Consider the following 144,179-nt stretch of genomic DNA (forward strand, 5'->3'; position numbering starts at 1 on the left):
GGTAGTGAACAGAGGTAAAGTCAAACAAGCATTTTTCGGGTTTGGCTAAGAGTTGGTGTTCACAGAGTCTTTGTAGTAGTGCCTTTATGTGTTCTTCATGCTTTTGAGGGTCTTTGGAAAAGATCAATATGTCATCCAGATATACAATGACGAAGAGGAACAACATGTCAGAGAACACCCAATCCATAAAATGTTGGAAGACTGCTGGGGCATTAGCTAGTCCAAAGGGCATGACCAGGTATTTGTAATAGCCAAAGGGTGTTCTAAAGGCGGTTTTCCACTTGTCTCCTTCCCGGATACGGATCAAATGATAGGCACCCTGGAGATCCAACTTGGTGAATATTACCGCGCCTCTTAGGGCTTCCAGGATATCTGAAATCAAGGGTAGTGGGTATCTGTCTTTGAGGGTGCATTGATTTAGGCCACGATAATCGAGGCAGGGTCTGAGTTCCTGGGTATCCTTTTTGGGAACAAAGAATAACGAAGCACCTGCTGGAGATTTTGAAGGTCTTATGGTGCAATTTTCAAGGTTGGTATCCAGGTATTCTTTGAGGGCCTTTTTCTCGGGTTCAGAAAGGATAAATATCCTGCCGAAGGGGATCACTGCTGAGGGTTCTGTTTCTATTGCGCAGTCTTCAGGCCTGTGTGGGGGTGAGGCCTGGACTATGGCAGTCGAAAACACATCAGCGTAACCTTAGTAGGCCTCAGGGACTTGTATGATATTGGAAACCATGAGTGGTGTTTCTTGGTCTTTATGCGGTTCCTTAGGGGGTGTTAATGAAGGTTCCAGGAATAGGCAGTGAGACATACAAAACTCTGAGCCTAGGAATAGTGATCCTGCTGTCCAGTTGATATACGGATTATGTTTTTGTAACCAGGGCATACCCAATACCATGGGGTAGTGGGCTGACTTAATGATGTTGAACCTAATCAGCTCTTGATGGTGATTTATTGAGAACTGGATCTCCTTGGTCTGCAGGCTTATGGGCCCTGAAGTGAGGGGTCGTCCGTCGATGGCTTCCACAGGCTGCAAGATACTTCGTGTCTCGTATGGAATCTGGTGACTAGCAACCCAATCATGATCAATGAAGATCCCCATTGCTCCGCAGTCTACCAAGGCCAAAATGGGATAGGTCTTGCTCTTGGAGGGTGATAGAAATGCCTGTAGTATGACCAATTTGTTTTGTCCAGGAGAGTTCAAGGATGGAATTGATGTGGAGCAAACATCTCTCTCCCGAAGCTCTGCTCCATCTTGGATCGGGAGCTGGCGTTTCCTGAACGCCGAGGGGGGGGCTAGAGGACATTCCCTATCTAGATGATTGTCTGAAGCACAATACATACACAACCCCGTATGAATCCTTTCTTGCGGGGATATGGGTCCACGGAAGGCTCGTACCTGCATGGGTTCTGGTTCTGTGACTGAGCCTGGGTTTGTGTCCGTTCTGACGGTGCTCTCAAAGGACACCTTGGAAGGATTTCCCCTGGATTTCTTCCTTTCAGCCTTTCTTTCCTGGATACGGAAGTTTATTTGCATGGCAAGGTCCATTAGTGCCTGGAATGAGTTTGGTCGAGCCACTCTGGCCAACTTATCCTTAATCTCATCATTCAGTCGTCTCCTAAACAGGTTGAAACTCGCCTCAGAGGACCAATCAGCTTCCTTGGCCAATTGTTTGAATCGGGTCACATAAGTGAGCATATCCTGGGAACCCTGCTGAAAGTGTAACAGACGTTCCAGGGCACTAAAGACCTGCTCAGGATGATCAAACATGTTTTTAAGGGCCTGTATGAACCCATCATAGTCATCTAGGAGGGCATCGCCGATGTTAACGAGGGGTGTAGCCCAGGTTAAGGCATTCCCGGAAAGGTAGGAAATTATGAACCCCACTTTAGCCCTGGGAGTCGAAAAGTAATAAGGCTTAAATGTAAAGTGGACCAAACATGAATCCAGGAATCCACGAAGGGTTTTTGCCGACCCATCATATTTGTCAACAATGCCGCCCAACAAGACGCTTTCTTTTGTGGCCGAATCTCAGGATAGGACCAATTGTTTGAGTGCAGCGTTTTCCGCCTTTAGATTTTGGACCTCGGTTGATAGTTCTTGCATGCCACGCATCAGGTCCTGAACAGCGGCTTCCATGTTGCTATCCAGTTTGGTCGGGTGGCGTCTCAAACTGTCAAGGAGTTCCCCCCTTCTCACCTGGGTCCGTTCTTTGCTGGAGTCCTTGGTTGCTGCCTTCTTGCGGACGGACCTGGTTTTGAACAAGGCTGCCCGAGTCTCTTCCGACTCCAGAGTGCGTTCAGTTTCCGGGACGCGGGTCCAGGAATCCGGGGAACTAGGAAAGGTGCAACTAGCACAAGAGTCCAGGAAATAGGAGGAAAGGAAGGGGCAAGGAATGGGTAGATAGACAGGTACAAGGAAACAATAGCACGAGCTACGGGACACACGTCGGATCGCTACTTTGCAATAGCATTGAGACGCGCGGAGCCACGGAAGGCGTGGTCTATTAATAGAATACGTTACTTCCAGCGCGTGGAGCGAGAAACGGGTTTCACGCTGGACGATCATGTTGGGAGTATTATGGAGTGCAAGCCCCGTTGTGACAAGGACCAGGAAGACCAAAAGGGACGTGTTCTGTAGTTCATGACACACAGGGCCAATCGCGTGTGAAATCATGGTTGGTGGGCTGTATGCTGGTCCACTGGCCTGTGCGCCGTGTACGGAATTTGTGCGCTGTTCATGGTGCACGGGGAGGGGTTGGGGGCGTAACTGGCACTGCTGCAGGGTCGCTGCGCTACTCTGCGCCACGGCTGGTTATGGATGTTGAAATCCATGAATACGCTGTGCGCGGAAATTGATTTTGGCGCACGCGGCTGCTGCAGACTGCCGCACGTGCACACTGTGCGCCAGCCGCGTGCACCACTTGTGCGCTGAATTCTATGAATTACCCCCATAAAGTTGTGTGATTTGTATTGTCTTCAATGTATAATTCCAGATCAAGAAAGCTTATTCTGTTGATACTTTCTTGCAGGGTTAGTTTCAAATTGTAGTTGTTGTTGTTCAGATAATTCTGATATTCAAAAAGGGATTCCTTAGTTCCATTCCATATGATTAAAATGTCATCTATGAAACAACCCCAGTAGACTACTTGGTTGTTGACTGTGAAAGATGGATGTTGCCATGCATGTTCTAACTCAAAGTGCCCCATCTACAGATTGGCGTATGGGGGCACATTTCGCACCCATTGAAGTCCCTTGTTTTTGTCTTTAAATCTGTTTATTGAAGGTGAAAATATTGTTTTGGAGAGTAAAGTTGAGCATTTTGATTAACATGAGTCATTAGTCTTTTTTTATTGGGCAGCCTCAATAATAGAGTATCCAACCCTTGCGGCCCATAATCAGAAAACTACTGGTGACCCATAATTTGGTGAGATTTGCCATCAGCTGCTTAAAGGCTGCATAAATCATTAGAAATATTGTTTCATATGCAACTGAGGCTGAATCTAGACTAATCAATAAAACTTAATTTAAATAAAGCATGGCAAATAAACTACCAATCAAGAGAAGAGGAGGCTGAACTACTTTTTTTGGGGAAACAACAACCTAAAGAAGATAAAAAATAATCCAAATACTCAATACTTGAAGAATTATTTGAGCAACTTGAACAATTATCCAAAGAAAGAACTATCCAGGTGGTGGGAGGTCACAACACTAGAGAAGCATCTAGAAGTTGGTAGAATCCTGAGAGGATTAAGGATTTGTATATTCCTGTCATTTGAAGAAAACAAATTGGAAGCACTTAAAGAATGGAGGAGATCCTAATAAATGCTTCAAAAGAAATGATGCACTGGTTATCCACCATGCAAAAAAGCCCTTGATGGACTAATAGTGGATACTGCAAACATCAAAGTACAGAAGAATTGAATATACCAGAAGCCACCTTCAAAAATTACCAAATATTGGATCACTATCTGACCCAATACACAAAGGAATTAAAAGCAAAGAAACAAAACAAAATTTTCAGAGATGAAATGGATTATACATTTAAAAGGGTGTACACTTTCCAAAGACCACAACAATTCAGACAACTAAGACCTCCGGCAAAAGCAGTGAAGACACAACCCACACCGCCTGTGGTATCTCCACAGTCGTCAGATGTGGAATCGGCCAGTGAAAGTGAAATAGAAATATCCCAAACAACACCATTGACATCAATAGACCCAATACAGGAATTTTCTTTTTTAGAGGAATATCAAAAATACAGACAAACAATAACATATCCTCTCTTCAAGTCATATCAAAACCTAACATCTCAACAATATACTTCTAATGGAGGATGCCAAGGAGGGGTAAGAGGGGCAGGGGTAGCACCCTCAGATCAAGGAAAAAATCAAGGAATGCTTAATGTCAGCATTAAACAAAAGGACGTTCATTTAGCCCTTCCAGTCCCATGGACTACTTTCAGACCAATTTGGATCTGTATACATTTGGCAGGCGTCTAAAACTTAAGAAATACTTTTCCAATTTGGCTAAATGCAAAGAAACAGAAATCCAACCAATTCTGTCAGAATTAACAGTTGTACTTTTGGAGGATACAGTTAACCTATTGAATATTCAAGAGACAGATGAAGTCCACACGTTGCAAAAATGTACAACAGACTTGAATATTGATACAGGATTGTCAGAAGAGACCACACTAAAACCTAAGTCTAAATTAATTCCTCTTTGAGTGTCAGATAATGTGATTGACATTTTTCATAAAGCTGTATTACAAGACTTAAGAGAACAATATCTGGAAGGTAAACAGTTATTGATTGAACATGATTTATCATACAAAGAGGAATTAGCAATAAAATAACTCAGTAAGAATGATGCAGTAACCACAAACCTAGCTGATAAAGGAGGAAACATTGTACTTTTGAAGACAGAGGATTATATCACTATGGCATTACAACATTTGAATGAAAAACTGAAAGAAAATCCATTCCCAGCTTTAGCAGATGAATGACAAAATGTGAATATTCATTGGCTATCTGAGACCCTACTTAAGGAAAATTAATATGACTATATGAACAATCCAAACCCCATCCTAGCTACTCTTTACTTTATTCCTAAAATCCTTAAAGGTTTTGAGAAATACTTACCACCCAGCAGACCAATCATAAATGGAATAGGATCACTGACAGAATCTATCTCACAATATATAGACAAACACCTACAACCACTTGCCTCTGGACTAGCATCATTCATTCAAGACACTAAACATGTTATCCAACAACTTGAATCTATCAATTGGGAACTGAATTTTAGGCTAGTTTAGTTTAGTTTATTTACTTATATAGCGCACCCCACCCAAGGGTATCTGGGAGCTTATACTTAGATACATAGAAACATGGTTACATACATAATATACAGGTCCTACAAGGTGGGGAAGAGGTTACAGTTCACCTTCCTTGCAGAAACAGATACTGGAGGTGTGTTACAGATCATCTTGTAGGGAGAGACCATGAGCACAAGAGTAAAAGGTAGGTGAAGCCCAAAAAGGCATTGGATCACAAAAGCCGAATGATTATCTCAGCGAGCAAAGGCTGGACAGGAAGATGTATCAGAGGTTTAACTTACATTGGATTGGTGATGATAATTATTTTGTAGTTGCATTTATACATATGACAACATAGCTACATATATTTACAAAGAGGTGAAGCATTAATAGTGTTTTTTACCAAACAGTAGTTCTACACACTTTTGGTGTGCACTCTCCAAAACTGAAATTAGCCATGCTCAGGCGACGTTTGAATTGAGGAGCCAGGCTCTGGTTTTGGCTCTAAAGGTCCAGAAAGTGGACTCAGATCTGATGTCGGAAGGAAGGGAGTTCCAGTGTTTGGCTACTAGCACTGGGAAGCTGGATCTTCCTGCTGTTTTTAGGTTGAATTTGGGGATAATGAGCTGGTTGAGGTAGTTGGATCTGGTAGGTCTATTGGTCTGGTGTCTTGAGAATTTAGCTGTCAAGTACGTGGGGGCTGTGTTGGCTTGGGACTGTGTGATGACCAGTGTACAGAGTGTAATTCTGTCATGGATGGGAAGCCATTGAGCCTCTTTTCTGAGGGAAGGGATATGACTGGAGCGTGGGATATTGAGGGCCGATCTTAGAGCATTAGTTTGCAGAACTTGGAGTTTGTTTAAATTCTGTGTGGAAGTCAAGATGAATAGAGTGTTACAATTGTCAAGCTTGGAGAGAATGAGAGCTCTTGCTAATGTGGTACAGCTGGTGATAGATAGGAAGGGCTTAAATGTATTGATCAATTTGTTAGTATAGGCTGTGGTGGAAACTAGGGAGTTAACTTGTTTATTTAGCATCAATGTGGAGTCAAGGTCGATACCCAGTGTTTTGACTTCTCTTGAAGCTTTAATGACATTCCCGTCAATGTTGAAAGACTCATAGCTGGTATCTAGTTTGTTTAAGCGAGTTTGAGAGCCAATGATAAGTAGTTCAGTTTCATCATCGTTTAAACAAAGGTTATGGTTGGCCATCCAGGCTTGGATCTCTAAATAGATGTCATTAATCAGTTTAGTGTCTTGCGTGTAACATCCCGTGAGTGTGACGAAGATCTGGTGTCATCCACGTAGTTGGTATACGTGACACCCAGATTGTCGAGGAGGTTGAATAGGAGTTTTGTGGGTATATTGTATAGTGTGGGTGATACACATGATCCCTGAGGGACTCCAAAGGTGATGGGCACTGGAGGTACTGACGCTGTAGTTGAGAAGAACCTAGTGGTTCTGTTTGAGAGGAAGGATTTGATCCAGTTGGCTGCATTCGGTGAGAAGGTTGCTGCAGAGGTTAGGTATTGAGTGAGAATTTCATGGTCTACCAAGTCGAAGGCAGCTGAAAGGTCCAAGAGCAGGAGAATGGTAAGCTTTCCTCTATCTTTGAGCTCATCCATCTGAAGCTTGAGATCTAGCGGCGTCGTCTTGGTGCCATGCCTAGGTCTAAATCTGGATTGCTGAAGGCCTAGTAAGTTATTGTTTTCAATGTGTTTTTGGATTTGTATATAGGCTGCGCAATCCAGGATCTTTAAGAGAAACGGGACTGTTGTAATGGGCCTATAGTTTGTGGGCACATTGGGGACTAGATTAGGCTTTTTTATTAGGGGCATGACCCAAGCTTCCTTGAGATTGTCGGGTACTGAGCAAAATTTGAATGATGCATTTATCAGAGTAGTGATAAATGGGGCTAATTCTATTGCACTGTCCTTGATGATAGCCGCGGGGCATATGTCACCTTGACAGTTAGAGGGTTTAATTCCTAGAATAATAATTTTTACATCTTTGATGGAGACTTGTGAGAATTGGAAGGGGGTACATGGTGGAATTTAGTAACTTTGGTCGTCACTTCACTATACACCAGCATTTTACATAATAAAGTAATTGAAAATACTTATCACTTCTTGAAAACTAGATCTATCTCATACCATAAATAAAATCTCATGTTAATCAAAATGCTCAACTTTACTCTCCAAACAATATTTTCTCCTTCAATAAACAGATTTACAGACAAAAATAAGGGATTGCAATGGGTGCGAAATGTGCCCCCCCCCATACGCTAATCTGTATATGGGGCACTTCGAGTTGGCAACACCCATCTTTCACAGTCAACAACTAAGTAGTCTATTGTGGTCTTTTCATAGATGACATTTTAATCATATGGAATGGAACTAAGGAATCCCTTTTTGAATATCAGAATTATCTGAACAACTACAATTTGAAACTAACTCTGCAAAAATGTATCAACAGAATAAGCTTTCTTGATCTGGAATTATACATTGAAGACAATACAATTCACACAACTTTATATGTCAAACCCACATCTGGTAACAGTATTTTGCATGCGAGAAGCAGTCACCCGAACCACGTGACAAAAAATATACTGTATGTCGAATTTCTAAGGATAAAATGGAATTGCACGAAGAACCACAAATTTGAGAAACATGTAATAATCATGACTCAAAAATTCAAAGAACAACTGAATAAAGCATTCAACAAGACGATGAAGAGACAACGATAGACCAATTACAAAACAAACCCACAAAAAGACCAGGTGTTGAAGTAAATAAAGTAAGGTTCATAACCACCTATAGTTCTGAATCAAATAAAATTAGGAACATCCTGACAATACATTGGTCAATTTTACGACTAGACGATGATTTGCTTCCCTATTTGGATAAAAGTCCATGTGTAAAATTGCGCAAAGCAAAGAATATTTAAAATGTGCTGAGTCCATCAAAATTTCAAGAGAAAAGAACAAATACTCGTATACCACAGATGTGGCAACAAACAACTCTTAGAGGAAATTATAAATGTGGTGTGTGCAACCAATGCACACACTCAGAAAATGGGAAAATAAAATATTAAAATGCAGAATGAAACTGAACACCATATTAAGGAATTCATAAACTGTAACACAAAGTTCTTTATTTATGGGATGTAAAACATATGTTCCAAACTTTATATTGGCAGTACAATTTGTCCCTTCTAAAACAGAATTGCAGAACATTTAAGATCCATCAGCAATAAAGACCTTATATATCCTGTGGCAAACCATTTTAAAAAAGGACATGGCCAGAATAAAGTGGATGACATAAAGTACATTGGCATTGAAAAAATCTGTATGACGCCCAGAGAAGGAAACAGGGAGAGACTACTGAGACGACGAGAAGCATTATGGATATGTTTAATGGACAGCTGAATTTCAGGATAACATTTTGATAAAGAAATGAGTCATTTTTGTGATAATATGAAGCAATCTTTCATTATAGAAATCTTGTTGTTCAGTCGATATTTATCATATAATTGATTGTATTAAGTTCGGCCGACAAAATCATGCAGAATTGGCATAATCTTAACTGGTTTAGCATTTTAGGAATTACTGACGCTACTATTTGCAAACAAACATAATCATAAGGCAGTAGACCAGGAGCTAAGATTGTATTACTTAAATGAGAGCGCATTGTTTAATCCAAGATTTGACCCAAAGCAAGATGGAGGATAGTGTGATGACACGAGTATGTAATTGGAAACACGACTGCGTCATCACGTTTACTATAAATAACTGCCATCTTCTTTTCAAAGCGGTTATCAAGCCGCGAGTGTAAACATTGAAACCGAGGTAAACTGCTTTATGTAAAACAGGTAAGCATTATCCAGGCATCTAACCTTAGCAAAGCCATAGTATTCTAAAAATTAGATCTGTAAAAATATATAAGCTAATATATTAAGTAGAAAAAAATGTAATCTTGTCTCACTAGGTACCGTTCTGAAAAGAAAGAGAGACAAAAATTTAAAGAAATACGATCTTTAACTACCTGGCGTAACAAATCATGGCACTAAATCCAAATCGGTAAAGGTGTACAAGTGAGTAACACATCCATTTGCTTATAATGCTAGGTTCATATCAAATAATCATAAGAATAGAAACAATGCATAAACCAGTAAGATTTGCTAGTCAACCACAAATAATGAGCATGAATATTTTTATATTTATTTTCACTTTTACTCTTATTTTCAGTTTACAACTCAGATGTATAACAATGTACCCCTCCTGATGAACAATCGCAAAGAGATGGAGAAACACGTGTCGAGGTAAACATTATGAAACCGATGCACAATTTTCCGATGATAATTATAACTAGGAAAAGATTCTACAATTGATTAAATGTTTGAATGTGACAACAACAACAAATTAAATTTGGGGCGCAAAATTAAGGATGCTCATGTTTTCATTTCTTTAAAATTAGATGGTAAATGTGCCAATGCATAATCTGGTTCATTTATGTGATGCAAACCTAGCTAGAAAACAAGAGCAATGCATAATAAAGGGAGTGGACCATAGAGGTGGGGACGTCAGACAGATATAAGCAGGATGGGTTGTTCCAGAGCACAGAGAATAGCAGGAGGATGCTTGTTTTCTGTTCTTTTTCTTGCTCTTTTTTAATTCAAGTCCAGCGATATCTTGGCCACTGGTGTTGTCTTGATTTCTTTAGATGGTGATCTTTTCTGCTAACTATAATGACGCTTTGGGCATTACAGTTTTGTAGGCAATGCAGGCCGTCTTGAAGGTGATGTGAGCTTGGAGGGGTAACCAGTGTAGTTCCATGAGACTGCTGCTGCATGTAGGACATATTTTAGGGTAACCAGAGTTTTGGGTGGGACATCTGCCAGGAGACCATTGCCATGATCTAGGTGAGAGAGCGCCAGTGCCTGGCCGAGAGATCTAAAGTCTGAGAAGACAGGGATGCAGTGTTTGATTTGGCACACGAATGAGAGCTTGTACTATGCTGTTTGTGTCTTCTTGGCAATGTGTACTTTGAAGGATAAGTTACAATCGATGCTGAAGCTGAGGGACTATGCAATAGAGAGCAAGAAAGGGGGAGAAGCTTTTGAGCTCTATCTTTGTGAGCCAGTTTTGAATGGATTGCAGTTGGTGGTGCCTCAGAGGTTGATTAATTTGAATGTTAGAGAGACAGTGTTTCAACCAGTGGATGTTGTTGAGGCAGTTGACAGTTGTGTCATCAGCATACTGGTGGATGCTGTTGAATTTGGCCAAGAGCGCCCCCCAGTGACTACATGTAGAGGTTGAAAATGACAGGAGTTTGGATGCAGCCTTGTGGGACTGTACATGTCACTGGGTCTTGTTAGGATCTTCATATGCACATCTGGAAAAGCTGGTGTCTGCTGGTGAGGTAGAAATCAAGCAACTGAAGATCTGCAGTTTTGAATCCCATGTGGGAGAACGGGGTGTTGATTAGCCCTATATTTCGATTGTGTCAAAACTGGCAGGGAGGTCAAGCAGGATCTGGAAGCATGGGTTGCATTTATCCATAATGATGAGCGCAATGTCAATGACCTGTATGGTTGCAGAATTGGTGCTGAATCTTGGTCAGAAGCCGGACTGGTATTCTTGAAGTAGGTTGTTTTGGCCGATCATTTGATGTAGTTGGACCATGACAGTGTTCTCAATGGCCCTGCCAATGAAGTGCAGATGGGTGATGGGGCAGTAGTTTGTTAGTTTTTCTGGGTCGAGTATGGGTTTCTTCAGTAGGGGCAGTATCCGACCAGTTCCCAATGCATCTGGGAAGATGCCTTGCATAAGTGAGGTGCTGATAGTGTTGAGGAAATGAATGAGAGTCGTTCCTGTGATGTTCTTCAGGATGGAGCCTGGGCTGAGCTCATCCACATTAGAGTTGGCCTTTAGGGATACAAAAATATGTGTGTGTTCTTTCAGGTTGTACTGGTTGAAGCCCTTGTTTCAAGCAGCCCTTTGCTCAGGACTGTTTCAATAAAATGTTGATGCCATATGAAAGAGTGACTGCAGAAGTTAGGTTGGTTAGGGTTTCCTCTAAGGTGTTCAAGGAATGGATTTTGAATACGTATTCAGGTTTCTTTGTTGATTTCAGTTGCTTCGATGGGAGGGCTTTTGAGCACTGGATCAGTATGGTTTTGTGGTCAGTCCAGTTGAGTTGCATAGATGGGAGGCAGATTATGTCTTGGGATGAGGTAAATAACAGACTGAGAGTGCTGCATTTGATGTGTGGTATCAATGATGAGTTGTGTGAAGTCGGTGTTGTCCAGGACACTGAGGAGAGCTTCTTTGGTTTTCGTTGTTTCTTGTGTTTTTGGAAGATGCACGTCTCCTAGGAAAGTGTTCATGGAATGTTTGACAATTGTTGCAGTGATAACGTTGGTGATTTCATCTAGGAAGGCTTTGTTACTCTGGGTTGGTGGTAGATCAGGTGGCAAGTAGCGGTGGTGGTCTTGGAGAGAGGAAAGTGACACATCAGGAACACCATGGATTTTAGCAGCAAGGGACACTGGAGCGTATATGTCCATGAAGTCTTGTGGGTGACAGCAAGGAATCTTCCAGGTTTCTCTGTATGGTTGAGAAGCTGGGTGTTGAAGTCGGCAAGGGCAAGGACATCCAGGCTGTGGGAGGAGGTGGAGTTATTAAGAGTGTGCTAAGATTGAATGCAATAATGATACCAGCAATGTCTGCCACATAGAGTACTATGGAGTGACCATTGATGAGCATGAGATTGCATGTGTGTTTGGGTGGAGTAGGTTGTCTGGTTGTGAGTGGGATGCTGATGAGGTTGTATGGGTTAGAGATGGGATGGTGCTTGGAGTGTGCTGAGTTTTTGAGTGTAAGAGTTAGGGTGGAACTAGACTAAGGTGTACAATGAGTGAAGCACACAGTGGTAGAGTTCTGTGGTGTAGTGCAGGGGTTCTTGCCCTAGGCCCTTTGCAGGCCATACCAGGACCAAAGAGAGGTTGTACTGGTTGAAGCTCTTGTTTCGATCAGCCCGTAACTCAGGACGCCCTGGCAAGGGATGCCGTAGTAAGGAGGATTTTGAAGGCAGGGTGGGCGAGGAGCCACAAAGAGGAAGTTAGGGGAGGCAGGAAATAGTCACAGGTGCAGGGAAAAAGGGAGCACAAAATAGAGACAAAATGCAGACAATCAAGCACAAAACACAGTGGCCCTCATTACGACCCAGGCGGTAAGGGGTTTACGCCGGCGTAAACTTCGCCGACCCTTACCGCCTGAGTACGAGTTCCCTTAGCGCCATGGCGGATTTAACACCTGCTTTTAGCAGGTGTTAAAATCCATGGCGCTAAGGGACCTCGTTGTTAATTACGCCACCGTCATTTACGGTGGCGTAATTAACGCCTTCCCCACTCCCATTATGCCCTATGGGGCAAAAATGGGAATGGGGAAGGGTAAATGGGGATTGGGGACTTACCGCCCCGCCAAGGTCGGAATGGGGCGGTAAGTCCGCCAACCACCATGGCGGAGTTGGCAATTTAGCGCCATGGACCATGGTGCTAATAGCACCATGGTTCTCCGCCAAGGTCGTAATGAGGGCCAGTGTATTAAAAGCAGAAAAGCGAGGAACCACACAGAGGGAGGGAAGAGAGACATGAGAACAGGGAAAAAGAGGCAAAACTTGTGGCAGCAAATAAAACACAGAGATAAAATGCAGACAAACAAGAACAAAACAGTGTTTTAGGGATCCAGTCTTTTTAATGCATTTTTTGTTTGCAGCTATTCCCCTCCACCCCCGAGTTTTTACTGATTACTTTTACTGCAAAATGCAGCGATTATGTTTGGGTAAGAAAATATCGTGTAGGGGATAGGTAGGGGTTGACAGGCGAGAGGGTGGGTGTTGTAGGAAAGGGGGCAGGTGAATCAACCCTGAATTGTGCAGGAAATATGGTAAAACAAAATCAGTGGCAAAAAATCTGCAATGAAAAAAATATGCGGTAAAAAGACATAGAACAAGGGTTTTAAAAGAAGGGAGGGGAAGGAGACATGCAGAGGGAGGGAACAGAGGAGCAGGAAAAGACAGAATAACATAAAATAAAACAAGTGTGAAAGGCCGTGTGATCCTTGACGAATCCAGAAGAATCAAATCAGTAGCAAACACAGGAAGCTAGAGTACAGAAAAGGGAAATGTATTTGATGGATGAAGACTTACAAGATGGGTTTACTGGAATGTGGTAAAGCATGCCTAAGCGCTTTCACTGCATATACAAGTGCCAACCTCTGTAAAAGGATCAGCAAGGAGAGGGTGTGAGTGAAACCACCTAACAGGGAAAGGTTTCAAATGATAGGACACGTGAGCAGAGCAGAAAATCTGTATCATTATTAAAAGCAAAGCACCTGCAAAAACATGTCGATTTATCTAAAAACGAATTATTCTGCCCTTAAGTGGCGGAAGTGAAGCACAGATAAATGAAATATTAAGAAAAGTGCAAAGTTGAAAACAAACAGTAAAATTCTCCCAGATCGAGTCGGACATTTTGTGGAGAGCGGATAAAGTCCCACACCCATGCACACACTTCCTGTCCCAGGTGCTGGAAATCAGGTGGAAGGCACATAACACACCAGCGCTGCCAAGCTTTGGACTCTCCACCATTGCACAGGAACTGATGATGGCCACCACCAACCCCCTCACATCCCAAACACTTCCACAGGATACATCATGGTATGTCAGGCAGGCGAGTAGGCTGGGGCGGGCAGGGCAGGAGAGGAGATGGTGTAGTGGCAGAAGGAGCTTGGACATATGGCTGTGCATCAGAACACCAGTGGGACTGGAGGAGAGCTGAAGAGTAATCTGTGCCCAGATTTACCAGGATCAGGCTCCCCCGAAGTTCCATACACATGCCACGGTGGAGGTTCTGGTGTGTGAACAAGACTAGTGGAGGAACTCCGGACGTCAGCAGGCAGATCTGGATGACGATATGAGGTCGTGGACGTAGACATCCGCAGGAACGAGTCAAGTAGATAAGCATGGACAGAGGAGATCTTTCGCTGGTATCACATCAGTCGATGACGAATGACATTGCAAGGCAAAGGCCACTGCACTGAGACAGCATTGCACATGTTGGTTGGTTTCTGATGAAAGCTAGACAAGGACAGAGACACTTCTTAATGAGTAACGATGCGTGTGGAGAGGAGTCAGTGGTCTGTGTGAGAACCAGAGCCGATTTCCGACAGCAATCAACTAAAAACCCCCATCCCAGGCCAGGTGGCGGAGATCAACAGCAAAACACATATAAAGCCATTCTCAAAAAGAAAAATCCCACACTCGGTGATGGAAGGCATATATACAACCATACTCTGAAAACATTCACCGCAGGGGCTGGGATGGATTCAGAGGGAAGTGAACTGGGTTGCTCTCACATACAACTTAGTCTTTCACAAATGTGTAATAGTATTAAACCGTGAATGGATCTTTTCTCAACTACTTTTGGAGAACTCCTAGCTTTTCTCTAACAAGTGGGCCTTCTTGATCCATGGCTTTGTATACAGGGTTCTGATTCACAGCAGTGTACCTGCCCCGAGCAAGGAAACCTTAACAAATGGCCAACTGTCTCACGTCTGAGCTATTTTGTCAGGGCTTCACCACTTCACATTTTTCAAGCTAATCTGAGTACTTTAGCCGGCATCGCAGCATGAAAAATCCATCGGAAGCCAATGGCATATTCTTGGACGGAAAGATAATTCAGTGCCCACATGCACAGCTCCCATCAAAAGCGCCCCTCGGAAATTGATTCACGACTCATCACCAGGGAAACACAGTGAAAAGCATCAAGGGTGATTTTAGGGAATAGGTCTTGAAAACTACACGTGTCGTGAGCATTTATCAGGCAAACCATTTAAAGCAATGGGCTGCAGCTCAATGATGTGTAACACAAATTCTGAAGAAATTGCTTTTCCCTGAATCTTCCATAAAGGGTCAGAGGAAGCCAATTCATCTCCCTGTAACCAATCTCCTCTTTTCTGATCAAATACTCCCGCAAAGCTAAATTATAGCCCGAAATGTTGTTGATGTGGTTTGTAAATCTTCCACTTTCAATTTCCAGACTGTCTGTCTCTAACATATGTCTTTGTGCGATGTTGTATTGTACAAGTAGGAACACTGCCCTACCTGCACATATTCCTAAAATAACGGCATCACACTTCAGTGATGCCACACGAGCACGTTGCTCGTTAGCACAGCCTTGTGATTTCTGCGGTTGTGTGAACTGGGGTCATGCGACTGGTGAGCGATTGAGTGCCCTGAAATTGCCAGTCCCCCATTGAGCCGCTGGCCGAATACAGCACCGCAAGTGAAAGTTCAGACTTCTGCACTTTTATTTAGTCCAGCAGTTTTGTAAAGCACTGCCCAGGTCCCAGGGTGTGTTGCGGCACTGTACAGGAGCAGGTTGCAACAGAAAACACGTCATGGTGACAATAGCGGAATACCCATTTGCTCTTGAGTTGGTGCTAGGACTACGTGTAAGTATGTAGGTGGCAGTGGCAATATACATGCAATAGAGAAGAAAACATGTATCTTTACAGGTACCTGTATAGTCACAAAGGAATATATCTATATACATATTCAGTGGCTGCAGGGACCCCAAACAATATGAGGTTGTCATAGGGCTGCATGGGTCTCTTAGAGTTTAGGAGGAATCATGGGAACATGTATTGGGGATAGTGAATATGCTAAGGTAGTGACGTGGTGAGTGCAGCAGGATGCAGTTTTGATATGATATGATAGGTTATGTATAACGCGCTTAATACCCAGAGGTAAGGGTGGGGAGAGGGAAAATGTAGCATGTGTGGGGTATAGTTTTTTGTGGCTATGCGTTTGCTGTGGTCGGCCCACACAGTAAGCGCTACTAGCCTTCAAAGGCAAGAAGGAGATTGGTCTGTTAAGGGAGGTTTATTAAGGGGTGGATAGAGAGCTAGTAACCAGAAATGAACTGTCAGGGGTTTCAGAGGCAACATGCAGTTAGCGGGTAGCCATGGCGGTATTGCCAATATATCGAAAACTGAGCTTCCACGGCTGCAAAGTTTGCTAAGGCAGGCGGTTAATCCTAGGCTAGGATGGCAGTCAATAGATGGGTAAACGGACTCAATGGTGGTAGCAGACGGGTGTGGGATGGGGTGAATGTGAGAGGAGGTTGCATGTAAGACAGGGGAGCAAGAACCCCCTAATACAAGGGATGCCATGTCTGGCAAAGGGTTAGCTCTGGCAGTGTATGGAGGAGGATCCTCATTAACACGATGGCATGTCAGGGCAGGGCAGGGCAGGGTGGGGGTGCAGAGTCTCGTGGGAGGGATGGGATGGCATGCTATTCCCCATAGGAAGATTATACCATGATAATGGAACTCAGGAATTCTCTCATGGGTGAGAGGGCACAGGCAATGTTATATCCATCAAATCCTGGGTTCTTTGCTGGGATTGACAGCAAAGTTGACAAGCTTTATCAATGTGTTCCACAGAGGCAAGGCAACACGCATTGAACATCTGGCTCTTCATAAATCAGACAGATGGGGACACCATATCCAACTCCTAAACCTTAATGTTACCTCAGTTGTAGTTTAGCTCATTACATCCAATCAATGTGATCCACAAGTGCAACACCCAGAATGCACTTGATTGATCAACAAAAGCCGAGGACTAGAGCTTATTGTCCCTGGTGACATGAAGTCATCGTGTAACCTTAGTGCTTGATGAACCCAGTCACTACTGGAATCATAGTTTTCAGAACCTAACAAAGCTTTCGTAAATAGGACAAACAGCACCAGTGATAGGCGCATGGCAAGATGAGCCTTTTCAGAAAAAGGTCTGGAGAAAAAGAAGTTGTGGGAGATCCACTCCCTGTACTTAAGTGTATATAAAATATATTTACCACAGCTTCATGACTTGTATGATCTAGTGCTTAGTTCGTGCCTCCTAAAGCTTTGTCGAGGCTGCAATTGGGAGCTACACCTAATGCAGCGTAAGAGTCTATGCTTGGCTCCTCCTTCATTGGGTATTCACACATGACATGCACGCCACCTATTCCTAGAGGTATCATCTCTCTGAAGTATACTGTGGTCTGTGCACTAGAGAAGCACAACTCGATGACAGGTCTGAAATGCCTAGCCGCATATTGCAATCCACCCGGGAGCATCATTAGTGCTATTCTATTGCTACAATACCTAACAGTTTCATTTGCACTGGCCTTGTTCCCCACATCCTTCCACCCCCCACCACAAACACCCCATTCATTCTCTTGTTCATGCCCTTGCCCCATGGCTATGCCTGCCAGTACTCCAGGATGCTTCTCCCCACCTCACGCCATCACTGGCATATGCGTGAGAGTGGCGTCTCTTTTCTAAAGCATGAATGCCCTGGCCTGTTTGAGGCCTTTTACTCCACACAGCTTCCTCGCACAGTACAATCCCCCAAAAGGAGGCAGGGGGAGAAGGAAAGAAGAGAGAAACATGTAAGAAAGACAAACTTTGCCAATGAAATAAACAGATGAATACACATCAAATCAAATTTACAGAAAATAAACAGTTTGTATCTCTGACATCAAGTCACATAAACGCCATTTATCTTTCCTAACCTTTATATCTCATCAACAGTCTGCAAGTTTCATAAAATGTGGCTGTCCGATTGGTGAAAGGAATCCCCTTTGGTCAGCATGTTTCTAAGGCTTGCCAATCTTTGCACTGGTTACCGGTTGCAGCCCGATTCAAGTTTAAAGCTTTATGTATGATCCACCGAGCTTTGTATGGGAAAGGCTTTCTGGCCATTCAGGATAAGCTGCAGCGCTACAGCCCTCCCAGCTCAGGCAGGTCTACCCATGTATCGCTTTTATGCGTTCCAAGGTATCGCAAGGAGCAAGTTCGTGGCAAAGCCTTTTCTGTTGCAGGGCCCAAACTTTGGAATTTGCTCCTGCTTGCGCTGCGACGCTCAGCGGAGTTAGAGCATTTCAAACATAACTTAAAAACCGACCTCTTTGTGTGAGTCTTTCCGGTCCCTTCTTTTCGGTATCTTTCTCACTGCGCCATGATGCCTTTGGTGATAGCGCACAGTATAAGTAACAAATTGGTAGAAAAAGCCACAGTCAGGGAGCTCCACAGCGTTAACTCCTTAATTGAAGGATTGAGTCCAGGCATGTTAGTTGTGACACCATGGACTTCCAGTAAATCCTGGACATAAGAATTAGTATCTATATTCCTTTCCTTGCATTTGAACCTGCGTTATAATTTGTAAATAAGGCTGATCTTTTATATAAATTGTACTCTACACCCGACTGAGTGGTTTAAAACAAATAGGTTGTTTAAACTTGGGGTGAAGAGAGACCTGATACCATTTACTACCACCTACGGTCTGTCTGGAACCTTCATGCTGCAAATTTATCTTTCCGTCAATCTTTTTCAGAAATATCATATATAAAGAATTCCAAAAGAGAAGGGGCAGAATAATAACCACTTGGTGCACAGCCTGTGAAATAAAATGGAAAATGGTTGATCTGTGACCTGATCTTGCAAAGAGCCCAGTATTCGTGCAATCCTGTTATGACTCGATTGGATTGCCTTTAATATGATTGCTCAGGTTAAAGTGCTGCAGCACGACCCAGAAAAGAACTCTGCAGATTCGACCACATCACCCGACCCTCATCAAACTGCACCAGTTCCTGCTGCAAGCCTGTATCATCTTCAAATCCTTCTAATTCATCTGCAAGGATATCGCCCTGATGTCCCTAAGCTACATCACTGAGAACCTCAGCTTTTACAGAGGCCTGCAAACCACCAGAAGTAAGGTAATAGGCAGACTTGATCTCCGATGGTGCAGGAAAGAACCAGAATACTCTGTCTATGCTCCAACCCTATGTAACTACCTCCATGTCAACATCAGACCCATTACCTCACTTCTACAGCAAAGAGCTCAAGACATTTCTCTTTAAGGAATCGCTCCTCCCTAACACCTAGTCCACACACCCTCCATTCCCCACCCCACCTAAGAATCAGTCATCTCCTTCCCTTTGTCTTGTCCCCTGGTTGCTTTCCTGGTTGTTGCTTCACCTTCCCTTGCTGCAAATTGCCCACCCTCGCAGTCCCCTGTTAGCTCCCTGCTCCCTTTTCTATACTTACCTCTCTGTGTTCTTCCCACTGTGATTATAAAAGCACTCTGTTGCTTCCAGAATAAAAAATAAAAAATGTGTTGCTTCCATTATTATGGACTCTCAGTCCAGAGATTGCAACTGGTTGCCAGCGTTGACTGTTAGCCTACAGCAGGGGTCTCTAACCTTTGGCTATCCAGATGTTCTGGACTATAACTCCCATCACCCCTAACCAGCCTAATCAATGGAGAGGGATACTGGGAATTGTAGTCCAAACCAACCGGAGAGTAACAAGTTGTAGATCCCTGGCAGGAATTCAGTAATGGGGTGATCCTTCTAAGGTAAGTAGGTATGCATGCTTCTGGCTCCCCCATGTTTTTTGTGACAACCCGTCAAAGAGCTGGACATTGTTTGCATACTGCTGAAATTGTGCTGGATACCTTCTTAGTAGGTACATCTGTTGACAGGCAGATGACTATGTCAATCACAGCTATGGCCCCTCCCCCACCCCAATATCGTATAGGTGAGAAACACTACTCACTAAGGCGACCATACCGGCCTTATCTTAGGCAGATACAGGCAGAAATGGACCTGATGGACTAAAGATGGCGAGAATGGGCAAACTCACTGTTAACTGCAACAATTGACACAAAGCAAATATGCACTCACCATGATGAAACACAGACACTAGGTTAAATATGCTTTTATAAACAAAGAATATCACTTGCAACAATAAATAACATAAAATAATCAGTGTATACCCTGAAATGCAACACAAACTATATACGTATATAGCTCATAGAAACGCGACAATACTGAGCAGCCATCTTTTCCAAAATGAAAGCAGCAGCCTGCATTGAAATTAATGGAAGGCCTCAAGGCTTCATTGAAACTTGAACGCGTGACGTACAAGGTTTATGTGGATTGTTAATAAAGTGGGTTTTGACTTTCGCTTTGACTATCGCTTTGACTATTTGACTACCACAGGGAACATCCTCCCTGCATGACCCTGTGAACCACTACCCACCCAACTAAGTGTTAGCTCTGCACAATGTCTAGCCTATTTAGTTTCTACTGTATCATGGCTACTGCTACAATTCCTGTCACTTGCAATCAGGTCAGCCACACAGAGATCCCACTACATGCACTTGGACCCTTCTCACCTATATCAACAGATATAATTACCAATACTCATGTCTACACTGACTTAAACACCAAGCTCTGCTAGGACCATTAGCTTACACCTCCAAGCCCAGTTCCACTCACGATAGAAACAACAAACTACGTGCTAGACTTAACAAACTTCATGAGACAGCCAGACGACTCCTCCCTCCTACAAAACGTGAGATGCAATGTCAAAATGGTAAGGAAGGCAACGCTTCCAACATCACCCCAGCTTCAATGTACACACAAACATCTGAATCTAAGATAAAATCTAGTGCGAAAAATACTCCTAATCTCACACAACCTAAAGAGGAAACCAAGGATCACTCCTAAAAAGGAGCGCTTCTCAATGCCAGGTCATTAGTTGCACATGCCCTTGATATAGCTGATCTAATCACTGAGGCGAATTTGGACTTTATTGCAATAACCGAGCCTGGCTACACAAGGCAGCAGGCCCTTCACTTATGCTAGCCATCCCTGACGGTTACACTATATGTAGGCAAGACCGAGAGGGCACCCGCGGAGGAAAAATTGCCATCATCTCCAAATCGAGTCTTTCGCTAAGGCTAGCCCCCGCCCAAATTCTACAATCTTGTGAAGCCCTCACTGCAAAACTCCTCATAAACAATAATCAATCCCTAACCATTCACCTAATCTATAGACCTCCAGTTCCGCTTGGGACCTTCGAAGAGGATCTGCACAAGCTACTAACCCTCAATGCTAAAACCACTTCACAACTGCTGGTACTAGGGGATTTTAACCTAGGATTTAATGACCAAGCAGATGCGCACGCCGTGACTATTGCCCACGCTATTAACTCCTTAGGATTCTCCCAAAAAGTCAACAACCCCACCCATACGAAAGGTAGAATACTAGACTGGGTCGCTGACTCAAACTGTACAGCAGTTATCTCATCTATCTCGGCATTATCATGGACTGACTACTCACTAGTGTCCTTCAACCTCCTAACCTCCCGACCATCCTCTACAGTCGTCCCCATGGCACTTTCATGCCCAACAGGAAACAAAAAGAATATGACAATAGACAATGTCATACCCGCTATTCTTCCAACATTAAATGCACTGCCTGACAACTTAGACCCCAGCATATTAGTTCATGAGTACAACAAAATCATGACTGATATTATGGCCAAAATTGCCCCACTTAAAATGCGTACAAGTAAACCTAAAGCCCATTTAAATAAATGGTTTACTCCTGAACTCAAGGCCCTACGCCTCACCAAGAGAAAATATGAATCCAACTGGAAACTATGCCCAACTGCTGAGAACAAGGCCAACCTAACATCTATTTCCCGACAATACAAAAATGCAGTTTGTCTGGCTAAGAGGAATTCATACAATGATCGTATCGCCAACTCTAACTCAAGTATGAAGGAACTCTTTTCCATACTGAAGGAACTTGAGTCACCTATTGCCATACCAGACACCTGTACTAAAGATCAGACCTGGTGCACAGACATCCAACATGCTCTAACCAATAAAATTAACACCTCCAAAATAAAATTCAACTGAAAAAAGATTTGCTTAACCTTCCTACTCTGTCACCACCCAAGGCTACCCACATGCCCCAGTCTAGCAAATTCTCTTTCACCAAAACCACCACACTAGAGATAGAAAAAATCATCCTTACCCTCAAACCATCTAATTGCAAAGGAGACATCTGCCCAGCACAGTTAATAAAAGACGCTGCCAGAGATTTATCACCTTTTATTTCCAAACTTGTCAACGCATCCTTCTCCACAGGCATCATCCCAGCCAATTTAAAACAATCTTGGGTGCTCCCGTTGCTCAAAAAGCAAATTCTAGACCCTCTCATCCCTACTAACTACCGTCCAATCACTACAGTTCCATTTCTGTTGAAAATCCTGGAGAAAGTGGCCTACATACAGATTCAAAAATACCTTGAACTGCATAAACTACTAGGATCTAGACAATCTGGCTTCCGCCCACTACATGGAACGGAAACAGCCCTTATTGATTTAAAGACCCAAATAGACGAATTGAGAGATCAAGGTAAGACAGCCCTCCTCCTCCTACTAGATCTCTCAGCTGCGTTTGACCTTGTGGACCACAAGGTCCTCTGCAGACACTTGGACTCTGCCGCTCACTTCTCCACCCAAGCTATCAGTTGGATAGAATCCTTTCTGAGTGAGAGAACTATGAGAGTTTTTTCCCCATCGGCAGCAGCAGACCCCATACCCATCACCTGTGGAGTCCCTCAGGGATCCTGCGTCTCCCCGACTCTATACAATATATTCACCAAACCTCTGTTCGATGATCTGGACAATCTTGGTATCACCTACACCAACTATGCAGATGATACACAGATTCTCCTCCCACTTTCTGCGGATCATAGCAAGGACAAGGAGCTGGTGAATAGAGTGTATCTCATCAATCTGGCATGGTCTCTGCATAAATGATGGTAAGACAGTGTTGTTCATTCTGGGTACACAAGCCAATATTAACAAATTGGGCCCCGACTACTCAGCTTTCAGCATAGATGGAAATGTTATCAAAGTCTCGAGGGAAGTAAAAACACTCGGTTTTTACCTCGATTCTACCTTGTCTTTCACTAAACAGGTCAACTCCCTAGCTTCCACTACTGCCTACACCTGTAAATTGATAAGAGCAGGCAAGCCCTTCCTGTCCAATACCAGTTGTCTAATCTTGGCTAGAGCCTTAATACTTTCCCGACTCGACTATTGTAATGCCCTATACAGTGGTGCCAATAAAGCCACTACCCAAAGACTCCAAACACTACAAAACAATGCTCTTAGAGCCGCATTAGGCATAAAGAAGAGGGAGCATATCTCCTCTATGAGGCGGCAACACAATGGCTCTCCACGGATAATAAAATCCACCTAAAAATGATCTCCTTGACCCATAAGGCCCTAAACAATGCTGTTCCTAGTTACTTGACGGACAAAATAAAAAGAAAAACATCTAATAGACCCATGAGACTCGCCAACTCCAATTGCCTGGTAGTACCCAGATTTAGACTTGCTAAAATCGGTGGTGCAAGCTTCCCTGTGAGAGCTGCCAACTTGTGGAACGCTTTGCCACCCAACCTAAGAGTAGAATAACCCTTCCCACACTTCAGAAGGAACTTCATCAAACATATTAACGCTAACAACGACTAGACACCTGAACCTTCACAAGTGTAGCCCTACTTAATGCACTCAGATGCGTTAGTATCCCTTATGTTTATAACTGCTAACTCTGTATATTGCTAACTGTACATTCATGTAAATACTGCAATCGCTAATTGTACATTCATGTAATTTTGTAATATTGTAAATTCATTCATGTAACATTGTAACATTGTAAGCCTCGCATATACTTGCTGCTGCGCCCGGTAACCTAAGGGTCTGGAGCGCATTATAAATAAATAAAAAAAACTATTTCTGTTATTGAGTGTGATGAATACAGTGAGTACTGTGAGTTAAAGGCAAAACTGACAGAGGCTGAGGAGGAGATCAGAGACAGAGAAGCAGGCAGGGCAATGGGCAAAAGACGACAGTTGCTGCGGACGAATGTGTGGGAGGACACATAATGCTCAAATTAGATGGGCAGACTATAGATGACTTTAGAGAAAGAGAAAGGGAAGTCAGAGAAAGACAGGAGAAGGAATAGGAAGAGAAAAGAGAACAATACAAAAGAGTAATAATAAGAAGAAATTGCAGCCTGCTTACAATCTTGTACGCAAGCTCCTATTGTAAGCTTTCAATTTTTTGTTGCAAACTCTCTGTGGCTGCAAGGTAATAGGTTCATTGTGGTTGCCCAATGCTTGAAAAATGGAAAATATAAAAATATTACCTTTGAGTTGCGCCTACAGATTCCTGAAGGTCTGTATGTCAAACAAGTAGACTTAGTATAGTTGATTGTCATTTATTATTTGCATCACATTTTCTAGAACATTCATATATTTTCAAATATTGTTCACAGGGTTAGATTCAGTTTGATATATTCAGTTGTTAGTCCTTGGTATTTCTTCGTATCAAGGTAAGTGCATTGATAATTGACCAAAAGTTGGAGTCCTTAATGTTGCATCACATTAGGTTTGTTATCAATGTTTATTGGTGCAGAGTGAATCCTTGTAAGTTCTCGAGGTTATTTGACATTAATTTATCTCATATCGACTTAAGTTTGTTGTCAATTTTGGGTGGTACAGGGTGAATCCTTGTGGATACTTGATGTTGCTTCACATAAGTGGTGTCACTTGTCTACTTTATTGTTTGTTGACATCTGTGTGAAACCAAACATTCACTAGTCTTTGTTGGTTATTGGGTGAGTAAGAGTTAGATTTCCCTCTATTGGGTGAATACGAGTTGGTTTTCCCTCTTAGGTGAATAGGAGTTAGTTTACCCTTGAAACGTGTTTCCCCAATAGCTTTGTATTGGTTCTTCAGGAGGGTGGTTAGGATTTTGGTCTGTTTGTTACTGTCAGAAAAATAGAAAAATAATAGAGTTGAGTTAATCCTTGATTGTGTTATGTCTAATTGATGAGTATGACATATGGTTGATACGTAGGCTCATTAGCAAATGCAGGCGATAGCGAGGCTGGACAACTAGTTATGGATAAACATCTCGTTATTGAGTTAATCTCTTATTTTTGTACCAATATTTGTCGCAGTGGTTGCACAAGGTAATAATGCGAAAGTAGCACTTACCTTACATGCTTAGAATCCTGCATGTGATGGATCTCATTGCAGAGACTGTTTTAGTGAGTTCTATGTTCGGTTTGATTACTTTCCTGTCCTTGTTGCCGTCAGGAATATATGAATCCTGATTACGAATGACACAGCATCTGTTTAGCTTTAAAATACATTCTTGTCTGGAGTTAAATTATTATGCTAAGGTTTGAGGAAATGCTTCGCTTACCTTATGGATCGAGGAACGGTGCGTACTTGCCGGTATGATAGCCGCGTTCATGGTGTTTTTTTGAATGCACCATTTTGGATCGCGCTGTTCATAATATCAGACGCGATGGCGTATCGAGGCAGTTGGGGCGTGTTGATGTAATTAACATCAGACGCAATCTTAGATTGGGCTGGACAATAACGTTATGTGTTCTGTGGGTCTTGCAATACAAAAGAGAACAGGAGAAGAAAGAATGAGAATGGGAAATAAGATATGAAGAAGAAAAGGAAAAGAAATGAGAGGCAAACAGAGAAGGAGAGAAAACAAGAAGAGGAAAAAGAAAGAGAAAGGTGGTCAGATTTTGAAGACCCAGAATAAAGAAAGCCAGAACCCATAGAATATCCCAGACGCCCAAAAGTGCGATCAAGCAGTTTGGACAAGAGAACTCCATATGTCAATAGGCTGAGAACTTTACCATGGTGAAAGAAAGTTAGCATGACAGGCACAGTCATCAAAATGAAGGCTGTGACTACACTTTAACAAGGGACAGAATTGACACAGTTCCCTTTGCTAGAAAAGCGGGGAGGACAGCCACAATATATTCCATGGTTGTAAATGGACAAGATTAACTTGGTCTGTAAGCTACCAATGCTGACATCAGGAGCGCGCAAGTGGATTTATGAATTAGAAAGGATGACATCAGAAATTACGCTAGTGGTGGGGGACGTAAAAAGCTTGCTTGCTGCCATAATAGAGGAGAGGGCAGACGACATTTGGAAATGAGTGGGCTATCTTGGAGTGACGGCTCAGAACACCACTCATGATGGAGCACCGTTTTAATAAATGTAGGGCTGATGTATGGAGAGCACTTAGGGTACAGTATCCTGACTCATCAAACATGAGCACAATCATGACAAGTAAGATGTGTGATGACAAAGACCCGGTTGCTTAAATTCAAAAGATTTAGGAAAAATGGCGGCTCGAAACAAGAGAGCTGTGGGACAAAACAATATCTGTTTTTTTATCACATATTGTGCCAGGTGCTGCCTGAGGCAGTGCAGAGGAAAGTGAAGAAGATAGTGGGAATGGAAGCCAACTCATGGCCAGAGATTCAGACTATAGTTCACTGCTGTAGGCTAAGGCAAGAGAAAGCTAGAAAGAAGATGACGGAAAGAAAACTGGAAGAAGAAAAACTAGTTCAGAAAAAACGATCAAAGTTCTCAGTGGAAGGAGCTGTGTTAACCAGTGGAGAGTGGGTCATTACAGTGGAAGCACAGCAGGTACAGTCAATAGCTAACAGGAATTTTTCAGGAAGGGTAGAGTATATTTATTTTCTGCAAAGAAGAGGGGGTGTACCCGGAGGCAGGGGATTCTGATTTAATGCTCCACAAGGAGGGGGGTTTAATGGCAGACAACCTAGGTTTGGAGGACAGACCTAGCAATGTTGGACATGTGGAAAAATGGGGCACATGTCCCTGGTGTGTAGAAGCAGAGGAGGGAAGCAACAGAATTGGCCAGATAAAAGAGAGGGGATAGCATATCCCATACCTTATAGTGCAGAACCATCTCAATATTATGCCTAAGATTACACGCAAATCAGACACAAGTGATACAAATACAGCCTATACAGCAAGGAAGGCCAATGCAACAAGCAACAATGCAAGTACAGCATGCACCCATACAGACACAGCAGATACTGATGCAAACACAAGCACCTGTACAACAGAATACAGTGGCACCATGGAGTGCAAACATACTGCGATAGACACCCACACCTAGGATAGGGGGTGTGACAGTAGTTAGAGAGAACACTTTCACCAGCATGGTAATGGACTTATAACCACATTAGGACAGCCTACAGAAAGACTTGATATGTTGCTTTGTTTGTTTGTTTGTTTGTTTATTTTATTTGTATGGCGCTCCAAACCCAGAGGTAGAAGGGCGCTTAAGAATTTGGTTACAGCGTTGTGAAGTATCTTAGTTTTGCATACTTCGTACAAGTTTATAATATAAGCATATATCTATACAGTGAACAGTAAACAAGAGCAAATGCGTACAATATGCAGTTTTCAATATTAATACAGATACCGCAAGGGTCTGGTGTTAATGGCGTTATTCTTTGTTTAGAAGCCAGCTGATGACCTGCTTCCTAAAGATCTGGAAGGATTCGATCATTTTGATGTTAAGCGGTAGGGAGTTCCAGAGTTGGGGGGCAAGCACTGTGAAGCTTACCCCTCCAGCTCTTTTTAGGTGGAACCTGGGCACTGATAAGCAGAGAGTGTTGGAGGATCTGGTGGATCTGGTGGCTGGTTTCAGGGTGAATTTATTAGCTAGGTAAGGTGGTGCTAGGTGATTGAGGGATTTGTACGTGAGGCAAATGGTTTTTAGATCAATTTTTGGCGTATGGATAGCCATTTGCAGGCTTTCCTAGTAGCGGTGATGTGCTCATGTCTGGGAATGCTGAGGGCTGCGCGCAAGGCGTTGTTTTGTATTACCTGCAACTTGTTGAGTACGGATTGATTAGCACCTAGGTACAGGCTGTTACAGTAATTGAGTTTTGATTGTATTAGGGCCCTGGCAAGGGTGAGGCAGCTGTTGGGTGATAGGAAAGGTCTGCTGGCCCTAATGAGCTTGCCAGTATAGGCAGCAGCTGAGGCAGTCATATTGGTGTGTTTGCTAAGGTTGGTGTTGGCATCTAGATAGAAACCAAGGGTTTTTACGCTTTTGGCTATGGGAATGGCGTGGCCGTCTATAGTGATGTTGTTATAGCTAGGGTCGAGTTTAGTTAGAGTGTTGGGGGAGCCGACGATTAGGAGTTCTGTCTTCTCATCATTCAGGCAGAGGCCATGGGAGGCCATCCATGCCTGAATGATGGAGAATATTTTGTTGATCCGGGCGGCGTCTTCTTGGTAATCACCAGAGATGGTGAGGAGTATCTGGGTGTCATCTGCGTAGTTTGTGTAGGTGACACCCAGACGGTCCAGTTGGTCAAATAGAGGCTTTGTAAATATGTTGTACAAAGTGGGGGATACACAGGATCCTTGTGGGACCCCGCATGTGATGGGGATGGGGTCTGCTGCAGCTGTGGTGGAAAAGACTTGCATGGTTCTGTTTGCCAGGAAGGATTGTATCCATGTGATGGCGGAGGGGGAGAAGTGGGCTGCGGTGGCAAGGTGATTACAGAGGACTTCGTGGCTGACCAGGTCGAAAGCCACTGAGAGGTCTAGTAGGAGTAGGATTGCGGCATTGCTTTTGTCTTTAATTTCATCAATCTGGCTTTTGAGATCAATAAGGGCGGTTTCAGTTCCGTGTTGAGGTCTGAAGCCAGATTGACGTATTCCTAGCAGTTGGTTGGATTCCAGGTATTCCTGAATTTGGATGTAGGCAACTCTGTCCAGGATATTCAGTAGGAAGGGGACTGTGGTAATGTGCCTGTAGTTGGTGGGTATGGCCGGGTCGAGGGATTGTTTTTTCAGGAGTGGCAGAACCCATGATTGTTTTAAGTTGCTGGGGATAGAGTTATTGGTGAAGGATAGGTTGATGAGTTTGGTAATGAAGGGAGAGAGCTCTCTCGCTGCATCTTTCATGATCTGAGCCGGACAGCTGTCTCCTTTGCAGTTAGGGGGTTTTAGGGTGGTGATGATTTTTTGAACTTCCGGGATGGTGACTTTCTTAAACGAGAAGCCTGTGCTAGTGTTGTTGGGTGTGGGTAGGCTAAGGTTGGTGACCTTATTGTTGAAGAGTTGTTGCCGTTTGTCTTCAATTTTAGTTTGGAGTCCTAAAATTTTGTTGTTGAGGGCGTTCTGGATGTCGGTGCACCAGGATTTGTCTTTTGGGCCGGTTTCTGGAGGTGAAATAGGGTTTTCTAGTTCCTTCAGAATTTTGAATAATTCTTTAGTGGAGGATCCTGCCTGAGTGATCCTGGTGTAGTAAGCATCTTTTTTGGTTTGGATTATCTCACTTTTGTAGCGTGAGGATAAGTTAGTGAGGTTGGATTTGTTTACCGCGGTGGGGTTGGTCTTCCAGGTGTGATGAGCCTTAGCTTTCTCTTTCCTGAGTGTTTTGAGCTCAGGGGTGAACCACGAGTTCAAATGAGCTTTAGGTTTAACTTTGCGTATTTTTAAAGGGGCAACAGTGTCCATTGCTTTAGCCATGGAATTATTGAAGGTGTCGATCAACAGGTTTAGGTCAGCGTTGGCTGGGAGAGCATTAAGGGTGGGTAAGACCAGTGGTAGTAGGGCTTCAGCAGTAATGTTGCGTTTATTCCTGGTGGGACATGCTGGTGCCATGGGGTGCTTATTGGGCAGTGCCTGATGTTGACCTTAAGGGGGATCATGTGGTGATCGGTCCATGCCAGAGGTTGGGGGTCTTGCATCCTATCATTTACACCAGACCCTTAAGAGGAACTGAGAGTTGGGGGAACGATAGGTGACAACATATGTTACTCCCTTGTAGATACAGGGGCATCTTGATCTTGGGTTAGAGAGAGATAATACCCAATGTCTGGTATTGCCATGAATGCACAAGGTTCTTCTGGCACAATAAGTATGGTTCCTTTCACTGATGACTTACCTATCACCATAGGAGAACATAATCTTCCATGCCATTATTTTATTTCCACAAGACAATAGTCAATATATTGGGGATATATTTGATGAATAAACTGAATATGCCGTTATCATTTACTGACCAGGGCATAATATGTTCTACTACAGGGATCCATTATGTAAATGCACAAGAATTCATATCAGCATTTTTATGGCCAGAAAGCACAGAGGGGAATGCCATTATAGATGGAGGCATTGCTTTACAGAGCAATCAAACTGTTAGTATGGCTTCTGAGAATAAGCGGGCAGATTGTTGCAACTCCCCACAGTTTTTGTTCAGACCAAAAGTATCCATGGATGAAGAAGAAGGGCAAGTGATTACAATAGAGCTAGAAGCAGATATAGTGAGAAAAGACAGGGTGATCATGCATGAAGATGATGATGAAAGAATACATTGGAGGATAGTGATAGCTCCTGACGAGGGATATAGACTGAACGATATGACAGATACTTGTTTGCAGATGATGACTCAGATGATGAAGAAGTGTTTAACATAAGCCTTACTTATCAGATAAAAATTGAGAACAGAAAAGGGCCACAGACAATGGCATTGGTAAAAAAAGATACTGTCCTGGGGCAGTCAAAATTAAATTGAAACCAGGATCTATTTGCCACAGGTGAGACAATACCCAATGTCAAAAAAAGCAGACAAAGGTATTCATGACACCATTGCTGCTCTAGTACAACAAATGATATTAGTGCCATCAGAATCTCCATGTAACATGGCTGTCCACTGTAAGGAAGGCATGCTATCAAACCTTGAAGACAGACACAAGTGATCACAGTTCAAGGGTGTTTATTGAACTTCAATTGGGTTTGAAAAATGCATATCTAATCCTCAATCTAGAGATGGGAGCAAGCTTTGACCATCAAATAATAATATTGTGGTACTAGTGGTGTCTTGTCAAAATAAAAAGGCCTATGCTTATAAACCTATTGCCAATCCTTACTTCTAAAAACAAATGGTGTAGGAAACAATGATACACAAAATGAACGTTTTCAAGAAATTATATGTCAGGATAGTTGAGATGTTAACTTCTCTTCCCCACGTTTTCAGCACAGGACAAGGCGGCACACTCAAGCTTATCACATACTCTGGCTTTTTTAGCACGAGGAAGCAGTTAAAAATCTCAGTATCAGGGCCTTCTGTGCCAAACTCTCTTTGCCATTCAAAGTCTCTTATTTTAGAAGGCCTGATACGACAAACAAACATTTGAAGTTCCTTTCTTCTCAAAATTCTTATATGCACAACTTCTCTGGTGATTCACTGTTCACCCCGGGTCGCCCTCCACCAGGCTCAGACCCACTTTACCACAAAACCTTCTATTGATCTCCCTCTGCTGGGTTTGGACCAAATTTATCTCATTTTCAAAACTGTCATTACTATTCAAAATCAAAGACTTTTGACTTTGCCCAGGATTTTGCTTGACCCATCGCAGGACCACTTTGATGCACAATTCTCTGTTCTTTTCTTGATACAACTCTTTAACTTTCACTTCTGCCACTTCTCAGCTGGATACCTTACATAGACCTTCGATTAAGCACCCGCGCAGTGCTGGACCACTCTGTCAAAGGTATCATATCTTGCTTTTCAAAGTTCAAACACTAATCAGCATTTCCACTTTATTTAAGTCTTTTATCACAGATGTTTTAATAATGTTTGTTTCAGTGCTCACCATACAATATTGCTGCTTGCAACCTTGGCTTCAACACAGACTGGTCTTGCATCAGTCCTCCCAACTCACCGGCTGTGTTGATTTCACTGATGCTGCTTTGTTCTTGGGGACAAGGACGATACCACTGCGGCTGTTGCTTCTCCCCGCCTTGATAAGTGATGCAGAAGGGCTCTGGGTATCTCACACACATGATACAGGATTCCCCAGCCTGTTTTACTGGTCTTACACTTTCCAATCTCAAAGGCTCTTGAAAGTAACAGTTTCTTGTCGGAAAGGTCAAGGGAATTTACCTGCTTGTGATCCCCTCCTCTTTGCTTTCTTCTTTCAGTCAGCTGCCGACTTGAAACTGCTGTTTGCTCACATGCTTTGCCTCGCTTAGAGTGTGTTCTTGTGCTCTGCCTTTTTTCAGTGTGGTGAAGTTTAATAGAAGTCAGGTATGAGTAATTGTCAGTAATTGCCTGACTTTGCCTGACCAATGCATTGGGTCTTGTCAGGTACACTCCTTGGGTGTTAGTCTGTTTTCTCCCATAGCAGCTGTCCGTGTGAAAGTGTTTGTGTTGGAAAGGGGGGGGGGGTAGTTCCTACATATCCTATCTGATAGGATGGGGTAAAGGTGTTATAGGGAAGGGGATACCGCATCTCGCCATTCGGCCTCCCACTCCCAAAGACTCTTCAACCAGGTTATCCTCCCGCACTGATCCGCCCCCAGGAATTGGATGCAAAAACGATGGCCGTGTCCTGGCTATCTGGATCAAAAAATATTTTCGGAATGCCCCTGGTGAGAAGTAGCAGACTCAGGCATAAAGAGTAAGCAAAACACAAAAAGGGTAGTACTGCTACTAGTTGGCTCAACCCAAGTGCTTCCTCAAAGGGAGCAAACCATCTTATTTGTATTGGGGAACCTTCCTACTTTAACTCAAGGAATATATCCCAAAGTTAGTTGCCCATTAAATTGTCAAGGAAGAAAAACCACACACACACAGAAGGGGCTGTTTCATAAAATATGCTTAATTGTATTAGGACAAAAAATAAAGTTTCCTTATAAACACCTACATGTACAACACATTGCTGGACTGCAAAAGAAAACATATACTGGTGTCATAGACAGAGGAACAGCATCAATCATATACTAGTCTGAAGACTAGTGTAGTTAAAAGGAAAAACCAATTCACAACATAAACTGAAAGAACAGCATATATAGTGGATATACCTCTTGGTTTTGCACCTAAGGTTATTGTGTTTTGTGTGCAGATTCCAAGTATCTGGTGTATGAATTTCAGTTAAATTACATAATACATCATGAATTATTCAAGTGCTTAGAAAGTTCTAATGGTCATACATCTAACTGATCACTTTTACAGAAAGACATTTTTATAACATAATTCTGATAATCATGTGCCAACGTCTTCGGGGGTAAAGTATGACCAAACCACCAAATGGTGCTTGAATCACATGGAAAAGTCAATCGAAACTGCCCATAAAATTGGGCTAGTGGTTCCCCCTCGCATGAACTGAACGTTTCGGCGGATGTACCATCCATCTTGAAACTGAGTAAGAGGGCTCACTTATTTTTTTCATCATAGTAGCCGCCTTCTTCAGGGGAATTAAACAGCCCCTGGTAACAAAAAAAAACAAAAAGAGGAAAAAAATAAATATAATATCCTCTTGGTACAGTGTGTTTCCTTTCTGGACATTTCTGGGCAAATTGGTAAGGGAACAGAAAAAAGAACTAGATGCTAAAAAGAAAAAAACATTTCTTTCATGAACAAAATTTCATAATAACTGGGCTTGTAAAGGGTCAGGGTAAGTGAATCATAGAAAAACTTGTACCTCTGACGCACTGGGGTGGACGTGATAAGTAAATGTCTCACCACAGATATCTAGTAGAAAGTCTCTTCGAGTTGCATGCTTCCAGGCCGGAAAATTGCAGATAGTGGGACTGCTTATTGCAGACTGGCGTAAGTGGGATGCGCTGAAGAAAGCTGCATCCGGTGTCTTCGGTCACTGGGTAAAAGAAGGGGGCTCAAGACAAGATGTGAGTTCAAGCTATAAGTGCCCCCTCTGAAACAAGACAGGCAGGGGGTATAAAGAAAAACCTGCCTGAGTGTCCTACAGTACTGGACTCCAGGACTGGAACCGGAGCCAGGTTACAACCCGAGTAGAAAAATAGAAAGGAAGGTAAACTTATAAAGGAATACCCGGTAAAGGCCAGTGTGCCAATGGTCTCCCAGGTCATCTCCCCGAGGTGTAGACCGGTGGAGAGGGGCGCACTTGGTGTCCAATTGCTTGTAGCAGCCACGGTCCTCAAATCACGGAACCATTGTGTGCTGCCTAACAAAAAGAAAGGAGATGGGATTGGGAGACCAGCTCAACTGTAAAAGGAGCGTGCTTGAAATGACCAGATAAACTGGCTGCTCTGGTATACGTCATTCCAATTACCTTAGAAGAGCCGTTTCTGTATTTGGGCGGGTGTAGCTCCGCTGTGTTGGGCAGTCCTGCAATGATGAACTGCCTCGTAGGTCAGCTGTGCTGTGCAGAAGTCTGCAGCTCAGCTCAGCTCCGCTGCGGCCGTGCAGCGTTCACAGAGCGTGCCATCAGGAAGTGCCGAGAGCTAGGTCTGGGCGGGATTAAATGGGTGTGTGTGAATCGGTGTCCAGTGTTTTGATTGCTGTTTGCGTCCCGAATGCGGAAGCAATCTTTTCCGCATCTGATGAGCCCCAGAGGGGCGCGTCGTCCATGGTTCAGTCACAGTCTGGTGACAGAAAATAGATACCGTGGTTGGTTGTGTTGCTCAATGGCAGGAAGTGTGTCCGCGTAGCCGGGGAACGGCCCTCTGTAGTACGAGGACATTTGCTCAGCTGGTGGAGAGCTGTGATAGACTCACCTTGATGTCGGGTGAGTGTGTTGTAGAATATAATCGGGCTCAAATGAATGAGCACGCATATGGTTAAGTCCTGTGTGTCTTCATATGCACAGTGCTAATGGTGTATACGAGACAACCTGTTGTTACCCGATCTAAAAAGAAAGGGGGGGAAGAAGAATAAGGGGGAAACCCCCCCAATCCTGGTGTCCTAGTGCCCACAGATTTCTGACGTGGAAGCACTGGAGCAGGGAGTGGAGGTAACCTATCCACTACTAGTTTGGTCTGACAAGATAGGCCTGGACCGGCAAGTCAAAAAGCTGTGTGCGGCCGAACTAGCCACATACTGCCCTAATGTGGGAAAAGTTGTTGTTCATTTAGCCCGTGGGTTACAGAGTCCATTCTGTGTATCCACCTGCATTCTAGATCCAGGACTCTTCCTTGGATATTGGGGCCACGCGGACCTGTTCAATGACCCACCATTTGATGTCCTGTGGGCTGTGTCTGTGTTCTGTGTAGTGTTGTACTAAAGAGGATGTAAGATTCTTACACCAGGTCTGTGACCTATGTTCAGAGATCCGTGTGCCCACATTGCGCATCGTTTGCCCAACATAGCGTAGTTGGCAGGGGCACTCGATGCAGTATACAACTTGGTTGGTTTTACAGTTCAATACATCGCTCAAGGTCCAAGTTTTTCCTCCGAAGTGAAACTCAGGGACGTCATTTGGGGGTTGCCAGAGGTCGCAACTGCGACCTCTGAGGTCTGCCTTGCGACCTCTGTGGTCTCCCTTGCGACCTCTGTTTAAAAAAAGAAATTAAAAAAAACATTTCGTTTTTTTTTTTTTCGTTTTTTGTAACGCAAGGTGGCTGGCTCTCATGTTCAGGCCCTTTAAAAAAAAAAAAAAAAGAAAAATAAGAACAGGGGTGCCACAAGTCTAACACTTTCAGCACTGACCCTAAATAAGAAAGAATAGGAAACCAAACAATGTGTCTTTCGGGAATTCTGTACAATAATTGCTAAACTCATTAAAGGTTTATTTCAGGCACACTTCAGGGTGTGAGTCACTGATTTAGTCTGTTCTTAAAGGCCTCAACTCAGCCTTTAATCCTTCTGAGGTCGATAAATGAGTACCAAGACAGGTTGGGTGATATTAGGTGTATATTTTTTCTATATAAAGCGCTTAATCGTAAGTGCTATACAATAACACATCATTATCATTTGGGCATGGACGTCTGCTTGCATTCACAGTAATTTGGTAATATGGGCCTATACACACTGACCTTAACGCTACATATGGCGATCCATTCTTGCATGAAATGTACATCACATTATAGTGATATCGTAACCATATTTTTCGTAGTGTACAATGCTGTGATGTCACTTCCTGTTTTGGCAATGGGTGAAAGGTTCGTGTTCCATCGCTCCCGCGATATCACCTTGGGGTGTGGTCAAATGACATCACTTCCTGTGATGTCATCAGGGGTCAAGGGTCGTGTGATGTCACTTCCGCTACCCCTGGCATTTTGGTGAAATGACGTCCCTGGTGAAACTGTTGTATTTTTGAAGTGAATTGGCAAACCAAGCATGACCTGCAAGGGTAGTGTCCTTTGAGAGGTCAGAGGTTCCAGAGGTTCCCCTGATTCGGTTTTTTGATGTACATTGAATGTACCAATGTTCTCTTAAGTTCCGAGCCCTCTTGAAGGCAAATCTGGGTTTTTGTAGATCAGGCAAACAAAGTCTGGCTATGGGCCAGTATTTGTGGATGATCTTTTTGATTTCAAAGGCATTTTGGTCATGGGTTATCACACACGTGATGGGGTCATAAAACATGTAGTAAACGTTTTTGGGGTAAGAAGTGAGTCGCGGCATGTGAACCTTGCCCTTTTCAAAGATCTTGACACCAATTTCTTTGGGTAGCCTCTTTCGCGCAATCTGTTGCTTAAAAGGCTGGCATTGTGGTAAAAGTCATCCAAAGAGGTGCAGTTTCTTCGGATCCTTAAAAATTGTCCGTATGGTAGGTTTTCTTTGATGTGTTGAGCGTGGTCACTATCAAAGTGCAGAAGGGTGTTGCGATCTGTGGGTTTGCGGAAAGTGTTACAAGCTAGTTTGCCTTGGTTGTGTCCAATGGTTAGATCTAAAACGTGAATAGTTGAATTACTGTGTTCCATCATGAATTGGATATCAGGGCTGCATGTGTTTAACCAGGAGAAGAAGTTATTCAGTGATTCCTCTGTCCCCTCCCACAGGCATATGACGTCATCTATATACCTGCGCCATTGTTTTATGTTGCCCCTCCACGTGTTGGTTTGATTAAACAGGAACTTCTGCTCAAAAGAGGCCATAAACAAAATTGCTAGGCTGGGGGCAAATGTTGCCCCCATGGCAGTTCCCTTAGTTTGTAAATAGAACTGTTTATCAAACTCAAAAAAGTTTTTACATAGGGCCAGAGTCATTACTTCGATAATGAATTCTGGTGGGGCTTTTGTCTGTATGTTTGCTGTGATGAGATGTTCATACACACAGTCAATTGCGGCCTGTTGGGGGATGCTGGTATATAGTGACTTGATGTCCAAAGTCACCAGTCGCTGTTTCAAAGTGGCAAAGTTCAAATTTTCGAACAACTGAATTGTGTGCATCGTGTCCCGGATGTATGATTCTGCTGTCACACTGATAGGTTTTAAGAAGTAGTCGACAAATTTGCACAAGGGTTCTAATATAGACCCACATCCCGAAACAAATGGTCTCCCTGGAGGATTGTTACAGTCTTTATGTATCTTGCGTAGGGCATATAGGAAGGGGTTCTGCCCTGTGATGTTAAGAGAAATTCAGATTCTTTGTCTGTTATCCAGTCTCTTTCTAATGCGAAGGAGACCATTGCAGCAATTTATGTTTTTAAATCTTTTGTTGGATCTTTTATTAATGACTTGTAACTTTCCCGATCGTTCAGAAAATCCATGACCATGAGGTAATATTGTTCAGTTTTCATGATAACAATTCCGCCCCCTTTGTCGGCGGGTTTGTTAATCAATTCAGGTTTTTTTGATAATTCAGAGAGGGCTTATCTTTCTGCATGTGTCATGTTTTGCTGTCTTTTGGGGCAGTTCTTTTTACTCATAACTCTGAGGTCTTTCAGTATACATCTTTCAAAGGTCAATAAATCATCAGGGATCTGATTGTCCGAGGGAGTAAAATAGGATTTCGGGTGTAGTCCCGTGTCAGTAGGGGCTTCATTTTCTTCATGTTCCTGGAAGAATGCACGTAACCTCACAGTGCGTAAAAATCGGCGTATTTCCATTTCTGAATTGTACCAATCAGTATTGGTTGATGGTACAATGGACAAGCCTTTAGAGAGTACTGAAATTTGTCTGGCTGTTAGTTGGACATTGGCCAAATTGAAGATAGGTAAATCGTCAATGACTTCTGGGTTTACCTCCTCCATCGTCTCAGTCGTCTGCGTTGGCCCTGAAAGGGGGGATTCCCTGGTGGAGGGCCCCAACCTCCACCTATCCCTCCTCATCCTAAAAAAGGAGGAGGAGGTGGTAATGGATATCCCTGTGATTTATGTTGACCAAACTGATTATATTGAAAGGGGTTATAATTGTAATTGGAATTGCCACTTGATGAACTACAGCTTGACCCAGAGTAAGTCACCCCTCGCTTCCTGAATCTTTGTTGTCCTGGCTGCGTATTGCCTGGCTGTTTGACGGTTTTAGAGTATTCTTCAGCTGTGTATGGGTAGACCAGTTCTAATTTGAACACTTTTCTTGTCAATGTATTTGCATCCGTAATCAAAGTGCTGTTAGCAAATTTCGTTTCTGCCGCATCCAACGTTTTCTGGAGCTCAGAGCTTATTCTTTGTGCAGTAGTTATTGTGAGGACCATGAGGTCCCTACTGCATTTAGTGGTGATGTAACTGAAATTTGTGGTGTATTCTTTGTCTTCTAGAAACAGGCAAGGTTCGTTTCGCACGATTAGACCAGTTGGAATAATCCTGGTTCTCAAGTATTCACAGAGAAAATGCCCATGCAGTTCTGTCCGGAATACCTTTTTCTTAAGTTTCAAAAGATCATCACCTGTGCTTGTTGAAGGCGCAGGTGTGTTTGGATCTGTGGGATCAAAATATGACGGTCCTGATAGTAAGTCTGTTGTCTGTTCTTCAGTATGGCTTAGAGTGGCACTTTCTGCCATGGTATGTGCCAGAATTGGTGCCGCTATGCACCCGGCCAAAAATGCCTGACCACTCTAAAGAGAATTCTATAAATACTATAAATACTATATAGTACTATAGTATGCTTAGGCCCAAGTAATATGCACAGAGAATCCCTTCTTCAGAAGTGAAATAAAGGGTGGGGAAGTGGCCCAATGTATTAGGTCCTCATAAACCTCATGCCCATTTTCATCACCTTGCCGAAAGGACAACATGTAGTTGTCTAAACTATAATCTACATCAAAAAATATTTTCGGAATGCCTGTGGCTATCTGGATGACAGATCCCTGAGGACTAGTAGGTGAGACATCTTCTCGTTTCTCACAGCACCCACTAAAAAAGGCAATGGGGGTCATGGAGATTTATTCATGACTTACACCATCTGAACAATATTGTTGAAGCAGAGTTCCCATTGGTCCACAACACAGTCACAATATTGTGTAATATTCCATCCAAAGCTAAATATTTTACAGTTATTATTAATATGGAATTTGTTGAGCGTGGACCTAGCCTTCAGAAGCAAGGGAGCACTTTGCAGAGGTATACAACAATACAGATACATAACAGAGCACTTTACAGAGGTATAGAACAGTACAGAGGCATAACGGAGCGCTTTTCAGGTAACAACAGAACAGATATATAGTGGGGGGTAGGATACAGAGGGACACAGAGGAGGGGTACAATTGTATTGGGTGGTGGAGAGGAGAGGGGTGGGCGGTGTCTAGAAAATCAGGTGGGTGAGGGGCAAAATAATAGTCTAGGTGTTGAGGAGGAGAGATTCCTTGAAGAGGTGAGTCTTGAGTTCTTTTCTGAATTGTAGGAGCTTGGGGCGAGTATGATGCTGACAGGGCGGAGGTTCCATTGTCTTGGGGAATAGGCAGAGAAGGCTTGTTTTCTGGTCCTTTCCTTTTTGCAGCAGCAGATTTCAAGTCTGCACGTGTCCTGGCTTCTGGTGGTGCGCTGTCCACTGGAGTTGTTTGGACATGTTTGGAGTGAAATTACAATATGGAGCGCAATTAGAGTGGCAAATAAAATAGGAGGCTTACCTGAATCACGGACATTTCCCATGTTTGGAGCCAATTCACAATGTGCAGCAGAAATACAGCAGGAAACAACACATGGGAAAATTCAAAGTGGAGCATAACCCAGGTGCAAAGTCACAATGGGAAGCAGAAGTCGAGGGGAGATAAGAGAATTGAGTCACCAAAATGGCCCAACCTTGGAATCAGTGATTGATTTAAAGAATGACTTATTTTTGATCCCACTTCATGAAGAATCGGAAAACTTAACCTTGTTTCCCTACCACGGTACCAATTGGAAAGATACTTATTTACCTTAGGGATACTGTGTGGCCACCTCAATCTTTAATCGAGTACTCCAGAAGGACATAGGAAACGTACACCTTGACAGCACAGTGATCAAATATTTAGACGACATTTGGGTGTGCAGCGAGACAGAGAAACAGTGCAGGAAAGAGTCAGTACATTTCTATCTATTCATGTATCTATAACATTTTTATATAGTGCACACTCACCCAAGGGTCTCAGGGTGCTCACAAAAACAAAACAACAAACAACAAAAATAATTCTGAAGCTGGCACACTAAGATCAGACAGCAGATGATGATAGTCTTTGCAGATAAGGGGTGCAGGGTAGACAAGGAGAAATTGCAATATTGCCAGGAAGAAGTACTGTACACAGGTCAGCTAATATCCCAAGAGGGAAGGAAAGGGACACCTGAGAGAGCAGAAGTGATTATGAAAACAGCCTGACCACAAACAGTGAGGGAGATGCAGCAATCTTTGGGCCTTTGCAATTATTGCAGGACATGGGTCTTTGACTATAGCACATATGTCAGAGCTCTTTTAAACAAACTCAAGAAGGCACATAAGGACATCAGTGATATATCTTGGGCAGGTGAAATGATAGAAGCCTTTAACTAATTGAAAATGGCAATAAGCACAGCAGCCGGGTTAGGGATCGCCAATTACAGTGCAGAATACTTTTTATTCTCTCACTCAAATGGAGTAGTAATGACAGCAGTCCTTACCCAAGAGACTACCATGGGACACAAAACATTAGCATTCTACAGTGGGATCTTAGATCCAGTGATGAGAGGTAATTATCCATGTGAACAAGCATTGGCACCAGCAGCATCTGCAATTTTAAAAATCTGCTAGCATCACAATGGGGTGTGCAGTAACATTATATGTCAAGCATGCCTTGTTTGCATTTCTTAAAAAGCCTAAAAGCACATTAACCACACAGAGAGCCTCTGGTTATGTGGTAGTTATATCAAACCCAGGGATCAAAAATTGTCAGATGCAGAGTAGTGAATCCAGCGAGATTCATAGCAGAGCCAGTAAAAGGAGACAACGTGCATGACTGCACTAAGTATACTGAATATCATGACACGATGTCACACATTAAAGAATGTTCATTGACGGGTCCTTATCAATTGATCAGAGCATGGGTGAAAGGCACACTGGGACAGCAGTGGTAAAAGCAAGACTGAATGGCAACTTTGAGACAGTGGCGAGTGCGAGATTGTCACTGCGTTTTTCAGCACAAGCAGCAGAATGAGTAGAGCTAATTTTGGTACTTCAAATGAATGAAGAGGATGCAGTATCGGAGTACTCCGACTCCTCCTATGTGACATCAACAGTGCACGCAGGACTGTCACATTGGGAGAAGCATTGCTTCTTATGCGCAGACGCCACACCAGTGTAACATGCGCCATTATTGGCTTTGCTCATAAACACACTTCAACTCTAATCGGCCATCACCATAGTGAAGTGCGCAGCCCACACTAGAGGTACAGATTTAGTTTCTGCAGCAACGAGGCTGCCAATTTAGAAGCAAAAAGGCCAGCAAATTGTCCTGGAATATCTGAATTTGATACTGCGCCCAATAAATACCCATAAGCATGAAACATGGTAATAAAAATAAGGCTTCAACACATTACCCGTAGCCCAAATTACTGAGTAACACGGAAGGGCACCACCAGAGGAGCAAGACTTCTGGAAATGAAGGTCTACTCATTGTTCCCCAGAGTGTAGTGTGGCGGCAGGACATCACTGGGAGACCACTTATGCCCGTGGGATTACTTAATGTAGCATTGGATCAACTACATCACCCAGCACACACAACACGATAGTGTCTTGCAGCTTTGATCTCAGAAGACTGGTTTGTAGCCAACCTGGCAGAGCATGTTGCTGACTTCATTGTGAATTGTTTGACTTGTCAGCAGTTTACTGCGGGGCACACGCTGCAAACAGTGAGAGGAGCAGTACTCCCTCCCACTGGACCCTTCCAGCATTTGCATATTGACAATGTAGATATTTTGAAGCATCTGATAGGATTCTCCCCAGAAACCTTGTCTCAGACCCTGGCCAGGGAAAGGCAGATGCTTTCTGATCCCGACCCTGGGGGAGATGCAATTTGGTAGGACCACATGGGGGGGGCAGAGCAGGAGGACAGGGATGAACCCCTTTTTAACTTTCCCTGTAATCTCACCCTTTTGATGGCTTTTTGCCAAACGAAGGAAGTTGAAAAACCTAATTTTGGGGAACCAAACAAAATTTCCCAGAATCCTAGAGGAACTGAGATGAAGAAGAGGGCAAAAAAAGCATGTAGCTGTGGAAGTCAGGGAATTAAGCCTCACAGCCACTTCAAAAATCAGGCGATTGAGGATGAGGGCTTACACCTGAAGCCAATTGTCAAACCTGTGGGGCATAAAAGGCTGCAGCAGTACAAGAGAGGAGCTGGAGTTGGAAGACTTGCAGTAGTAGTAGAAGAGGAGCACAAGGCTGGCAATTCATGAGGAAGTGAGAGCACAGAAGGGACACCGGATCATGGAGAGATCAGATTTCACCTGCAAGTTCTGAGAGGGCCCTGTGTTCTCAAAACCTGTATTGGAGACTGTGCAGAGGAAGACGTGCAGGAAGTGAAGTTTTCCTCATGTGAGCCGAGTTGCTGTGATTTCAGAGTTGTGACCGTGCAGCAACCCAAGGCCAGAAGCAGAAGGCAAACTGAGGTTTCGGGATCGAGAAGGCTCCCAATTAAGAAGGCTGGACTGGAGACACCTGTGCTGAAGAAGGGTGTGTGTTCCAAGTGAGCCCAAAGAAGCAGAAGAGGCTGAGGAAGTCAGCAGTGCAAAGCAACACACAACCGCAGTGTCCCTGAGGCCGGTGAGTGGAGCTCAGCACTCAGAAACACTTAATAAGCCTTGCCATTAACTGTAACCAGCTCCAAAACAACTTGTGTAGGTTTGAAAGCAAGCAGAAGTTGTTTGTTACTTTCAAGTACTGTGTTAACAATTACAGTGTAAAACGTGTGTCTATTATATAAGCCATAGTGTTTGCATGGAAAGTGAAGACCTTTTTTCATTCATTGTTAAACACTTGTTCTTATTACCCGAGTGGTCATGTGCCTTCAGTTGTGGAAAAGGAATGCTCTCTTCCATTCCAAAAACACAGAGACACTGTTTTACAAGTGCTACTAGTGAAAACATGCACAAAGGAAGGATGTTTGTGACCAATTACATTTCCCGAAAGAAGTCAGAAGTTACCTTTTTAACTTTTCAAAGGTATATAAATCCATTCAAGTCTTTAAGTCATAAATCTATTTTAAAGAGTGGTCGCATGGGCCTAAATATGGTTTCACTTTAAAGACTAAACCATGTAACATACTGAATTGACATTCTTTATTTTATAAAGTAAGTGGCTAAACAGAAACAAATACCAAGAGGTAAACCTTGTTACCAGTGAAACAAGTACTGTTTAAACCCTTCTACATGAAATATGAAGTTGTCAACAGTCCAGTAGCCTTAAGTCTAAGTGTGGTATTGATATCTGAAGCCTGAGGAGTGGCACTATGACTTCTGGGTAATTACTTGGAACAAAAGGGTGTGAATAAGTCTGGGAAGAGGAACTGAGTGCTTGGAAAGCTTGGTATTTGTGAGCACCATAATGGCCTCCTCAAAGAATGCATTGCCAAACTAAGTGACCCTCAAAGAAGGATGGCGCCATTGTCGATCTTTAACCCTATATGCATTACGTAATCAGCCCAGACCATCACCTGACTCCTCATGACCTGCTGACGGGGCGCTGTATGCGTGTGCCTCTTGCTCCTCCCACTCTAGCACAAACTAGTGCCCATAGTGTAAGTGGAATGTACTCAAGTTTCTAATGCACCTCGTTCCAATTGTCTTAGTTGTGTGGAAAACACAGGTGAATTGTCACATGTAATACATTGTCAAAAATTATATTTGTACTAACAACTAATTTATTGTTAAATCAAAGTAAACTTTATGACCCTGAAACACGTGCTTCGATAACTGATTCTCTTCTTCAGGGCTCTCAGTCTATATAAAGTATAATTTTCCATAAACAATCAAAACATATGTTCTTTTAGGTGATGTTAGTATTGTGAACAATTACTACACAATTGTCTGTTACATCGTATGTAAGAAAATGCCATATTCTGATAATAAATTAAATAATCAATACATATGGATATCGTCAACATCCATGTCAATAAGAGCATAAGAGAGGGAAACACAAACAAGGAACAAAAAGGACAAAGGTTAACAAAGGTGTATATTCACTACATAGGGGAGATTCTCCTAATGGCTGGTTTCCCAAGTTCACCTAACAAATCATCTCCACAGTGTGAAGGGTTGCTTCTCAATGTGATTCCCTAGAACCACTCAGTGCCCGTGTGCAACCGGAGCATAGCACCTGTATTAACATGCTCATAAGGTGGGGCATTGACTTAAATGGGATTGAGGTGTTACCAAAGTATCAAATGAATGCCAGATGTGTTGCTTATTGTGCTCTAATCTACATGTGATGATCTCCACCATTAAATTGACCAATGAAACTCCAAGTGTATTAGCAGAAGCTAATGGTACAGACCAAGTCTTGGGGGATGCCAAGTTATGGCATCAAAAACAATGGGATTACCTCTGCTGAATGGCTGACTTCTCAAACTTGGTAAACTGCACAGGAAAACATAATCGTATCCGTCATGTCTAAAATGCCAGTGAGTGACGTTCAACTAGTATTAACAGAATGCCTTATAGATACTCACATTGAAAGCTGCCAAAGTAATGAGTCTGGGTTTTCATATGCGAGTTACATATTCTGGAAAGTAATCCATGAAGTGTATGTGGTTGCTTGTATATCTGTAATATTAGTCTTGTGTCCTTTACATATTACGGAGTACTCAAAGTAAGTATCCAGTTATCGTATTAGAGGTATAGTATCCAATGCTGCTCACCCACCTGATAACGTTGAGCTGAAATAAATTAAATACGTGAAATATAAGACACGACGTGAACATCCGCCTTTTTCTATGTCGCTAAGAATCACTGATCAAAGTAAAAGCATCCTGCCCTGAAATAATAACTTCTAACAGATTGTGAAGAATATCCGGAATTGGGTGTGACGCTTACCTGATACGAGGACAGTCCAGATTTCCTCTGTCCTACCCCTGATAAATGATCGCGCTGGCTGACAGCATGTGTTAAAAATTATTTTGGATGTTGTCATGGGAATGCTTATGTTCTCACTGTATGAGTTCTTTCCTGCTTAGAACAACAGGCAACATCTTAAAGCCCTCGGCCTAAAACTTAATGTATACATTGCATGATAATGTAGTGATATTCTAAATTAAATTATTTATTTTTATATCAATATTTTATTCAAAGCACGTGCCACATATTCGATGCAGTACATCATTGGTTGCTGGTTGAAAGTCTAGCCAAGACCAGCACGTAAATAATAATGAGCATTCTAACGGGTTAAGGAATCAAAGCTACTGTCGTGAGGCATTAGCCTTCATCAATCCCAAATCGACGTGGTGCAATGTAGGGGACTTCTGTCATTCCCTTAGTACATAGGATCCTTATGTAATGGTCATTTTCGTTAATGCATTGAGATGTTGTGGTCTCCCGACTCTAATCAATCAAATAGCTGAAAAGGACTATATGTTAAATATTAAATTGCTCAGCCACCTAGTCAATGAAAAAATGATGTTTAAAACTGGTCAGTATATGTCTGCCCACAGGCACTAGGGCAGTAGAAACGGAAATGGGTATCACAGAGAGACTAACCCAAAGGTTTAACATAGCTAGTATATTCTTCATAAATCAAAATAAGTTCAATTGTTTAGCAAATCTATAAGTGCTACAAACATGCATTTGATCTAGTCTAAACAAAATACTGAATTCTGCTTCTTTGCTGAGGCCTTTTACAATTGCTTTACGTTCATATATTAATCTTGCTTCATTTCTCCTCATAGTGAGTTCTCTTGCGTTGCATCTCAGATTCCTTTTGACTTTTCTGAGTCCAGCAAATCGTAACTTGTCCACATCTTCTCCTCTGTGTTCTGCATTTCAATGTTGGGCAAGAGGGTAATGTGGCTTGTTAGTTCTAATAGCATGTACATGTTTGTGGATGCGCCATCTGAGTTCACGCTTAGTGCTCCCAATGTAAAATGTATTGCAGACACAAAAGATCACATACATTACATATTTGTTTTTGCAATTGCTAAAGCCCCAGATGTTCAATGTCTTATTTGTGTATGTCTGAAGGCTGGTTATTTTATTGAGGACAAATTTGCACATATTGTACTTGACAAAAACAGTGGGTTGCTTCAACCAAGTACCCTATCTCAATGGGGTTTCTTTCTCCAAATAACTAGGGCTGATTCGGTTGCTATTATTTGTTCTCTTGTGAATACCAAATCTGGTTTACACATGATATATTCCTGTAAGTATTTATCTAATAGAATTCTGTAAATGTCATGATTATGTGCTGAGAAAGTGGTAATGACTCTCACGGTGTCTTGGTGTTTTATTCATTACTTTAGGCATAAGTAGTGTCGTAAATCTCCCCCGTCTCACCTGTGATCGGGATCTCCCTTGTTCGGCCGCAGGACTCTTCCTGTGGATCGTTCGGGTCTTGAATAAGCTCGCCTGAGCCTCGTCAAGTTGCAGGACGCGTTCAGAGTTCCGGGAAGTTCGTGGTTCCAGGGTATCCAGGATAGCGATGAACGAGTAAGTAGGGGGGGAAATCCAGGAACAGGATAAAAGGCAAGGAAGGAAGTAAGAGGATCAAAGGATACTAAGTAGAGAGTAAGCACACGTCGGGTCACTACCGAATATAGCGTTGAGATGTGCGGACCCGCAGGGGCGTGACCAATTTATAGTACGTGCCACGACGTGAAAGCTAGTGCGTAGCACGTAGCTTGGTACGGCCATGTTGGGAGGAACAAGGAGTACAAGCCCTTCGTGACAATGACCATGAGGTCCAGAAGGGGCAATTTCGCCGGGTCATGACAGCATGCTCCCTCCGAAGACTGGTTCCTCCAGGCTTGCCTCGGTGAATAAGATGGAATCTTCTGAGCAAACGAGGGGTCTTTAAATTAGAAACTGGTTCCCATGTTCTCTTGCTAGGGGGGTAGCCTTTCCACTCAACCAGATATTGTAGTCGACCCCTCCTATACCTGGAATCACATATCCTGGACACCTCATATTCCAACTGGTCGTCCAGAACAACAGGTGTGGGTTTGAAGGGTTTTCGAGTAGAACTAACGTAGGGTTTCAACAGAGAAGTATGGAAGACTGGATGTATCTTCTTCCAGGAATCCGGGAGCTTAAGTCGGAAGGAGACAGGATTGATGATCTCCTTTATAGAAAATGGACCATAATAGCGAGGAGCTAATTTGTTTGGTTGTAGATGTCGAGGTAACATTTTCGAGGCTAACCAGACTTGATCGCCAACTGAATAGGAAGGTGATGGTCTTCTCTTAGAGTCTGCATATCTTTTGGTTCGAGTCTGGGCCTGTTCTAACTGATCCTTTGCCTCTCTTTGTAAGTCGATTAGCGTCTGAATCCAAGAGTCAAGGGTAGGTACCGGCGTAGATTCTTGAAGAACTGATGGTAAAACAGACTGGTGATAACCTTGACTGCAATAGAAAGGGCTGATCTTGAGAGCTGAATGATCTGAGTTATTGTAGGAGAATTCGGCTAAAGGTATGAGGAGAGACCAATCGTCTTGAACCTTGGTGGCAAAACAACAAAGATATTGTTCCAGGGTTTGATTTACTCGTTCTGTTGCCCCATTGGTTTGTGGATGATAGCCTGAAGAAAGGCACGTTGGATTCCTAGAACACGACAGAGATGTTTCCAGAATTGTGAAATATACTGAGGTCCCCGATCCGAAATAATCTTGGAAGGTAGGCCATGAAGACGAAAAATATGTTCCAGGAAAATTCCAGCAAGTTCTGAGGAAGATGGTAGTTTATACAATGGTGTAAAATGAGCTAGATGAGTGAACAAGTCAATGGTTACCATGATGGTTGTATATCCTCGGGAAGGTGGTAATTCAACAATGAAGTCAGTGGCAATAACTTCCTAGGGTCTGGTTGGCAACGGAGGTTGTAGAAGCAGATCCTCCGGCCTCTGATTATCGTATTTGTTCTGACTACAAATAGCACAGGTCTTGATGTATTGAACTACACTGGACTTCATCCCTGGCCACCAGAATTGTCTTTGTATAAGACGGAAGGTGTTGGTTACTCCTCGATGGCCGGAGTGAAGAGTATTATGGCATAGATTCATTACCTTCTGTTGAAGTTCTTTTGACGGAATGACCACTGAATTGTTCTTGAATAAATATCCTTCCTTGATTGTCAGACGCCAGGGATTCTTCTTCGATATGTCCTTCCAGAGTTCAGATAATTGAGTCTGTGCTCTGATTTCTTCCAGGAGATTGATCGCTTGAGCTACAAAGATTGTGGGTGGAAACATTTTAGGATAGATCTTATCCTCCAAGGGAATGTAGTCGGGACGCCGTGAAAGGGCATCGGCAATCAAGTTTTGCGATCCAGGAACATGTGAAATTTGAAATTGATATTGAGCAAAGAAGTAGGCCCATCGAGCTTGTCTACTGTTCCTGCACTCCATGGATTGTAGGACCTGAAGATTTCGATGATCAGTACAGACTTGAACTGGATATTTAGCACCCAGGAGTAAATGTCTCCATTCAGTGAAGGCATGACGAATAGCCAATAACTCCTTCTCCAGAACTGAGTAGTGAGTCTCGCTGGTGGTCAGGGTCCGTGAGAGATAAGCAATGGGATGTTCCAACTTATCATCGGATTCTTGTTTTAAAACTGCTCCAATGGCGTAATTGGAGGCATCAGTTTCCACTAGAAAAGGACGATTTATGTCAGGTTGGGCCAGGATGGGGGCCTGAATGAATTCTTCTTTCAAGCGTTGGAATGCCTTGTCTTGTGGTATAGACCAATTAAATGGAACATCTTTCTTCAGGAGATTATCAATGGGTTGAACAATCTCGGAGAAGGTGGGAATGAATTTCTGGTAGAAGTTGGCAAGCCCCAGGAAGGATTGTATTTGCTTAACAGATGTTGGGGCGGGCCAAGCCAGTATGGCCTTCACCTTTGAAGGGTCCATACTAATTCCTTCTGAACTAAGGACAAATCTCAGATAGTGAACTGATGTAACATGAAACAAACATTTTTCTGGTTTGGCTAAGAGTTGATTTTCACAGAGACGTTGAAGTACTGCTTTTACATGTTCTTCATGTTTCAAGGAGTCCTTGGAGAAGATCAATATGTCATCCAAGTAGACGATAACATTGAGAAATAACATGTCAGAGAACACCCTATCCATAAAACCCTGGAAGACTCCGGGAGCATTAGTCAGACCAAAGGGCATGACTAGGTATTCAAAGTGACCAAAGGGTGTTCTAAAGGCTGTTTTCCATTGATCTCCTTCCCGGATACGGATCAAATGGTAAGCACCTCGGAGATCCAGTTTCGTAAATATCACTGCACCTCTCACAGCTTCAAGGATATCCGAGATCAGCGGTAGTGGGTATCTGTCTTTCAGGGTGCATTGATTTAGGCCCCGATAGTCCAGGCAAGGTCTGAGCTCTTTGGTATCCTTTTTTGGAACGAAGAACAATGAAGCACCAGCTGGTGATTTTAAAGGTCTTATGGTGCCGTTCTCAAGATTAGTGTCTAGGTAATCCCGGAGGGCTCTCTTTTCGGGTTCTGAAAGGATAAACATCCTGCCAAAGGGAATCACTGCTGAGGGTTCAGTATCTATGGCACAGTCTTCGGGTCTATGTGGAGGTAAGGCTTGAACAATGGCAGTAGAGAATACATCAGCATACCCTTGATAGATCTCTGGAACTTGTACAATATTGGAAACCATGAGTGGTGTCTCTGGACACCTTGGTAGACTTATAGGAGCTGTGACTGAGGTATCCAGGTTTAAACAATGGTTCATACAGAACTCCGAGCCCAGGAATAAGGATCCGGCCGTCCAGTTAATATATGGATTGTGCCTTTGTAACCAGGGCATGCCCAGAACCAAGGGGTAATGGGCTGATTTTATAATGTCAAACACAATCCTTTCTTGGTGATGATTTATGGAAAGATGGATCTCCTTTGTTTGCAGACTTATGGGTCCTGAGGAAAGAGGTCTTCCGTCAATTGCTTCCACTGGCTGTGAAAAACTTCTTGCTTCATATGGAATGTCATGACTTCTGACCCAATCTTGATCAATGAAGACTCCTATTGCTCCGAAATCCACCAAGGCCAGTATGGGGTAGACCTTGTCCTTGGATGGCGATAAAAAGGCCTGTAATATCACCAATTTGTTTTGTCCAGGAGAGATCAAGGATGGAATTGATGTGGAGCAAACATCGCTCTCCCGAAACCTTGCTCCATTTAGGATCGGGAGCTAGCGTTTCCCGAGCGTCGGGGAGGAGCCAGAGGACACTCTTTAACTAGATGTTTATCTGAGGCACAATACATGCATAAACCAGTGTGTATCCTTCTTAACCTTTCCTGCGGGGAAATTGGTCCACGAAAGGCTCCAAGTTGCATGGGTTCAGAATCAGTGCTCGGATTCTTGGCAGATTCTGTCCTTGTAGTATTCTCTGGGGAGTTTCTTTGAATTGAGACTTTATTCTTTTACTTTTCAGCCTTTCTTTCTTGGATTCTGAAGTCTATTTGCATAGACAAGTCCAGGAGGGCCTGGAATGAACTAGGACGTGCCACCCTGGCTAATTCGTCCTTAATCTCTTCATTTAGACCTCTGCGAAACAAGGTAAAACTGGCTTCCAGGGGCCAGTCCGCCTCTTTGGCTAGCTGTTTGACTCTGGTAACATAGGTCAACATGTCTTGGGATCCTTGTTGGAAGTCAAGTAACTTCTCTTGAGCACCGTGGACCAGCTCTGGTCGTTCGAACATGGTCTTGAGTTCCGCGATGAACCCTTCATAATCATCCAGGAGAGCATCCCCTGAATTGAGTAAAGGAGTGGCCCATGTAAGGGCATTACCGGAAAGATGTGATATTATGAAGCCCACGTTAGCCCTAGGAGTTGAGAAATAGTAGGGCTTGAAGGTAAAATGTACCAAACAAGAATCCAGGAATCCACGTAAGGTTTTTGTTGAACCGTCATATTTATCAACCACTCCTCCCAATAATAGGCTGTCCTTGTTCGCGGAGTCACGTGACAAGACAAGCTGTCTTAGCGCCGCATTCTCGGCTTTTAAATTCTGCATCTCTGTGGAAAGTTCTTGCATTCCGTGCATCAGGTCCTGAATAGCATTCTCCATGGTAGAATCCGTATTGATCGTTTGGCGTCTCAAACTGTCGTAAATCTCCCCCCGTCTCACCTGTGATCGGGATCTCCCTTGTTCGGCCGCAGGACTCTTCCTGTGGATAGTTCGGGTCTTGAATAGGCTCGCCCGAGCCTCGTCAGGTTGCAGGACGCGTTCAGAGTTCCGGGAAGTTCGTGGTTCCAGGGTATCCAGGATAGCGATGAACGAGTAAGTAGGGGGGGAAATCCAGGAACAGGATAAAAGGCAAGGAAGGAAGTAAGAGGATCAAAGGATACTAAGTAGAGAGTAAGCACACGTCGGGTCATTACCGAAGATGGCGTTGAGACGCACGGACCCGCAGGGGCATGACCAATTTATAGTACGTTCCACGACGTGAAAGCTAGTGCGTAGCACGTAGCTTGGTACGGCCATGTTGGGAGGAACAAGGAGTACAAGCCCTTCGTGACAATGACCATGAGGTCCAGAAGGGGCAATTTCGCCGGGTCATGACAAGTAGAGTGTTTCTCTCAGTGGTTCTTGCCCTAGCAATGGCTTTGTCTATGTGGTGTGCATTAAACCCACTAAGTTTCAATCTGTCTGCAATGAGATGTATTTCTTGGTCAAAGTATTCTTCTGTGCAACAATACTGTATCACATGTATTGGGAACTGAAATGCATGATTATTTGACTGCTATAACTGCAAGTACTACTTTTATGTCTCAACAGCTCTGTGCATAGCAGCGGAGGTCGAAGAAGACTGATGAAGACATCGAACAAATTGATATGGCAACAGTTCTAAAGCTGCTTGCTCTGTATGCAGGTGACAAGGTACTTTGCAGGAGTTTCACCAGGTGCTGACACAAGCCAAGGTTCGAAGGGACTTTCGTTGTGGAAGAAGTGACAGCGAAAGATGTGACAGTGCAAGGCAGACGGGTGTGGCTGCACCTCAGTGATGTGAAACCCTATAAAGGAGAGAAGTCAAAAAACCCAAAGAGACCTACGCCAAGTAATTTGTATTACCCAAAAAAGTTTTTCAATGGTAGGTTGGCTGCACCTCAGTGATGTCAAACCCTATAAAGGAGAGAAGACAAAAATCCCAAAGAGACCTGCGCCAAGTAATTTGTATCACCAAAAAAAGTTTTTAAATGTTAAGTTTGCCTAGTGCCCTTCTGATGACACGTGTTTCAGGGCTTATTTCTCTCAATTGTCATTAGAAACTGTCTTTCTCTTCAAAACTAAATTTTACATGGGTTAGATCCCATTCTGCACGCGTCGGCTCTTCTTAGTACTAGGTAGTCATAGTTAGAGCGGTTTTGAACGGTTTTTGGCTTTTCACCACTATACTACATAGAGACGCGACAAGGAGGTAACTAATACAGCATCAAATATAGCGGAACAATACAAGAAAAGAATCATTGATAGAACGGTCGCCAAGCAGGCCAGCCTTAAAAGATAAAAGCCCTATAAAGGAGAGTCCCCACCTACCACAATCCCTGAATCTTAAGAAGAAATGAGGCACACCCAGACAGGATCGGTCACTAAAACAAACAAGCAACCAGAACTATAAAGACACAATGGGGCTCATTACAAGTATGGCGGTGCAGGAAAAAATGGACACTAATGGAATTACCGCCACTGTTCCTGCATTGCCATATACTACGGGCATGGCCCTGGAGTGGGGGATTTACCTTCAGCATCATGCTCCGTAAATTCTCCTACGTTCTGCCAAACATGCCCTATAGAGTCCAATCTACTCTCATAAAATGGGGATTAACTCTGCCACCGCCACTTGTAATCCGGCAGTAGTTTCCGCTGGACCAGGTGACTGTATCAGTGATTCCATTGGGCGGCATTCCAGTGGATTTATTGCCAGAATACCGCCCAACTCCTATTGAGGCCCAGTGTTCCTTTTGCTTATATACAGCAACAGAGGAGACGTAGTGGACACTTTTTCCAAACCATACTTGCATGAGACAAACTGTAGCACCTTAACAAAAAGGAAAAGGAAAGTACATACACTGAATGCTTCCTCTCACAATTATATTTTGTATGGCTTTATCTTATTTATTTCTTTAGGAGTGAGTAATATAACCCTCACTGTTCTAGTGAACCTCAAAATGTATTTTATTTTTTAAAGTATTTCTCTTGCGATATTGAAACAATTCTTCTCTAAAGACTGACATTTTCAAGGAACAGAAAGAAGCTTTTAGGAGGGGAAACAAAAATGTGACTTTTCAATTTTGTTAGATATTTGCTTTTGGCTCACAAGCGAAATCATGCAAATTATTATTGACAAAGAGTAAACATGTTGGCAATAATGCTTTTAGCAAAAATGTTTACTTTTTGCAGCCTCGATTTTATTATACTCATTGCATTAAGAGAGTCGGCCCTTTATAATTTATCCAAACCAGTATACAGCAATATAACCCCATCACCCAAGAATTTCCTGCAGTTACTACGCAAATAAAAAGACTAAAAAGAAGTCTAATGGATAGCTTCGAGCATATGAACTCTTATATGACCAATTCCGCTCAAGTCACTAATAATTTGTGTACCAGCACATGACCCAACTTGGGAAAGAGATGTTTGATGAGAGCTGTTATGTATGCTCTCTTATCCCCTATGCCATCATTGAGTTTTTTTATAATGACAGAAATACCAGTGCACAATGCACACTGCGTAACCCATGTAGCACTTTGCACAACTAAGGGACAGTTTCAACGGAACCGGGCTACCCAACGATGGATGTCAAAGGGGACATTCCCATATGAAGATAGCTACATAAAAAACAAATCAATGCTGAAAAACCCTCAGAGCAAAAATAAGATGAAACAATACATTTTACGAAGCCAAAATCAAGGAGAAGTTAGAGAAACAGATCATAAGCTATTACAGTGCCCGGATACCACAATGAAAGAGAGCCTTGGGTAGCCTGGGTTTTGGGAGAGATCTCAGTTTCAGATATACGGATGTGTATTTACCTCAGAAGATTGGGTTGAAGGAATGATGCGGTCCAAAGCACAGTCTCTCCTGACCATACCAGTAGACGGGGTGCAGAATGCAAACAATCTATGCCTCAAAGACTGGACTAAATGTTCCAAATTACACTCATGGGCAGAGGACAAAACAGGTCCTCTAACCATAATACCTGTAAAAAATGCTTCGCTGTGCTTTAAGAATACTGGTCTGCTAGAAGTGGGAGAACATAAGGGGGGGCAAACGTATCTTCGATGTGCCAGGCATGAATGTAGGCACAGCTGTTTTAATGGCCGACTACTGGGCTTGTGGTTCAAAAGCTTGCATGCAATTACCTCTGAATTAGGGAGTTTTATGTTCTGAGTAGTGATAAGTACACTTAAAATCCGCAGACTTCCCCGAATGAACACACACCAAAGAAGGAAAGTGTCCATTACCCTCACATGCAGTAAAAGAGAGAACTATTTCTCCATTGATTTGGAAGGGGCCTTTAATGAAGTACAAGATGAACACAAATCGTTCGATAGAGTAAGTATATTATTTACATCTGTTTTGTCCCTGGTGTGCAAACCAGCACAAATGCCAAATGATTGAAAATAATCAGGTGCAGAAAATAAATGCAACTGTGAAGGGTTTAATGCCAAAAAAGAAGAGCTGATAGCATTATGACTCATGACTCTCCAGAATGGGTATGTCCTGGATTTGATAACGGCCATAGAGGGTGGCGCGTGTGCAAACATTGGGGCATCTTGCTGCACGTACCCACTTTCCCACGATGGGGAGAATGGCACCCTCACAGAGGCCACAGCAACCTTAACAGACTTGCATACAAAGATGGTGGAGGATGTGGATGAACATGAAAGTGATGACTAGTTGAAGTCTCTATCCTCATGGATACCCACCTGGCTGGCTAATGCATTTAAGATATTACTTGCCATAGTAGGGTTCATACTATGTGCCTTCTGTGTTGTAAGGCTAGCAATACAATTTTACTAAAAGACTGCAAAAGGAGCAGTTGCAATGGAAAAAGTAATAGACACAAATGCCTCTACACCTGAATATCCAACCAGAGGCCCACTCCATCCCCAAGTGATAGAAAGCCCCATTACACCTCCAGGATCAAAATTTACTTATCCCCGGGCCACAAAACTATGTTGGACCCTGGATATTTTGCAACCCAGATAGGGAATCTTGCTATATGACCTGGAGGGTGGATGAACAAATAAAACATGCAGGTAACCTGAGGGGGGTGAGCAAGATATGGACTACCAAAATAAGGTATTGGGGGAGAGCGCTAAAAGGGGCACGGTCGAGGACTCAACCTGAAAGGGGGAATGTTGACAGACCGATGAATATGAATTTTATTCATAATTATGGCCCCTCTCTCACCCCAATATTGCATAGGTGAGAAAGGCTACTCACTAAGGTGACCATACCGGCCTTATCCCAGTAAGATTCAGGAGGAAATGAACCTGATGTAACTAAAGAGGGTGAGAATGAGCAAACTCACTATTAACTGATACATGCACATGCAATAGACACAAATCAAATATGCACTCACCATGAAGAAATTCAGACACTAAGTGAAATATGCATTTATACATGAAGAATATCACTTGGTAGCATAAATACATGAAGAACAATGTATAAGCTGAAATGCAACACAGACAGTATACATATATAGCTCACTAACATAAAAACAAGGCATTGCTGAGCAGCCATATTTGAAAAAAGGGAAGCAGCAGCCCACATTAAGATGAATGGAAGGCCTCAAGGCTTCATGGAAGCTTGAACTGCTGAATTTCCTGAGACACAGGCTGGTGTAGGGCACAGTCTGTAGCATCCAAGGTTACTGAGAAATTAGGCAGGGTTTGGACGGCTCAGAGAGAAAATGATATAATAATTCCCATGGCACAAGATATATTTCTCTAAGATTAATTAAAGAACAACCATCCCTTGAAGGCCAGGTGCAGAATAGTTATAAGCTAAAACCTCCATAAGGAACAGATCAACTAAGTCTTTAGTGGTCAGAAAGGTAATAATGCTTGCATTCTTATTAGTTAAAATCTCAGTAAATGCAGGGGGAAATAATTCAGAACATGGTCCTGTCACACATGACCCGTAATTCAAGAACACTGTCTATTCATTAGCCCCAGACACAGATGGGCACCTGCCTTGACTCCCCACATATTCAGACATGTGGTGCTGTACAGGGCTGACTACAAAGAGGTAGCTCTGCCTAATGGCCTAATAGTAAGGGATATAGGGGGTCATTACAAGGTGGGCGGTAAGGGATACCGGACACCGGTAAGGAGACTGGTGCCGGTAATCCCTTGCCGCCCTATTCCAAGGTCCCTTGGCGGGGACCGTAAGGAACGTGTGGTCTGACCACACGTCCCTTACGGGTCCCGCTAAGGGACCAGGGCGCTAATAACAGGCTTGCAAGTCGCAAGTCTGTTATTAGCGCCCTCCCCATTCCCATTGAGCCCGGACACGGGCACGGTATGGGAGGCAGCCATGGAGCTAATAGCTCCATGGCTACCACCCATCTCGTAATGAGGCCCATAATCTTTTTTAATTGAAAGGAAACAGTTCCTAGGCCTCTTCTGCCTTACTCCTGTTTGGCACATGTGGTGATAAGCTGTCAATTGCCCAATCTTGGTCAGTAAGATGCCAACCAATGAAAACCCGAAATGCTAGGCCGTCCAATACGTACGATGCCAACCAATAGTTTATTGTAAAGATGCCATGAATTCCCTATTATCAATTTAGAGGAGGTCTCAGGTGGAGCCATCAGCTATGTTACAACCAATGAGAAGACAAGCCCCTATATATTCTATATATAGTTAATACCCTTAACCAATCCCTCTACCCTGTAGGTTTTTGTAACCATGATCGTAGTGTGACGTCAGTAGTGACGTATTTTTGATTAATAAACCATTGTTTTGTTTTTAATACCTTTGAGAGCTCCAAGATTTGACTGCTTGTATGCTGTCCCTGCTTTATGTGGCTTGATAATAAAGCAGGTTTTGCCTTTTGCTTTCACTATTTCCGTTAGTGAGTGCACGATTTCCCAGCCTCTCCTTTCTGCTTAAACTGGGGGTTTCGCAGACCACCTTCACACAGCACTGGGTGCATAAACACATTCAGCAGAACCGGTGTCAACAGGGAAGACAGATCACAACAAACAGTTGATCAGGTAAAACAACCTGAGATAGGTTTCCCCTGGGTCTGTTTCAAAGAACGTGAGTCAGTCCGTAGGCTCTTCAGCCTGTCCAGCATGTCCTCCTGAACCCACAGAAACCAATTCGACATTCAGGGATGTAAGGGGTCCTGGGGCTTGTGCCAAATCTGCATGGTCCGGGATTAGGTCTTTAACAGCTGGGTGACCTCTGAATGCTGTCAGAAAGGGCTTCAAGTAGAAAGGAGCAATATGCGGCTGTGTGAGAGAACATAGCCCCTATTTGCGATCACAGGCTCTCTTTGAATGTGCTGGATGGGTACGGATGAAGGGGGGAACTTGGGCATTTATTTTCTACTATCTGCTCACTGAAAGCATCACAAGAGAAACGTTAAAAAGTATGCAAATACTGTGCTTGTGCCAAGGTCTCAGTATAATGATTAGGTGAGGAATAGGCCATGGTGGAACCTAGTTTATCATGTGTGGGCCCAATATTTTGTGTGAAATTTCTTCATGACAACTATAGATTAGATTTGAGAGTACTTTAGTTTAATTTGTATAGGGGCGACTCCATTTGCTTTCATAGGATCTAGGCTAGTTTATATCTTGATTCATCAGTGAATCTTCTCCCCAGCACCTATAAGAAAACACTACACCACCTCTCCCACTAATTCTTTTGGTAAAAAAGAATAACTTTGGAAGTATTTAGCGTCTTCTGTATCGATCGTTAGACTCAGGCTGCTTTCTGTCTACTTTCTTCAGTGAAGTCACAGCACTTCAGAGGGGGTGCTCTGCTGCACTACACCACCTCTCCAACTTAACCTGCACAAGGAAGGAAAGAAGGAAGCAAGGAAGGGAGGGATCGAGGGAGGGAGCGAGCGAGCGAGCAAAGGCTATTTCCAATTCCAACTTGCAAAAATAAATGTGCATGTTCTGTGTATGTGTAAGTATATATGTGTGCATGTGGGTGTGTGTATGTGTGTGTTAAGTAGTAACAATTGAACCACTTGTTGTGGTTGTTGTAAGTGATTTCATCCCGGCACACCACCTAAGTCAATGCCTAGCATGTGATGCACAGTTGGAACCCTTATATATGTTTGTATATAAGTTCTTTTATTTCTGAATGATGTACCCTTATATCACGCCCCTCTCTTTGAATCCCCCCGGTCTCACTGAAGCAAGAAGCAGGTTGTTTTGTAAAGTTAAAAGATTTATTTGTATGAATTTGAACAATATATATATATATATATATATATCACACTTTTATGAATTTGAACAATATCTAGATATTGCACTATTAATCTTTAAACAATGATCACCATTGGGTGATATTACAATCAACAATCTCTTTAATCAGAATAATGTAACATAGAATAAAACTTTGTGTGGGTTCAGTCAAATGCAATGATAGGAAATTAATGCAGCACAGAAACAATACTTTCGTGTGTTCAATCAAATGCAAAGTAATCACTCTTTCCCCCTGCACACTTCTGAATTCCCCCCAATATGCAATATAGATATGGAAGGAGAGAACCCAGGTTTCAGGAATATACAATCTCAACCAATACAGTTTCAATCCCAATTCCCCCCAGCAAGCAGAGAGACACACGAATGATTTCAAAACAGGTCAAATGCTTTTGAATGTGGTTTTGAATGAATGGGAAATACACTGAAAAATGAATTTAATTCTCTAAATTGTCTTCAAAACTAGTGGGAGCCGCTTTGTATAGTTTCAGGTAAACACAAGCAATGAGGATTGAATATCTAGCAGATTGGAACTGAATCCTGAGGTCGAAAGCAAAGAATAGCTTTTTTACACGTGTTGAAATTGAGCCAAACGCGAATCCGCGGCAAACTTTTGAGCACGCGAGAAACGCAATTGCGGCAAAACTAGGAGTTGGAATGCGGTTTTGGGTTCGTTTGAAAGCTGAAGGATGTTAGCTTCAATTTGACATTTAAATTTCTAGCATGTACGTTCAGAAGTTATGAAGGTTTTAGTAGAGGTCGATTTTTCTCAAAAAGAGTCAAGATTTGCAAATGAAAGATGCGCTTTTGAAATTACAAACAGATTGTCTTTACACTAAGGAATATATGAAGATGCAAGATACCCAACAGACAGCCACCAGAACAGCGGCGACTCTGCTCTGACTTTTGCCCGCCAAGACACTTGTCTTTCTTCAGCAAATATATTAGCACAAAGATGAATTTATCACTACCATTAACAAAGGACTATATGGATGAGGGAAAGGTTAAAAAAACAAGAGTCTTGAGTCTATGAGTCTTTTTCCAAAAAGATATTTTCTTGTAATCTAAGATACACAAATCTGTCTGGCCCCACCTCCATGGTTTGCTGGGCCCAGACACTCCCAGGCTGCCTTCCTGCTGGCAGTTGTTTTCTGTTGACAGTTGAATCTGCATATCTTTTCAATCAAGGGAGTCTTTTGTCTCTCCTCAGAGCAAAAGGCCAAAATCTCCTTCCACCTCCATTAACAACTCACTGACAGATCCTGAGCAGAGAGCAGGGGGAAGATGCCTTTGTTTGGAGCAAACTGTGGAATGTGCCTTTGAAGTACTGTGGCTAACATTAGTTCACTTTTAAAACCCCTTGTTTAAAATTGTCTTTTCTAAATAAACTTACATTTTCAACAAATATACACACAGATCTCATAATTCCAGCCTTTTTCAAACATAGAGATTGAATTGTAGCACCCTATATTGCTTTTGATGGCAAGTCTCTTCTTTTCCACATTTCGATTTTAAGACACAAGTTTTAAACTGCCAGTATAAGTAAATGACAGCTCTGACACAGGCGAGCGGCGATACTGTGCCCATATCTGACAGATTTTTCCAGGCAAGCACCTTTTTTAATGTGGATTTTCTTATGATGAAATGTGCTTCTCCTGACATTGTGCTTAGGTGGAATGTTTAAATAAAGTGATGTTTAACACCCAACAAGGATGTTGGATCTTTTCTGATGTTTGGGAACCATAATTTTGCAATTTCAACAGCCAAGGAAAAACAGATTTTAAAGCACTTCTGGGTTTTCCTGGCAATGCAGCCCTGCCTTTTCAGGTAATTCCATTTCACTCTGTGGGCAGCCCAATGACAGGTTTTGGTAGTGTGGTCTCTGGTTTCACCACTGACACAGGAAAATGGATTGATGGCCTATTTTTCAGGTTTCCCTGCGCTCTTCTCAGAGATTTGTAGCGCATAGAACATTTTGGCAGCCATCCTGTTGTTTCTGATGAAAGCAGCACACAGTGATGTTGCAGGGCAGAGCCTAGTGGATCAGAACATCCCCCAAGCCTCCCCTTGCGATTTGGCGCTGTTCGTCCATCAATGGGAAGTCGCAAGACTGGGATGATCAGTCTCTTTTCTTTTGATTCCAAAAATGGCAAAGTTCATCATCTTTTCTTCCATCAGGGGTGGATCAACCAGTTCCTCGCCCAGTCCTGATGTGGGTATGAAGCGATACCCCGGGCCCCTTGGATCTTGTCTCCCGGTCCCCGGGTGGTCCTCCTTGGTTTTATTCTCCATGGTTCCCAATTCTAGGATGACAAAGGAAAAACATATTTGTAGACATTTCCCCACCACTATTAATGTAGTGGAGCGGACACATACATTTTGACAAATCTGGACAAATGTTTCTATTGGCAATTTATTGACTATATAGATGCAATATTTTAGAGTTGGAATTCTAGGGAGCTGGAGAGACCCTCTCTGGGGTTCCAGAAGACTCCTCCAGTTGCTGCAGAATGTGCCTAGGATGGCAACACTTCAGTTGGTTGATATGGACCCACTTATCTTCCCCCTCTGCCAAGCTGCATTTGGGGATATGGATTTTGTAGGCGACTGGTGAGATTTTGTCTACAATTTCAAAAGGACCCCTCCAGGTAGGCAAAAATGTTCGCTGTTTGGCCTGTTTCCTTTGGAAATTGTATAAGTAGATCCGGTCTCCTACATGATATTCTTTTCTAGTAGCCTTTAAGTCATAGTGGGTCTTCATGCTGCTGGAGATCTTTCTAGATTTCGCTGAGCATAGGCAAAAGCATGTTGAAGGTGTTTTCTTAGATTTCAACATACTCATGAGTTGTGGAGGCATTGATCAATGTCTGCTCTTGGGTTCTGTAGAGCAGATGCTGGGGAAGCACCATCCTCGTCCTCGAGACAGTTTTCTCTGGCACAATCATGCATGTCAGCCAGACCTTGCGCGAGGGGACTCTTCTTGTTTTGGCAATATCTGACCTCCACTGGAAAGCCTTGCATTGACAGAATCCAGGAAGTAATTCAGGAATTACTTACATTTCTGGCCCGGATTCTGTCACTTTGGAGATATTGCAGAGGCTGGTGTGGAGTCTCCACTATGATGTGTTCCCCCTGGATAAACGGGCGGTAATTCTTCAATGCCCACACTGTTGCCAGGAGTGCCTTCTCACAATCGTTGAATTTTTCCTCCAAAGAGGATACATTTTTACTCACATAGGAAATTACTTTATTGACCTTGTCATGCTTTTGGTATAATACTGCAGTCAAGCATGTATTAGAGAACCCTGTCTTCAAGAAGAACTCCTTGTTTTTGACAGGGTAAGCTAGGCAAGGTGCTTGTGAGAGGCTTCTTTTGAGTTGTCTTACTGCCTCGGCTTGTTCTGGACCCCACTCCCACTTGATCCCCCCCTTCAAAAGATGAATCAGGGTCTTGTGATCTCTGCGTAGTCATCAATGAACTTTCTGCTGTAATTAGTCAGTCCAAGGAGGCTCCTTAGTTCCCGCAGAGTTGTGGGGTCTTTCAATTTCTGGAGTGCTTCCACTTTCTTTTCCTGGGGACAGAGACCCTGAGGAGTAATCTCATGGCCAAAGAAATTGACACAGTTTCTACACCACTGTGCCTTTTGAAAGGAAAGTTTTGCTCCGGCGGCCCTCAACTGTATCAGAACATAACGGATCTCCGCTATGTGTTCCTCCACAGTTGAGCTTTTGATGAGAACATCATCAACATAGGCCAAGTTACCCCTGTCACCCAGGTCGTGCATGGCCTTATGTAGAAAAATGTTAAATTCATTGCCGGAGATGATGTATCCAAAGGGAGTCCGGGTCCAGGTGTACTGCTGTCCCCCAAAGGTGAAGGCCAGCTTGTATTGGTCCTCCCTACTGACAGGTACAGTCCAGTATCCATTGGTGAGATCTATTGCAGTGAATACCTGTGACCCCTGGATCTGGGCCAGCCCTTGGTCAATGTAGGGAAGAGGCCATCGGGAAGTATGGACCCATTTGTTGAGCTCCCTAAGGTCGGCGCAGAGTCTCCACTGGCCATTTGGCTTTAAAATCCCCAGCACCGGATTATTGAAGGTGCTGTGCACTGGACGGATTATCCCACGGGACTCAAGGTTCTTAATTATTTCAGTAAGGGACTCCATTGATGCGAGAGGCAAGCGATATTGCTTCACAAACACTGGAGTCATGCCAGGGTCCGTGGGGATTGTTGTTGTGTGGATGTCGGTGCGAGCACAGTCATATGAGTCCACCGCAAAGAGATCTTGAAAATAAAAAAAAACTTGTTTCAATTTTTGCTTTTGCTCCAGAGTCTCAGAGGCATCAGCTAGGTTGACTCTCTCTTCAACCATCTGCCTGAAGCCTGGAAAGACTTCTGGTTTTGCTATCTCAGCGGCCTCCTCCAGCTGGGTGGAGAAGTCCCTGGTCAAAGTGCTAATTTGGAATGGTGGCTTCAGGTGCGGAAGGCAGTCCTCATGGACCTGGAAAATCACCTCATCCCTCCTGAAGTCACAGGTCACATCTTCCTTGCCATAAAGGCAGGAAGAGTACACCAGGAAATTCCCCCCATGCAGGGTAAAGATCCTGTCTAGTGTCATCACTATCACTGTCAAAACAGTCCTTGGGGATTGGTCCTAACAGTTCATTGCCTAAATCTATGGAAAAATGTTGGTCATCAACTGCCAGTCGCTGTTATCCATATCTATTGAAATGGTGTCATGTTCTGTATTGACTACAGTTGTTGGGTTTACCCCAAAGCCTTGCTGTTGGAAATAAGCATTTAGATGAATATAGGCATCATGGTTTTTCAATTTCTGTCCTCTTTTAACTTTCACTTCCAGTGAGAATTGTCGGGTCCTTTCTGGGATGGTGACTTCCTCTCGAATCTGAATTTCAACTGTATAAGGCAGAAGTTGAGCTGACCTAAATGCTTTCTCTGGGTCATCAAAGCCCATGGGATTATCCGCTAATTGGACCAAGCTTTGAAGTTTATTAGGTCCAAACTAATGGCAAAGCGATTGAGAATGTCACTGCCTAAGTAAAAGGCGGCAGTGACGTCTCGCACGACCCAACAATTATGGACTATGCTCTTGTTGCCTATGGAAATTTTGAGCATACACCTGCTTGGCAGGAGAGGTTTGGAATTGGGTGATCCATTCCCATTTGTCTATCAGTCTAAATGTGGGAATGGCTGGATCTTTTGGGAGTTGGCAGAACATGGCTTCGCTGATGAAGCTCTTACCGTTGTTCACACACACTCGGGCGAGAACAGAGTCCTTCCCTTCATTTAACTGAACAGGGATGAACAACTGCTCTCCAATTTGCTGAATATCAGCCAGACTCTGAGCTGATTTCTCATCTTTCTGGACTATAGGAGTGGGAATGTCTGATTGTGGATTGGTAAAGAATTTCAGAGTGTTTCCTTCCAGTGTGGAATGCCACCTTAGACTGGAAGGAAGGTTGATTTTCAGAAATAGAGAGGACCCCCCCCCATCACCAGTTTGTTGTCCTACTGCTATTACTGTCACGTCTGGAATTTGATTATTCTGGAAGTGAAATTCTACTTGGTCAGATTTTTGTTCAACCATGTGGCATGTGCCATTTAAACCAACCTGGTTGACACTCTGTTTTAATTTTATTGGTCGGTTAGTCTGGGTCCAGAGGATCTTGTTTACGCAATCTATTAGGGGTGACAACCTTCGCAGGAGGTCATTCCCCAGTAAACAAGGGGTACCCTCTGGAGTTACAACTATGACCGGGTGCCTCACCTTGTGTCGCCCAATTTTAATGTCCAAATCCGCAGTCCCCTCAACGGGAATTTCCTTCCCGTCAAAGTTCTGAAGTTGTCCAGGAAGAGAGGTGAGAGGAATTTGGTAATTCTCCCCCTTCCCAAATTCAGTTTATCAAAGGCCTTTTTTGACAGAAGGGTAGCTTGGGATCCAGTGTTCACCAGTGCCAAAATTGTACCCTGCCCCTGTATTTGGACCGGGGCATAGAATCTTCCCTCCTTCTCCTCAAGGGGGCACAGATAATGCACATTTTTGGACAACTGGTTGGTTAGTTTTCTAGTTTTGGACACTGATAGGGAGGTGATGTGGGCAGAATTTTGTGGGGAGTCTTGGGAATCTGAAAAGAAAAGGTGGCAAGTAGATATGGGAGAAGTTTTGGGTTCCCCTGGTTCCGGTTCTGGGCTGCCCCCCCTTTTTGGAGGCAGTCACCAGAATGGGTTTGAACCAGGGATTTTCATGTTGTTGGTTCTGGGATTGGATGATGGGCGGCGCTAGCTCAGTCCCCACCTCTACCCAGTCTAGATTTGGATCTTTTGGGACCCATTTCTCTTTGGGAGGAGTTCCCCCATCTCTGAAGGAAAAAGATACCTTTCCCAGGATCTTCTGAGGATCCCTCTCCTTCAAATTGGAAGATTTGTACCTCCTCCTCAAAATGGGTCTGTTTGGGTTCTTTGTTTCTCCTACCCGCCTCTGCTCCTTGGGTGGCAGACTTTCAGGGGCAGGAGATTTTGGTTCTTTTTCCTGGGTTTCCAGGGGCTTTCTACAAGTGGGAAAGGAAGCTTCCTCCAAGGCTTTACACCCCTTTCTCCTTGTGCCTCCTCCCTGGGAACCGGTGGGTTGTCAGGGTTCTGCCCCCGTCATTGCTCTGGAGCACCAGGTCCGGAGTTTGAGGCATTCTGTGCCAGCATGCTCATCTGAGGGTTCTGTTGAGCCCTCAGCATGCAACCCAGATCCTGTGCCATATTTTGGACCTGGCTCTCTAGCTGTGACACCCGCTCAGGCTGATAAGGGGTTCTCATTTCTCCCCTGGGCTGATCCCGGGAAGGGTAACGTTCCCTTCTCTGAAAATACCCCGGGTTTGGAAAATGTGGGTACCCCTCCACCCTTGGCCTCCCCTCTTCCGGATTGGGTTGTCTGGGCTCAGGAAATTAGGGAAAGAAGGATGGATGGTTCTGAGGTTGAAAGTTTTACGGGTACCTGGGGAAGAAGTTCTGTCCAGGATTTGGGGAATTTCTGCCCTCCTGGGGGAAGTGAGGAGGGAAGTTTCCTGGGTTAGCTGCTGTTTGGTTGGACCCCCCCACCCCTTGGGCCAGAGGAGTCCACACATAACCCAGGATGCGTCTATTCCCCTTGTAGCCCCCGACTTATATAGTCAGGGGAGTGAGGGATCCCATTTGTGGGACTACCTCCTTGGCTCCCTGTCTGTGACTGGCCCGAGGGCCTTCTGGGCTTGGGATTATTCTGATTTTGTGAAGGCAGATTTTTAGGCCCCCCATCTCCAAATCTAAAATGGGGGCAACCTTCACCTCTGCCACTTTAGCAGCAGCAGGGGTGTTGGTGGGTTTGGGACATTTAGGATTATTGTTGTTTTCTATGGACTTCTGCACCTCATAAATTCGGGTGGCCTGTTCAATGACCCAGTCTAGTGATCTTTTCTCATGAAAATCACTCACTAGCTGGGTCATGATGTACTTTGGTAGAGCGTGGAAAAAAGTATTCACAAATTCTTTGCTGTCCGTGCGCACCCTTCTGGTGGTCTGCGCAAAGGCACGCTTTAATTCCTGCACAAATTCTTGTGGGGCCTGATCCTCCCCACATTGCAAGTTGTAAGCTGCCTTGCGAGCCTCCTGAGGATTTCTATGCACAGAAAAATGTTTCAAGATGGCCGCACTATAGGTGGACCATCTAGAATGATTTTGGTCCTCCAGTCCCGCAAAGAAGCTAGAGTATTCTGGTGAGAAGGTCCATTTCACATATTGAATACAGCTTTGGCTGTCCTTCAAATGGAACGTTTCCATTATCTGCTCAAAGACCTCTAAGTGCTCCCAAACAGAATACTTAGCGTTCTTATGATAGGGCATGATGACGCTCCTTATCACCTTGATTTGCTTTAAGGGGTCCTTAAGCAAGGCCCTTTTTGCCTTATGAGCAGTTTTGGTTTGGGTAATCCTGGTCCACTCCTCCTCTGACTCAGAGGCACTGCTCCCAGAGCTGCCCGTCTGGTCTTCTAGGCTCCCCCGGATTCTGCGAGCCTGGGAATGGCTGGCAGAATGTGGGGACCTAGTCTCCTGTGTCCTGGGGCGCTCAGAAGAGTCTTCTGATTTCTCCTTGCTCCCAGATTATGATGAGTAACCCCCCGCCCCCACTGTCCTAGCTGGGCAGAGGTTTTCAGGATGCCCTTAGTGGGCCTATTCTCATGGAGTTCCCCACTAAATTTCACAGTACTTTGGTACCCATACCCAGATGCTCGCCTATCCATTCCTGGGAGGTGCTGGTTTATGAGCCCCATATTTCTGATTGGATTGAAATCTGCCATCCCCGTGGCCCTTGGCTTATGTGCTCCAGTGGACATGGGGGTGGCAGAGTCCAGGGATTGGAAGAGTTGAAGGCCTCTGGTACTAGGGTTCCTGAGGTTATGCTCAGGTGTTTCCCTTTCCCAGCGAACCTCATCTCTGCCAGCCCCTTCTCCCTGTTGCCATGCAAGAATCTGAGCTTTCTGTTCCTCAGTCAAGGCCTTACTAGTTTCTATCAATCCCTCTTGCATGGCTACCTGCCTGTGGAGCCTGTCATTGTTCTCACAGAGAGCCTCATGTTCTCCCTGTGCTTCTTGTGTTGTTTTAGAGTACTGGGCCAGTATTTGCCGCAGGAGGGTTACCTCCTGGGTCCTGTCCATACTGGCCTGGTCCTTCCTTGCTAGAGCATCTTGCACCCTCCTGGTGTGCTCTAACAATTTTTGATGGTCTTTCTGGAGGTCACCTAGTTCCTGAAGGGCCAGGTGATTTTCTTCCAGCTTCTCTGTTAAATAGCAGACTTCCTGGCCTAAGGAGTCCCTTTCCTGAGCAAGAGCCTGCCTCTGTGCCGCCAGGCTGTCCCTCTGTCTTTGAAGTGCACCAGCTTTCTGGCGCTCTTCATCAAATTCTGCCTGGGTATCCAGGTCTTTCACGATTAATGAATTACTCTCTTCTTTCTCTCTGTCTAAGTGGCTTTGCAGGGTGACTATCTGCTCTGCGAAAGCCCTGTTGAAATGTATTTGTTGCTCCAGCTTTGTCTGGCTCTGCAGTAGGGAGTCCAAACTTTCTTGGTACTCCTTCTGCAGGGCCAGCATTCTGCTGCAGGATACCCATGTCCTCTTTCATTTTGATCATGTACTGCCTACTTTCATTTTCTGACTCCTGGCTCCTCTGTAGCATCTGCTCAGAAGAGTCCAGATCAGTTTGGGCCTTTTCTAATGCCTACAGTTGCCTGTTTGCCAGATCCTGGCCCTCAGCATATTTATCCTGTATGGCTCCAATATATAGGTATAGATATGCCGCTATTTTGGCAATCTTGTTTTGCTCTTCCTTTGCCTTAGGGGCCATATATAGTTCACTCAGGGCCATGTGTAATGGACCCTGATCTTGCCATATATCTAACCCTGTTGTAGTGATCTGTTCTGTGATTGCCTGCAACCACACATTCTGATCCTGCTCTGTCCATTCACCCCTTACAAATAATTTATGCAATAGGTGTTCTCTAGCCATATTGATCTCTACCAAAGTCGCTATTCTGGAAATATTGATTTCCTTCCTGACTTACAGAAGTTTATTTTATTTTTGCAAAACAGACCGTTTCCTTAGAGTGTTCCAATTGAGGGGTGCTTTTAACAGTGTAACACAGCATGGTAGCCCAACAGGAATTATGTACCCCACTAGTTAGCACACTGTATTAGACTGTCACAAGTGGTATATCTAATTCAGAAGTCCCGCGACGAGACCCCAATCTTGTAAGTGATTTCAACCCGGCACGCCACCTAAGTCAATGCCTAGCGTTAAAAGATTTATTTTTATGAATTTGAACTCTCTCTATATATATATATATATATATATATATCACACTTTTATGAATTTGAACAACAATATCTAGATATCACACTATTAATCTTTATACAATGATCACCATTGGGTGATATTACAATCAACAATCTCTTTAATCAGAATGAGCATGGATAAGAAAATTAATGTACCATAGAATTAAACTTTGTGTGGATTCAGTCAAATGCAATGATAGGAAATTAATGCAGCACAGAAACAATGCTTTTGTGTGTTCAATCAAATGCAATGTAATCACTCTTTTCCCCTGCACACTACTCAATTCCCCCCAATATGCAATATAGATATGGAAGGAGAGAACCCAGGTTTCAGGAATATACAGGCCTCATCATGAGTTGGGCAGTAACGCCGGCGCTATTACCACCGGTGCTATTAGCCCTACCACCAAACCCCCGGCGCTATTAGCTCCGGAACACGGGTTTGGCGGAACGGTTAGTGCCCATTCCCCATTGGGCCCATTTGGAAATTCCTCATTCCCCATTGGGCCCAATGGGGAAAATGTGCACTATTAACGCTGGCGGAATTCCCGCCGGCAGTAATAGCGCCAAAAATTGGCAAATTTGTTGCAGATTTCTCCCCAGCTTAGAGCTGGGGGGAAATCCGCCAAGGCCATGATCTGGCAGACCCTTAAATGCAGCGGTAATCGCGCTACCGCCGCATTTAAGGGTTACCGCCAGACTCGTGATGAGGCCCACAATTTCAACCAATACAGTTTCAATCCCAATCCCCCTCCCCCCAGCAAGCAGGGAGAAACAGGAATGATTTCAAAACAGGTCAAATGCTTTTGAATGTGGTTTTGAATGAATGGGAAAAACACTGAAAAATGAATTTAATTCTCTAAATTGGATTCAAAACTAGTGGGAGCCACTTTGTATAGTTTCAGGTAAAAACTAGCAATGAGGATTGAATAACTAGCAGATTGGAACTGAATTCTGAGGTCGGATGCAAAGAATAGCTGTTTTACATGATTGCGGCAAAACTATAAGGAGTTGGAATGCGGTTTTGGGTTTGTTTGAAAGCTGAGATGTTAGCTGCAATTTGAAACACAATTATGTTTCTAACATGTACGGTTCAGAAGTTATGAAGGTTTTAGTAGAGGTCGATTTTTCTCAAAAAGAATCAAGATTTTCAAATGAAAGATGCGCTTTTGAAATTACAAACAGATTGTCTTTACACTAAGGAGTCTATGAAGATGCAAGATACCCAACGGAGAGCCACCAGAACAGCGGTGCCTCTGCTCTGACTTTTGCCCGCCAAGACACTTGTCTTTCTTCAGCAAATATATTAGCACAAAGATGAATTTATCACTACCATTAACAAAGGACTATATGGATGAGGGAAAGGTTAAAAAAAACAAGAAAGGTTCTACAATGCAGTTTTGGATATGATAGAATGGTTTTGGATTGGATTACTTAAGGATAAGAGATTGGCTATGGACAATTCTATGCTATAGATACCCACAACTATGGGTTTGGAATAGGCCGGTCAGGATCTGGTAAAAGGCTTCTGAACTGGAATTCTGCTAGCCCATCGGACAGGATTCAGGCACCCGGTTATGCACTCAGTACGGCACTCTGGTCTCTGCACGGCCTCTGAACTGATCTGATGGGTTGGTTCTGGGTTACAGCTATCTGGTTACAGCTCTGCCCTACTGGTTTGGATCTCTGGGTTCTAGCAAGAGTTCTTGGCAAGAAAGCAGAAACAGCACAGCCAGGCTGTTCAATTTTTGGGGTGCCCCTTGGAAGTCTGGGGTTAAAATCAGGTTGCAAGATTTTAAAGGCCAGCTGGGAAGGGTTCAGCTTTGGAATTGGGCCTTCTGCTTTCAGAGCTCTGGAGTCTTGGATATGGGTCCCTCTTGCAGAGTGCTTCTCCAGTAAGTCAGTTGATGGGTGAATCTGTGTGTGTCTCTAGCTCCTAAACTGTCCCTATTTATGTATTTCCCCAAAGGGGTGGGTAGGCTGAATTATACTAAACACACCCGCTAGGAATCCTATTCGTTAGAGTATTTCCCATCTCCTGATTTGAGAAGAAAATCTAGTGTCATAGTGATGCTGCATTTTGCAATCCAGGGAGTACCTCCCCTTTGTTTCAGTACAGTAAATCTATTTTTCACATAAATCATATTCACAATATCACCAACTTGCTAATAATACATATTCACATTACAGATTTAGCAGAGCACGTATCCGTCCAAGTCTCATTTTAGTGAGAACTTTGGTTCAAAATTTACAATTTTTCGCACTTCTGGTTGGTTAGCCAGTGTCAGATCTGTACACATTTTTCCACATACATGCGCATGACATCTGGGCATAATCCTGTGAAGTTTCATATTTCTAGCATTATCACAATTGCTACAACATCAACATTTCGGTAGTCCTGTCTCTGAACATCTCACAGAGTTCAGAGTAATCTCAAACTGTGAGCAGCATTTTCATATTAATAACCTATAAATTACCGATTTTAACAAGTTTTGCACAGTTCTCTATGAGTCTTTTTCCCCAAAAATATTTTCTTGTACTCTAAGATACACAAATCTGTCTGGCCCCGCCTCTAAGGTTTGCTGGTCCCAGAGCACTCCCAGGCTCCCTTCCTGCTGTCAGTTGTTTTCTGTTGACAGTTGAATCTGCATACCTTTTCAATCAAGGGAGTCTTTTGTCTCTCCTCAGAGCAACAGGCCAAAATCTCCTCCCACCTCCATTAACAACTCAATGACAGTTCCTGAGCAGAGAGCAAGGGGAAGATGCCTTTGTTTGGGGCAAACTGTGGAATGTGCCTTTGAAGTACTGTGGCTAACATTAGTTCACTTTTAAAACCCCTTGTTTAAAATTGTCTTTTCTAAATAAACTTATATTTTCAACAAATATAAACACACATCACATAATTCCAGTCTTTTTCAAACATAGAGATTGAATTGTAGCACCCTATATTGCTTTTGATGGCAAGTCTCTTCTTCTCCATAATTTGATTTTAAGACACAGGTTTTAAACTGCCAGTATAAATAAATGACAGCTCTGACACAGGCGAGCGGCAGTACTGCACCCATATCTGACAGATTTATTCAGGCAAGTACCTTTTTGAATGTGGATTTTCTTATGACGAAATGTGCTTCTCCTGACATTGTGCTTGGGTGGATTCTTTAAATAAAGTGATGTTTAATACCCAACAAGGATGTTGGATGTTTTCTGATGTTTGGGAACCATGATTTTGCACTTTCAACAGCCAAGGAAAAACAGATTTTAAAGCACTTCTGGGTTTTCCTGGAAATGTATCCCTGCCTTTTCAGGTAATTCCATTTCACTCTGTGGGTAGCCCAATGACAGGTTTTGGTAGAGTGGTCGCCGGTTCCACCACTGACACCGTCAAATGGATTGGCGGCCTATTTTTCAGGTTTTCCTGCGCACTTCTCAGATATTCTTAGCGCATAGAGCTTTTTGGCGGCCATCCTGTTGTTTCTGATGAAAGCAGCACACAGGGATGTTGCAGGGCAGACCCTAGTGGGTCAGAACATCCCACATTGTGTTGCAGTGATCTTCCTTCCTCATCATCTATGTCTTCATACAGTTCAGTTGCTCCCAGCACCTCCTCATTCTGCTCCTCTCCCGTGTCACAGATGGCCTCAATTACACACCAACTCTAAAGAATCGTTTCAGGTTTTTTATTAATGGGTTACAAACAAACTCTAAGGGCCGTCCCTCTCTACCTGATCTAGTGATAGCAAGTCCCTCCCTAACCCAGGTGTTCCTACTCCCCTGGCTAGCTTTACCAATTATTGACCCCTATTGTCTAAGTTCTGTATGTTCCGGTGGTTATGGCCTAAAGGCAAATGCCTTATCTACATAACTTCCAGAGGGACTTCCTAGGTGTAGCCTACTCTGCTCCCCTGTTTAGTTCTAGAAATCGGGGTGGTGCCTTCCAGATACTCAAGCCCCAGTCAGTCTTCTCCTTCCACACTCTGATCTTCCTCTCCTTATGTCTCTCTGTCACTCTCTTTCCTCTTCCTTGTCTTCTCTCTACTACTTCACTCACCATCTCTCCTCTCTCTCCCATAAACATCCTCTTCTATACCTTCGATATTCCTTTCTCTACTACCTACCTACACCCTCTGATCTTACCGCCTACTACTTTCCCATCCCTGGTGCACTATTACTCACCCCCCGCTGCATTACTATTACACTCCCTTCTGCACACCAATACTAACCTCTCCTGCTCTTTCATCTCCACACCACTACTACTGTTCTCACACTACTACCTCTCCCCCTCCAGACCATTGCTAGTCTCCCATCACCAACCTACTACTATCCCCCCACCTTCTCCCCAATAACACTTTTCACCCTTTTAGTTACCCCTCCCGCACTCCTTAGAATTGAACTACACCTTTCGCTCACACATCTTTCATGCACAATCACAATACAGTACCTTTCTATTTCACCAACCAATACCTCACCTTCTCTGCAAATTGCTTTTATGCTCCGTTCCACTGTCATTTTCCGCCTGCTGGTCTTTGGGTCTGCCACCTCCGCCTCTGATCTCACCCCGCAGCACACACCTTCCTGTTTCCAGTCCCTTCATATATCCTCCCTCTAATTGCCTCATTGGTCTTCCCCTAGTCAAAACAAAAAAAATTCTTTTGATTTAAGAAGCATACACTTGAGAAATGACAAATAGAGCAGGAAAATGATAAAACAATCTAAAAACAGAAGAAGCAAATATAAACACATACAGTGCAGGTTTTATAAGGATATTAGGAGTCTATTCCTCAATGACCAAGCTTTCCCCATATAACATGATACATAAATACAACATCCAGGTTATTTGGGTTTTTACATAATTCTTCAGCTCATTTCAAGGTATGCACCCGGTAGTTAATCAGACATTGTTTAAGATTCCTACGCCTAATAAAATCATATGTAGGGCAATGATCTCATGGCAAATGTGGCCCTGTAGATTGTGTCGTTTAGCTGGATTTGAACAAAGCAAGAGTAAGTGTCCCCAATCTCGATATATTGAGATGATGATCTTTGACATTTTTTTTCATAAAATAAGATGACTAACAGCATTACAGTACATGCCATTTGTAATCTCATGCAGCACATATTACCCAATATAACAGAGAAGAAAATATAATCTGGGAAATATTTGCAGCCATCTTCAAATGCTGATTTCAGCCACTAACTTTGTACAGCATCTGTATTCATTTATGAATTCACTGACTGAATGTACATATATAACTAGTTTTAAATTGTCTTTATGTGGTGTCTGATTACTAGTATTTTTAAACAAGCAGGTCCTGATTTTTTCTGTATCTGCATTGTGTAAAAAATTAATAAAATGCTACAATGCTTATCTTGTTAACATTTTATTACACTCTGCATTTACAAATGGTTGCTTAACATTTGTGAATGAACATTGGCATGCTGGATTGTGACTAAGACATGGATGAAGTGGGTCTTTTATTTTCTGACTGCTCCATACAAAGCATTTGGGTGTATGCCATCTTGATGATTGGTACTGTATATCTGCAGTTCAATGCCCGGACAAGGTAACCATTTTAATTTGTATTTCGTATACCTGTCATTTCTCGATGAGACAGACATTTCCAACAAGAAAAAAGAATGAATGTTTTAAACATTACTCTCAAGTTCAGTATCCCTTGGTGCCTAACTTAATGAAAGTATTGTCATTTGACTTGGATGGGCGAAAGGTGGACTTGACCCAGGCATAAATTTAACTAGGTAACCTGCGTTTAGATTGTGAATGCTATACTCAAATCATTATAACCTCTTTTCACATTTTTCTTGTTATATAGCAGAACGTTACAATAGTGGATTTCTGGCTGCTCTGACTTCTAGATTTCTTCCCCTTCATTGTCATACTTCAACTATTCTGGTGATGGTGGTCCAGGTACTGTTTTGTCACCCTCACGATTTGTCACTCATAAGCCAGAGAGAGGTAGTCAACATTTGGAGAGGCAATTGAATCTGCAAAGAAATAAGAATAGATAGTGAATGCTGGAAACAGGTATGCCAATTCCTATACTTTCCTCACCCACATACCAAAGCTAGGATCAACTTCACCATTGCACTTCTGATCTCCTCTCTCAAGTCCTCCCCTGATTCCAAGGTATCTGATGGCAATGGCTGTAACTATCCATATCTGAAAACACTAGTTGTACCCACTGTATCATACACTGATGTAGCACTGTCTCCCACTCTCTTCTCTTTTTCTGTCTCTCTATCCCTCTCTTCATCAAACTCTATCAGCCTCTTTACGAGTCTGCAAGTAACTCACCGGTTCTACCAGCGGGTTACTTGGAGACTTTTCTTACTGTTATGGCGCCCAATATTCTGTCGTTACTGGGATATTCTGGTTGCCGGCAATGGTGGTAGGTTCCAAGACTCCATGGGATGGGCACCAATGAAGCACCGGCGCAACAGCAGTAAGTTCCCATTTCATGGACTCCCATAGGACTCCACTGGATGGGAACCACTGAAGCACCGGCACAGTTGCTAACGGTACTGGTGCTTCAGTGATTCCTCTGCTGGTAGGGACCTGAACTCCCGGCTGGTCGGGCCTGACGGTGGTACACTGCCCCTACTGGCAGACTCGGAGCAAGCCGGTCTGGGAAAAATGCCAGAGCCGGTAGTACCAGCCATTTTTCCCATACCAGCTTACTCGTAATGAGTCCCCTCTTTTTCCCTTTGTAGGACAGTGTGCATGTGCTAGAGCCACCTTCTACCAGTGGGTTACTGTTCCCGGCGCCCAATTTTCTGGTGTTACTGGGGTATTTTGGTTGCCGGCAATGGTGGTAGGTTCCAAGACTCCATAGGATGGGCACCAATGAAGTACTGGCGCAACAACAGTAAGTTTCCATTCCATGGAGTCCCGTAGGACTCCACTGGATGGGAACCACTGAAGCACCGACACGGTACTGGTGCTTCAGTGATTCCTCTGCTGGTAGGAGCCTGAACTCCCGGCAGGTCGAGCCTGACGGTGGTACACTGCCCCTACTGGCAGACTCGGAGCAAGCCGGTCTGGGAAAAATGCCCAGGCCGGTAGTACCAGCATTCTTTCCAGACCTATTTACTCGTAATGAGCCCCCTCTGTTTCTCTGTATAGGACAGTCTGCATGTGCTAGAGCCACCCCAGTCATTGCTTACAGCAGCTCCATCATGCAAAAAAACAGACATCTTACTGGGTGGTGGGTGCTATGTTTTTATGGTTACTAGTAGAACCAGGGGTGCAGCAACTGAGACATTCCACGAGGTGGGGACCAGCCTGATATCTGGAGACCAACATTGTCATCACATATGTCTTGCAGCAATGTCGCCATCACAGTGAGGGCATTTCCTCCATACATGAGATGTGAGGGAAATGTATGCACGTTCTGTCGGGGTTGCCTGCTTTTTGTAAGAGACCAGAGGTCTGGGTTGCAGGGATTACAATTGCATTTGTTATTTTTGATTGTTTTATCAATTATTAGAATTTGTGCATACAGTAACAAATAGCCAGCATACAAAATTAAACACTGTCTTGGTGTGCACATACAAAACAGATCATCGGTTTTTAGCTGTGCAGAACATTTCTGCAATGAGGTAATACATTTGAATAAAAAATACTTTTAAAAAATGAAATTCTTTAATTGTACTATCAATGTAAACTGTCTTTTAAATTGTATAATGTACATTTCTAATTATGTCTTCTGGACTATATCGTAGTCATAATAAGATTGTCTTACTGAGCAAACCACATTATCAAAACCTAGAATAAAGGTACAAATATATTTTCTGGCAGAAGATTATCATTTACAAATGGACAGTCTGGTACACTCCTATTCTGCTCTTTCAAATTCCCCTATTATAAAGTGGAAGGGAACAAATACAGCAATGATGTTTCTTGGTTGCTTTGAATAAAATCAAAGAGCATTTTGGGAACATAAGATTGACTGCAGAGCTTTGTATTTCACAAATACGGCTGACATAAAAGGGTTGTATGCTTAATTCCTAAGCACATATTGCACATTGGGGTTGGTGCTCATTTCATTTTTCACATTTACCCTAACATTAAAATGTTTGTAACCATGGACGATCCATACTAATTTCGAAATCCTATGAATTCGAATGTGATGATAAAATAATGGAGACTGTCACCTCGTTGTGGTCTGAGGGCGGCCCAGCTTGCAGTTTTGAGAGATTACTGGCCTCATTACAAGTACAGCAGTGTGAGGTAAAGTGGCAGTAATTCTCTTACTTTAGAAACCAATTGAGTACACTAGCTTGAAGCGACAGTTATAAATGGAAAACATAAAGACCATATACATCAGAAATATCTTTATTTCTTATATTGGTATACACACTCATAAGTAAATAACAAATTCTCTGTTATCAAGAATCATACATTGTGCAAGCATTCAACAATAAATTCAACAAACAATTCAAATAATAAAATACAATTGATAGTACCATACCATCACCAATACCCGTGTTAACAACATGTCGATTGAGTCAGAACATAATTCATGTTATACAATAGTTCTCTCCTTTCTATATATTTCTCAGATGGCCTGACTACCATCTATCCTCTAAACCCTATATGAGAAATAAAGATATATTCTTATTAAAATTATGTGTACTATTAACATAACGTGGACAATGGTGCCTATTAGTTAGGTTATCTACTGTTCATGACGTATCTACAGATATTTAAAGTGGATAGAATAATTTAAAGGGCTACTCCACATTTGCTGATATATATATTATAGGGCAACAGTCGCCGCTCTATAGTTGAGGTGAGTACTGAGTACCATAGGAAATCGAAAAAAATGGTTTGGGAAATATTTGTTAGTAAAACAAATATATTATGAAACCAATAATTGACCTAGTCCCCATTCATTTTCCCATAGACAAAAAAAGGTCACATTTTGGTCAGAGGTGGGTGAATTTGGACCAGGTCCGAAGCAACCTGGGCACAAAGCTTTGACTCGGAATCCTTTTATGGTTCACGATTATTCTGACCAGTAGTTTTTTAAATATTTGATGGAGAAGAGGGGGCCCCTTCTCCCCAAATAGAGATATCTCCCATGGTGCATTGCACCAGAGAGGCTTTTAGAAATTAAAAGGGTGCCATCTTTTTTTCCGATGCAAGAGATAGCCGCTGCTATAACCACAAATATCGGAAAACGAAAAGCAGAAAAATGGCATTTGGAGGCGAGATGTGGGGGGGGTTGGGGCTTGATGTGAAATATGGGAGTTAAGTGTGGGTTGGGGATCGTGTTTGCAGCAGAAATATTGTCACGTAGCCGCGATTGTTCGGCAGGATAACTGCAGCTACTGGAAAGGATGAGATCATGATTGAAAGGACGCCACTCAGAACAAGCGTTTAAAGGGTATTTTATTTATTTATATAGCGCACCTAACCCGGAAGTATCTGGGCGCAAGTTTGCAGGTTACAATTATGGTTGTAGGTCAAATGGTCGAATCTAAATGGTCGACAGGACAAATGGTCGACACCAAAAGGTCGACAGGTCAAATGATCGAATTTTTTTTTTCACATTTTTTTTTTTGGGGGGGTTCCCCCTAGACACCCTTTTTTTTGCTAAAAAACCCTCTTTTTCCCTAAACGAAAACCTAAAATATATATATATATAACTAAAAAAAAAATTCCATCATTTGTCCTGTCGACCAAATTGTGTCGACCATTTGTCTGTCGACCATTTGTCTGTCGACCATTTGACTAGACACCTACAATTATAGTACAAGAAGTTTCTTTACAGGTAGCAAGAAACAAATTTTGACATGGGAAGCAGATTATAATGCATCAGCATAACACAGTTACAATAAAGGAAGAACAATAGGTTCCCTAAGTATGCAATTGTACAAATAGTATGAGGCATAAGCAAACTGTACTCAATCAGCAAACGTAGCAAGATGAACAGCTAGCATGTTTAGTTGTGATCAGGGGGAGAAGCAGAATCATTACTTTTCCTGTTTGGTAGAGGGATAGGGAGGTGAGGAGGCACAGATGAGGGGTGCACTTGGGTTTGCCTGGGAGGGCAGAACAGCATTTCTTTTCCGCCTTTTTTCCCTGATAGCCACGGGTACCAAACAACTACCAATAATTGCGGCTATCTGTTGTACATGGTTATTATAGCCACAGCCGTGGATATGGGGAAAAAGCTTGTTTTTTAAAAATTATTTTGACAGCTACAGGAAGGTAGGGGGTGAAAATTCACTAGTGGGCACAGTGAATGCTGGAAGTGTAAAATATACAGTAGGCACAGCTGAAGGCCATGGCTGGCAGCCTGGTAATGTTCTAAAATATACAGTAGGCATGGCCAAAGACCATGCTCAGTAGCCAGGGTTGAATGCCCTTGCTCGCGGCCTGATTCACATGGCTAGTGGCCACGGTATAACAAAACCCTTGAAATTCACAGAAAATCATGACCAGCTTAATTTGGCGCGTTCCTGTTACAAAGCCCATGAGCACATACATATTATAAGAGAAGGGAGTCACAATGACACACAATGCCAATATGAGGGGACATAGGATTATATGGGACATCAAAGGGAACGTGCTGAGTTAAGTCAGTCATGACTTCCCCAATGCGCTGAATTTCAGGGGTTTTGTTGCAATACATTTGGGCACCTTAACTAATCTCTACAAAAATCTAGTACTTTATTCAGATCATGTTTTCTGTGGGCCAACGTAGAGGCTCTACTCATCTCCACAGTCCAGCCATTCACTTATATCCACGCACTGCATACAGCCATTAAACTAAACAGAGATACTATGGAGGACACAAACAGAAAATGTCTCACCTCTGTATTGAGCTGCAGCAGAGTGAAAGATTAACATTTAAACTGCCCGTGGATTGGTACATATGTCTTCTTCTGTAAGTGTAGTGGTGGCAGAATAGCTCAGTGGCAATGTGCTCATCAATAACCAGTTATAAAATTAAAGTTATAAGAATCAGATAGGAGCCTGGGCCACTGTTTCTGGTGTGAGCATTAAAAGCTCAGGAATGCATCCATCATAGAACATGATGGGGGAGAGTCACCTAAAGCTGTGAGGAGAAAAGGAGTGAACATCGAGCAGTGGGAAGGTGCCCTTTTGGTGTAAAAGGAATGAGTAGGTGAATAATACAATAATTTAATAGGTGAAGCCTCGGGACAGAGTCCCGGGGCTACACATATTTGCACAAAAATACGAAAGAGAAATAGAAAGGAAACAAAATGAGAAATGGAATGGGTGGAAAAATGAGTCTAGCAAAAGGTTGAAATATGAGGGCTCAATAACAGATTGGATGAGACAATTAATATGAAAAAGGGTGTGCAGGGTTTTGACCCATGCTGAATCAATAGACTGGATAGACATGGGGATTAAACCGTCGCTGCCCATTATCCTATCCCGGAATAAAAATAAATCAATAGACAGGGTAGATGTGGGGTTGAGCTGTCGCCGCCCACATCCACGCCAGGATCTAGGAGAACCGCGCAGTTGCGCACACCAAGATGGTCACCCAAGGTGCCACCCATTTTTGCCTATGTTGTGAGCACAGAAGGGCACAGAGCCTAAAACCATTTTAAAAGGGGCAATGCTGATTGCCAAAAGCAACCCATAACTGTTGGGAATTCGTTTTCTTCAGGTCAAACATGGCTAATTTATGGGCACAAAATTATTTTACTGCAGAACTACACCAATGCCATTTGTTGAACCTGGACAATATACTTCCATGTAATATCTCTTGTTTGAAATGCTTGAATTCAAGACTGATCCAAAAAAAAATGCGTGCACCACCCGCTTTTGACTGAGGGCGGCGCTAGCGGTCTAAACTCTGACAGGGAAACTGCATGTCAGGAGTTGCAGGAGAGGCCTTTACATCAAAGGCTGGGAGTTAATTAAAATCTTAACCACATGCTGTTCCCAGAAGACAATCTGATTTAATTAACAGGCCAAAGGCTGGGAAACCTCTCACCTCCAGAGATTCACACCAGGAGTCAGAATCTCACATGACCTCTTGATTGATAGAAGGCAGACTGGCTGGCAGCCTCCTGGAGACCACACAATAGGCTCTTGCAGTTGAATAGAATATGCTGATGTTGACTGTTGACTGTACACAAAGAGCTCCCAGCAGAAGACACATGTGATCACTGACCCACCCAAGTCTTGGAGGCGGACTCCAACACTCTGAGAACTGAATTGAAAGCAAAATATATATTTTACAGAAACACTGATAACTTATTGGGACTAAATGACAGGAATGCACAACTTTGAGTTCCTTAAAATGGAAACTTTGCCTACAATTCAAGCCCAAACTCCAAGTTGTGTGATGTTCTGGGGCAAAACCCCGCTATTTATTGACACCACATACTCTGTGTTTAAGCTAGCGACCTGGAAAGTTACTGAGATATGTGTGGGAGGGGGGTGTATATGTGTATAAATCTGGAGAAAAATCTGATGTTGCAAAACCCAGTACAAAGCACAAAATGTTGCCATTTCTGGATGCAAGCCCCCAGGAAGAGCAGAGTTTGAACAGAGTATACCTCATGTGATATGTGATGGGTGCATGTAATTTTAAACAAATGTGTATCTGTGCAAATATGTCTTTAGGTCAAATATAGATTCATGTGCAATTTGACAGGGGAGTATCCTTTCTGCAGACCATAAAACAGCATCACCATGACACACATTTCCTTCCCCCAATCAAAGCAGTGCGGAAAGCTTGACCAATGGGCAGTTGAGAGAGGGGCTGGCTAGTGATGCTGCACACACACCCACTTTCAAAGGACATAAAAAGAGCCACTGGAAGCTAGAGAGGGGATTCAAATCCAGTTGCTGCAACGCGCTCTGCCGGACCACACAACATCCAGAAGATACCAGATCCAACACTTAGACTTTAAAACTCCAAAGAACTTGATTCAGAACTCAAAGCAAGGACCTAAACCCACAAACTGAGAACTCTTCTCAGCAGGCCTCAGCATCCAGCAAACCTAACAGCGGTAGCAGCATCCAGGAGCCGTGCAGAGACTGCTGTATCCGGACAGACCAGACCAGAGATCCAGAGTGACCCAGACCGCTGTGAGCAGAACCAGAGAGCTGACCCAGATCACGGTGACGTGCCAAGCCCAGAACCGGAGTCCAGTCCAAAACCTGACCAGATCTGTGGCGAGGCCTATTTCAAAAATATATTGTGAGTACCTAGCAGAACTGTGCAGAACCAATCTCTTAGTTAAAATAATCTAATCCAAACTATTTTAATCTAACCAGAACTGCCTCCTAGAAGTTGTCACTTGTTATTTTGTAAAGCTGCACCACTGTCATTTGTCAATTCTGCAGCTGCAAAGCTGTCACCTGTCATTTTGAGTTTACTTAAAATCCAAAAAACTACCTTTATTTAATCGTCCGTATCTCCGGAACCGTTTGGGCTACAAACTTGGTTTAACTTTCATCTGTAAAAAGATAGCTGCTTTTGCCTGAACTTCTAAATTTCGTTTGCCTCTTAAGAACCATCCCTGAATCATTGCTAGAGTGAGCCTGAACTAATATTAACTAGATACCACTCACCCTGAACCTCCTGAAGGGAATTAAAAGCATTTTCAGCATATTTCTCACTGCATTGTCACCATATTCAAAGCATTTTGCCTGTGTTTCAAAACTCCTATCTGTTGTATAAGCTGCTGGGGGGAATTGAACTGAATTCTATTTGATTGTATTCCTAAGAACTGTGTGCTCTCATCTTCATCTCCTTACATTGCATAAAGGGGGGGTGAATTGTCCAAGAAAGTGATTACATTGTCTTTTGCTGAAATCCTATCAAGTTATTTTCTGTACTGCATTTTCATTCCACATTGCATCTATTTGAAACCATAAAAGTATTGTTGCTATCTTATCCATCCAATACCCACTCATCATTGATTATAAAGAAGTGTGCTAGTGCCTGACTATCCGTTATTGATTACTGCTCAGATTAAGTGTGATATTCAATTATTAATTCATTATAAAAGTGTGATATATATATATATTGTTTAAATTCTCAAATAAACCTTTTAAACTTGCAAAACAGAACTACTTCTTGGCTCAGTGGGGTCAGGGGGATTCTAAGAGAGGGGTGTTATATAGGGGTAGTCATCCAGAACTCATGAACTGGACATAAAGATATATCAATAAGGGTTTCTATTCAGTATCCCTGACTAGGCATTGACTTAGCTGCAGTGTTGAATTGAATCCTCTTACAAAGTGGGGGCTCGAGCCAGACGTCTGGGTTAGATCTATCACTTGTGCAGCTTAATACAGTGTGCTAACTGACGGGATACATACATCCAGTTGGATCACCACGCTGCATTGCGCTGTAAAGCACTCCTCAAAAGGGACACTTCAAGGAAAAGGTCTGTTTTGCAAAAATAAAATACTAATTTCTGTAAGTCAGGACAGAGACCAATCTCTAGAATGACGACCTTAGTAGACATGAAAATAGCCAGAGAGCACTTCTTACATAAGTTATTTGTGAGAGGTGAGTGGACTCACCAGGACCAAACGGTCTGGTTGCAGGCCATCACACAACAGGTCACTGAAACAGGGTCAGATATATGGAGAGATCAGGGTCCCTTACATGTGGCCCTGAGTGAACTATACATGGCTCCTAAAGCTAAGGATGAACAAGACAAGATGGTTAGGATAGCAGCATATTTGTATCTATATATGGGAGCCATGCAAGACAGATGTGCTGAAGGCCACGATCTGGCAAATAGGCAACAGATGGCGTTAGAAAAGGTCCAATCTGATCTGGTCTCTTCTGAGCAGAGGCTGCAGAGGAGCCAGGAGGCAGAACATGATAGTAGGCAGTATATCATTAAAATAAAAGAGGACATGGATATACTGCAACAGGAAAAGGCTGACCATGATACCAGACTCTGCCACCCCCATGTCCCCTGGCGCACATGAGCACCGGGCCACAGGGATGGCAGATTACTATCCAGCCAGAAGCATGGGGCTCATAGACCAGTACCTCCCAGGAATGGATGGGCGGGCATCCGGGTATGGGCACCCAAGCACAGTGCAATTTAGTGGGGAACCCCAGGAGAATAGGCCCATTAAGGGCATCCTGAAAACTTCTGCCCAGTTAGGTCAGTGGGGGGGTACCCATCAAATCCTGGCAGCAAGGAGGAATCTGAAGACTCCTCTGAACGGCGCAGGACACAGGAGACCAGGTCCCCACATTCTGCCAGCCATTCCCAGGCTCGCAGAATCCGGGAAAACCTGGAAGTTCAGACAGGAACCTCTGGGAGCAGTGCCTCTGAGTCAGAGGATGAATGGACCAGGGTTACCCGAACCAAAAAGGCCAATAAGGCAAAAAGGGCCTTGCTTAAGGACCAATTGAAACAGATTAAGGCAATCAGGAGTGTCATCACGCCTTATCATAAGAACGCCAAGTACTCTGTTTGGGAACACTTGGATCTCTATGAGCAAATGATGGAGACTTTCCATTTGAAGGACAGCAGTAGCTGCATCCAGTACGTCAAATGGACATTCTCCCCAAAATACTCCAGTTTCTTTGTGGAGCTGGAGGACCAAAATCATTTAAGATGGTCCACCTATAAGGCGGCCATCTTGAAACATTTTTCTGTTCACAGAAATCCTCAAGAGGCTTGCAAGGCAGCCTACAATTTGCAATGTGGGGAGGATCAGGCCCCACAAGAGTTTGTGCAAGAATTAAAGCGTGCTTTTGCGCAGACCACCAGAAGGGTGCGCACAGACTGCAAAGAGTTTGTCAATACATTTTTCCATGCTCTCCCTAAATATATAATGACCCAGCTCGTGAGAGATTTTCATGAGAAAAGATCTTTAGACTGGGTCATTGAACAGGCTACCCGGATCTATGAGGTGCAGAAGCCTATCGAAAATAAAAATAACGCGCCGAAAAACCCCAAAACCAACAGCACCCCTGCTGCTGCCAAGGTGGCAGAGGTAAAGGTTGCCCCCGTTTTAGATTTGGAGATGGGGGGGCCTAAAAACCTGCCTGCACCAAATAACTCACAGCCCAGAAGGCCCTCGGGCCAGTCACAGACAGGGAGTCGAGGATGTAGTCCCACAAATGGGGTCCCCCGGCCCCCTGACTATGTAAGTCCCCGTTACAAGGGAAACCGACCAATCCTGGGTTATGGGTGGACTCCTCCAGCCCAAGGGGGGGGATCCAGCCAAGCACCTAACCCAGGGAACTTCCCTCCCAACTTCCCCCAGGAGGGCAGAAATTCTCCAAATCCTGGGCAGAACTTTTTCCCCAGGTATCCACCCAATTTCCAGCCCCAAAATCATCCATCCTTCTTTCCCCAATTCCCTGAGCCCAGACAACCTAATCCAGGAGAGGGGAGGCCAAGGGTGGAGGGGTACCAAAATCTTCCCAACCAGGGGTACTACCAGAGAAGGGATAGCTACCCTTCCCGGGATCAGCCCAGGGGAGAAAATAGAGCCCCGTATCAGCCTGAGCGGGTTTCCCAGTTAGAGCGCCAGGTCCAAAATATGGCACGGGATCTGGGTCACATACTGAGGGCTCAACAGAACCCTCAGATGAGCATGCCACCCACCGCCGAATGCCCCAAACTCTGGACCTGGTGCTCCAGAACAATGACGGGGCAGCACCCCGATAACACACCGGTTCCCAGGGAGGAGGCACAAGGGGAAGGGGGGTGTAAAGCCTTGGAGGAAGCTTCCTTCCCAACTTGTAAACAGCCCCTGGAAAACCAGGAACCGGAAACAAAATCTCCTACCCCTGAAAGCCTGCCTCCCAAGGAGCAGAGGGGGGGTAGGAGAAACAAAGGACCCAAACAGACCCACTTTGTGGAGGAGGTACAGGTCTTCCAATTTGAGGGAGAGGGATCCTCAGAGGATCCTGGGGAAAGGATCTTCTCCTTTAGAGATGGGGGAACTCCTCCCAAGGAAAAATGGGTCCCAAGGGATGCCAATTCAGACTGGGGAGATATGGAGACTGAGCTACCGCCGCCCATCATCTCATCCCAGAACCCACAATACCAAAATCCCCTGGTTCAAACCCATCCTGGTGACTGCCTCCAAAAAGGTGGGGGGCGGCCCAGAACCGGAACCAGGGGAACCCACAATGGCTCTGATCTCCAGTTGCCAACTTTTTCTTTCAGATTCCCAAGGTTCTCCACAGAATTCTGCCCAAATCTCTTCGCGAGCAATGTCCAAAACCAGAAAGTTAGCCCACCAGTTGTCCAAAAATGTGCATTATCTGTGCCCCCTTGAGGAGAAGGAGGGAAGATACTATGCCTCGGTACAAGTACAGGGGCAGGGTACAATTTTGGCACTGGTGGACACTGGATCCCAAGCTACCCTTCTGTCCAAAAGGGCCTTTGAGGAACTAAATGCCGGAAGGGGGGAGAATTACCGTATTCCTCTCACCTCTCTTCCTGGACAACTGCAGAACTTTGACGGGAAGGAAATTCCCGTTGAGGGGACTGCAGACTTGGACATTAAAATTGGGCGACACAAGTTGAAACACCCGGTCATAGTAGTGACTCCAGAGGGCACCCCTTGTTTACTAGGGAATGACCTCCTGAGAAGGTTATCACCCCTAATAGATTGTGTAAACAAGGTCCTCTGGACCCAGACTAGCCGACCAATAAAATTAAAACAGAGTGTCAACCATGTTAGTTTAAACGGCACCTGCCACATGGTTGAACAAAAATCTGACCAAGTAGAATTTCACTTCCAGAACAGCCAGATTCCAGACGTGACCATAATAGCAGTATGACAACAGACTGGTGATGGGGGGTCCTCTCTATTTCTGAAAATCAACCTTCCTTCCAGTTTAAAGTGGTACTCCACACTGGAAGGAAACACTTTGAAATTCTATACTAATTCACAATCAGACATTCCCACTCCTATAGTCCAGGAAGATGTGAAATCAGCTCAGAGCCTGGCTGATGTTCAGCAAATTGGAGAGCAGTTTTTCATCCCTGTTCAGTTAAATGATGGGAAGGAATCTGTTCTCGCCCGAGTGTGTGTGAATAACGGTAAGAGCTTCATCAGCGAAGCCATGTTCCTTCAACTCCCAAAAGATCCAGCCATTCCCACATTCAAACTGATAGACAAATGGGAAATGGACCTGGAAGCACCTAATTCCAAACATCTCCTGCCAAGCAGGTGTATGCTCAAAATCTCCATTGGCAACAAGAGCATAGTCTATAATTGTTGGGTCGTGCGAGACGTCACTGCCGCCTTTTACTTAGGCAGTGACATTCTCAATCGCTTTGCCATTAGTTTGGACCTAATAAACTTCAAAGCTTGGTCCCGATTAGCGGATAATCCCATGGGCTTTGATGATCCAGAAAAAGCATTTAGGTCAGCTCAATTGCTACCTTATGCAGTTGAAATTCAGATCAAAGAGGAAGTCACCATCCCAGAAAGGACCCGACAATTCTCCCTGGAAGTGAAAGTTAAAAGAGGACAACATTTGAAAAACCCTGATGCTTACATACATCTAAACGCTTCTCTCCAACAGCAAGGGTTGGGGGTAAACCCAACTCCATTAGTCAACATAGAACATGACACCATTCTAATAGAGGTGGATAACAGCGACTTAAAGAGTATTACTCTAGCCGCAGGAACCATTATTGGAATGGCGGTTGATGAATGACATTTTTCCATCGATTTAGGAAATGAACTGTTAGGACCAATCCCCAAGGACTGTTTTGACAGTGACAGTGAGGAAAATACAACACCAGACAGCATTTTCACCCGGCATGGGGGGGAAGTTCCTGGTGTACACTTCTTGCCCTTATGGTAAGGAAGATGTGACTTGTGACTTCAGAGGGGATGAGGTGATTTTCCAGGTCCATGAGGGCTGCCTTGCCCACCTGAAGACTCCGGTCCAAATCAGCACTCTGACCAGGGACTTCTCCACCCAGCTGGAGGAGGCCGCTGAGATAGAAAAACCAGAAGTCTTTCCGGGCTTCAGGCAGATGGTGGAAGAGAGAATCAACCTAGTTGATGCCTGTGTGACTCTGGAACAGAAGCAAAAGTTGAAACAAGTTTTCTTGGATTTCCAAGATCTCTTTGCGGTAGACTCATATGACTGTGGTCGCACCGGCATCCACACAACCACAATCCCCACGGACCCTGGCATGACTCCAGTGTTTGTGAAGCAATATCGCTTGCCTCTCGCATCAATGGAGTCCCTTACTAATAATTAAGAACCTGGAGTCCCGGGGAATAATCCGTCCAGTTTACAGCACCTTCAATAACCCGGTGCTGGGAATATTGAAGCCAAATGGCCAGTGGAGACTCTGCGCCGATCTTAGGGAGCTCAACAAACGGGTCCATACTTCCCGATGGCCTCTGCCCTACATTGACCAAGGGCTGGCCCAGATCCAGGGGTCACAGGTATTCACTGCAATAGACCTGACCAATGGATACTGGACCGTGCCTGTCAGTAGGGAGGACCAATACAAACTGGCTTTTACCTTTGGGGGCCAGCAGTACACATGGACCCGGACTCCCTTCGGATACCTCAACTCCGGCAATGAATTCAACATTTTCCTACACAAGGCCATGCCCAACCTGGGTGCAAGGGGTAACCTGGCTTATGTAGATGATGTCCTCATCAAAAGTTCATCTGTGGAGGAACACATAGCGGAGATCCGTTATGTTCTGACCCAGTTGAGGGCCACCGGAGCAAAACTTTCCTTTCAGAAAGCACAGTGGTGTAGAACCTGTGTAAATTTCTTGGGGCATGAGATTACTCCTCAGGGTCTCTGTCCCCAGGAAAAGAAAGTGGAAGCACTTCAGAAACTGAAAGACCCCACAACTCTGCGGGAACTAAGGAGCCTCCTTGGACTGACTAATTACAGCAGAAAGTTCATTGAGGGCTACGCAGAGATCACCAGACCCCTGATTCATCTCCTGAAGGGGGGGGTCAAGTGGGAATGGGGTCCAGAACAAGCCGACGCAGTAAGACAACTCAAAAGAAGCCTCTCACAAGCGCCCTGCCTAGCTTACCCTGTCAGAAACAAGGAGTTCTTCCTGGAGACAGGGTTCTCTAATACGTGCTTGATGGCAGTATTATACCAAAAGCATGACAAGGTCAATAAAGTAATCTCCTATGCGAGCAAAACTTTATCCTCTGTGGAGGAAAAATTCAACGATTGTGAGAAGGCACTCCTGGCAACGGTGTGGGCATTGAAGAATTACCGCCCGTTTATCCATGGGGAACACATCATAGTGGAGACTCCACACCAGCATCTGCAATATCTCCAAAGTTCCTGGATTTTGTCAATGCAAGGCTTTCCTGTGGAGGTCAGATATGGCCAAAACAAGAAGAGTCCCCTCGCGCAAGCTCTGGCTGACTTGCATGATTGTGCCAGAGAAAACTGTCTCAAGGACGAAAGTCTAAAAATCAGGACAACATGGAGGCATACCTTAATTCCCCACACAAAGTCTTTGAAGAGGACAAGTGTGAGGGAAGGCCCACTGTCTATGTGGATGGATGCTCTTACCATGTTGAAAACAACGGGGAGAAAGAACTGGTGGCCGGCGCAGGGAATGCAAGGGTGAATGAGTCCCCAGAACCCTCCGCTGGATACAAAATTGGTCCCCGAAGTAGTCAGGTGGCAGAATTGATGGCTGTGAATCAAGCCATCCTCACTGTTGTCCAACATCAACTCCACGAACTGGTCATAATCACAGATTCTGATTATGTACGGAACGGGTTCGTGGAGCACCTGGTTAATTGGAAAACCAGAGGCATGTTATGTGCTAACAACAAACCCTTGAAACATGGGAAGTTGATCCAAAACATTGATGATCTGGTCACCTCGAATGAGATGACCATCTATTGGAAAAAGATCAAGGGTCATTCCAAAGTAGAGGGACCAGACAAAACTGGAAATGACTTAGCTGATCAGCTGGCCAAAACCGGGGCCATCCAAGGGGATCTAATAGAAATAGAGTCCCTGTTGGGGGAAATCCAAGTCACTGCTATCACTAGGTCCCAGACAAATGCTCACAATGATCTTTGAACTGCACAATGGAGTAAGGAGACCCCTGATGCTGATTTGATTACAACTCAGAAGGGGGATCAAATAATTGGTAAGTTTTACCAACACATTGAGGACCCTGAGAACTTTCCCCTGACGGATACCGATTACATTGGGAAAGAGGCCCTTAGAGTGTTGATGAAATGTCCAAAAATGTTCCGGATCCAAGACGGTTTGTTGGTAAGGAAATCCCAAGCTGGCCATGATCAGTGGGTGGTTCCTACCTCCTTCCGAAGCTTGATGATAAGTCACGCCCATGATGCGGCTACCGCCGGTCATAGGGGGATTCATATAACACTTGAGATCTTAAGAGAGGTTGCCTACTGGCCACACATGGGCCAGGACCTCAACCAATATTTGAAGGGTTGTCTTTTGTGTGCACAATTTCAGCCAACATCCCTCACACACCGGGCGCCTCTCCAAAAGAGGGGAATGACACTCCCATGGTCAGATTTACAAATCGACTTTGTAGGCCCCGTGATTCGCTCCGCTAGGGGGAATAAGTACATGTTGACTGTGACATGCTTGTTTACCAAGTGGGTGGAATGTCTCCCAGCCCCAAACTGCAAGGCAGAAACGGCAGCTGCCTTGATGATTAACCACATCTTTTCCCGTTTTGGTCTACCTCAAAGGATCGAGTCAGACAGGGGTAGCCACTTCACCAGTGAAGTAATGACAAAGATTTGGGAGATACTGGGGGTCAAAAGGAAGTTACATATTGCTTACCGGCCAGCTTCTTCTGGGGCAGTAGAGAGATATAACCGAACCATTGTGAGCATATTAAAGAAGTTTGTGGCAGATTCTGGGCCAAGTTGGGATATCCGATTACCTCTGGTCCTAATGGCCATCAGATCTACCCCTTCATCTGCAACCAAAATGTCACCATTTGAGTTGATGACTGGACGCAAGATGGTGCTTCCCCAGCATTTGCTCTACAGAACCCAAGAGCAAACGTTGATAAATGCCTCCACAACTCATGAGTATGTGGAGAATTTAAGGAAACACCTTCAACATGCTTTTGCCTATGCTCAGCGGAATCTAGAAAGATCAGCCGAGAGTATGAAGACCCACTATGACCTGAAAACTTCCAGGAAGGAATATCAGGTGGGGGACCGGGTCTATTTATACAACTTCCAAAGAAACCAGGCAAGACAGCGCAAATTTTTGCCTACATGGAAGGGACCCTTTGAGATTATAGACAAGATCTCCCCTGTGGCCTACAAGATCCGCATCCCCAAAGGCGGTTTGGCAGAGGGGGAAGACAAGTGGGTCCACATAAACCAGTTGTCCCAGGCACACTTTGCAGCAACTGGAGGAGTCCTCGGTAATCCCAGAGGGTACCGCTCCAGAGTAATTCAATTCCAACCCTAAAAGATCCTACATATAGCCTATCAAATTCTGTGTTTCTCAAGTTTATGTGTTCCTGTCTCTTAACTTAAAAAAATGTGCATGTTCATATCTGTTGAGTTCTAACATATATATGCCACCCCACTATATCAATGGTGGGGGAGAAATGTCCATGAATAGGTATTGCCGCTCTTCCTTTGTCATCCTGGGAGAAAGAAAACCTGGAGACTGGCTAAGGAGGACGATCTGGAGACCGGGAGCAGAGACCTGAGTGGCCCGGGGTACCGCCCAATCCTCCCATCAGGACCAGCAAGGAGAAGTGATTAATCGACTGGAGGGAGGAAAAGATGCTGAACTGTGCCATTTGCAGAATTGGAAGAAGATAATGAGGACATACCAGCGCAAGGGCTAAAAACCTCCATTGCACCCGACTTCCCCTCGATTTGGATCAAAGCGTAGTCGGGCGGGGGGGTGATTTGTGCAGGGTTTTGACCCATGCTGAATCAATAGACTGGATAGACATGGGGATTAAGCCGTCGCTGCCCATTATCCTATCCCGGAATAAAAATAAATCAATAGACAGGGTAGATGTGGGGTTGAGCTGTCGCCGCCCACATCCGCGCCAGGATCTAGGAGAACCGCGCAGTTGCGCACACCAAGATGGTCACCCAAGGTGCCACCCATTTTTGCCTATGTTGTGAGCACAGAAGGGCACAGAGCCTAAAACCATTTTAAAAGGGGCAATGCTGATTGCCAAAAGCAACCCATAACTGTTGGGAATTCGTTTTCTTCAGGTCAAACATGGCTAATTTATGGGCACAAAATTATTTTACTGCAGAACTACACCAATGCCATTTGTTGAACCTGGACAATATACTTCCATGTAAAATCTCTTGTTTGAAATGCTTGAATTCAAGACTGATCCAAAAAAAAAATGCATGCAGTACCCGCTTTTGACTGAGGGCGGCGCTAGCGGTCTAAACTCTGACAGGGAAACTGCATGTCAGGAGTAGCAGGAGAGGCCTTTACATCAAAGGCTGGGAGTTAATTAAAATCTTAACCACATGCTGTTCCCAGAAGACAATCTGATTTAATTAACAGGCCAAAGGCTGGGAAACCTCTCACCTCCAGAGATTCACACCAGGAGTCAGAATCTCACATGACCTCTTGATTGATAGAAGGCAGACTGGCTGGCAGCCTCCTGGAGACCACACAATAGGCTCTTGCACTTGAATAGAATATGCTGATGTTGACTGTTGACTGTACACAAAGAGCTCCCAGCAGAAGACACATGTGATCACTGACCCACCCAAGTCTTGGAGGCGGACTCCAACACTCTGAGAACTGAATTGAAAGCAAAATATATATTTTACAGAAACACTGATAACTTATTGGGACTAAATGACAGGAATGCACAACTTTGAGTTCCTTAAAATGGAAACTTTGCCTACAATTCAAGCCCAAACTCCAAGTTGTGTGATGTTCTGGGGCAAATCCCTGCTATTTATTGACACCACATAGTCTGTGTTTAAGCTAGCGACCTGGAAAGTTACTGAGATATGTGTGGGAGGGGGGTGTATATGTGTATAAATCCGGAGAAAAATCTGATGTTGCAAAACCCACTAAAAAGCACAAAATGTTGCCATTTCTGGATGCAAGCCCCCAGGAAGAGCAGAGTTTGAACAGAGTATACCTCATGTGATATGTGATGGGTGCATGTAATTTTAAACAAATGTGTATCTGTGCAAATATGTCTTTAGGTCAAATATAGATTTATGTGCAATTTGACAGCGGAGTATCCTTTCTGCAGACCATAAAACAGCATCACCATGACACACATTTCCATCCCCCAATCAAAGCAGTGCGGAAAGCTTGACCAATGGGCAGTTGAGAGAGGGGCTGGCTAGTGATGCTGCACACACACCCACTTTCAAAGGACATAAAAGGAGCCACTGGAAGCTAGAGAGGGGATTCAAATCTAGTTGCTGCAACGCGCTCTGCCGGACCACACAACATCCAGAAGATACCAGATCCAACACTTAGACTTTAAAACTCCAAAGAACTTGATTCAGAACTCAAAGCAAGGGCCTAAACCCACAAACTGAGAACTCTTCTCAGCAGTCCTCAGCATCCAGCAAACCTAACAGCGGTAGCAGCATCCAGGAGCCGTGCAGAGACCGCTGTATCCGGACAGACCAGACCAGAGATCCAGAGTGACCCAGACCGCTGTGAGCAGAACCAGAGAGCTGACCCAGATCACGGTGAAGTGCCGAGCCCAGAACCGGAGTCCAGTCCTAAACCTGACCAGATCCGTGGCGAGGCCTATTTCAAAAATATATTGTGAGTACCTAGCAGAACTGTGCAGAACCAATCTCTTAGTTAAAATAATCTAATCCAAACTATTTTAATCTAACCAGAACTGCCTCCTAGAAGTTGTCACTTGTTATTTTGTAAAGCTGCACCACTGTCATTTGTCAATTCTGCAGCTGCAAAGCTGTCACCTGTCATTTTGAGTTTACTTAAAATCCGAAAAACTACTAACCGACTTCCTACTCCCTATACTTTCTCTGCAATCACGATTCACGCATTCGCGAATTTTGCCGCGATTTGCGATTTGGCCCGATTTCTTTACTTGTAAAAAGATAGCTGCTTTTGCCTGAACTGCTAAATTTCGTTTGCCTCTTAAGAACCATCCCTGAATCATTGCTAGAGTGAGCCTGAACTAATATTGACTAGATACCACTCACCCTGAACCTCCTGAAGGGAATTAAAAGCATTTTCAGCATATTTCTCACTGCATTGTCACCATATTCAAAGCATTTTGCCTGCGTTTCAAAACTCCTATCTGTTGTATAAGCTGCTGGGGGGGAATTGAACTGAGTTCTATTTGATTGCATTCCTAAGAACTGTGTGCTCTCATCTTCATCTCCTTACATTGCATAAAGGGGGGGTGAATTGTCCAAGAAAGTGATTACATTGTCTTTTGCTGAAATCCTATCAAGTTATTTTCTGTACTGCATTTTCATTCCACATTGCATCTATTTGAAACCATAAAAGTATTGTTGCTATCTTATCCATCCTATACCCACTCATCATTGATTATAAAGAAGTGTGCTAGTGCCAGACTATCCATTATTGATTACTGCTCAGATTAAGTGTGGTATTCAATTATTAATTCCATTATTGATTACTGCTCAGATTAAGTGTGATATTCAATTATTAATTCATTATAAAAGTGTGATATATATATATATTGTTTAGATTCTCAAATAAACCTTTTAAACTTGCAAAACAGAACTACTTCTTGGCTCAGTGGGGTCAGGGGGATTCTAAGAGAGGGGTGTTATATAGGGGTAGTCATCCAGAACTCATGAACTGGACATAAAGATATATCAATAAGGGTTTCCATTCAGTATCCCAGACTAGGCATTGACTTAGCTGTAGTGTTGAATTGAATCCTCTTATAAGGGCAAAAGGTCTTATCTGGGGAGGTGGCTGGGGGAGGGGGGTTTAGCTGGTGTTAGGAGTGCGCGCAGATAGCCAAGGCTGGGATGGAGTAGGCTTTCTCTACGAGATTGTTTAAAGGTACATAGATGGATGGCCAGAGTTAAAGCAAATACGTGTTGCCACTGACCCTCCCACAGTCCCACCATTATGCAACTTCCAAGTGATAAAGCTTTGCTGTGAGCTTTTAGTAGTTTGGCGTCACCTGGTAAAAAAAGAGGCATAAGACCCCAGTTTTGTAGATTAACTTTTGCCAGACAGACTGGCCTTGTTTTGTCATCTATTTGCCCTTTTTTTGCACTTTTTTGCCCACAGTCTCACTTTCACAGAATAAGTTGTGCAATGCCAAACTCATACATACATACCAAAATCTAGGGCAGAATTCGTGTTTAGGCAGTTTAGAAGATTTACTTCCTTCAAGAAGCTGGAGGTAAATCTTTCACCTTACTGCCAGACCTCGTCGAATTTATCATGCCAAATTTCTTCTTGCTGTAAATCTACAAAAAAATCCTATGTATTCCTTAGGACACCGAAAATGGGGAATAGCACCTCTGTGCCGCCACTCACAGTCCCATGCTAAGTCCATGGGACCGGGCTGCGGTAACGGTAAGCAACTTTGGGAGTAAATCAGCAGCTTTTCCACTGATTAACCATCAAACTTGGAATGAATTTCAATGTTTCCTTTCCTACATCAGGAGAGTTTCACAGAACTTTAGAGGAGCTGGGTGGCCGAGTAAAGATATGTGTGTGTGTATGGGCTGTGCGCATGCTTAGTCCCCATCACCCCAACAATCCAAAGAAGGTAAGACACACAAAAGAAAAGGCGAAGATGAAAAGGGACAGATATCCGATATACTGCCAAAGGAAAATGGCAGGAAAGAAGCGGGTTAAAATAGGTGCAACAAAAAATAAATAATTGCTGGAGAATAGTGGGGGCGTGTATGGAAGAACAAAATGCATCACGTGGGGAGGTTACATTGATGGCAAGATAATGATTTTTTTTAAATTAAGTTTCAAAAGGGAAGTTGGGAAAACAAAATAGAAAAGAAAAATGTAGGCAAAGGGAATAGAAAGAAGGGAGGGAGTTGGGTAAATGGGAGCGAAGACAAAATAAAAAAGCAATGAGGGAGCTGAAATGTATGGTAGAACGTCAGAAAATGTAAAGAAATAGACAGGGAGAATTAGCAGAAGTGTTTCCTAAGTTTAAAATGTGAGATGGCTCTTCTCTGGTTTTCTGTGATGTCATCAGTCATATGTATAGTGATGTCGTATTTGATGTCATTGATATCACTAATGGCATAGAGTAGTTTGCAAGGGCAGGTGATCTAATGTAAGATGTCATCAGTACAACAGTGACTCTTAAGGGGTGCTCTTTTGTTAACACGTTTCATTACTTTTTAACGGCAAACGTTTAGGAACTAACAATTAAAAATCAATAGAAGTAAGACTTTTTAAAAACATTTTCTCTCCCTCATCTTCCATCTCACTACTTCATAACTTAATCTGTCAGGAAGGGCTGGTCCACACATACGTATCCGCTGTCACAAAGCCATGTGGGCTCAAGGCACACACACGCCAGGTTATTCCTGGGTTCTGCCCAGACTTAAGCCTGAACATAAGAAATGTGCACCCAAAAGAGAAATGGGCCCAATAGTGATCTAGTATGGATCAGGAGGTCTATCAGGCGGCTGTGCCAGGCCTTCAGAAGCATTAACTATGGCATTAATAACCTGCTCCATTAATGTTGCCCACCACTCAAGGAGCAGGCAAAGATTTAAGATCTAAGCTGGTCCGGTTCCTCAGCTTTACTGCTTTAAACCGTCTAAGCGCTCCTTAACATTTCTCCAAAGGACTGAACAATCATATTCCCTGAGCCTCACCCTTAAACAATATCAAGCCCCTCAACACCAGCCACCTCTGCCCCTCTACAGAGCCATCTGTCTCCAAACGGCAGCCATGCCGCCCCTCTGCTCTAGCCAGACTCCCTCGGACCTGGTTCCCGCACACTGCGACTGCCCTGTTTTCACTACTCTCCGGTGTTTAGTTTCATGACTGTGCTTTGGATTACTCACTCATAATGTGCACGTGGTGTCGTGGTTTCCCACGTGCTTTGGCAGCCTCTTCCCTGCCAGTCTGTGCAATCAGCCTTCATATAGTATGGCCGCCATCTTAGATCTGTACATTGAGTATGTGCACGAAGGAGCAGCTTTACAGGAGCCTGGTGTCTTGCAAATCCTCGTGTTCCCCCGATATTCGGCCACGTGAGACTTTCATGAGCGCAAAGACTCGTGCACACCTGTCTCTGCTCTGCCTCACTTTCACCAGGAGTCTCCGCTTTTGTAAATCACTGGGCACTAGTGTTTGTTCTTTACTTAAATCCTGGTTGGCAATATGCTTGTAGTGTTAACATAACCATGGGGCAGTAGCAACTCCCATCGCAATGTTTGTCCCATAATGATTATTTAAAGGGCAGGTAACTCAAGTCTGCCCAAATGACAAGCCACATACATGCGGCTGGGAAATCATATGATAGGTTATTTATAATGTGCTTAATACCCAAAGATTTCTATGCGCGGACCCGGGGATCGAACCTGTGGTGCTCCGTGTCGTCTTGCATGCAAGGCGAGCACATTGCCCCTTTGCTAGCCTCCCAAGACAAAGTGGCGGGGTGGATCAGGGGATATTCCCCATACTACCCCTTTGTCGTGCATCACTTGGCCCCCATTGTCGCCCCACCCTTCACCCTAAGAGCCATGCATGTGTCTTTGTCTGTCTCAGTTGCTACAGCCGCTGCTTCCCTTTCCTTGCATAATGGCCGTATTGGATGTTTTAAGGGCCACTATGATAATAATACTAATTTAGCGCTACAAACCCTCAGGTATCTGAACACTGCTTATTATTACCCATGGTGTGTAGTGCTCATTTATCAAGCTCTGAAGGATGAAAGGCTGAGTTTGGCCCTGCCGGGATTCGAACCTGCATCAGGAGGCTCTGCACGGATGTCAAAGTGAGCGCTCTACTCGCTGTGCTATCGTACAGTGCTGCACACTGGCGCTCCCTACTGGGGGCACACAGACAGATGCCTAGAATTGCCTTATTGTAGAAGGAAAGTGTCCATCTCTCAGTGATTAGCTGTGTTGCCACATAGCACTTTAACACCATCAACTATGGCAGTAGGGCTATGCAAATGCAAGATAACATAACAAGTATGCATTTCAATGGCCTGCCCCCATCAGAGGGGCTTTAGAATGTCAGGGTTGACTCTTTAAATCATATCTCCAGGCTATGAACAGCTGCTGAACCTCAAGATGGCTCCCATAGGCTGCTAGCAAACTGAAATGGCGGCCAGACAGGCTACAGAACTCCGCAATACTTAACACTTGCTGTTGATGAGTGTCTGTCCTGTTCTGCAAGGACATAACAACCCGGACTATTGCACAACGTTCAACGTCAAGGCTCTTATCTTCTGATTGCCTCTTAGTAAAAGTGCCCTGACTCACACAGAAGTATGTTATTAAGTCTGTCCCATTGCGAACAGACTTGGAATTAGACAGCGCTTTCAAATGGGTGCTGTGAAAACCCCTTGAGCTTTCGCCCTGTCTGGGTACAAAACTGAGGCTGAATTTGTATCGGCAGTTTCCGACTTTCAAACGGTTTGTTTGGATGTCTTGGTTTGCGAAGAGTTCTGGAAGAGAGCAATCAGCCCTTCACGTCACATACCATTGTGTTGCTCTTGTGTTTGCTCCCATTCTATCAGACTTGTTTTCATACATTTTTTATTATTTAAGATCCAAAACCTAATTGACTGTCAGTCAAGAGGCTTTTAAAGAAAATACTTTTAGCAAAACATTACTCAATTGTGCCGTTTTAAGAGGGTGATTTATGGACACGCGAAGACTTATTTCAGCTCCAAAAGCTAGGATTTCTTTGTAAGGATCATTCACATTTCTCAGCAAGAATAATGAATGTGCAAACGATGCCACTTTATAGAGGTTATTCTTGAGTGGCAGCTGCGCCTTTTTACTAAATTAAATATATTCCTAGGTTCTGAAATTGGCTGAGAACTGCAAAGTCTTATTGTAGTTTTTAAATGCACACACACACACACGTACGCACGCATATATTTCACATGGGGCGAAAACATTGTGTGCATGTATGTTCGGAAATGTAAATGTGTGTAGTCATGCGTGTTATTGATGACAGAGTTTAAGCATGACAAGTCAAATTAGTATCAATACCTCTGAAGTAAACATTATATATTTCTTGTCTTAAGAATGATTTCTTCTCCGCAAAAGACTCCTGAACTTTTCTACTTTTTTTGTGGTGGTTTGAACATCTTATAGTTTTGGAAATTGCACTTCAGATAAAAAGTAAGCCGAGAAAGTACTAATTGTCTCAGAGTAACAGTTGTATTTGTTTTGATAAGTTTCGAAAATCTTTTCATTACGCAATTCATTTCGTTTTTATGTATTTTTTGGGTTTAATAATGTGCTAATCCACAGAGGAGCTACTTCAAAGCACCTGGGAAAAGCAAAAAAGCAAAAAAGGACATGGGGGGGGGGGTGGTCATTACAAGTTTGGCGGTCCGGTAAAACTTGTGGTAATTCCATTGCTGGCACTTTTACTGCACCACCAAACTACAGGTTTGCCTGTGGGGGTCACTGATTTACCTCCAGCTCTTGGCCTCCGCTGGCAAAAAACTGCTGGTATTCTACGGGACTGCATGGAATGGGGAAAGACCGCCATTGCCGGCACCTGGAATATCCCGGTAACACCAGGATATCACGTGCCAGTAATGGTAGGTCAGTTTGCAGGTATGCCTCCAGTATTACTGACAGGATAGCCGCAAACATGTAATGACGCTGATAGAGTACAATTAACATATAAAGAAGGAATAGGACACATGGGGCTAGGTTATAGGCCCAGGTAATCTGCTAAGGTACCTCGCTTTCAGAGGTCTAGCTGCAGTTGAGGTCCATAGTGTGGTTGACTCCTTTGCTAAAACACCATTAGTTACAGAAATGTTGGTACATGCAGGTTATTCATATTACAACAAACATGAGACAAGTGTGGGCATTCGAACAGGTCAGATAACCTTTCGCTGGGCCATCGCAAGCGGATCTGAGGTTGTCAGGAAATGGCTAAATGTGGTGGAAGTGCTCGTCGTAAGGTATAAGTGTGGTAGAGTCAAGTACAGGATTCATTGCTGGGAGGGAAGGTTATTTTGTTAATTAACGTGGGCATGCCTGAGTTATATCTTCTGATCATTGAGTCCGATTTTTGAACCTCCTGAGGGCATATTCTGTTTTCAGGGTTGTAGGGAGGTTGTTCCAGAATTTGAACATATTTGCAGAATAAACAATGATATTGTTGCACTGGTTTGGGTTGTGGATTGGCTAAATAGCAGTTTCCCCTGTTAGTGAAGGTATCCTTAACTCCATAGCACTGGAAGCCCCTGGTGGGTGGGGACCACTGAGCATACGCAATTTGCTCATGGAACATAAACCTGCCCTCAGGAAACAAGTCACCTACGCGCAAGATAACCACACAGTTCAGTGTCATTTGGGGTGAAGGCTAGCTTTCTAATTTCACTCAGATTTATCTAGTGAGTGAATATCTCATATACCCCACTATATTGTAAATCCTATGTTGTAATTCCCACCTGACACTCTCTCCTACTCTTCAGCAAGAAACCTCAGCGTCATCAATGACCCTTCACACACATTCTCTACTTTCATCTTTAAAACCTCAATGGTGGCTCCCTTCCACCTCCTAAATATTAGGAAAATCAGGCACTTCTTTCCTTTCAACAGTCCTAAGCATCTCTAAGCCACTCTTGTCTTCTCTAAACTGGGAGGGATACTGTGCCAGCATCCTCTTTGGTCTCTCCAGCTATGCTTTCTGCCCTCTCAACAAGATCATTAACTTTGCTACTAGCACTCGCTTTGAACTCACTCATTTGAAATGTACTTCCGTGTACCGTCACCAGGCTGGATGGGGGACGATGCAAAACAGGGCCAGAATTAATTTTCTTCTCCTGGTTCACACATCTATCCAACTCTACAAGGCTTCTCGTAATCTCTGACCATGAACATCCTCCTTAGATTTAGGGCTGTGAAGCCCCCTTAGCAAGAAGGCTGATTGATCCATGAGAAAGAGAAAATACATATGCTGGCCTATTTTGTTTAGAACTAATGTATGAGACACCATTTTCCGGTTACTTCCATAGTTTCCAGCAATTGTTATAATATTGGTCTCCCTCACCGGAGTGTCTCACGCCACACCTGCAGTAGCGCTGGTGCCAGTGTGCCAATGGAGGACCAAACACCTTAGAAAATCTAGGGGTGAGGCCCACTTGGCTAGGGGGCTTGGCTGAGAGGCAGCAATCAGTTGCGATGAGTATCTCTGTTCATAGGAAATGCTCAAAGGAAGCAGAGTTATCCGTGGTAAAAAAAAGAAATCTATTTCTTAACAGGAATAGTGATTCTCCTTCACATGGAAAGTCAGGTATAATCTATACACAGCAACATTAATGTCTCACGGGCATGCACACCTGCTACAAAGACTGGCAGGATTGGGCATCTGTCATCTATATGCCACGCAACTCAAGTAAGGCTAGCACATGACCGGAACTCTCCTTTTCACCTTAACGCCTTGTCACAACAGACTTTTTGAGCAATGTAATCTGTTTTTTTACTTCGTGACTGAACGCCTCCATGTTTATACTAATCTCTGTCATTTGAACTGACAAATAATAACAGTGTATGTATTTTCATTTTGCTTTTATGGCTTTACGTTAAACCCTTTAGCAAGAAATCACATAGTAAAACATACATCCACTCTTATAATCAAAACTTAAAAAGCAGAATAATAACATACAAATCACAAGGTGTGCAAAGACAGGCATGAAAGTTCACCGTGAATTCCAATAATTGCAGCTATCTCATCAATATTGCTAATCAATACTCTGGACAATCATAATTCATCCTAGCAAAACAATAACCTCCTTCCAGATGTGAAAAGCTGCTGTAGATATGACCAATGACTCGGCTGCATAGAGAGTACTTCAAGATTGGTCTGATTGTATTCCTTCTTTATGACTAACAAACCTCTCATAGCCCTTAAAGTATTTATCCTGTACTAATGGGCAGGCCGGGAGGAGGTGCCTAGCTGTGTCGACCAGGCTTCGACATAGGCAGCCTTTCCTATCCTCCATCAGTATGCCCCTCCAGGCGTCTATATATAAAAGCCGGGAGGATATTACAACGTAAATACATGATGAAATGCCTGAGTGCTACAGATGGCCATTTGTTCAAATAAGTACAGGGAGATTCCGGACAAAACTCTTGTTTGGAATAGTCCACACATCTACTTTTATGGGATGGGTCTTCAATGTTTTGGAAGCGAGCCCATCTTGCATTGTTTATCTTAAGAGGTCGGAAGAAATTAGAAGACAATTCGTATGTAGAAAGAGAAAGGCCTAATGCAGTTAAATGGGATTCCACCGAGGTTTCCAAATTCCAATATGGGCTGTTTGAAAGGTTGTTTTGGGTTTTACGAGCTATAAACAGCACCTCTGTCGATGTTCTAGCCCATGCCAGCTTAGCAAAAAACATAAATTGCTGAGCTGATCATAAACATCTGAACGAGTTGATGCCAAGCTTGCATCGCAAGACCTGCAGAGGTACAGCTTTCGGGACGCCCGATATAGAGCGTACCACCTTGCCTTCTAATTTGTCTAGCCAAGTTACCATCGCAAGAGGCAAAGTCTCCAAACACTATCGAATTCCCAGTACTATGCTGATTTTATAGATTTGCAATAGTCCCTCAAGATTGTATCCGCCTTTCCTCGCAATACAGTTCTTTTATGATACGCCATCTTTTAGTCGACTTTGTGGTGATACGTTTATCTATGCTCGAAGCTGATGGTCGTGGCGTAATGGGCATGCCTAAGTAGACAGATTCTTTTCCAATACGAGGTGGGACGTTTTTTACCCATCTGATGGCTATGTACATATCTGCTGCATATACGTTGTACAACAAGGGTGCCAGTACGCACCCTTGTTTTAATCCAGAATTCGTTGCTACAAGATCTGTGATCTGAACATCCTGGTCAGTTCGCACAGAGACTGAGGTGTTAGAATACATTTAGAAGATATAATTCAGCCGTATAGGATCAATGCCCCAGAGAGACAGTTTGTTCCACAACCTCAAACAGGAAATGTGGTATAATCTTTATACCATAGATATAGTTTTTTTTGGGCTGTCGCATTGTATCAGCTACTAGATATTGTAGCATCCATATGTTATTAAGAGTGCTATGTCCGCTTCGAAATCCTGTTTGATGCATATTTAGTAGATTGTTCGGTCAGCCCAATGCTGTAACTTTTGCAACAGTATTGCATAGAATATTTTGCTGCAAGAATCTGTCATGGCAAGTAACCCATAATTTATAGGATCCTGTCCATCACCTCTTTTAAAAACCGGTACCAGGCTAGATTCTTTCCAGCTAGATGGTATGTTGCCAGATTGAAAAACTTGAGTAAACTGTATCTTCTTGGCATGCGCCCAAAAATCAGGATTACTCTTTATTGCAGCATTAGACAAGCCATTTGGCTCTTGTGCTCTAGAGCCCTTTATTTTCCATATCACCAATTAAATATCTTTCGCATCAAAAACATCCAGGCAATAGTTGGTATGGAGCGAGGAATTTATGATATCACTGTCAATCTTAGGATCAAAACATAATTGTGTGATTTGTTTCATACAACTTCCATTGGAAATGGGATTTATATCAATAGGAATTTTCGCAGTCAAATACTTCCTGTGATGATACCCAAATCTCCAATTGGCATTACTAAGGCAATGTTTATAATTGCATATATATGTGATGCACAGGGAAATAATACAAGCATATTTCACACAGGGGATATTCTTTGATTTCCGAGCAAGTCGAATTTCCCTGAGTAATACTTTCATCTTATTCGATATATTAATATTGAGAAGGCCCAATAGCACTTGGGAGTTGATCAGAGTCTTCCTTCCAACTGTCAATGCATCTCTGGCTTCCTCCATTAGGGCTTTTATATTGAATTGAATTGAATTGATTGTTTATTTATATAGTGCCTCTACACAATGTGTTTCAAAGCGCTTGAAGGCAGGGAGGGAACAAGGGAGAATACAGTGAAATTCTTACAAGTCCTTGATACAATTCAGAATGTGAAATTAACTTGCGTAATCAGCCTGGTGACATTTCGAATAGTGCTAGAGCTTTTGACATAGAAAGTAGGGGAGAGGGGATGGGAAGGAGAATGAGACACACAAGCGGCTACACTACTATGCCTGACGACAATTGAGGTAGTGACAGAATTGAACAATAGGTGGGAGAGTTTGGAGTAAAGGGAGAAGGAGAAGAACAAAACAACCAACTATCATACTAGGTCTGATGACATGTCAGGAATAATAGAGTAAGAGCTATTCACAATAATGGAGGAGACTGGGGTGGGAGGAAGAATGAGACAGACAAGCGGCTACATTACTATGCCAGATGACAATTGAGGTAGTGCCGGAATATTGCAACAATTAGATAGATAGAAGAAGTCCATTATCTGGCCACCCCGATTAACTAGAACATTGAATTTCTTAACAACATAATCAGTCCAGATCAATCAATTGCCCTGAGTATTAACTGAAGCTCAAGGGGCCTAAGGGGGCGTTTTTAAGTATACACTGGGGCATCCAATTTGGGCCAAGAAAGCACACCATGGTCACTAAGATTGGTAGAAGTAACTTTTATGAAACTACTAGATCTCCTACCTGCGTGTCCCAAGAATACATATTCTAACTCAGACTAATGTCTACCATTGGGCCTACTGTATGTAGCTTCATTATTACTACAATCAACCATCTCCATGCATCTCAGATCAAATCTGCCAAAAAATTAAATCCAATTTCCGCCCACATAGAATTGCTTATCTCTTGATAAGTAAAAGTCTTACCAGTGGGATCCATAAATAAATTCTCAGTATCATCATATGAAGAATAAAACTCAAACCAAGTAGGCAATATGCGTTTAAGTTGCCTGCCACAATTATAGCACAATGGGCATTAGTTATGATGCATTGGTGCAATACTTTCTTGATATGAGCCTTTATGGGTGGAACATCATTACTACCTGGGGGAACATATACGTTTATAATTAAGCCATGTTCAAGTGTGGTGATAGGCCTGTAATCTCAGCACTTAAAACAAATGGTGAAGGCCTATCAACAATATATTAATGTATAGTATAACTCGTTTTAGCTCCTATGTGTAGGCCAGCTCTTGGTCTTCTGCTATTAGCCACCCGGCAAACAATCTTAAAACCATCAATCACTAAATCATTTTGGAGCTAGGTCTCTTGTAACGTAAACAAATCCATTCCTAAAATAAAAAAATTAAAACCTTCCAAATTTGATAAAAAGAGCAATGGCCCCTAGTGTTCAATGAAAGAAATGTGCACATCTTAATAGAAGCAAGCTGTCAAGCACCGTAGGATCCCACCAGTTCCGATACCCAACAGTCAACCTCGCTAGGCGGCTTGTTCTGCATCGATTGTTTAACACCAGAATGAAGAAGGTTGCCTCTCCCTGCTATATGGTCTTTATCTAAGAGAGAGTGGGTGGTAATTAATTTGAGCTGAATAATTTCCATGGGAGGTTTCAATATAGTGTGCTCGCAAGAGACACTCAAATTAAAACCTAAGACTCCAAACAAAGCGAAGTCTGACTAAATAAGTTCCACAATGACGGGTGAAAAATATTCCACAGGACCCAATTTTGGGGACAATGAATTTCAGGTTGTTCAACGTGGTCAATGTCTACACTAGTAATTGTGGTTAATTCGGTAATCTTGTGCAATGGGCATAATATAAAACTATGGTTCATAAACGGGCTGAGGCAGTGCATTGTCTACAACCAATCTCCCCCTTTGGCTGCCCTCCTTGCATCTATGTGACAGTCTGTATCCTTACAAGATCTCTTCTCTGATTTAAGCTTCTCTATCAAGAAGACATCTTTTTTCTCTGAACTGATATCACCTTGCCATGTGCTCGTGCCACCTCCTGCCTCTGATAATCCACCAGAGGTAGAATGTATCTGGGGTCCATTCCTCTCTGGCCCTGCCTGCCCAGGCTGCTCTCTCCCATCCCTATCTCTAGATGGCCCTACTGCCGCCTCTTCTGTCAACTCTGCCCCTTCCTGATGTCTCTGAGCTCTCTTTGTATCACCTCCTCGTCTATGTGTCTCACTAACTCCTTTTGGCCAGTCACCCTGTTATCCTGTTATTTCGCTACCTCCTCCTTCAGATATCTCACCAGCTCCTCCTGGGTTTTCACCACCGCCTCCTCTGAATGTCTTACTACCTCCTGCTATTCTTTCATCACCTCTTCCTCCAGATGTCCCCCCACCTCTGATTGCTCTATTGCCAATATCTCCACAGAAGTCTCACTAGCCTTGTGTATTACCACCTCCTCTGCCTGATTTTTTTCTATCCCTTTCTACCTCCATCTGATCTTTCACCGCCTCTCCCCCTTTACTTCCGCATCTTCCTTATACTTTGTTCTCTACCTTTTCCCATCTCTTCCCAAGCCACCCTCTACACTCTCCTCCGAGTCACCTCCTCTACTTCAGCCTCTTCCAAACACGACTCTACTCCTCTCTCTTCCAACACACTATACTTCAACTCTCCTGCGCTCTCCTGACTCCCACACCTATTGGCCAAACCTGGCCCCTTTTATGAGAAACAGTCCACCACTCCTTATTGGGACCTCCCTTCAATTTTTAGCAGGAGTGTTGCATAATGATTTGACACATTGGATTGGTGGATTTGAACTTTCGGGCAGTATTAATCCCATTTTGTAGACCCCTGTGCCCCTCAGTGTGGCCGCGTAAAGCAAGCAGATATCTGAACCTGGCGCCATCTTACATATGGAGTTTGCGTATGCAACCTGTGGACTCCACAGAGTGAGACGCCTCATGGGGCTTCCAAATCCATGAGTACGCTACCTGTGAATAGATTTGTCAGGGTGAGTGAATTGCGGCTTTAACTGGGATAAGTGCGTGATTCACTGGGCCTGTGGGCCCTGTGGTCCTGTGTTAGGAAGTCCAAGGTCTCCAAGCTGACTAAGGGCTTGTTCACTACTCTTTGGGTTTCTTGAAGAGGTCATGCTGATGATTGGCATAATGTAACAAGTGCCTGTCACGCTCTTGGGAGAAGGTGGGGTGGAGCAGGGCATCTTCCCTACCATGGGTCCTGCATCATGTATTGGGGCAGTACCTGTCTTCCAAATTCACCCCATCACAAATCACTAGGCCAAGGAAGGACCCTGTACGGTATTTTGTGTAGGTTTGGGGCCTTACTTCCTTTCAGTGAGCATTCCTTATTACATTATATATGATTATTTAGTGGTATACATTTTTGTTGGTGGTATTTTCTAGTGGTAAATTACTTAGTGGTGAGCATGATTTTCCTTCCCTTCCCTTCATTATAGCCCCATCATATGAAACCTTCATTATTCTTATAATTTTTCTGTGATCTATAGAGAGCCTTGGACTTACATTATTCAGAAACACCACATTTTCATATAGAGTGCCACTTGTGGCTGTTATCACTGATTTATCTAAATCAGTGATAACAGCCACAAGTGGCACTCTATATGAAAATGTGGTGTTTCTGAATAATGTAAGTTTCCATATAGTATTCATAATAACATGTGGTATTATCACTAATTTATATACATTAGTGAACTATGTTTCCATAAAGTATTCACACTAACATGTGGTATTATCACTAATTTATATACATTAGTGAACTATTTTATTCCATAGGCCTCTTTTGCTGATTCATGTACACTCAGCAAGAACTATTGTATCATATTCCACCCAGAAACCACACTCACACCCTGAGTGGAATCACGCACACAGTTATTTATAATCACTGAGTCTTATTTTTAGACAACTTATTCTTTCTGTTGTTTTATCTACATGGGAAAAATGACAAATGCACTACCTAAAAATCTTCCCCGTATCACAAGTGCTATTCCAGATGCACTAAGAAAAGAGAAAAACAAAAACACTACAGGTTTGCTTTTATGTATTTTTGTGTATTATAAACAGTTGCATTTCAAAACACCATCTTACCCTTTTGTTTTACAGAAACAAACAGAAAAATGTACAGCAGCAGAACGATATTCACTTTGCATCATCTGTAACAAAAAGAGAAAAAATAAAACATGCAGCAAAAGAACAATATTCACTTTGCAATATTACAGCGTGTCAATTAAACACAGGGGATTCCCTATTCCTATCCTTCCTGCCTGATATTAGATCATTCGTACAGCAGTCAAAGTAATCTCCATTCACTTTGATAATTACCAGCTATCTGTAGTTCTCCCACACGCGACCTTCCTGCGCTCGTCTCCGAGGTATGGGCCCGGGGTTTTATTTTTAATTTTGAAGGATTAAAATGCACAGCGAGAACATGCAGTTCAATCTACAGTTCTCAAGCCATGCTAAGTGAGACCAGAAAATACCCCCCAGTCTCTGAAGGTCAGCAGCCCAGCCAAAGCGAGGCCTCTTCATAGCAGCTCAGCCAAAGCGATCTGAACTTAATTCTGTCAGAGCTCGTCCAGCAAACCTCTGTTGCATCCCCCCATTATTACGTGTCACCAATCAATTTCAGGAGACGGTATCCTCCTTCATTCAACAATAGCTCTACTTTTACAGTAAGAAACTGTATCTAAACTCATTTCCTGGCATGCAGATTTCGCTTCCTGCAACACAATGAACAGAGAGAGCAAGGAAAAAAAAACATCTAAATGCACGTTTAAAAATGACTCTCAGAGCATGTCTTTTCTGCCTCTTTTCCACATGGAGAGCACATTATAATGTTATTTAGTTAGTACTAGTGTTAGTATTGGTTAATTAAGTTGGTCAATTAGACAGCTAATGTGGTCTCCTGTGAATGAGGCATTTCAAGTAAGAGCAAAAAAATATATATTCTGGTGCTTTTAAATTTGCAACCTATCTCCATTTGCATACTCATATGTTACACTGGCGACATATGGCTGGCTATATGTTTGCCACATTATAGCAGTAATGTGATCATATACAGTGGTGCTGTACTCCAAAACACTATACATTATACTACAGCCCTTTGTCACAGCACTTATTAGGCACCTCGACACTTTGTGCATTTGCAATGCCACCACGATCTTGTACTCCTTAATGAGACACAATCAGCCCTATCTCTTACATTATTGGTCATCAACATATGTTGGTCTTGAAGTATCTCATCTAAGTGGGAACCAAAGTGACACAGAGCTCCACAGCATCTTAATAGTCTAATGTAGTTGTCAGGCTTTTTTTTGGCCCTGACATATAGAGTTCTGTCTTCTCTATCTGTCTTGCCCTTGGACCCTGCTACCATTCTCCCTCCCTCCGCCACCGCCCCCCCCCACAGTGCATGAACCTAGCCCCAAGTGCTTCCTTACCTGGTGACGTGCTCCTCTCTGCCCCGCTAACTCCCAGAATCCCTTCCTGGACAAGCCTCAGAAATAGAAGAGTGGCTCCGAGCTGAGCCTTGGCTTCTATTGCGATGGTGGCCACATTCTTCTCTCCATTCCTTGACGTCTGGCATCTCGCCTTTATCAGAAGGTCCATAAATACTAACTTGTTATTATGGTGCACACCTAATTCAAATACACCATGATCTTAAGAAAAGTTGATCCTCTTGACTACACCATGAAACAACCACTCAAAGAGGTTGACATATTGAATGAACCTATGTAAAATATGGTTTTTACATGCTGGAAGGGTAGCACCATTTATAGCAATAGCAGTGACCATTTCATTAACTACAAAATTCCAGATGAACCTTCTGAAGCACATCATGAACATTTTTGTCCAGAGGGAGCAAGAATGAAAGAGACACTGGAGTGTATGGGGGGATAAAACATATAGGATGGTGGTTGTGTAGTCATCAGCTATGGAGACACATTCCACAGAGGGGTGCAGAGTGACATCAAATACACAACAAATATGAAGCTCCAGTTGTCTAGAATGTCCCTCTGAATTCTGAGGTGGATTATACCTTGGAGTTGATGCAAACCATCGTTAATGTTGTGAAGTATATGGTCCCCTATGTCCCTTTTCCACTCCCTGCACCGTCTCTGTGCACCAAAATTGCAGGGAGTGGAGAAGGGGAAGGGGATCACATACAATATAATAAATCCTCCTCTCTGCACCAAAAAGTAAAAGAAGATCTGGCATCCTGTGACCTACCTCCTCCTCCCTTGTGTTATTCCCTCCTGCTTCCCAGAACACAACAGGAACACATTTACTTAATAAAATGGTTCAGGACTTGATCATACTTAAATGACAATGTCTCGCACTGACTAACACAGTAGGGGTGGAGGAGAAACAGCTACTGTGACCTGACAGAAGACAGAATGCGTGCCCCCCCATCTAACTTGGAATGGATGGGTGAGATCCAGCCACCAGATCCCCTTAGAGCTCCACATAGTTTAGGGATTGTTCTTATAACTTTGTGGGCCTGACAAATAAACTTTGTCAGAGACTGGCATTCTTTCCTAATAAGATCAAACATATTGCACAACAAAGATCTTGACCCCCACTGATTGTGGTGGTTCAAAAGGTAGCCGAGATACTGCACACTGAAGACGGCAGTTAATACTGAAGCTCCCACACACAGAAGGACTAAATATTGCAGCACTGGTATAAGTTAGTAAGTATTGTTAGTCTGTTAGACTGGTTCTACACTACTTAAAAATAGAGAGAGACTGAAACGCTGCATTCAACTTTTTTTTTTTTAAATTTATTTTTATTTTCAAGAAAACCAAACAAAATAACACACATTACAACTGTTTAGGACGTACATAATCAGCATCAAACCATCACATTATACAGTATAATTCCCCGTCCAGAACCACCCCACAAACTAGAGCCGGCTCACTCATGTCATCTATGGGCGCATTATCAGGTATCGCAGTGCTTGTGCACTCATCAGAGTCCTCTGATTCGCTATTGTCTTGGTGAGGGTTTGCCATAGAGGTCACCAATTGCCACAAGGCCAACAGGGGCCCTACTTCCTCCTCTCCCCCCCTAGTAACCACTTCAAACCAAACTACGGATTCCGCCTCCGCCGACCTGAGGAGGTCCATCCACCATAGCTCCACCTTGGGTCTGTGGGCCGCCTTCCAACCCATTGCGATCCTGCGCTTGGCCAGTATGTAGGCTAAGTCCTTCATTTTGCTTATGTGCTTTAAATCCCGTGGCCTGGGAAAAATCCCAAGCATGCATGGCCAAGCTGATCCCACGTCCAGCTCCACTCCCCCACCAGCCAATTTAGTTTTAATCTCGTCCCAAAATCTGTGCACCTCCGGGCAAGTCCAGAACATGTGTAGCAGCCCCGCTTCCACCTCCCCACACCTGGGGCATTTCTGCGTAGCCGAGCCTCCAAACCTTGCAATTTTCCTGGGAGTCAAATAAGCCCTGTGAGTGACATGCAATTGGAGTTGTTGGAGTCTCGCATTCCGGGATACCTTTTTATGGTACCTTTGGGCTCTCTCCCATTGCCCATCTGTCATGGGTCCTCCTACTTCCTCCTCCCAGTCCTGCCTCAATTGAAGCAGCTCCTTCCCTACCTTTGCTCTTAGAAGCTCGTATATTCTAGATATCTCGATACATCATTCATCATACATCATTTATCATTTCCAGGGAGGCATCAGGGTCATCCGCTAGCACTGTCTCCGGCCATCTCTCCCTTACCCGTTTCATGAGCCTAGCGTAGGTTATATACTGGCCTCTATGCACCCCTGTCTCTTCTTGCAACCTCTGAAATTCTAATGCCTCCCCTTCTGCCATATGTCCCCAAGCGTGGCCAGGCCCACCGGTTCCCAATATCTACGGACCGCTTCGAACCGTTGTGAGTCGTTCCCGCATAGTGCCACTAGCGGGGCCTGCTGAGAGAACGGCTCTATGTCACCCATCATTCTCCACATTCTGCGCCAAACCTCCCAGCCCAGCCTCAACAGCCGCCCTCTTCCCACCAGTTTGTTCTTTTGTAACCACACCACTTCATTCAAAAAGTATAGGGCCGAGTCTTCCCGCAGAAGCCTGGCTTCCGCCGAGTCTTCAGTCGATAGCCACCTGGCCACATACAGCAGCTGTCCCGCCAGATAATAAAGCTCAAAATTTTGCAGGCCTATGCCCCCCATGTCACATGGGTTCTGGAGTTTCCACAGGGCCACTCTGTTCCTGGAGTTACCCCATATGAAGCCCCTGCACACGCTATGAAGTCTCTCAAATAGGCTCCTGGGAATCAAAAACGGGACATTCACAAAGAAGTGCAGGAGTCTGGGCAGGACCACCATCTTAAGCAAGGCCGCTCTCCCCATCATGGTCAGGGGCAATCTGGACCAAAACACCATGCTGTTCTTGACCCCCCTATTGCTTTCTCTGTATTATGTTGGTGCTTCGCCTCGATCCTGTGGTAAATATTTACTCCCAAATACCTAAATGTCTCAGTCTGCCATGGAACCGTCAGGCTAGGCAGCCTCTGTAACGGGACATTCTTGTATCTACCCAAGGGGAACAGACTAGACTTCCTAGGGTTCACCGATATGCCCGAGAGGGTGGCATATCGGTCCATCACCTCTAGCACATACTGCAAGTTCTCCTCCGGATAGCGCAGTTAAAGGAGCATGTCATCTGCGTACAGCGATACCAGGTTTCTACCACTTACTGTACTAATCCCCACCTCCCCGTATTGTTGCCTCAGACATATTGCCAGTGGCTCTAATGCCAGAATGTATAGCATGGGCGACCAGGGGCATCCCTGTCTGGTCCCCCTGCTGAGTTACCAAGTATCTGAGATTATGGATCCTGTTTTAACTCTCGCCACCGGGGTGCTGTATAACAACTGAACGCACCTGATATACCCAGGTCCCATTCCATATCCCCTCAGGGCTGCTTTCAACCACGGCCATCGCACCGAGTCAAAGGCTTTGACCGCGTCTAGCGACACGATGGCCAGCTCACCCGTATCTTCCTCAGTGTGGTCAATGATGTGGTGTAGCCTTCTATGGTTATCTGTGATGTTCCTGCCGGGGACATATCCCGTCTGTTCTGGGTGTATCAGCTTACTGATCACCCTCTTCAGCCTATTGGCCAGCACTGCTGTAAGTATTTTGCTGTCCTGATTCAGCATGGATAAGGGTCTGTAAGACCCACACTCCGCGGCCAGCTTGCCTGGTTTTAGGAGTGGGATGATCATCACCTCGCGAAGGGACAATGGCAGTTCCCCCTGCTCATAGGCCTCGTTGAACATAGCAAGCAGTGGCTGAAGCAGCTCCTGTTTGTATGTCTTGTAAAACTCGCTAGGCAACCCGTCCGTCCCGGGTGCCTTACACGTGGGCAAATGTTGGATCGCCACCTCCAGCTCTTCCGAGGTGATAGGGTCATCCAATTCCGCGCGTTCTAGTTCATCCAGGGTGGGCAGCTCTATGTCCTCTAATGTGTCCAGTATGTGTTGGCTCCTATCCTCCCCTGCGTCCTCATATAAGTGTCTGTAAAACTTGAGGAACTCCTCGTTCACCCCCTCCTGGGTAATACAGATGCAACCTTCCTCATCCCTTATCTCACTGATCACTGTGCGGGGGGTCTCACTCTTATACAGCCAGGCCAGCAATCTGCCCGGCCTATCGCCCCTTGCGTGTAGCCTCACCGTGTATTTCTTGTAATTTAGTCTACATAGCCTATCCCAGAGTCCACTGCAGGTTAACTGTAGGTCTTTTATCTTATCGCTATTCTTCCGGGCGGTATCCTCATGTCGTGTGAGGCCCTCCAGCTCCCTTTCCGTTTCCTGAAGTTCCCTTTCAATGCCCCCCTGGAGCCCTTTAGATTTCGAAATGGCTACTCCACGCACCACCACCTTGAACGCCTCCCATACTGTTCCAACTGAGTGCACACTGCCCATGTTTATATCAAAATATTCCTCGATGGCCTCCCTCAAATCCTCCTGGAACCCCTCATCTTGTAATGCCTCAGTCCTAAGTCTCCATGTCGGGATCCGCGCTCTGGGGGGTTGGTGTCGCCACTCTACCACCAGCGGCGAGTGGTCAGTTAGTACCCGGGCCTTGTATTCCGCTCCCACCATTTCTCCCGCTATCTCAGCCGCTACGAACACATAATCTAGCCTCGTGTGCAGGTCATGTGGTGCTGCATAGTGCGAGTATTGCCTGTCCATTGGATGCAACCTTTTCCACACGTCTTCTAGGCCTAGATCTTTTAACAATGTCCCCAGTGCTTTGGCCGCCGGCGCCGGCTTCCCCGCTTTGTCAACTGACCTATCCATTTTGGGATTCAGGGTGCAATTAAAGTCCCCTCCCCACACCACCGCACCCCCAACCAGGGGGCTAATTTTGCTGTAAAGGGATCTAAGATAAGCCGCTGTATCATGGTTGGGGGTGTACAGATTTATGATATGCACTTCCCTGTTCTCCAGGAGTCCTGTCACCGCCACCAATCTGCCCTCTGGGTCTACCGTTGAGCTAAGCACCTGGAGCGGCACGTGCGGCGCCACCCAAGTGATAACCCCTCTAGCGTACGCAGAATACGTAGCCCCCACAACATGTCCCCTCCATTTTCGCCTGACAACTTCCAACTTCTCCCTTGTGAGATGAGTCTCCTGCAGCAGGGCCACATCAATGTGCATCCTTTTTAGATACAGCATCACTTTGTTACGTTTCAGATAGCTATTAAGGCCCCGTACATTCCAGGTCACAATTCTGAGGTTACCCGATGCCATCTACTCGGTTTGTTCCCAACCCACCTCTCCCTTCAATGCTTCCCTTGATGGTTTGTTTTCTGGCTCTCCCTCTTCCCCCCTCAACAGTTTCCCCCCTCCCTGTTCCCCAACTCCCATCCACTGCACACAACCCAGCCCCTCCCCCCACCCTGCCCTACCCCAACAAATGCCCAGCTCCATCCCTGGATCTCAGGCCCTCCCGTGTCTGGTCCTGTCCCGTGCCGAGGACTAGGACCCCGCGGGGCGTCACCGATCTAACAGTGACCTAACTAAGTATATTACTTTTGGGTACAAGGGATGCCTCCCAGGAGCTCCCAGTCGTCTATTTTAGGATTGGTGCGTCCAGCGAGTCCAGCCAGTTGATACTACAACACACTCCCCACAAGCTTAATACAACTCTATAATCAAGTCCCAATGTTTTGGCCATGTCAGCGCAGGTGCCACAGCCGTCCGCTACTTATCTCCTGCAGCTCCCATCTGGAAATCCGGTTCTTGAGGTTGGCCCTGCATGTCCAGCCAGTCCATTGCCTCGGTCGGCGTCTCAAAAAAAAGGGATCTGTTCTTATAAAACACTTTCAACTTGGCTGGGTAGAGCAACATGTAGCGATGGCCTGCGTCCTTCAGCCTCCTTTTCACCGATCCAAAGTTCATCCTACTATGCTGTACAAGCAGCGTATAGTCTGGGTAGGCCGTGATTTTTGTGGAACCCTTTTCAATCGTTCCTCCCCTCCGGAAAAATTTGAGGATCTTCTCCCGATCCCGATAGTTCAGGATCTTTGCGATCAGCGGCCGTGGGGGGGCTCCAGGGGGCGGTCTCCTTGTCAAGGCCCTGTGCGCCCTTTCAACCGCGAACCCCTGGGTCAGCACCCCGCCTGTTATCTCCTGTAAAAGCATGGATTCCACGTATTCTGTGGGGTTTGATCCTTCCATACCTTCCGGCAGGCCCACTATACAGATGTTATTGCGTCTGGCGCGCCCTTCTGCTTGCTCAGATCTGTCCTCCAGATTGCCCACCGTTGCACGAGGGCATGGAGCTCCTTTCCATGTGCGGCGCACGCCTCCGTGTTCGGGGCCATCTCCTTCTCCAAGGCCCCATGCGCTCCGCAATCATTCGCACGTCCTGTATCAGCAGGTTGACCTCCTGGACCGCTCCGATCTTGAGGTCCAGGCCCTCCTGCAGCTCTTTCATTGCCTGGCCCAACTTAGTCTCCCAGGCCACCTTTAAGTCTGCGATCGCTGCCAGCACCTCCTGGATCGTGCCCGGTGTTTCCGCCGCTGCCGTGGGGGTCTCCTTGCTCTTGCCCCCCTCCGCTTCTGGGGGCGACCTGGCGTAGGTCTCCATCGTGGACTGTCGGATCCTGGGTCTAACCACTTTAGAGGACATCCTGCTATGTTAGCTGGGCGAGGGCCTGCCGTGCCTCCCTCCGCACAAAGGTCTGCATGGTCACGGACCACTCTCAGCAGGCCAAGCATGTACTTTTATGTACTTGTCTCTTCTCTCGCGCCCAAAGTGGGCCGTCTCCTCCCATGTGCTCGTACCCTCTTGGTGTCGTGGCCTGGTCTCTGTCGTCTTCCTTCCGTGGCCAGTGCTTGAGTGCGCTCACCTATTCACCGCACTCCCTTTGTTCCCCCTCGATCCCCTGCGATCACAAGGCCATCCGGCCCACAATGCCCAGGCCCAGAGGGGCCGCTCTAAGTGCAGGGGATCAGCAATTGTATCGCATCGGCCTCAACCACTGGCCTGCGCCGATGTTTCGTCTGACTCTATGGGATTTCTCCCATCTTCCCATGTATACAGAGTTGATCCGCTGTGCTGTGGAAAACTGCAGCCACCACCGCCCGCTCGTTCCCATCGGCCCCAGGATCCACGGCCACCTAATTGGTGCGCTGCCACAATGAATCCTCCAGGGTTCCGCCGGCGTTCGATCCGATTACGCCGCGGGCCCAGCGTTGGTTACCAATGTGCTCGATGAGTCTCGGAAATGTACAATCCGTAGGTTGTACCAGCTCCGGGTACGTGTGCCCACGGATGTGCGCCGCCTCAGTGAAGCAACAGCGCATTCCGGTCAAGTGCTGCGGTCTGCTTCTAATCGCTGGTCTTGGAGTTCGATGCAGGGGCTTTACAGGACCTACATCTCGTGACCCCTGTTGTCCTCTTTGTCTCTGCCGCCATCTTGTTCCACTCGCCGATCCGGGGCCCGCGGCTCGCAGACGAGTATAACTCAGTGTCCTCACCCTCCACTCGCATCAAAGTTTCAGCGAGTGTAGCCATCATCTTCACACGCATGGGCATAATTTTTCAGTGCCGGCCGGTTCCCGTGCACGCACTTCTCCTCCAGGATCATTGTAGGATCAGCAGAGCTCCACAAGAGCACGTCCCTTTACATGGCCGTCCAAGCCACGCCCCCCGCTGCATTAAACTTAATATCCCCCACAGAATTGGTTAAGAAAAATGCTAGCAAATGACCAACATATTTTTCTGTGGCTACTCTGAAAGTAAGTGTGTAGAGAAGGATCCAAGTACCCCCACCTCAAGCATCTCGACAATATTGCCTATATGTTGAGTGTGTAGTACGTGCAGCACCAGTGAAAATACCAATACCAAGGAGAAGCATGGAGGCAATGTTCCCATTGAGAAAACCATACCTGCATACAAGACAGTATGATGGTCATTTGAATGAAATCCCAGAAGAGTCAGAAATTAGCAAAAGAGAAGACTGGTGATGTCACACACAGTAAGACTGAGGCACCCAGAAGAGATGCAGAGACAAGAGAACATAGATAGTCTATAAGTATCAAAGATAAGTAAACATTTCGGGGTCAAAATGAAGGCGCTTATGCTGCAGAAACGATGAAGATATCAAGGTATTTTACATGTGTACAGATGCAAAGAGATGCAAGCAGACAAAGTATTCTTGAGGCTAGCTATGTAGTGAATAGGTTGCGGCAAGCACCAACATATATGCATATTGGAGTCAATGAACTATGGACGATTCCACTGCTCATTCTAGTAGAGCTGGACCAGAGAAAGAAGGCCTTTTCCAGTGTGTCGCAGTTGAAAAGCAATTAAATTGCAGGAGTGAATCTCAGAAGGGTGAGGCTGGACCAGCCCCAAGAAGCCAAGGCCGCTTTGAACTCGGATGAGCAGATAGTAGTTACAAACGTGTGAAAGAACAAACTCCTGTTCAGAAGATATGCATGAAAACAATGAAGACATCAGAGGTTCATTAAAAAATAGTATTTTAAATACACCAGAGCTCAAAATCATGGTATTCAGTCACGTGGAGGGGTGAAAATTGACAATCATGACGAACCACACCTACGCAAGGAGGCAGAGCGTGCTTCTAATCCCTCATATTCCCTAGAGCATAGAACATTTCCAAGGCCAAGTTCAAAGCCTTAATTGACATGCAGACCACTGAAGTGATGTGCTAATTGGTGGAAAGCTATGGTCAGGACCACCAGCACCTGGAGGGCAGCCTGCGTGCTCTTGGCGTAGGTGGAAAAGTACTGACATGTGTAAAGCTGCCAACCAATTATTGGGGGCAGCTTAGTTAAGGGACCTATAGTTTTTGTAACCAATGGGACGTCGTGTGATTAGTGACATTCATAGTGACCTGTTTGAGGGGAGGCCTTAGTTGCCCCACCTGACGTTAGAGACCCTATTATTATCTGAGACTGGTATGGAACATATACTTAGATGTTCCTTTAGACCCAATCACTTTTGCCATTAGGCTTTTGTAGTTTGCTACGTAGGATGACATCAGCAATTACGAGTTTTTGCTATATAACTCATGTGTTTTATGCAATGCTTTGAGACCATGCTGTGAGACGTCTCATGATGTCCGCTGTACTCCCTGTTTTAGATAATTGACACTAAAACAGTCAAACTTTGCCAACCTTCTGAGTTGATCTGATTATTGATCTTTGATTATCTTCTTCATCCCCATACATCTCAATGTATCGCTATCTCATCTTAAAGGGCTGGGTCGGCAATCCCAGTTCACGTGCACATTTTGGTGTGTAGTGAACAATGCACAAATATTTGCTTTCAGTCGTTGAAGATTAAACGACAATGTAAATGTAAAGATGCTGTCACAGACTTAGGGTAAATATATGTATTTGTATCAATGAGGATCTAACAATGGATGAAGTAAGTCAATTCTTCAAAAGTAAAGAAATCTTTTGATTTACGTATTGAATCAATATTCTATGCAATAAGAATGAATGGCCATAAATAAAGTTCCTTAACAAGTCTTGCAGAGAGTACTATGAAAACCATCCAACAACAAATGCAATTTATTACGTTTTCAAGATCAATGAAATCCTCTAGCTCAAGAGTCAGCCCAGCATTCTATGCAACTAAACACTAGGTTCTACACAATAAGAAATATCATTACATGTATCACATTAAGTATGTTTTATGAATAGAGGTTGTTGTAGTTAAGAATCAAATTTTATATATTCAGATGGGAGACTGCATCCTCGGGAAGACCCACCAAATAATACTTTAAAAGGTTGAAACATATGTGTAAAGACCCACCAAATAATACTTTAAAAGGGTGAAACATATGTGAAAGCACTGTGTAGATGTACTACTTTATCCTGGAATCATTGCAATTCGCACATATCTATGTTTAACTGTTAAGATTGATGCTTGATCTAATTTATTACATTTACTGAGCACTTAGTCAATGAGTTGTGCAGGTCTAGCACTTGACTCTTCTTCACACATCTCTTCTATCCCCTGTATGACCATACATTGATATATTTGGTGATGCGTTAAGGAGTATCTTTTTTAAAGATGGTGAACAATAAATCACCAAAATAAATTAGCAAATAAGGTTTTCATGTCGCACTGCATTGTCTCGATTGACTCGTCAATCCTAGGTAATCTCCAAATCATTTGTCTACATTGCTCCAGTGTATAAACAAAGGCATTTGACATGTTTAATCCTGGCTATTCACGCATGAAGAGGGAGACCAAGTGGTGGCTTACTAATATGGATAGCCGCAAAATTTAAATGCAACATTTTCTATAATTTTTATTCTAATGATATACTGCTATTGAAGGTGTTCTATTCCCTGCGAATCATGCAATGTATTTATTGAACATTCATAGTCAACCCCGTATTGAGACAAATGCAGAGCTTGAACGTATATGCCAGCAACTCACTGAGCAGGCTGGGGTTATGGGAAGGGACCACCTCATTGTTTTGGGGGATTTTAATGCCCAGTACGAACTGCTCCTTGTTACTCCGGATTAAAGATCGAAGAGGATGAGTTTGTGGCATGCCCACACTTCAAACTCTCCTTTCTACCTACAAGCAGCCAATATAACTAGCCACCTGCTTCAGAATAGAGGGCCTTAGAGCATGCAATTGGAAACTCTTAGGAAGTTATATCTGAGCCAAACTTTTAGAAATTACAAATGCACATTCCACATGTTCTGTTGGGATTGCAGATTGGAGCTTAATCAAAGATGTTATGGTGCTTGCATGTTTGGAAACCGATCACGGTCCACTATCATTAGCATGACCCAGCTATCACAGCACTTAAATACACAGCCTCCTCCGCTCCTTTCAAAACTATGGTCCACCTAAGAAGACCGACATGCACCCATGCCTTCATAAAACATTCTTCCACCACTGCATCCCTCTCTGCCTTGTTTGAGTCATCTAATTCCCCCTTTCCGATCCTCTTATCATTCTCTTGCTCATTGTCTTTCCTCCAGCAGACTAAGGTCTGTATACCTCTGAATGGGCACAATACATCACTCCACACTCAAGAGTAGGTACTTCTACAGTGGAAATTTGGGACATCGTAAAAGCTTGTTAAGATAACATATCCGTTGTATACCGCAAAATAATACTCTGTCATATCAACAGGACCAAGGGAGAATGGGTTTAATGGCCTCCAATAACAAGAAATCGGCGGTGAGGTCATCGGTAGGCCAGGAGGACCACAAAGTTGGCATTTCATAGTTGCATGCTTCATTACACCTTTACTGAATCACATGTTTTATCACCAAATGAGGTTCTACTTGATAACATAGTCCATGAGGACTTGATTCACTCTGTCACTAAATGTGTCTTCTGTCTTATAAGCTTACTCAAAAAACAGAATCGGAAAAAGCATTCCAGTTTTGATGATAATTGCAGGCAAGTCAAAGCTAGTCCCCTAGGCTTTCTTCAAAAACTCAGATGGTTGAGCTAAGATTAGAATTTGTTTTCTTAGAACTCAATATCATTCTTTGATGGCCCAAAAAAACAGGAGGCGATAGTGTGGGTGTGAAGCAGGTTTTACAAACCAGTTAATCTGGAAACCAGAGGGCTTTTTCAAGCTGATCATGACTATGATTGAGGTTCATTTGGATGTGGTACAACTCACCACATTCAACATTTCACCAAATATTTAGTTGCATTTGTATGGGAGAAAAAGCACCCTCATACCCCCCCGCTACACCTCCCGCTCCCTGCACAACTCTAAAATCCCCTCAAAACTATTCCCTTACCCCACACCCACCCCAAATAAAATGCAGCAAGAAAATGTGGTAAAATTGGTGTTCACTGAATGTGCCAAAACAGCCGTGGTGAGTTGGGTAGGTACCATTGATTTGTCCAGGTTTTGAAATGTAAATATGCCTGAGGATATTTGGTTTCATATTTTGCAGGTTTTATCGTGTATAAGATGTTTTGTCCCTCTTTTCAAGTGCGTTGCTGCTTGTAGACGGACAGTGCGATTGTGTCCCTCTAGTATTATTTATCCAGGATATTAAATTAGCCCTGGATGCCCAGAATCGTGGTAAAGCTACTGGACCTGACAAGGCACTGATACGTCTTTTTTAGTTGGAACCTAAGATATGGGTACCATTTTTTGCTGCATGGTTTAATGGATACCTCATGGGCAACATGTTTGTCTTGGAAGCAAGACAACGCATAGCAACACAGGTTTGAATCCAGGTCTCATGTTTAGAAACTGATCTCCAGTATTAATCGCGTTATAAAATCTCAATTACAGTTACAATTTAAATACACTCTTAAAGTACTCTAGCTCATGGTCCTATTCAGGGAGAGATCCGATATATTTAAAGGGCGATAGGAACAATGCTTTAAATTACGGCCACGTTTCCCTTATTGATTTTCTACTGTCAAATCGACTTTAATAATGGTAATCCGTCAATAGTGTCAATACTGTAATCTCCCGCTCTCAAGGTGGCTCCTATAGGGGAATTGGTACTATTAATTGGTCCTATTAATCAGATGTTTTTGTTTAAATAGTTTGATGAAGAAATATGCTGTGCTTAAGAAACAGACATTATATATTGTGTGTGTGGACCTGATGACAGCATTCAATTGTGTCCTAAGGATGTTACTGTGTAAGTCCCTAAGCACATTGAAGGTCCCGGAAGGCTTAATAGCATCTTTTTGTGGTATCTATATCACCTAAATTGTTTTTTTTAAGGTTCCCCGGATTGTGTACATGCTGAAGACTTTAAAATTTTTGCAAATACACACATAAATCACCATACGCCTTCTATGTGCTTTAACTAAATATGCTATATATAATGTTCTTAAATCAAACTAGGGAAAACTAACATTTTTGAGTTTTCCAAAGAGAAAAAATATAGTGTATTTGGATAGCACCTGGAAAATCCTATATTGACTCGTGCACCCAGCATAACTTACCTTGGTTGCCACATAACTGGGCAGCCGGCATTTTTGAATATTTGTACCATCTTAAAGCAGAAGGCATCCACTCTGTCCAATCAGGTATTGAAGAGAGACAGGAAATATGCTCGCTTTTCCATAAAATCAGCCTTCGATTTCTACTAGGGAAAGGTGGTGCCCAAACTAATCTATGGAATGAAGCTATGGCTGAGGCGAGTTTTGGTTTGGTGGAGACAGGTCCTAGGTGTTCCCAATGCAGTCCCACTCGCAGTCATCCGCTTTGAGCTTGGATTGCTATGCATGAAGGTGTGTGTCCAGTGGAGACTTCTGTCCCTTTTCTGCAAACTAAGCATTGCTTCTAGTGATTCTGTATATGGTGTAACAACCTGTATGGATATGAAACAAGGGTAGGATGGCCATTCCTGCTTTTTGGAAAGACTAAGTGAGCAGTGTGTTTTAATATTGAAGGATGCTGACCGAGATCTTAGTGACTTGATGGTCAACCCTGAAAATGTGAAAATGGTCCTATACAGCGCAAACTGGTGTAGTACAACCGAGCAGTTCCATAGTTATGCGTCTCTTTCCCATCTGGCGCACACACACAAGCAAATTGGTACAGTGGCCCCCTACTTGATTCTGTTCCCTAATCGCTTTTTTTTAGATCAACTCTCTTGCACTTCTGATGGAATCTACTGTTGACAAGAGAGGCACAGTTAAACATGAAACAGACTAGTAGCAGGGAATCCACGTGCCAATTTTGTAATGATAAGGGGGGAGTGGAAACGGCAGGGCATTTACTTTTGGGGTGCCCCGCCTTGGACGTGCAAAGGACGGTGTATTTTAAAAATTTGATACACAAGATAAATTGGGTAGACATAGAGAGTTTGTGGGAAAGGTGTCTGAGTGCCAACCTGCCTCCGTAAGGATTGCAGTGGCAGGATTCTTTAACTCCCTGAAACTGGGTACCCCACTAGATATTAAGGGGTATAGAGTGTCATAGTTCAATTTTAAACTATCTTTAACGTCCCCTTTTTACCATATTGAATGCTTTAATGCTTTATACTTGATGCTGTTTTTATCATTATGGAAGTGCACTAATTGAATGCTGGATTTTAAGGATGGTTGGTGTCGATATGTTGTGAGATGATATGTTCACTTTTTTTGTAATGGCTCACTTTTCAAATGTGTATAAATTCGTTTTGATCTTGTTTCTGCTTATTGTGATGACTAATTGGTTGAATTGGAAAGGTAGTGTTCTGTCTCTAAAACCATAAACAAATAAATAAAAAATAAAAAAATAAAGATAACACAGCAAATGTCAGATGGCGCCGAGAAGGCAAGATAACCAAGGCCTTCCCTGTCTGCAAGAGAGTGAGACAGGGGTGTGTCATGGCCACACTCTTCTGTTCTCTTCATATGAATTCTTTCACAGATGAAATCCTAAAATCATTGACTGATGGCCCCCATTTGGATGAGCAACCCTTGGGGATACTTTTATCTGCGCAATGATTCCTCTTCAATTTCTAAAGCAACACAAACAAGGTGATATTGGAAGGTTTAGAATGAATCTTAACCTCTGGCATTGCTCTCATCAGCCCTCTAGACCTTTCTTCGTCTGCCAAGCCCTTACAAAAGGGGAAATACCATTTGCAAATCAGGCTTTGTCCCACAACCAAAAGGGGCCGTCCAGCCTCAACTGACTGGTTACATCCATTCTGCATCAGACTGCAATCATCCCAAGACATGTTTCAGCCTTGTTGGGCCTCATCAGCGAGGAGTAGGTTGGTTCTCTAGGCCCAGCAGGCACAGCGCCCACGTCTGGGTATACCCGTCCCACTCATGGTGAATATAGCAAAGCAAAAGAGGTGATGGCTGGAAGGTTTAGAATGAATCTTATTCTCTGGCATTGGTCTGGGCAACCAAAGGGGAAAAAGACCAAATGCAAATCAGGCCTGGTCCCACCCCAAAAGGGGCAGTCCAGCCAGAACCGCCAGGTCACATCCCTTCTGCACAAGACTACAAGCATCCCCGGACGTGCGTCTCATTATGACATCACAAGGCGTAATTAAACAAGTGCCGCCTTTCCCGTTGCATTTTGGTGCTTGTAGTATTGGCTTTTCGACTGCAAACGGAAACGGCAAGTTTCAGAATGCAGATCAAAGCCCAGATCTGGAGGGATGGAACTGCTCGCCCCACTGCTTCTGATAACCGTGTTTCTATATCTCTGTGACTTACCTGCATTGGGGAAGTCTTTTTCTGTCACAGAATAAAGATGGGGCTGTGCAGTCGTCCGTTCGTGAAGTGCAGTGCAATCTTGACTCTGCGCGTCTTGACTTCCTCGCGGGTGATGCCACAGCACATGGAAGGCAAGGCTTTCAGCACGGTCTTCATTATTTTTCTCAGGAGATCTGGAAAACCAATTTGCACAAGTCATATATGCTGCGTAATCATAAAATGATACATCGTGGAACGTGAGCAGCTCAAAATGGATGTGCATGCTGTTGGAATGCTGGCATTTTTATGATTGTTTTTCACTTAGTAGGTTGTGCTAATTACTTTTGTCTTGTACTTGTGGGAGCTCAGGGCGGTTATGTGTATGCATGCTTTTTGGCATTGGTGCAACCAGCCAGCCTGAACATGTATGGGCACAGCCAGCATGACAAAATGTGTTACAACGACAGAATGCTGGCATGTATTGAGGGCTAGTGAACTAATGGGGAACTCAAGGTTTAAAAGAAGCAGACCGGTCTACCCTGGGTTCATATCGTAACAGGCATACAATGGGATCGGTTGTACTTATGGCCTTCCTTTTGTGCAGAGTCCACACCCAGGGAGGAACAGGCTTTCCAAAGAGCGGTTAACAATTCAATAATCTCTCTGAGCCTGCTTTTCTTATTTCTTAATATTTATTACAATATTAAAAAAAAATGTTGGTATCAAAAGTTAATTTTGTTTTATATCAAAGGCTAATACGTGGTTCTCTACCAACAGTAATACACTTGTGACGTACAATTTTTCATTTTCATTTCATTCAGCTAACCCCAAATAGGCAATTTGTAAATATAAATACTACAAAGGCCAGTAAGCTAGTTAATACACCTAAATTAACAAAGTGCAAGGCAAAAAACATAACAAGAACATTAATTTACAACACTGTCTTCGCACACTGTAAAAACAAATTTAGTGCCATACTGAATTAAAAGACAAGCTAATTGGAACAATGTAATAGTGTCAATATTGAAAGTAAACCCATTCGCATGGAGGAGTCTCGTTCGTTATCGGAATTAACCAGCCAAGCGCTCCACCATATATTGTGGGCAACAACAACATGAAAATGTTTTTTGAAAATGCTCCTGTGCCCTGTTGGTGACTTGGCATCTGTTGGATCTTTTCCTATCTTACCCTACAAAACAAAACTGCAAAATGTGTTGCTTTCCACTCAATTTGTTTTCACAAAAACTGTGTTGTAAAATGCTCCATTTTAATCCATTATTTCAAAATAATTCTCAGGGATCCCCCCAGGCCTCTACCCCCACCTCCGAACTTTCCTTTGTTAGTTTGGGCTTGCATGTATAAATGGCAAGGGATGTCACACCAGAGTGCAATGTGTTGTGTTGTCCTTGTTGTTGCGGCAAAATGAAAAGGGGCTACCTTTACCAGGCACAACCTTAAGGGAAGGGAGTAAGTGCCAAGGACCTGAACGGAGGGAGGAAGGAGAGGAAGAGCTAGTAGAGCCAGGAAGGAAAGGATGTAACAGGGGAATAAAAAGGAAGGTTGATGAATCCATGGCTCCAGTGATGTTATTTAATATAAGCTGTGTGTGAGGAATGTGGCCAGGGCCATGGGGCCATTGCAATATAGAACATAACTGCCAACGAGGGGAAACGTTCCCCATGCCAGTGGGATGGCTGCGTCTTACCCACATTCAGCAGCCCAACGTTGGCACCCCGCCGTGTAGAAAAGGAAGTTAGAGGCCCTTTCCAGTGAAGCTGCAGAGGTCCCTGCTCTTCAGTAGGATATCCGCCACACAACTGTGCCGGCTATCCACCGCAGGGGAAGCACTATGCTGTGCAGTAAAGGAGAAGGCAATCAGCCTATCAATGATGACAGCAGTCCGCCACTGATGCAGGAGGGCGTTCTGCCCAAAGGTGGAGGAAGAGCAATCTGCCCCGTGAAGAAACAGTGCTCTGTCCCACAGCATGGCTGATCCCAGCCTAGAGGAGGGGGAAGGGCACTCAGTCCGTAAAGATATGCAGAGGCTCATCCCAGCCACAAGGAGAATGAAGCGCAATCCACCCAGCTGATGATGCTGATCCTGGCCACATGAAAATAAGGAGGGCAGTCCACCCAGTGCAGGAAGACGATCCAGGGCACACAAAAAAGAGGTGAGGGTATTCCGCCCCAGCACATAGACGGCAGTCTGCTGCATCCGGAGGAGAGGGAAATCCACCCCACAGAAAGGGTAGTCTGCCCACTGGAAGTACGCCAATCCGCCAAGGTCAATCCACCATAGATGGGAACTCCATCAAGGGAAGCAGGAGTGGCAATCCATCACAGAAAAAGGGGGTTGAGGGCATTCCGCCCCAGCACATAGATGCCAGTCCGCCACATCTTTCCAACAGAAAGAGCAGTTTGCCAACTGGAAGTGCGAAATCAGGTGAGGGCAATCCATCGTAGGTGGGAACTCCACCAAGGGGAGGAAGAGCAGCAGAGAAAGGAAAGCGCATCAATCCGCTGCTGCGGATAAGAGGGGCATGGTTGCCCATCTAATATAACTCAGTGACCGGGGGAAAAATGTACTGAGGAAGCCCCGGCGGTGACCGAGAGCCAAAGAAGGGAAGCAAATGTGAGGACGCTGCGTAGAGCAGGCTGTGGCCAACAGCACGGAATGGGGGAAGAACAGGGAACCCCAAGAATGGGCAAGGTGCAAGTGCAACAAGAGCAGCATTTCTTAGACGACCACAGCCATTCCAATTGCAGCCACAACAGGACCAGGGGCCCAGATGGGAAGAGTGATTGGAGGAATTCACTGACTACATGAAATCACTGGGGGAGAATGATCCCACAATGCTGCTGGGGTATTTACAAACATTGCGGGGAGAGAGGTCAAGGGGATTCTCAAGACGATCCCATCACAAGAGAGAGCAACATACACAAGGGCCATCACCGCAATCCACAGGAAGATGCTGACTAAACCGAATAAGGTGTTCAACAAATGCCGGCAATTACCTTAGGAAACAATAGGAGAATTTGTTTGCAAAAGATGACTGTGGACTGTGACTTCGCAAACTTCATAGACGAGGAGGCAATACGTTTTCAGGTAATAGAAGGGTGCAACTCACCCATATTTCGTAAACATCTTCTTAAGGAGCCCCTCTGGCTCGCTGAGGTCCTGGAGCTGGCACGCGTCTATAAAAAAGTCGACACTCAAGCAACAGAGATGGAGAAGCCAAAGGAGAGAGGGCAGGGTAGCTGCCATGTACACACACCAGGCAAGAGGGCCACAAGGACAACTGGGCTTCGAGAGAACATTGCAATATCCCATCCCGCAGCCAGGTGGAGACGAAAGTATGTGCTACAGGTGTGGCATGCGATTCCCCCGCAGTGCACCATGCCTGCCAATAGGGCATCGGTGCGGCAAATGTGGGAGAAGCCATCACTTCGAGCTAGTGTGCAGAGAAGAGATCCCCTTCCCACCAAAGGAGAAACAGGACCCTCACAGCGATAGGGGTAGAGCAAAGGGAGACTTTCACAGATGGGAACACAGAAGGAGGGAAGACCCACCAGACGGAGACTGCCGAGATACCCCTAAGAATCCTGGGGCAAACTGGAGACGAGCTAAATTGGCAGTAAAAAAGAAGCTCCGGGGGATAGGAGACGTCGTCAGCCCCATCAGACGACTCCGCTCCAGGCATGAGCTGAAGGGAGAGGAGACCGCTCGATGATAAGTAGGGCGGAGGTGTTGCATTGAAATCAGAAGGGGCTACCTTTACCAGGCATGACCTTAAGGGAAGGGAGGAAGTGCCGAGGACCCGAAGGGGGGGGGAAGAAGAGTAGGGGCTAGGAGAGCCCGGGAAGGAAAGGATGTAACAGGGGAATAAAGAGGAAAGTTGATGAATATTGAATAGTGCGGAATGTGACCAGGGACGTGGGGTCATTGCAATATAGAACAGAACAGTTGTGACGCTACAGCAGTGTACATCAGCGTCCACATTGTGCTGCTGGTTTCAGCAGTGTGATCGGAATCCCGGACACAGCAAAATGCTACATTCCATAAGCACAGCCCTGAAGAATTTGCAGCACTCTTTTGCCTTGCTCACAAGTGAGCTCATGTTGAACAGCCAGGCTCCCTGGGTGAACGCCTTTCTACCCAACTTGCACCCCCTTGTAGCTTCTCCGAGTAAACATCAATACTTACCAGCCCTTAAAATGAACGCTTTCAATTGGCCTGTGTTTGCCTAATTATTGTGCCAATAGCAATTACATATACATTGTGCCCGCCTAATCATCCGTGCTAGTCACTGGGCAGGAATGCAGCGCTGTGCTGGTACGTTCAATGAAACGCAAAAGCTTATCTTAACTGCGTGCAATTAAGAGCCAGCGTATCTGCAAGTTGCTCAGGCTGATATGCTTGGAAGGCATAATGATCTGTATCTGCTGTGTCTCCCAAGTCCATGGAAGGGAGGCCCGCTGCCCTGGGAGGACGGTGCTCTGATTAAGTAACATTTAAGGCAGTAGCACCAGGACAGGAAGGCAGTGGACGCAGGAAATGTTGCTCGCAGACACACTGTGTTATAATATGGGCTCAGAATGCTATTCTGGTTTCTAGGATATTATGATGATTAGCCCCCCTTTGTTATTTAAACTTTACGTTTTTTAAATGTTAATTTGTGAAATACCTCTAACTAGTCCATTGAGGGCACCAAGTGCAAGGCACCTGTCGATCTAAGAACAGGACCATTCTACTAAAGCTTTAGAAAGAACACAAAATCCTGGTTACTGTCCCTTGACATTTAACCTCTACATCAGACTAACCTTGTACACATTGTATGCAACACCTGTAATGATTGTAATCATCCTGTAAATACTTGTGACTCTTTTGCTTTTACCTGTATTGAATACCTGGAATTATTGTAATGATCCTGTAAATACTCGACTCTCTGTTATTATCATTTATGTATGATTCTTGTAACCAAGTAACTACGCAACTAGGCAATGTGCCCAGATACCTTTGGGTTTGGTGTGCTATACAAATAAATAAAAAAACAAACAAGCAGTTCACATGTGGGTAGAGCGGTGGGGATGGGGTAAAGGGATGGAATATGCAAGGGGAGAGAACGCAGGAGTTAGTCCAAGATTCGAGTCTCAGTTGCCCAAGATTTCACTATCTTTTCATATTGGATGAGATTGGGAAATCTTGCTGAAACAAATTCCTTTTCGGGTCCTTTCAGAAGCTGAGTGTACCCTGGTGTTGGCGTAGCTATGGGGTCAAGTCGTGCCAAGCCTTGCCACCGAGACCCTTGAGGCATCTGCCTCCACAATGTTTGCACTTAATTTCATTAGAGTAGTTCTTCTGTCAGAAGTCAACCTCAAGCTTTGGGTGGGTTTCCTCAAAGACTTGGAAGTGTGTGAAGTACAGCAATTCACAGGCCTTGCTGTGCTCCATCCAGGCTGCTGTAAGCCCTCAGATAATGGCAGTCTGTAAGGCCTAGCAGCAGTCTGGAGCTCACTTTTAGGCCCAAAGCTGTTGATTCATTTGTTTCCACTGGCAGCCTGTGCAAAGGCTAGCACAGTTATATAGACAGGAGTGCACAATTGCCTGAACTATGCCACCTTTGAATTGGGACAACAAGATGAACACAACTTTGCTAGCATATGCCTATGGGAATCAGGCACTCTTAACATCACATTAACAGGAGGCACAAGAGTGGAAAGGTTTCTGAATTTCTTTGTGGCTGGCGAGAGATTGTCAAATGTCTGTGGCAACTAGTGAGGTAGGAGATCTTGTTGACGCTGCACACATCAATAACGACGCAGAGATGGAGAGACTCACAAATGCGTCTTTACTGTCTTTTTCACAACTTGAACTGTCCCTTCCTTTTCACGTCACTTCCCTCCCCAGGCCCCGGTTCCGCCCACCTCCTGCACAACTAGACTGTTACTGTCCAACATGACACAGACCTTCCTTTTTTGAGCCGGTAAAGGGTCAGCAACTTTCCCTCATCAATTCTAGCACCGGGATTAGGTAGTTGGGTCTATGAGGTGCGGTCATGGCTATAAATGGGGTTAGATCTGTATTTTAATTTCATTAAATATTTGGAAGAGAAGGGTGATTCACTCTGTTGACATGGCCCCAGTACAGACCAATCATAGGATGGGGGCAGAGCCTTGGCCAAGCTTTTGTTTTAGACTTAGGACCGAGTTTAATTTATTAACAAATGCCTTCTAGGTTGAAAACAGCCTATTCAAGATGGACGTCTGACATTTCTATGTCGGATTGAAGCTGATGGATTAAGATATTGAGATCCATTATGTTATAGGCTGCAAGACAGATCTAGGCAAATCATGACTGCCTGTTAACTGTTGCTTAGAGAATTGAGAAGTTCTGCTCTAATGTCAGTGACCTTGGCCTTTGTTCATCAAAGGTGTCTGAATCCAGACATTTTAGAAGATGCAACCGTGACATTTCCTGTCTGTAAGGATCCAGTCGGTAAATAAAATTAAGCTTTGTTTCTGCATACGTATGGCCTTCCTTCTTTCAGACTCATGTGTTGCCTGACTTCCACATTGATGCCAATTCACGACTCCAGCACGCTCATAGGATGCATTCACTGATTACTGGTTGAATCTCATTTGGCTGCCATTGCCAGCTCTGAAGTCACAGCAGTACTCAAATATGGCAACAGTTGACCAAAGACCTACTAAAGAGATCAATTACCCTCCTCCTAAAGAGGGATCCCATTGTATCCACCACCATCTACTAAGCAGTGAACCCACATGAGTGGCGCAATCCCTGCTCTGGCTCCAATTCTAAGGTCACCGTGCAATAAAGCTTCTCAGTGTTACCCATATACCTATTTACAGCATAGTCATTGCTTGAAGGCAGACAATCTCTCCATCTAGCCAGAATCTACCTTCGTTCCAGCAACGACATATTCCTACAAAGCCCGATTTTTAATAACCCACCACAATAGCTTATCTGTCAGGTATGACACCATGACTTGGCACCTTTGGTCACATGTCCCAGAGAGACAGAGAAACAGCCACACCTCACATACTTATAGAAACACTTGAAGACCCACCTTGGAGCCCCTGACCCGCGCTACTGGAAAAGGTAATCAAGAAAAATGTGTTGAAGCCCAGCTCTATGTTATCCTCAGAAAAAGTCCCATGGGAAGAGCGCTGATCACATCCGGTGGTGGGGGCGATCTCTTGTGCATTTAAGGCTCCCTCTCCGCACCACATGCACCCAGACCCATGTGACCTCTCACCATGCCATTGCAGTTGTGCACAACGTCTTGAACATGTGCATGGTGAAGATGGAAAGGAGTAGGAATCCACCATCATGGTCTCCTGGGATTGTGGTGATGAGCTTTAATGATCAATGGAGTCTGTTAGGTAACCACCCCACCCCCCTCGTTGTAAATACACGTTTGAACTGGCTCAGCAACACAGGGCACAATTTGCCAAGATGCACCAATGCCCTGGTTGTCAGCATATGCTGGCGTTATACTTACAGTGGCACTGCATGGACACTGTGTGTATCACTTCTATGCATTTACTTCAGGGGAAATAATTTGTACGTGTAGATGGGGGTAAGTGGGGTAAGGGTGGGGTCGGAAGTTTGGGGGTAGGAGAGAGTAAAGTAGAGTGATTTACACGGGGAACCCCCATTATAAAAAAAAGAACACAAAATGTAAGCAAATGCATCCAAGTGAATTACCAGGAAGCAATTCACTTCGATGAAGCAACGCAGACCCTAATTACCGCCACTTTTGCACCATTTCTTTCCAGCACCGCCAGACCTGTAATTAGGCTGTCGGCTGCTTGGTATTAAGGGACGTTTAGTGGCAGTTACTGCCGCCTATAGACAGAAAACAGTTTTAGTCCGGCCAGAAAACAGGAAAGAGCATCAGGCCTTCCTCAGCTTTGGAAACTGTCCTGGGCGCTGTGCCTGCGGCTGAGTGAACGCCCCATGCATGCAGACACACAATACGAGATGAAAAAGGCCCGATGCCTAAGGCCGGAATGGTCTCCATCGCCCCCATAATGCAGAGCGACAGGTATTGAAAGCTGTGACTGCTGATATAATTGGTCAGTGGACCTGACGCTCTGTGCCTGGCTCAGCTTTCAGCATGCTGCAGGGCTGGAGTGGGGAGAGGGATGCAGTACCAGGCCGATCATTCTTTTTTCCTGTAGTAGCTCACGCTGTTGGATAGCCTCTGTGGAATGGCAAATGCCTCTTCCCCTATTGTCCCCTGCAACCAGCCACTGACAGTGGCCACAAGCCAGAACAAATACACCACTGCCTTGGGGGCATGTTCTCCCGCACTCACTGAGGAGAGGGGAATGGCAAATAACTCTCTCAGAGGGTGAGTCCATTAACATTTTGACAGGCAGGAACAGAACACTCTACTCTTCAGACTGAACCTATGGCATAGCTGGCACGCAACCCATGTCATGTGTGTCACATGCCAGTTGCCCCTGCGTTTCAGGAAATAGCAGTGCAGGCTGAGGCTTGTAGATTTATTTTCCTCAATATAAGCATCCACCCACATGCCAGCTAGTAAAGCTGTGTTGCATACAATGTAAGTACTGGGTGAAGATGCCTTATGCGAGATGAGATCCGCCTGCAGCCCTGCCTTTGCATCCCAGCATCATCAACATGTCAGCCTGGTTTACTCTTTCTCTGTTTGTTTTTCATGGAGAGATGAAATGACAACTTCTCTGTGGGAGGAGTTGAATGAACCGCCTACTCGGCCCCACACCACTGCTAATCCAGCAGTGTTCCCAATCATCAAGGTGAAACTGACACAGCGCGATGCGGTGGAAACATGGGCCGAGGGCAGGTTATAGTGTTAGAAATATATAATTTGTATTATTATTTATGAATGTGATTAGTTTATATTAAGAACTTTACACATAAATTCATATTATGAAAATACATACAATATACAGCAATTCATCATAATACGTCAATAAAATATACTTCTCAATTATTTAAAGTAAGAATGGAATCAAAATCAAGATCTAACACAGCTTCACACATTTCTCCTCCAAGTTTGTCTTGCCGGATTTTCGAGCTCATAATAGTTTCTAATAATGCGTGCACTTATATTATTTAAAAGCCATAATGCCACTAGCAATGTGAGACTTTAAAAACTGTCCGGGATCATCTTAGTTCTTCAATAATATCTCAATCTGTTCCCAAATGTGGTGAAAAGCAATATGAAGTCCATTGTTCTCAGTGTTTAAGCAGTGTGCCCAGAAGCTGTAATCCTTAATGCTTCCATAGTGATTGACAAAGTGTCCCAGGAGTGACATATATAATGTTCCCTTCTCCCTGTATGCTGTCAGTGCACGTCTTACTGTCTCATCCACTGTCGGTAGATTACACAGTCGACATGTTCGCCCTAATTTTGGGATTGCCCCTTTCTGCACCTATGAAAGTCAGCACCGCTAATCTATTTGTGCGCAACCGCAGGATAAAGTTGCGCAATAAAGGCAACGGGCATAGTTTTAAGTATCCCTGGGGTGACTTAAAATGATGGCTTAACCCTACGATAGCATTGTAAGCTTTCAGGATTGCCATATGATCGTAGTTTGCCGACCAATCCCATTTATCTAGTTTTCTAGTGAACGCCTTCTCCCAAAAATAATATTTACTATCCCAGTCGGGGTGCCAGTTTATCAGGTCGAATGTGGATTTCACTAACTTGGTTTAGTTGTTGTCCCTGTCTCTGCTACGAGACTTCCCCAACAATTCTAATAATTGGCATTTGGGCTTAGGTTGACATTTTTATAAATAAAAGGCATCTGTGGGGTACATTTACCCACCCAGTAGAATTTCCCCCCATCACCAATCTGCACTTCAGCAGTTACCAGCAGAATGGCGGCGCTGGCTCCTTTTAGCGCCATTCCCTTGCATCAAAACTGCATTTGCATCTACAAAAATGATGGCTGCGCTGTCTTTGCCAAGCAACTATAGGGCAAGATGGAACAGGGAACACACCCAGAAAGGCTGCCAGTGTGTTTCCTTATGTGCACCAAAGAAGAGAATTGAAAAGCAGCACTGCTTGGCTGCTCGCACAAAAGTTCCAAATGAAAAAGGAAATATTTTGCATTAACGTGATGGAGCCTGATGCCCTTTTTCATCTGTTCAACAATACACAGTCCCGATCCAGTGAGACCCAGTTATGCACAGCCAAATTCAGGTTGTGCTCCAGCAAAGTAAAGCATTTCTCACTGAATGACAGGCTGTGTCAGGCAAAATCTGTGAAATCACAACCAACTTTACTCCCAGCCGTACGGGAAAAAGGCTTCACTTTGCAACAAAATATCATAGCTGAAATCATCAAAAGAAGCGCTATTTCTCTGTGCTATGTTAGTGTCAGTGGACCTTTGTCTTGAACAGATTGCTCTGTAAGAGAAACTGACTAGGGCTGTAAACAATGGTTAAGACCCTAGATGGAAGAGAAAACCTCTTTGGGAGGTGACAGAAAAAGGAAATTCACCACGTGTAAAAAGGGTTGCTTTTGCAAACAAGAAAAATGTCTGTTTTAAAAGTGTAATGTTGAATAAGGCCCTGTTATTGCCTAGAAATGTAAGGGGGGGGTTGTTTGAAAACATATATGGGATGTTTTATTTCAACAGGCTTGCTTCTGATACAGAGAAAAAAATAAGTAAATAAATAAGTGCATTTACTGTGGAAGCCACAGAACTTGTTTTCCTGCTTGGCTTCAAGGGACATTTGCTTGCTGGGAACAGGATTTGCCTACCCCCAAAGGGGCCAGCGCCTTTGAAACCATGAATGGACCAAGAGGAAGCATCTCACACGCTCATCAGACTTTGTGGCTGGGCTTGAGCCTGGTACAATACAGTTCCAGTACACTTAGGTGTGAAATTGCAAGTAACACTTCCCCTCAACTTCAACTTGGGGGCTTCACAGCCAACCCCAGAGCAGCGCTGGAGATTATATCCTTATTTGGGAGACAATGCTGGCCATCTGGCTCAAAAGACTATTTTAATTAATATAGTTTAAGACAGTTATTTTTGCTTTTGGACAACACAGTAATGCGAGAGTTTTACAGTTTAAATGCAATTTCTGACGCTTTAAATAAAGACGTGGTAGCCTTCACTAGCATGTTAGGGACAGAAATGACGGAAAATGGTACATTCTGTGGAAAGTTTATATGGTGCCACTTTGAAATTCAATACTAACATGTCTTATGATAATATGTACACATGTATAAAGTTATAGAATAATAAGTGAACTATTTCCCACCAAAAAGTCCAAAAGATTATTAGAAGGATGAAACAATGTTGTACAAACCAGGGAGTTGGACTGCCATGCTCTGTGTGGAATATGTCATTTGCCTATGTGATTTGCAAAAGTGCCAGAACTGTAAAAATGTGCAATTTATGACATAACTGATTTTTGGCAAAAATGACTGGGGGATGGCTCTGTACCTCATAAAAACACACCCTATAAAACTCAGTCCCCTCCTCCAGCCGAATGTTCTTCCAGGGAGGAGGCAACGTGACATAAGCTGACCTATCAAATTCTTAGGTGGTAGGTCTAGCTTAGTTCTGCCAAACAGTAAATCCTGTGATGTCACCCACCTTATGAAAGGGGGAAGCTCACAGAGGCAAAGGACACAGACACTCTGCTGCGTATCCAGAGATTTAATATTCATCCTGCAGATTCCAAATCCACTGCCAGGCCAGAGCATAGCTGACCCTATCCAGGCAGAAACACGCTTCAGAACTAAACCCCATGCCAAAATCCCACTAACTCACGGAGAAAGGGGGAAAGCTGTGGTACCCTTTGGAGAGTATCCTGTGACCAGACCGGCTTTTTGCCCCACTATCTGCATGCCGCTGTGCCATGACCAGACAGGCCCAGCTATTTGCAGCTAGGAGATTCCTGCCATGGTTCCGTGACCATATCCCTTGAGTCCAGAAACCCAGTTGGCTGTCCCACATCCCAAACTCCAGCTCTGATTGTGAGTATCTCCCCATCCCATAGCAACCTATAGCCTACCCCATCTTGATACCTTGTCTTTGTTCCACTCTCTAAGTAATCCCATCAATACCCTGATAACTTGTTTAAAACTGTCAGAATTCTCTGTGCATCCTTTTCTTGATTTCCTAGTGTTAGCGATATTCTTCCACTCAGTTCTGTCATGTGTAAGTCCTTATTAATATTTTGATTAAATAAATTAATCCTCCCTATAAAGAGGCACACTACGTGAAGGGCTACAACTGCAGTGTAACATTTCTATTCACGGGTGGCATTTCTCTTTTCTAGCCACTAAATCTAGTTTAAGTGAAACTTGTCCTTTCTTTTCCAAACTGATTTTCTCTGATAACTGCTTTTATCTTTAAAACCGAATTTACTTTCCCCTTGAGAATCTCATCCTTTCATTACGTTAGAGTCACTCTTGCACTTGCATATCATCCCTGTGATGTGCATCTGTCGCCCAGCATAAAATCTGCATTCCAATTCTGTCTATTTCACCTGCTTTTCAAACCGTTTTGACATTTAAACCCATGAAAGTAAGAAAGTGAGATTTTGGCTGCACTGTGTTGTCACTTCAAAGTTGATTTTTGAACTGTATGCCCTTTGTTGGTACCTTACCTTGTAGTTGCTAGTTTTCTTAGATCTCTGATACTATTATAACTCATATTTACCTCATTTATTCAAATGCACATGTAAATTAATTATTTGCCAATTCCAAGTGTTATTTATACAATTGTAAAGTTTTTTAATCCGATTTTGCCTCTCATTTCTTGGGGGATTTAATTCTGTTTGCTGCTTAGTTTACCTGACTCCCTGCTGCTCCTTTCTATCCACTCAATTCAATTAATAGGGGTTTGAGGGAGCATTGCAGGGGGATATCTTAACTTAGGTGCTATCTACCCAAACAGTAAAATTGCTCCCTTTCATCTGTACTTTGGATAGGTTATAATAGAAGGTCAACCAAATGTATTTCATCATTTTACATTGTAATTATCACCCCATTGGTGGTTACTGCCCGATATTAAATTGTGTGGTTTTCTTTGAATTTTAAATAAATAAATATGATTGGCCACCAGGGGGCGCACTGATGAGTTCAGACTCTGTGTTGGCTCCGCGTCCCGAGATCTCAAAAAAGGATTGAGCCCCTGCTTTGAGACCCCTCCACGCAAAATCTTTCCGACAGATGTCGGAATATGCCCGCCAGGCCATGAGTAAAAACCGGATCGAAAACAGATCAGGACTTCTCTACTAACGCAAAGATTTCCTGGCCCCAGATTGTGTGCCGCCCACCCACAGAGATACTTGGTTCAGCACTGGTGGAGCGGTCGACCTCCCTTAGGGTCTGTGAGGAGAAGCGGTCTAAGAGCGGACCCAGCCGGGTGAAGGCGTTCTGCAGGCACACAGCAGGTGAGCCACCTGATGTGCCCCGGCCCAACCTTGTCATGCAGCCGGCCTCCTACCCGCACACCAACTGGGCAAGGCGGTGTGGAGACGGGAACGGGCGGAACGGTCCGTGCCCTGGCCCCACCGGGGAGGATCGATCTAACGCTGCTCTGCCTCAAAACTTCAAGTAGCGGCCTTATCTTTTCACCCCCCTGTCTGTTATAAAGGACCACGCCAGTACTCTGCTACGGAGACAGACTCTTCCCCGCCCCCACTGACTCCAGGGAGGAACATGGCAAGAGCAAGTGCCTGCTGAGCCTTCACGGGCACTGATGACACCCGTGACAATTCCGCACCTGGCACTGCCCGCAATCCCTGCCGCAAGAACTGCGTAAACGCCCATTAGCGAGCAATCGCTGAATACGCCCTAGTACTCTTTCTGGTGGAGCAACTCCGGATGAACAACAGCCCGCCCTCATTAATTACAACTAGGCCGCGCTGCTCATTATGAGAGACGACTCTGCCTTGGAGTTGGAATCGGCAGCTGAAAACATTGAATAGGAGAGTGTTGAACACGCTCCATCACAGCGGATGACCCTGAGGTAGTGCAACAGACACCCTGCATCTGGTAACACGCAAAGTTCTTGACCATTAAAACCTGAAGCGCAACCCCCAGACATTCTACACCATACCGGGGGCTTCACAAGAGACACGAAGAAATCAAACATTAACTTTGCCCCCTCGCAGGCTTTGAGGCCTCACTGGTAAGGGGATATCAAAGGAACCCTGCTGTCTACATGACCCCTGCTGAATCCTGCTAGTTTCCCTTCAAGAGACTGAATACACGTGGAGTGGGCAGATAGCAAACACCAGAGGTTTCCCCACGGCCATCATTTGACATTGTGAATACAGCCAATAAGGGTCGGGAGAACCTCCGCAGACGACACTCAAAGCAAATACTCACCTCGTGACGGGGCATGTTCCTGGACATCTGATCTGAACACCAACCCCTCATCCGGAGCTGATGGGTCACAGGGTGCTTGAATCATTTACATGACATGAAAATGACCCAGAGGTGAATGTGCCATCAGATGCCCACTCATAAATAAAGGAGAGTTGTCACAACGCAAGTGAGTTGCCCTCCTGGCCCTTCTCTTAATTTTTAAACTACAGTGTGGAACAAGATTGAATGCGGGAAACGGGCCATTCCTGGCACTGAAGAATTTGGTTAGAGCATCACCCCATGAAAATGCGCAGTCCGCACTGGTAGGTTACCATCGATCAGAGGGGTGTGTGAGTGCCATCCTTACCCGACGCCACACCAACAATCTCCACCACTAACGCAAGACAGCCCAAGCTCTAAACCCATACACCAAAACAGGCACAAACTTAGGACACTGGTGTACGGATAGACAAGTGTTGCACATCCAAACAGATGCTCCTGGAACGTTTCACGATAGTACACTGAAGGGTTGGGCCCCCGTGGTCGGGGCGGGCACCCTCCTTCGGCAGCAGCAGACACGACGGTTGAGAGGAGAGGACTCTTCAAATGCTCAGAATCCACATAAAGACCTATGCCTAAAGAGTGCCAATTCCAACCATCACTGAGATCCCGTGGGACCCAGCTCACGGTCCTAAAACACCGGCTCCCCCTCTAGCTGGCACACATCTGGAACACATAATTGTCTTCTCTGGTCCAGAGCAGTGTCTGTCAGTTTGACGGTTGGGCACCCAATTCTTTGGGGCGTGTGCCCTCTTCCACGGACAATCTCCATTGAAGTGATAAGGCAGACTCTTTGCAGCAGAGGAATTGACTCAAGCAATGGAACCCAGTTGACCCAGCGAAGGAACTGTCCTTTGGGGACAAAAGAAGTGACACTGAAGTGAAGCCTCAAAGCAAACCATGAACCGCGGATAGAGCTTAGGTGGGAAATGCATGGATATAAGGCAAAAACTTGATCCATACTGGTTCGACCCACACCGCATCGACCCAAGCTCCGCCCCAGACCTGTAATGGACGACATCGGGGGTTGAGGCGGTGGCAACAAAAGCTGATGTGGCAGCCCTGCTAATGGAAATGAAGAGCAGGAGAGCAGACATAGGTGGGAAGGTTGATAAAATAACACAACGGATCGACAAAATGGAAGAAAGGCTGGAAGAAGTTGAGAATAATCAAACTTCGCTTGGCACACTGGAGTCCCAAATGGACCAGAGGATCGCAGAAATTGAAGCAAGGGTGGAAGAGTTCTGTCTGAAAATGGATGATCTTGAAAACCCGGTGTGACGGAACAACCTACGTGTTTTTGGAATCCCAGACAGATAGGCGAAACTGAGCAAGATTTGAAAAAGACCCTTCACACAATCATGAAACTCCTCTTTGAGGACGAGTCCATTGACAAACCAAAAATTGATCGCATACACATGGTCCCAGAACAGTTTTGGTACGATTCCACAATTATGCTGTTAAAGCCAGGATACTGAAGAAACCCAAACGCAACCCACAGATCCTCCTGGACACGGGCAAGAATTGCGATCTTCCAAGACTTGTCGACCTTAACTCTCACCATGAGAAGAATGGGTATGCTACTCACCTAATGGCTGAAAGAAAAGGGTGTCTGATACTGCTGGGGTTACCCATTTGCACTCACATTCAAATGGGAAGGGACTACGATGCGTCTGAGATCTGAGAAGGGCATCCAGAATTGCAAAACTGACCTACTGGGAAATCAAGAGGATGGAGAGAAACAGGGAGAAAGAGGTGAAGACGACAGGCAGTGGCACATCCAAGGCCCACAGTGCAGGCACATACCGGGGTCAAGGAACTATAGGAGGATGAATGCCTCACAAGGTGCGGACCTCTGAATAGCGCATCACCATGCACCATAATCGAATTGAACACACTCATGGCGGACCGGACGTACCGTCGTTATAAACGCATGATGATCACAAAAGAACCATCGGAGGTCATAATCATCCCTAACAACACCGAACACACATTATTGAAACTCCAAGCGCCCTGCATCAGTTCGACTACACTCTACGGGCACTCCATGAAGCCTGTTGGATCTGCCCCGGAGACAAGGCGGCAGGGACGACAGGACGCCTTGATCGCTGACAAGTTGGGTGATGTATCTGTGAAGCGGATGTGTCCAAGACAAATTAAGGAAGAAATGTGAAGACTTGAGAGATTGTGAGTGCAGGGTGGAAGAGGGGGGGTTTAGAGGTGGGGGCTCACTGGTTAAGCAATTGGTTTATGATGGGACTGTGAAGGATCCGGTTCCCATTGGTGGTTTGAATTCTAGCTGGGTGATGTTAACCGAGCTGGATCGGATGCCACTGCGGGGTTGGGTGGGAAGACATAATAAAGGAAGGGGGGAGGGCAGGAACGACTGTATGGGTGAGAACGCGATATGTAGTTTTAGATGTTACACATGTGAGTCAAAAAACCTAGAGGCTGCGGTGATGGCATCACAAGATGCAATGGAGGTATGGCAGTGAATTCCAGTATTAAGCAGAACAAGCTCCTCAGAGTCAGTACACTCAATGTCAAAGGACTGAATTCCCCTACGAAAAGGTCTCTGGTGCTCAGGGAATTTCAAAGATCAGAGATGGACGTACTATTTTTTCATGAAACCAAATACGCACATGGGGACGAACGTAGAGTCCTTCAACCTAGGTTGGGGACCGAGCACTGGGGCTCAGGACCTCTCAAAAAGTCAGGAGTTGGACTACTGATTAGAAAGAGGTTGAACCAAAAGGCCCTCAAGACATGGGCCGATGTGGAGGGTAGGGCACTTAAATGTTAGTGGCTACTGTGAATGAAATCATGTTCACCTTTGCAACGCTCTACGCCCCCAACACTGGTCAAGCCAGATTTCTTTAGCAGACAATACCCAAAATAATGCTAGAAGCCGCAGGGCATGTAGTGCTTGGTGGAGATTTCAACCTCTGGGCGAACACTAGAGAGGACAGACAGGCTGGAAACCCCGACCAGGGCGATCCAGCTGATGGTGGCCGGTCAGCGGTGGCCGAGATGATGCTAACATATAGGTTACTAGACATATGGCAGGGATTCCACCCGAATGAAACTGGCTATAGCTTCTATTCCACACCCCACAGCACTTTCACCACAATAGATTACATGTATATTTCGGAAGAGTTAGCGAGGCAGCAACTGCCTCAGTGATTGTACCCATCTCCTGGTCGGACCACGATATGGTCACTGCCGACATAAATCTAAGACCAATGAGATAGAAGAATATTTTACGGCAAATTAAATGGGGGAGATCCCAAAGAGAATGGTATGGGAGGCGGGGAAGGCAACATGGTGGGGGATACTGATCAAGAAAGGTGCTAGGAAAAAGAGGGATTGAGCTCTCATTGAAAACAAACTAAGAGACAAGATCACACATCTAGATGGGGCCGCTCGGACAGCCACCAAAGGCAGAGCACAGAAAATCACAATGGCTAAACAGAAAAGGGAAAAGCTCCGTCTCCTCGAGGAGGGACGAATTGCCCACAAGTTACGGCTCCTTAAACAGAAATATTATGAGAATGGAGACAAGGCTGATGCCCTCCTAGCAACTAGATTAAGGGGCCAGAGAGAAGATTGATGGGTGACCATCATAGATCCAAGGGGAGACACTGCCTTACACGGGCACAAAGGGGACATCCCAGAAGTGTTTGCACGTTTTTATTAGCACTTATATAGATCAGAAACAACGCAGAATGCAGTGGAAGTAGAGGGGTACCTGGGGGAAGTAGAGATGCCAAACTCACCCGTGAGGAGGCAGACACAATGGACGCCATAATCATGGCCGAAGAAGTGGAGGAGCAGTGAAGAGGCTACCTCTTGGGAAAGCCCCAGGGAATTATGGCTTTACGGCAGGCTTTTACAAGACCTTTCTGTCAGCCCTACTCCCGTTCATGGTAGACTTATTCAATGATATACTGGAGACGGGGATAGCACCAGACTCCTTTTCAGAAGCAGTGATCATGGTGATCCACAAAGAAGGTAGAGACCCAAGTCACTGCGGGTCATATTGTCCGATATCATTGCTTAATATCGATGCAAAGATATATACGAGGATATTGGAAGCCAGACTAGAAATATACATGCCTAGCCTAATACACTCAGATCAGGTGGGCTTTATACTGGGGAGGCAAGAGGAAGACACAATGCGCAAAACACTACACTTGATCCACGAGGCAAAAAGAATGACCGGAGAACCTGCCCTCCTGTCCATCGATGCTGAAAAAGCCTTCAACAGGGTGGAATGGGGCTTCCTCGAAGCTGTCTTGAACAAGGTTCAACTCGGCGAGAAATTCAAGAGAGGGGTGAAGGCGATCTACACGTCCCCTAGGGCCTCCGTAGCAGATAACTCTACTTACTGAAGGTGGTTTGCTCTGGGCCGAGGAACAAGGCAGCGCTGCCCCCTGTCCGTGATATTATTTACTCTCGAGCCTTTCGCACAGACAATCAGGGCTGTTCATCTAGTGGAAGGTATAAAAGTAAACATGAAATATTATAAAATAGCCTTATATGCTGATGATCTATTACTGCATGTGTCGAATACATTACTATCGATACGAAGAGCTATACAACTAATCGAACGATATGGCCGATTGTCCAGCTAAAATGAATAAGTCCAAATGAATCCTGTTCCCCCTGAAAGAACACTGACAGATATTCCACACAGGGTCTCACCATTGGGGAAACAACATTATGATACCTGGGAATAAACATCATGAGAAATATGGATACCCTGTTTGATGCCAACTTCCCCACTTTGCTCTCCCAATTTCATGCTGACCTAGCAAAGTGGCAGAACCTTACGATCTTGTGGATGGGGAGACTTAATGCAATTAAAATGGTGTGCCGTCCCAGATTTCTGTACCTATTCCAGATGGTCCCAATCAAGATGCCTAAACTGTTCTTTGGTGAGGTGAAGAGGACCATTTTAAGGTTTCTCTGGCAAGGGAAAAAAGGAAGGATAGCTAATAATATCCTAACTCTTCCTAAAGAACAGGGGGTAGTGGGTCTACCCGATTTTAGAAAATATTATGTGGCGGTACAGCTGCAGATTTTAGTCCCTCACATGCGAATCTACACGCACTTGCAGTGGATACACCTTGATAATTACAACTTTGCTCAAGCCACTTTATCGGAATGGCTCCAGGTGCCAAAAGATACACTAACCCTTAGAATTAGACACCACTCCATATCAGGGACCATATGGGAGTTCTGGAGGGAGGGAGTCGAGATGAGAGGTATCACCACATGGCCATCCCTCCCTGAGTATATTTGGGCATCGGGGATCCGAGACGAGATCCCAGAGC

This window comes from Ambystoma mexicanum, chromosome 9 (genome assembly GCF_040938575.1).
Source record: "Ambystoma mexicanum isolate Mex_15411 chromosome 9, UKY_AmexF1_1, whole genome shotgun sequence".
NCBI lineage: Eukaryota > Metazoa > Chordata > Amphibia > Caudata > Ambystomatidae > Ambystoma > Ambystoma mexicanum.